At 46.5% G+C, this 144,179-nt stretch overlaps 8 protein-coding genes across 10 annotated transcripts in view; 4 read left to right on the forward strand and 4 right to left on the reverse strand.

Moving 5' to 3' along the window:
* Window positions 1-9,236: 9,236 nt before the first annotated feature.
* Window positions 9,237-74,425, forward strand: LOC106569301 (metal transporter CNNM3). 2 transcript variants are annotated; one of them, XM_014140521.2, is made up of 14 exons: window positions 9,237-10,156; window positions 11,354-11,548; window positions 11,724-11,863; window positions 12,190-12,366; window positions 12,525-12,682; window positions 12,870-13,013; window positions 14,168-14,326; window positions 16,384-16,553; window positions 67,219-67,315; window positions 69,253-69,383; window positions 69,470-69,599; window positions 69,850-69,918; window positions 70,486-70,499; window positions 70,698-74,425. In XM_014140521.2, the coding sequence occupies exons 1-12, from the start codon at window positions 9,419-9,421 to the stop codon at window positions 69,897-69,899; spliced, it is 2,289 nt and encodes a 762-aa protein (XP_013995996.2). In that variant the 5' UTR covers window positions 9,237-9,418; the 3' UTR covers window positions 69,900-69,918; window positions 70,486-70,499; window positions 70,698-74,425. The 2 variants fall into 2 exon arrangements, with proteins under 2 accessions (XP_013995996.2, XP_013995986.2); XM_014140511.2 differs by lacking the exons at window positions 69,850-69,918; window positions 70,486-70,499 and having other exon boundaries at window positions 9,241-10,156.
* On the reverse strand, window positions 72,638-73,829 carry LOC123729029 (vegetative cell wall protein gp1-like). The gene is made up of 2 exons (XM_045702677.1): window positions 73,810-73,829; window positions 72,638-73,625 (listed from the first exon to the last, which is right to left on the reverse strand). The coding sequence occupies exons 1-2, from the start codon at window positions 73,827-73,829 to the stop codon at window positions 72,638-72,640; spliced, it is 1,008 nt and encodes a 335-aa protein (XP_045558633.1).
* Window positions 74,426-84,042: 9,617 nt separating the features above from the next.
* On the forward strand, window positions 84,043-85,434 carry LOC106569145 (interleukin-1 beta). The gene is given in 5 exon segments (XM_045693426.1): window positions 84,043-84,278; window positions 84,454-84,642; window positions 84,855-84,957; window positions 84,959-84,989; window positions 85,093-85,434. Coding segments are annotated over 5 exon segments (738 nt in total). The 5' UTR covers window positions 84,043-84,076; the 3' UTR covers window positions 85,306-85,434.
* A 13,559-nt stretch (window positions 85,435-98,993) lies between these two features.
* purb (purine-rich element binding protein B) lies at window positions 98,994-101,547 on the reverse strand. The gene is given in 1 exon segment (NM_001140067.1): window positions 98,994-101,547. A coding segment is annotated over 1 exon segment (915 nt). The 5' UTR covers window positions 101,534-101,547; the 3' UTR covers window positions 98,994-100,618.
* Window positions 101,548-104,678: 3,131 nt separating this feature from the next.
* LOC106569296 (histone H2A.V) lies at window positions 104,679-107,433 on the forward strand. Its single transcript, XM_014140498.2, has 5 exons — window positions 104,679-104,896; window positions 105,805-105,882; window positions 106,029-106,142; window positions 106,280-106,409; window positions 106,563-107,433. The coding sequence occupies exons 1-5, from the start codon at window positions 104,894-104,896 to the stop codon at window positions 106,622-106,624; spliced, it is 387 nt and encodes a 128-aa protein (XP_013995973.1). The 5' UTR covers window positions 104,679-104,893; the 3' UTR covers window positions 106,625-107,433.
* A 658-nt stretch (window positions 107,434-108,091) lies between these two features.
* LOC106569620 (homeobox protein vex1-like) lies at window positions 108,092-110,937 on the reverse strand. The gene is made up of 3 exons (XM_045702713.1): window positions 110,465-110,937; window positions 109,853-110,133; window positions 108,092-108,863 (listed from the first exon to the last, which is right to left on the reverse strand). The coding sequence occupies exons 1-3, from the start codon at window positions 110,748-110,750 to the stop codon at window positions 108,504-108,506; spliced, it is 927 nt and encodes a 308-aa protein (XP_045558669.1). The 5' UTR covers window positions 110,751-110,937; the 3' UTR covers window positions 108,092-108,503.
* Window positions 110,938-117,734: 6,797 nt separating this feature from the next.
* polm (polymerase (DNA directed), mu) lies at window positions 117,735-129,026 on the reverse strand. Of its 2 annotated transcripts, none has more exons than XR_001320473.2 (11): window positions 128,377-129,026; window positions 128,056-128,263; window positions 127,605-127,812; window positions 127,230-127,328; window positions 126,859-127,029; window positions 126,634-126,705; window positions 126,415-126,535; window positions 126,156-126,288; window positions 121,037-121,139; window positions 119,812-120,814; window positions 117,735-118,758 (listed from the first exon to the last, which is right to left on the reverse strand). XR_001320473.2 is itself a non-coding variant. In XM_014140468.2 (11 exons), exons 1-11 carry the CDS (start codon window positions 128,235-128,237, stop codon window positions 118,672-118,674), a joined length of 1,674 nt encoding a protein of 557 aa, XP_013995943.2. In that variant the 5' UTR covers window positions 128,238-129,026; the 3' UTR covers window positions 117,735-118,671. The 2 variants fall into 2 exon arrangements, 1 of the variants encoding a protein (XP_013995943.2); XM_014140468.2 differs by having other exon boundaries at window positions 119,812-119,895; window positions 120,401-120,814; window positions 128,056-129,026.
* Window positions 129,027-129,187: 161 nt separating this feature from the next.
* The window catches only part of gnsb (glucosamine (N-acetyl)-6-sulfatase (Sanfilippo disease IIID), b), a 19,557-nt gene continuing 4,565 nt past the window's right edge, over window positions 129,188-144,179 (forward strand). Inside the window, 5 exon segments of the mRNA NM_001173701.1 lie at window positions 129,188-129,507; window positions 130,100-130,159; window positions 130,335-130,538; window positions 133,493-133,558; window positions 133,645-133,743. Of these exon segments, the coding sequence (NP_001167172.1) occupies window positions 129,328-129,507; window positions 130,100-130,159; window positions 130,335-130,538; window positions 133,493-133,558; window positions 133,645-133,743 (609 nt within the window). The 5' untranslated portion in view covers window positions 129,188-129,327.

Here is a 144,179-nt window from a genome sequence, read left to right on the forward strand (position 1 = left end):
TCCACTGTTCTCCTGTCCCCTGTTCTCCTGTCCCCTGTTCTCCTGTCCCCTGTTCTCCTGTCCCCTGTTCTCCTCTCCCCTGTTCTCCTCTCCCCTGTTCTCCTCTCCCCTGTTCTCCTCTCCCCTGTTCTCCTGTCCCCTGTTCTCCTGTCCCCTGTTCTCCTGTCCCCTGTTCTCCTGTCCCCTGTTCTCCTCTCCCCTGTTCTCCTCTCCCCTGTTCTGCTCTGTTCTCCTGTCCACTGTTCTCCTGTCCACTGTTCTCCTGTCCCCTGTTCTCCTGTCCCCTGTTCTCCTCTCCCCTGTTCTGCTCTGTTCTCCTCTCCCCTGTTCTGCTCTGTTCTCCTCTCCCCTGTTCTCCTCTCCCCTGTTCTCCTCTCCCCTGTTCTCCTCTGTTCTCCTCTCCCCTGTTCTCCTCTGTTCTCCTCTCCCCTGTTCTCCTCTCCTCTGTTCTCCTCTCCCCTGTTCTCCTCTCCCCTGTTCTCCTCTCCCCTGTTCTCCTCTCCCCTGTTCTCCTCTGTTCTCCTCTCCCCTGTTCTCCTCTGTTTTCCTCTGCTCTGTTCTCCTGTGTTCTCCTCTGTCTGTGCATGTGCATGCATGTATGTGTTTACCTAATATATGTGTGTGTGCATGCATTCATGTGGGTGCGAGTGCATGTGTGTGTTCTTGTGTGAATGTGTGTAGGTGTATTATTCCAAGCTCACCCACTCTCTCCCTCTCCGTATCCCAGAGTTCCGTTCTCCTACTCACAGCAGTGGTCTGAACCGCTCGGCGTCGCTGAGCTGCACTGAGCGTGGCGCTCCAGGAGAATGCAGCTCGGTAACCGCTAGCAACACGCAGGTCACCACCTGCCAGTACACACCAGACTTCTACGTACGGGCTCTTACTGACCTGCAGTATGTCAAGGTAACACTCTCAACTTTAACCCCTGACCTTGACTTTTAAGCTGCTTATAACTCTACGTATATCTTAGTCACCTTCATGCTGACAGCACTATTATGTCTAGTAGTCACACATACTTGGTGAGGGTTTGTTTTATAACAGGGCCTTGGTCTATCTATACTCTCCCGTCCTAACACTCTGTCGCTTTCTTCTCCTCTCCTCAGATCACTCGTTCCCAGTACCAGAACGGTCTGCTGGCGTCTAGGCTGGACAGCACCCCCCAGTCACCCGAGGGGAGCCACCCCCACCTGGACAGCACCTCCGCATCCCTGCCCCCCATCACCACCCCAGCCTTTCCCCGCATCCCTCTCCCCTTGGCCACCCCACCCTTCAAACGCCCCCTTGCCATCCCCCAGCCCACCCCTCCTCCCACCGACCGTACACCCTTACCCCAAACCACCACCCAAGTCAATCCCCACCCGGCCCAGCCCCTGCCCCAATCCACCCCTCACCCACCTCCATCTTCCTCCTCATCCTCTCTCCCCCACCTGCCGCATCCCCTCACCTCTCTCCCCCCCAAATCCCCCCCTTCTGCGAGGCCAGGGGGGGAGAATGGGCCAGGTGAGATGACCTCTCTGCTCTCTGAGCAGCCACAGAACTGCCTGGGTGGCACACGCAGGCCCAGCTACCCACAAACACACACACACCAACACCCGCACACACACATGCACACCATCAGTCATGCACACACCGAGAGCACCATCTGACAACTACCCATGAGGGGGGTTTGTTAAGATGTGTTAAAATAAATACACACACACATTCCCTTCTCAAGTTCTGTTGGCCCTGACTGACACTATCCCTGGAGCACTGGAGGATTCTAAGGAGCAAGGTGCATTATGGGAATCCTCCTGTCCCCTATCCTCCCTCCCTCCCCTATCCTCCCACTCTCCCCTGTCCCCTATCCTCCCTCCCTCCCCTATCCTCCCACTCTCCCCTGTCCTCTATCCTCCCACTCTCCCCTGCCCCCTATCCTCCCTCCCTCCCCCTATCCTCCCTCCCTCCCCTGCCCCCTATCCTCTCGCTCTCCCCTGCCCCCTATCCTCCCTCCCTATCCTCCCTCCCTCTCCCTATCCTCCCCTATCCTCCCTCCCCCTATCCTCCCTCCCTCCCTTGCCCCCTATCCTCCCACTCTCCCCTTTCACCTATAATGCCCCCTATCCTCCTACCCTCCCCTGCCCCTTATCCTCCCACCCTCCCCTGCCCCCCTATCCTACCACCCTCCTCTGCCCCCTATCCTCCCACCCACCCTCCCCTGCCCCCTATCCTCCCACCCTCCCCTGCCCCCTAACCTCCTACCCTCCCTTGACCCCTATCCTCCCACTCTCCCCTTTCCCCTAGAATGCCCCCCTATCCTCCCACCCTCCCTTGACCCCTATCCTCCCACTCTCCCCTTTCCCCTATAATGCCCTCTATCCTCCCACCCTCCCTTGCTCCCTATCCTCCCACTCTCCCCTGTCCCCTATAATGCCCCCTATCCTCCCACCCTCCCTTGCCCCCTATCCTCCCACTCTCCCCTGTCCCCTATAATGCCCCCTATCCTCCCACCCTCCCTTGCCCCCTATCCTCCCACTCTCCCCTGTCCCCTATAATGCTACCTATCCTCCCACCCTCCCCTGTCCCCTATCCTCCCACCCTCCCCTGTCCCCTATCCTCCCACCCTCCCCTGCCCCCTATCCTCCCACCCTCCCCTGTCCCCTATCCTCCCACCCTCCCCTGCTCCCTATCCTCCCACCCTCCCCTGCCCCCTATCCTCCCACCCTCCCCTGCCCCCTATCCTCCCACCCTCCCCTGCCCCCTATCCTCCCACCCTCCCCTGCCCCCTATCCTCCCACCCTCCTCTGTCCCCTATCCTCCCACCCTCCCTTGCCCCCTATCCTCCCACTCTCCCCCTTCCCCTATAATGCCCCCTATCCTCCCACCCTCCCTTGCTCCCTATCCTCCCACTCTCCCCTGTCCCCTATAATGCCCCCTATCCTCCCACCCTCCTCTGTCCCCTATCCTCCCACCCTCCTCTGTCCCCTATCCTCCCACCCTCCCTTGTCCCCTATCCTCCCACTCTCCCCTGTCCCCTATAATGCCCCCTATCCTCCCACCCTCCCTTGTCCCCTATCCTCCCACTCTCCCCTGTCCCCTATAATGCCCCCTATCCTCCCACCCTCCCTTGTCCCCTATCCTCCCACTCTCCCCTGTCCCCTATAATACCCCCTATCCTCCCACCCTCCCTTGTCCCCTATCCTCCCACTCTCCCCTGTCCCCTATAATACCCCCCTATCCTCCCACCCTCCCTTGCCCCCTATCCTCCCACTCTCCCCTGTCCCCTATAATGCCCCCTATCCTCCCACCCTCCTCTCAAGATGGGAGAAGAAGGAGACCAGGAGCACTGGTGTGTTACGCACTAGTGCGGAGACCATGTGTGATGTATCTAGTCTCTGTCATATGGTTCTGTCTGTGTGTGTGTGTGAATACATCTGTGTGTGCGTGTGTGTGTGTGTGTGTCAGTGTTACGGATGCTGCAGACACAGCCTGGGATCAGCTATGTGGGTGAGGAGGACAGAGGAGGGGGTGATATACACCCCAGCCTATAGCATGTTTATTGTATGTGTTAATTCTCTGCCCTCAGGTTTTGGGTAAAATATATATAATATGACCTGAAAAATGTTTTTAAAGAGAAATGTAGCAATATTGAGAGAGTCATGCATTTTTAGCTTAGTGTTCACTGTGAACCCTCACCCACACATCTCTACCTGTGTTCTCTCTAAAAACCTTCTGTCCCACTCCCCTCCCACATGCCCAGTTTCCATGGCAATGACTTTCGAACCACCCCCCTCAATGGAACATTCTCATGAGGGAGTCCTAGAATCTTGGTTCGTTTATTTTTGTTTATTTTTGTTTGTCTGTTCTTTCTTTTTTCCAAAGATGGCGATTTCCCCAAAAAGTCAACTAGAAGGTTGTGAGTAGATGAGTGTTAAAGATAGCGATTGTTGCGTTTGGGGTCTGTTTACACAAGGGCTATACAGGAGAGTAAGGATTTGTGTGTGTACCTCCTGGGCTGCATCTCATTTTGGGATTTTTGTGGAATGAAACACACTAGAAGTGATTGATTAGCTGACCCTGTCAGGCCTATCAGGCTGGGTGGGGGTGGGATTACTGGAAGGGAGGAGTTGGCTGACTGATTGACTAACAGGTGGGTTTGTTTAACACAGACCCACCTCCTGACCAGAGATGTGAAGTGTATTATATTATGAATTATTTAAATATAAATAGTAATATTTATTTATTACTTTGTGTGTGTATATATATATATATATATAAGAGAGAGAGATTTATTTGATGTCAAATGTTTTATATTCTATAGATTTTATTTTGTTGAAAACTTTCAAAACTCCATGTACTGTGACTGATGACACTGACACTCCAGAACAGACTTTACTACTGTATTGCAACCAACTCCTCCTAGCACCTACACACTCACACACCTAACTGTGAACAGAGCTCAATTCGACTATGATACTAGCTTCTTTTCCTGTTTATATCATTTCACTTAAGCAGTGGAATAGCACTTGGGTGTCTGAGACACTGTGGTTTAACATTATTGGCTGCTTTGGAGTGATGTCACAATGGAGTTTAGAGTTCCGAGTGTTACTGTGTGATGTCACAATGGAATATCGAATTCACTGTTTTCAGGGGTGATGTCACAATGGAGTTCAAAGTTCCCATTTGTGATGTCACAATGAACTTTAGAATTGAGAGTTTTATTGTGTGATGTTAGTCAGTGAGTGGTGGTTGGCACTGCTAATGACCTGAAAACGGGCATGTCAGCTCTACCAGAATGTTCCCTTCCCATTTATATTGTATGTACTCCAAAAATGACATTCCAAAACAGGGGATCCACAATTGACCATTCAGATTCAATGTGATGTAGGTGTTATTGTGTGTATAAGTGAAATTGTTACACGCTCTGTGCCCAGGCTTGCTGTCTATGGCTAGATATGGTGTCTATAACACATATACAGGAACTGTAGGACTGGGCTCTCCTCCAGAGGAATGGACACAGAGCTTAGAGATGACTGTCTCTCCTTCACCGTGCATTCTTTATGGATGGAGGGCAGACCAGATATATAACGCTGCTATCATGAAAATCTACCGATCTTGAGCCCCAGAGATATATGAACTGACAATGAAGTAACTCAAGCAACCGTCAACATGAAGGAAAACAACTTGATAAAGATTGATTTACACACATGAATTTGGTAAGAAAATCACTAACTGTGAGGTAGAACTGAGTATTTATTCTGTTCCACAGGCAAGAGTTCATACCTGAATTTTAAGAGTATAGCACATATTAGAATGAATAGAACTGACACAAGCCCCTTAGTACAGGGTATTGAATGGGGTCGTCTATTCTAGGATTTTCTAAGTCTATGGTGGGTGTGGCCTTACACACTACTTCACACAGAAACCCTAGACCTGACTGCTGGTTCACATAGGTCACTTGTAGAATTCGGTCTTACTGGTTGTGTTAGAGTACTGGTCTGGTTGCCAGTCTAGCCACTGGTTGGCTGTGATGCTCCTAGTCTGTGTACCAGGAACGGTGATGTTAGGAAAGCATTGTTCGAATACTTAGAAATGTTGTATTTATTTGAAAAGTAATAATATTCTGTTTTTTGTTATGTGTTCTCTTGTGAAATGGGCTTCCATTTACGACAATCGCGTCTATCAACGGGTTATTGTGACAGGCGAAGAGATGTTATATATTTCCTGCTTGTATTATGTTACTGTAAATACTACTGTATATGAAGAAACAGGCATTTGTCTGCTATATTGTGTGTAATTGGAGTAAGCGAGGATGCCTATATGGAACACATGTATAAAGTAGCCTCTGTGAGAATACTTACCGGAGATAAAAACGTATATCTCTTTAGACTAAGATGTTTTACTAGGAAGACATTGAAATAGCAATAAAAACATTGCTTGGATTTGACCACAAAGAACATTTCTCTCTTTCTCTCTGATTTATTTTTTCCCCCCAGCTGAAGTAGCCTTCTGTAGCATTTAGTAACACTGACCGTGAATTGTCATTTGACATGAATGATCAAAGTCACAGCACTGTGGTAGCGTAGCTGGCTGTTAGCTGGCTGTTAGCTGGCTGTTAGCTGGCTGTTAGCTGGCTGTTAGCTGGCTGTTAGCTGGCTGTTAGCTGGCTGTTAATTAGCTGTTAGCTGGCTGTTAGCTAGATGTTAGCTGGCTGTTAGCTGGATGTTAGCTAGATGTTAGCTAGATGTTAGCTAGATGTTAGCTGGCTGTTAGCTAGATGTTAGCTAGATGTTCGCTGGCTGTTAGCTAGCTGTCTGGGCAGACTATCATGCCTCCTTCCCCTCTTTTCCTTTCCTAATTTTTTTCCTCTCTTCCTCCCCTCTTCCCTCTTTTCCGGTCCTTTCTTTACCCACTCCCCAAGCTTCTATGCTCCTCACACCCCCACTTCTCCCCTCCTTCCCTTCTCTCTACCCCCTTCTTCCCTCTCGCTGGTCAAGTAATGTTTAAATTCTTTGACTTCTGTTCTGAACATTCCTATAAGCTTTTTTTAATGTCCAGCTCCTGGTGGGATGGTTGTCCAGCTCCTGGCGGGATGGTTGTCCAGCTCCTGGCGGGATGGTTGTCCAGCTCCTGGTGGTTGGATCCTGGCGGGATGGCAGAGCTTAACTGGCAGCCAGGCTCTGTTGTGTGGTTGTTAGCTCAGCCCCAGTGTTGTGATTAGACCTGGGACCTAGACGAGGAGGTATAAAGATTCCTGGTGCTGTATTCTCAGACCAGAGACCGCTTTTCCACTGTGGGTGGTTGATTCACCGGTGGCTGGTAGAGGTGATGACTGGGGAGACACGAGGGTGCCATACTAGCCTGTCTGCCAGCTACTATGTGGCCATTGTCACGCCAATGACTATATATACTGAACAAAAATATAAACGCAACATGCAACAGTTTCAAAGATTTTACTGAGTTACAGTTCATATGAGGAAACCAGTCAATTGAAACGCATTCATTAGGCCCTAGTCTATGGATTTCACATAACTGGGAATACAGATATGCATCTGTTGATCACAGATGCCTAAAAATAAATGGGCCTCACAATCTCGTCACAGTATTTTTGTGCATTCAAATTGCCATAGATAAAATTCAATTGTGTTCGTTGTCTGTAGCTTATGCCTGTCCATACCATAACCCTACTGGCACCATGGGGGCACTCTGTTCACGACGTTGACATCAGCAAACCGCTCACCCACACGACGCCATACACGTGGTCTGCGGTTGTGAGGCCGGTTGGACGTACTGCCAAATTCTCTAAAACAACATTGGAGGCGGCTTATGGAAGAGAAATGAACATTAAATTCTCTGGCAATAGGTGGACATTCCTGCTGTCACCATGCCAAATGCACACTCCTTCAACTTAAGACATCTGTGGAATTGTTGTGTGACACAAATGCACATTTTAGATTTTCCCCAGCACAAGGTGCACCTGTGTAATGATCATGTTGTTTAATCAGCTTCTTGATATGCTACACCTGTCAGGTGGATGTATTATCTTGGCAAAGGAGAAATGCTCACTTACAGAGATGTAAACAAATTTGTGCATATGAAATGTATTGGATATTTTATTTCAGCTCATTAAACATGGGACCAACACTTTAGGTGTTTATATTATTGTTCAGTGCAGGAATTGGCAAGACGGCACACACAGATCTGGGAACAGCCTAGTGCCATACTGCTAGCCTGAGAGCCAGACCCCCACTATGGAATAGAATAGAACTCCTCCAAGAAGGATGTTTTTTGTGCATGAAATTAGAATGGGTACAATAATTCTTTAGATAAACCCATAAGCACACACTGAACAGTCTGACAGAGACTAGGGGTCTGGCCTCCGGGTTCACACTGATCTCACTCTGTTTTTCTCTCTGCTAGTCTTCCACAAGAAGCCGGTCAGAGTTCTAAATGTTATATTATTTATTACTTGAGGTTAGGGTTTGGAGTGCTTGTGTCCCACAACGACTTTCATGTGTAATGACTGATCAGCAATACGTTCTGTGGTAAGCAATGTGTACTTACTGTTTTCTAATAATGAATCTGTATGGAGTTGTGAAGAAGTCGATATTGGGTTTATTAACCCTGAGATATATTTCTCTATGTAAACTCCTGTGTCTCGTGTGCTCTTTTTTTCCCCACCTAGACTAGTCAAACGTATAGAAAAGGTTAAATAAATTCCCACAATGGTAATGTAAACAGTAGGCCACACCGATGGCAAACATTAGTGACTGTTAGATTTCCTTTTTGCCAATGCCAAGTAACAAAAGATAAACAAAAAGTATCTTTCTTTGTGGTGCGTATAACTTCCCAACAGCACAAAGTCATGTAGTTCAGTTTGTCGAAGACAGTTTTTCTTCAAAAAGTTGAAGTCTGCAGGTTGCTACATGAAGATAGGAATTTAACTCTTCCACTGCACGTTTATGCTGTGTTTTCATTGGGGGTTACATAACTACAGTGTTTGGCTCTGTGACAGACCCTTAGTCATCGTGTTTTAACTTGCCCAGTCAGTGTGGTGCTGGGTGTGACTGTTTAGGCTACTTTTGTGGTGATTGTATCCTCCAGGGGATGTCTTTGTCTCAGGTGGAGCTGTCTCTCTGTACAGAGTATCATGCATTTGGTCCCAAACTCATCTGCGATCAGGGTTAGGAGTTGGAGGGTAAGCTGATTCTAAATCTGTGCCAAAAGGAAACTTCTACCTGGAGCTCTGTACTTGGACTCACAGGGATCCTGAAATAACATTATAGTTGAACGCTCTTTGTAGGCCTATTGTTTTCACGGTGCAGAACAAAGCTGATGACAATATCCTCAAATGGAGAACAGCAGAAATCTGGATGACTAAAGAATGCTTTAACAACATGCAGTTACATAATCTTTAGGCTGCCTAAGTGGTCTCTATTATGCCTCAAGGAATATTGATGAAGCCCCTTTAAGTTTTGGTCAGTGCTATCTGGGATCCTTGGGACATCCGTACCCTAAACCTTACCTAACCATTTTAAATGTAAACTTCAATGGGAGTGGGGGGCGGGTAGGGACGTCCCAAGGATCCCAGATAGCAAGGACATTTTACATTTGGCTGGAAGCTGACTTGTTAAGACTCCCAAACAAATATGGGCGTGGTACAATCCACTTTTTTGATTGGGTGTCATCAGCCATAGAGACTCATTGGTCAATTTTCGAGGCGTTTATAAACATTTGTAAAAGAGGAAATTACGTCCATTGCGGCTCCAAACGAGAGCAGTGGAAGACACGAAGCTCATGCACTTTCTCCCCAAAATGGCGTCGAAAGGGAGCCAGTGTCTTTCTGAGCGCTGTGTGGCTCGCAGAGCCTCAGTGGGCGGGCAGCTGCGACGCGGGCAGGCAGTCACATGATTCGCGCAAAGCCCAGCTGCCCAATTCCAATATGGTGGCCAGCTTGGCAGACCTACGTTTCTTGTTGATGATATTATTGCTCTGCTGGAGGATCAGGGACGGCGCCTGCACCCAGCAAGCCCCGTGGGTTCTGGGGCTGCGACTGGAGGACCCAGAAGGCCAGGTGTATATGAAGGAGCGGATCATCTCTGCGCCGCAAGGGGCCAGTTTCAAGCTTCGGCTGTTCGGTTGGGATCTAAATGGGACCTGGCCGTGGGTGGCGTTCGCTGGAACAAGACAGGAGGAGACCGGGGTGGTGGAGGATGCAGCTGATCCGTGCAAGCAGGAGACCCGCCGTGACTCCGCCGCCTTCCAGGTCACGGGGGAGTTCACAGCGGACGAGGAGTACAGCGGGTTGATAACGGTACAGACGCGGGACAAGAGCAGCATCTCTCCCGCTGCATCCTCCACGGGAGGAGGGGATGATGCCAACCCTACCTACCACCACCACCACCTGTGCGTGCTGAAGAACGGAAGCTGGGTGTCGGTGGGACCGGACAGGTTGCAGATCAACAACGACGCAGGTCTCCCGGCGGACTACATCCCTCCGTGGGGTATGGCGGTGCTGATCGTGCTGCTGATCCTGGTGTGCGGGGTGCTGAGGAGCGTGAACCTCAGCCTGTTGTGGCTGGACCCCCTGGAGCTCTACGTCTTCCACAGCTGCGGCTCAGAGGAGGACAAACGGACCGCCAAGCGCCTCGAGCCAATCCGGAGACGAGGCAACTGCCTGGTGGGTTACTAATACGACACAACACAAGGATTAGACCTGGTGTCAGAGACGTGATGCCCATGGGGGATAAAGGGGCACAGTTTTTTCTTCTTCTCTGTAATACTTCTAGCCATTTAGCAATTGTAGTTGGCGTTAGCCAGCCCACATAGGTTTCCGATCTCCCAACCTCATAACTAGCTACCAAGTAGCAATTTTATGCCATCTCAAATTAGAGTAGCTAGCTTGTCTATTTTAGTTGGCATGCCTGCTGGCAAGGTTGGTAGACTGAATAAATTCAATCTTTTAGCCAGGTATGGGGTATGCTCGAGGTATGCTTAGATATGCAGAAAAAAACTGTTTTTTTCCTTCATCGAATTAAGAATATTGATTATGGCTCTAGATTGCAGGACAAAGATGTTTGAAAAAATGCTAAATTCTCCAATTTACAGACAGGTGGGCAGAGCCTCACATACTTTGACCCCTCAGATTTTTAGGGTGCATGACGCCCATGCCTGGGGTCCCAATTTACACCCCTCCTGGAGAGCTATGCTATTGGGTGTGCAGGCTTTTGTTCCATCCCAGCACTAACACACTTGTTTCAAATAATCAGCTCATGTCTGGACCTTAATTTGTTGAAATAGGTGTGTTATCGGGGTTAGGTAGGTTACTTTTTAAATATAATCTGTTACTGGTTACCTGTCCAAAATTGTAATCAGTAATGTAACTTTTGTATTACCCAAACTCAGTAATGTAATCTGATTACTTTGTCACTTTGGATTACATTTCCTTTAAGAGGCATTAGAAGAAGACAAAAGGGATCCATCAAACGCATTTGATGTGTCATCATAGTAGTCTCTGACTTGGTCAGACTCACTCATTCAATGCTGAATTGAATGTCATTGAGAAAACATTAAGGTATGATGTATTTTTTTCACAAACATCCTTTCTGAATTTACAAGTAATCCAAGAAGTAATCATCTAGTTTTTCAAAAGTATCTGTAATCTGATTCCAATATTTTAGCTGGAAACGCAACTGATTACAATTTTTTTACGTAATCAGTTACTCCCCAACCCTGTGTTAGTGCTAGGTTGGAATAAAAGCCTGCACATCCAAGACTAGAGACCCCTGGCCTACCGTATCAAATAATATTCAGATGTATGACATCACTCTGAAATCCACACTATCTAACTTCACACCATCCCCACTCTTGGTTCTAGGTGTGTTCTCTGCTGTTCCTGTGCGCTCTGGGCCACTCGGTTCTTGGTGTGCTACTCTACAGGGTCCTGGGTTCCATAGCGCCCGCCGTCTTTACCAGCGGGTTCCTCATCTTTATGGTGTCAGAGCTTGTTCCCCACATAGTGTGTTCCGGCTACGGCTTCCAGCTAGCCCCAGGCTTCACCTGGCTGGCACAGGTCTGTATGGAACCTAACAGAAGGCAAGGGTCATGTTCATTACGCACCAACCGAGAGAAAACAGACTCAAACAGGGAGGGAATACCTGGACCGGTGGCTCCTAGCAACCTCGGTATACATTTTTTTCTTCTTAACAAGAAGGTAGAATTGAACAGGTTACATCTTCCTCTGCCAGGTGTGTATGGTGCTGACGTGCCCACTGTCATGCCCGCTGGGCCTGGTGCTGGACCTGGTGTTGAGACGTGACATCAGCACCTGCGGTGTGAGGGAGAGGGCCATGGAGATGATCCGCACCAACGTCAATGACCCCTACAGGTACCTGACACACACATCGGTACGACCATGCACTGCTCTATCACTGATCAATAGGACAACTGTGTCTATGGTGATTCCCATACTGCAATAAACAAAATATATATCTAGCCCCTATACCCCACAAGGTCATGAGGACCAACAGGAGCAGGCTTTTGTTCCGGCCCAACATTAACACACCTGATCAGGTTTGTGAGTACTGGGCTGAAAAGCTTGCAGGACTGGAGTTGACTGCCCTCTGTCTAGGGTTTAGAGGCTATGGGTTGATACTGAATAAATGGTAAATGTTATAATCCATCATTATCGTTTGTCATCATTGTGGTTTGCAGTGAGTTTGTGAAGGAGGAGTTTAGCCGTGGTGCGCTGCGCAGGAAGACTGTGGAGGACATCCTGACTCCGCTGAACGACTGTTTCATGCTGCCGTCCACCGCTGTGCTGGACTTCTCCACCATGTCAGAGATCATGCAGAGTGGATACACACGAGTCCCCATCTATGAAGAGGAGAAGTGGGTGGATGGGCCATACACACACACACACACACACACACTCTGACACAAAGGGACATACACTTAAAGAAACATACACACACATCCTGTCTACAAAGAAGACAGGTGGGTCATTCAAGCACACACACACTAACAGGTATCTAATGTAATTTACCCAGGTCCAACATCGTGGAGATCTTGTTCGTGAAGGACCTGGCTCTGGTCGATCCTGACGACTCTACTCCCATGACGACCATCACCAAGTTCTACAATCACCCACTGCACTTTGTTTTCAACGACACTAAACTGGACGCCATGCTGGAGGAGTTCAAGAAAGGTGTGTGTTAATACGTGTGTGTATGTGGTGATTGTTTTAGAAAGATAGCCACAATATCAAGTCAATTTCTTTACCGTCATTCCTGCCCTCCTTGTAGACTAATGTGAAAAAGTTGGGGTCGGCTTGCGATATGACCACTAAGGTACCCAGCTCTCCTCAACTTTGACCTTTACTTCACCCCCCCCAGGAAACTCTGCCCTGGCCATCGTTCAGAAGGTGAACAACGAGGGGGAGGGGGATCCCTTCTACGAGGTGCTGGGATTGGTCACCTTGGAGGATGTCATCGAGGAGATCATCAAATCAGAGATCCTGGACGAGTCAGACGGCTACAGTAAGAGAGAGCGCGAGAAACCGCGAATGTGTGTATACACTAATGTTCAAAAGTTTGGGCTCACTTAGAAATGTCCTTGTTTTTGAAAGAGAAGCAAATTTTCTTGTCCATTAAAATAACATCTCATTGATTAGAAATACAGTGTAGACAATGTTAATGTTGTAAATGACTAATGTAGCTGGAAATGGCTGATTTTTAATGGAATATCTACATTTATCAGCAACCATCACTCCTGTGTTCCAATGACACATTCATTGTGTTAGCTAATCCAAGTTTATAATTTTAAAAAGCTAATTGAAATTTAGAAACCATTAGAAAACCATTTTGCAATTATGTTAGCACAGCTGAAAACTGTTGTACTGATTAAACAAGCAATAAAACTGTCCTTTAGACTAGTTGAGTATCTGGAGCATCATCATTTGATGAGCAAGAGGACAAGTACATTAGTGTCTAGTTTGAGAAACAGACACCTCACAAGTCCTCAACTGGCAGCTTCATTAAATAGTACCCGCAAAACACCAGTCTCAACGTCAACAGTGAAGAGGCGACTCCGGGATGCTGGCCTTCTAGGCAGAGTTGCAAAGAAAAAGCCATATCTCAGACTGGGCAATAAAAATAAAAGATTAAGATGGGCAAAAGAACACAGACACTGGACAGAGGAACTCTGCCTAGAAGCCCAGCATCCCGGAGTCACCTCTTCATTGTTGACATTGAGACTGGTGTTTTGCGGGTACTATTTAATTAAGCTGCCAGTTGAGGACTTGTGAGGTGTCTGTTTCTCAAACTAGACACTAATGTACTTGTCCTCTTGCTCAGTTGTGCACCGGGGCCTCCCACTCCTTTCTATTCTGGTTAGAGACAGTTTGCGCTGTTCTGTGAAGGGAGTAGTACACAGTGTTGTAAGTGACCCCAAATCATTGAACGGTAGTGTGTGTGTGTGCAATGTCTACACTAAATGGTTGGGAAAGAGGATGGAATGTGTATTTTGTAAGGAAATATTGATGGTTAAACATTACACTTCTCCTTCTCTACGGCATTCTCTTTCCTAATCTCATCCTCTTTCTTCCCACTCTTCTAACCCCTCTCCCTGTCCCCTAACACCTCTCCCTCCCCTCTGTCCACTAACCCCTACACCCGCCACCCTCTCTCTGTAGTGGACATGAAGGTGAAGCGTCCCCTGGCACCTCTGGAGATTCCTCTGGAACCTCGCAGCGTCCACCAAGAGTTCTCTCTGTTCAAACTCCCAGAGGGAGAACCCAAGATCCGCACCTCACCTCAGCTACTGCTGGCCACACACCGCTTCCTCTCCAGAGGTGAGGGTGTACGTAACGCATGGAGACATACACTGATCTCATGAGTTGTGTTGTTGCGGTACCTGTCTCACTCAGTCAGTGGTTTACCAGGACTAGAGGTCGACCGATTAATCGGAAGGGCCGATTTCAAGTTTTCATAACAATCGGTAATCAGCATTTTTGGGCGCCGATTATGGCCGATTACATTGCATTCCATGAGGAAACTGTGTGGCATGCTGACCACCTGTTACGAGAGTGCAGCGTCAAAGGACCTTGTGGCTGCAAGGAGCCAAGTTAAGTTGCTAGCTAGCATTAAACTTATCTTATAAAAAACAATCAATCTTCACATAATCACTACACACGGTTGATGATATTACTAGGTTAACTAGCTTGTCCTGCGTTGCATATAATCAATGCGGTGCCTGTTAATTTATCATGGAATCACAGCCTACTTCGCCAAACGGGGGATGATTTAAGAAAAGCGCATTCGCGAAAAAAGCACAATGGTTGCACGAATGTACCTAACCATAAACATGAATGCCTTTCTTAAAAACAATACACAGAAGTAAAAATGTTTAACCTGCCTATTTAGTTAAAATAAATCCAGGCTAGCAGGCAATATTAACCAGGGAAATTGTGTCACTTCTCTTGCGTTCATTGCACGCAGAGTCAGGGTATATGCAACAGTTTGGGCCGCCTGGCTCGTTGCGAACTGTGTGAGGACCGTAATTCATTTTCCAGAATTTTACATAATTATGACATAACATTGAAGGTTGTGCGATGTAACAGCAATATTTTGACTTAGGGATGCCACCCGTTCGATAAAATACGGAACGGTTCCGTATTTCACTGGAAGAATAAACGTTTTGTTTTTTAAATGATAGTTTCCAGATTTGACCATATTAATGACCAAAGGCTGGTATTTCTGTGTTTATTATATTATAATTAAGTCTATGATTTGATATTTGATAGAGCAGTCTGACTGAGTGGTAGGCAGCAGCAGGCTCGTAAGCATTCATTCAAACTTTACTGCGTTTGCCAGCAGCTCTTAGCAATGCTTGAAGCACAGCGCTGTTTATGACTTCAAGCCTATTAACTCCCGAGATTAGGCTGGCAATACTAAAGTGCCTATTAGAACATCCAATAGTCAAAGGTATATGAAATACAAATGGTATAGAGAGAAATAGTCGACGCGTCATAATTCCTATAATAACTACAACCTAAAACTTCTTAACTGGGAATATTGAACCACCAGCTTTCATATGTTCTCATGTTCTGAGCAACGAAGTTAAACGTTAGCTTTTTTACATGGCACATATTGCACTTTTACTTTCTTCTCAACACTGTATTTTTGCATTATTTAAACCAAATTGAGCATGTTTCATTATTTGAGACTAAATATATTTTATTTATGTATTATATTCAGTTAAAATAAGTGTTCATTGTTCATTCAGTATTGTTGTAATTACAAATATATATTTAAAAATCGGCCGATTAATCGGTATCGGCTTTTTTTGGTCCTCCTATCGGTATCATCAGCGTTGAAAAATCATAATCGGTCGACCTCTAACCAGGACAGTAACACTTTATCACCACAAGTAATGGTTACATCGCTGTAACAGAAGTTAATGGAAACGCACTAAGTCTTCACAGTGGAAAATATGCAGGAATAAATATTCAACCTGGATCGTTAATCTGTCTGCATTATAGGACTACACTCTGGATGTGGGTGGGTGTTGTTTGACCTTTCTCTGTCCTCTTCAGCTTCTTGACATAGATTGACCTTTAGCTGCTGAGGTTTGGACTGAAAATAGAACAGAATGTATACTACGATACAATAGTGTAGCTAATTACAATAGAAAAGACAAGATGTAAGGTTTGTTAGACAAACTAGTATGCTTTTGATCAGTGACGAAACCATAGGCCAGGGTTCACCAACCCTGCTCCTGGATAGTTGCAGGCTTTTGCCCCAGCCCTACACAAATGTATTGGATACTAAAGCTCCACAGACCTGTGTGTTAGACAGGATGCTTGAACAAAGCAATGATAATCAATGTGCTGTGTGTGTCTCATTGCAGAGGTAGAGCACTTCAGTCCAGCCCGTGTGTCAGAGAAGATGTTGTTCCACCTGCTCCGTCACCCCAGTGTCAACCAGGAAGTCCATTTTGACCCCTCCAACCGCTTGAGCCCCGACCACTACCTCTACACACGCAACCACCCCGTAGACTACTTCATACTGCTACTACAGGTCAGTGTGTGTGTGACCACTACCTCTACACACACAACCACCCCGTAGACTACTTCATACTGCTACTACAGGTCAGTGTGTGTGTGACCACTACCTCTACACACGCAACCACCCCGTAGACTACTTCATACTGCTACTACAGGTCAGTGTGTGTGACCACTACCTCTACACACACAACCACCCCGTAGACTACTTCATACTGCTACTACAGGTCAGTGTGTGTGTGACCACTACCTCTACACACACAACCACCCCGTAGACTACTTCATACTGCTACTACAGGTCAGTGTGTGTGTGACCACTACCTCTACACCCACAACCACCCCGTAGACTACTTCATACTGCTACTACAGGTCAGGGTGTGTGTGTGTGTGACCACTACCTCTACACACACAACCACCCCGTAGACTACTTCATACTGCTACTACAGGTCAGTGTGTGTGTGACCACTACCTCTACACACACAACCACCCCATAGACTACTTCATACTGCTACTACAGGTCAGTGTGTGTGTGACCACTACCTCTACACACACAACCACCCCTAGACTACTTCACACTGCTACTACAGGTCAGTGTGTGTGTGACCACTACCTCTACACACACAACCACCCCGTAGACTACTTCATACTGCTACTACAGGTCAGTGTGTGTGTGTGTGTGACCACTACCTCTACACACACAACCACCCCGTAGACTACTTCATACTGCTACTACAGGTCAGTGTGTGTGTGTGTGTGTGACCACTACCTCTACACACACAACCACCCCGTAGACTACTTCATACTGCTACTACAGGTCAGTGTGTGTGTGTGTGTGACCACTACCTCTACACACACAACCACCCCGTAGACTACTTCATACTGCTACTACAGGTCAGTGTGTGTGTGACCACTACCTCTACACACACAACCACCCCGTAGACTACTTCATACTGCTACTACAGGTCAGTGTGTGTGTGACCACTACCTCTACACACACAACCACCCCTAGACTACTTCATACTGCTACTACAGGTCAGTGTGTGTGACCGCTACCTCTACACACACAACCACCCCGTAGACTACTTCATACTGCTACTACAGGTCAGTGTGTGTGTGTGACCACTACCTCTACACACACAACCACCCCGTAGACTACTTCATACTGCTACTACAGGTCAGTGTGTGTGTGTGACCACTACCTCTACACACACAACCACCCCGTAGACTACTTCATACTGCTACTACAGGTCAGTGTGTGTGTGTGACCACTACCTCTACACACACAACCACCCCGTAGACTACTTCATACTGCTACTACAGGTCAGTGTGTGTGACCACTACCTCTACACACACAACCACCCCGTAGACTACTTCATACTGCTACTACGGGTCAGTGTGTGTGACCACTACCTCTACACACACAACCACCCCGTAGACTACTTCATACTGCTACTACAGGTCAGTGTGTGTGTGACCACTACCTCTACACACACAACCACCCCGTAGACTACTTCATACTGCTACTACAGGTCATGTGTGTGTGTGACCACTACCTCTACACACACAACCACCCCGTAGACTACTTCATACTGCTACTACAGGTCAGTGTGTGTGTGACCACTACCTCTACACACACAACCACCCCGTAGACTACTTCATACTGCTACTACAGGTCAGTGTGTGTGTGACCACTACCTCTACACACACAACCACCCCGTAGACTACTTCATACTGCTACTACAGGTCAGTGTGTGTGTGTGACCACTACCTCTACACACACAACCACCCCGTAGACTACTTCATACTGCTACTACAGGTCAGTGTGTGTGTGTGTGACCACTACCTCTACACACACAACCACCCCGTAGACTACTTCATACTGCTACTACAGGTCAGTGTGTGTGTGTGACCACTACCTCTACACACACAACCACCCCGTAGACTACTTCATACTGCTACTACAGGTCAGTGTGTGTGTGACCACTACCTCTACACACACAACCACCCCGTAGACTACTTCATACTGCTACTACAGGTCAGTGTGTGTGTGTGACCACTACCTCTACACACACAACCACCCCGTAGACTACTTCATACTGCTACTACAGGTCAGTGTGTGTGTGACCACTACCTCTACACACACAACCACCCCGTAGACTACTTCATACTGCTACTACAGGTCAGTGTGTGTGTGACCACTACCTCTACACACACAACCACCCCGTAGACTACTTCATACTGCTACTACAGGTCAGTGTGTGTGACCACTACCTCTACACACACAACCACCCCGTAGACTACTTCATACTGCTACTACAGGTCAGTGTGTGTGTGTGACCACTACCTCTACACACACAACCACCCCGTAGACTACTTCATACTGCTACTACAGGTCAGTGTGTGTGTGTGCCACTACCTCTACACACACAACCACCCCGTAGACTACTTCATACTGCTACTACAGGTCAGTGTGTGTGTGACCACTACCTCTACACACACAACCACCCCGTAGACTACTTCATACTGCTACTACAGGTCAGTGTGTGTGTGACCACTACCTCTACACACACAACCACCCCGTAGACTACTTCATACTGCTACTACAGGTCAGTGTGTGTGTGACCACTACCTCTACACACACAACCACCCCGTAGACTACTTCATACTGCTACTACAGGTCAGTGTGTGTGTGACCACTACCTCTACACACACAACCACCCCGTAGACTACTTCATACTGCTACTACAGGTCAGTGTGTGTGTGACCACTACCTCTACACACACAACCACCCCGTAGACTACTTCATACTGCTACTACAGGTCATGTGTGTGTGTGTGACCACTACCTCTACACACACAACCACCCCGTAGACTACTTCATACTGCTACTACAGGTCATGTGTGTGTGTGACCACTACCTCTACACACACAACCACCCCGTAGACTACTTCATACTGCTACTACAGGTCAGTGTGTGTGTGACCACTACCTCTACACACACAACCACCCCGTAGACTACTTCATACTGCTACTACAGGTCAGGTGTGTGTGTGACCACTACCTCTACACACACAACCACCCCGTAGACTACTTCATACTGCTACTACAGGTCAGTGTGTGTGTGTGACCACTACCTCTACACACACAACCACCCCGTAGACTACTTCATACTGCTACTACAGGTCAGTGTGTGTGTGTGTGACCACTACCTCTACACACACAACCACCCCGTAGACTACTTCATACTGCTACTACAGGTCAGTGTGTGTGTGTGACCACTACCTCTACACACACAACCACCCCGTAGACTACTTCATACTGCTACTACAGGTCATTTTGTGTGTGTGTGTGACCACTACCTCTACACACACAACCACCCCGTAGACTACTTCATACTGCTACTACAGGTCAGTGTGTGTGTGACCACTACCTCTACACACACAACCACCCCGTAGACTACTTCATACTGCTACTACAGGTCAGTGTGTGTGTGTGACCACTACCTCTACACACACAACCACCCCGTAGACTACTTCATACTGCTACTACAGGTCAGTGTGTGTGTGACCACTACCTCTACACACACAACCACCCCGTAGACTACTTCATACTGCTACTACAGGTCAGTGTGTGTGTGTGACCACTACCTCTACACACACAACCACCCCGTAGACTACTTCATACTGCTACTACAGGTCAGTGTGTGTGTGACCACTACCTCTACACACACAACCACCCCGTAGACTACTTCATACTGCTACTACAGGTCAGTGTGTGTGTGACCACTACCTCTACACACACAACCACCCCGTAGACTACTTCATACTGCTACTACAGGTCAGTGTGTGTGTGACCACTACCTCTACACACACAACCACCCCGTAGACTACTTCATACTGCTACTACAGGTCAGGTGTGTGTGTGACCACTACCTCTACACACACAACCACCCCGTAGACTACTTCATACTGCTACTACAGGTCAGTGTGTGTGACCACTACCTCTACACACACAACCACCCCGTAGACTACTTCATACTGCTACTACAGGTCAGTGTGTGTGTGACCACTACCTCTACACACACAACCACCCCGTAGACTACTTCATACTGCTACTACAGGTCAGTGTGTGTGTGACCACTACCTCTACACACACAACCACCCCGTAGACTACTTCATACTGCTACTACAGGTCAGTGTGTGTGTGACCACTACCTCTACACACACAACCACCCCGTAGACTACTTCATACTGCTACTACAGGTCAGTGTGTGTGACCACTACCTCTACACACACAACCACCCCGTAGACTACTTCATACTGCTACTACAGGTCAGTGTGTGTGACCACTACCTCTACACACACAACCACCCCGTAGACTACTTCATACTGCTACTACAGGTCAGTGTGTGTGTGACCACTACCTCTACACACACAACCACCCCGTAGACTACTTCATACTGCTACTACAGGTCAGTGTGTGTGTGACCACTACCTCTACACACACAACCACCCCGTAGACTACTTCATACTGCTACTACAGGTCAGTGTGTGTGTGACCACTACCTCTACACACACAACCACCCCGTAGACTACTTCATACTGCTACTACAGGTCAGTGTGTGTGTGTGACCACTACCTCTACACACACAACCACCCCGTAGACTACTTCATACTGCTACTACAGGTCAGTGTGTGTGTGTGACCACTACCTCTACACACACAACCACCCCGTAGACTACTTCATACTGCTACTACAGGTCAGTGTGTGTGTGTGACCACTACCTCTACACACACAACCACCCCGTAGACTACTTCATACTGCTACTACAGGTCAGGTGTGTGTGTGACCACTACCTCTACACACACAACCACCCCGTAGACTACTTCATACTGCTACTACAGGTCAGTGTGTGTGTGACCACTACCTCTACACACACAACCACCCCGTAGACTACTTCATACTGCTACTACAGGTCAGTGTGTGTGTGACCACTACCTCTACACACACAACCACCCCGTAGACTACTTCATACTGCTACTACAGGTCAGTGTGTGTGTGACCACTACCTCTACACACACAACCACCCCGTAGACTACTTCATACTGCTACTACAGGTCAGTGTGTGTGTGACCACTACCTCTACACACACAACCACCCCGTAGACTACTTCATACTGCTACTACAGGTCAGTGTGTGTGTGACCACTACCTCTACACACACAACCACCCCGTAGACTACTTCATACTGCTACTACAGGTCAGTGTGTGTGTGACCACTACCTCTACACACACAACCACCCCGTAGACTACTTCATACTGCTACTACAGGTCAGTGTGTGTGTGTGACCACTACCTCTACACACACAACCACCCCGTAGACTACTTCATACTGCTACTACAGGTCATGTGTGTGTGTGACCACTACCTCTACACACACAACCACCCCGTAGACTACTTCATACTGCTACTACAGGTCAGTGTGTGTGTGACCACTACCTCTACACACACAACCACCCCGTAGACTACTTCATACTGCTACTACAGGTCAGTGTGTGTGTGTGACCACTACCTCTACACACACAACCACCCCGTAGACTACTTCATACTGCTACTACAGGTCAGTTGTGTGTGTGTGACCACTACCTCTACACACACAACCACCCCGTAGACTACTTCATACTGCTACTACAGGTCAGTGTGTGTGTGTGACCACTACCTCTACACACACAACCACCCCGTAGACTACTTCATACTGCTACTACAGGTCAGTGTGTGTGTGACCACTACCTCTACACACACAACCACCCCGTAGACTACTTCATACTGCTACTACAGGTCAGGTGTGTGTGTGACCACTACCTCTACACACACAACCACCCCGTAGACTACTTCATACTGCTACTACAGGTCAGTGTGTGTGTGACCACTACCTCTACACACACAACCACCCCGTAGACTACTTCATACTGCTACTACAGGTCAGTGTGTGTGTGACCACTACCTCTACACACACAACCACCCCGTAGACTACTTCATACTGCTACTACAGGTCATGTGTGTGTGACCACTACCTCTACACACACAACCACCCCGTAGACTACTTCATACTGCTACTACAGGTCAGTGTGTGTGTGTGACCACTACCTCTACACACACAACCACCCCGTAGACTACTTCATACTGCTACTACAGGTCAGTGTGTGTGTGACCACTACCTCTACACACACAACCACCCCGTAGACTACTTCATACTGCTACTACAGGTCAGTGTGTGTGTGACCACTACCTCTACACACACAACCACCCCGTAGACTACTTCATACTGCTACTACAGGTCAGTGGTGTGTGTGACCACTACCTCTACACACACAACCACCCCGTAGACTACTTCATACTGCTACTACAGGTCAGTGTGTGTGTGTGACCACTACCTCTACACACACAACCACCCCGTAGACTACTTCATACTGCTACTACAGGTCAGTGTGTGTGTGACCACTACCTCTACACACACAACCACCCCGTAGACTACTTCATACTGCTACTACAGGTCAGGTGTGTGTGTGACCACTACCTCTACACACACAACCACCCCGTAGACTACTTCATACTGCTACTACAGGTCATGTGTGTGTGTGACCACTACCTCTACACACACAACCACCCCGTAGACTACTTCATACTGCTACTACAGGTCAGTGTGTGTGTGTGACCACTACCTCTACACACACAACCACCCCGTAGACTACTTCATACTGCTACTACAGGTCAGTGTGTGTGTGACCACTACCTCTACACACACAACCACCCCGTAGACTACTTCATACTGCTACTACAGGTCAGTGTGTGTGTGACCACTACCTCTACACACACAACCACCCCGTAGACTACTTCATACTGCTACTACAGGTCAGTGTGTGTGTGACCACTACCTCTACACACACAACCACCCCGTAGACTACTTCATACTGCTACTACAGGTCAGTGTGTGTGTGACCACTACCTCTACACACACAACCACCCCGTAGACTACTTCATACTGCTACTACAGGTCAGGTGTGTGTGTGACCACTACCTCTACACACACAACCACCCCGTAGACTACTTCATACTGCTACTACAGGTCAGTGTGTGTGTGTGACCACTACCTCTACACACACAACCACCCCGTAGACTACTTCATACTGCTACTACAGGTCAGTGTGTGTGTGTGACCACTACCTCTACACACACAACCACCCCGTAGACTACTTCATACTGCTACTACAGGTCAGGTGTGTGTGTGTGACCACTACCTCTACACACACAACCACCCCGTAGACTACTTCATACTGCTACTACAGGTCAGTGTGTGTGTGTGACCACTACCTCTACACACACAACCACCCCGTAGACTACTTCATACTGCTACTACAGGTCAGTGTGTGTGTGTGACCACTACCTCTACACACACAACCACCCCGTAGACTACTTCATACTGCTACTACAGGTCAGTGTGTGTGTGACCACTACCTCTACACACACAACCACCCCGTAGACTACTTCATACTGCTACTACAGGTCAGTGTGTGTGTGTGACCACTACCTCTACACACACAACCACCCCGTAGACTACTTCATACTGCTACTACAGGTCAGTGTGTGTGTGTGACCACTACCTCTACACACACAACCACCCCGTAGACTACTTCATACTGCTACTACAGGTCAGTGTGTGTGACCACTACCTCTACACACACAACCACCCCGTAGACTACTTCATACTGCTACTACAGGTCAGTGTGTGTGACCACTACCTCTACACACACAACCACCCCGTAGACTACTTCATACTGCTACTACAGGTCAGTGTGTGTGTGACCACTACCTCTACACACACAACCACCCCGTAGACTACTTCATACTGCTACTACAGGTCATGTGTGTGTGACCACTACCTCTACACACACAACCACCCCGTAGACTACTTCATACTGCTACTACAGGTCAGTGTGTGTGTGACCACTACCTCTACACACACAACCACCCCGTAGACTACTTCATACTGCTACTACAGGTCAGTGTGTGTGTGACCACTACCTCTACACACACAACCACCCCGTAGACTACTTCATACTGCTACTACAGGTCAGTGTGTGTGTGACCACTACCTCTACACACACAACCACCCCGTAGACTACTTCATACTGCTACTACAGGTCAGTGTGTGTGTGACCACTACCTCTACACACACAACCACCCCGTAGACTACTTCATACTGCTACTACAGGTCAGGTGTGTGTGTGACCACTACCTCTACACACACAACCACCCCGTAGACTACTTCATACTGCTACTACAGGTCAGTGTGTGTGTGACCACTACCTCTACACACACAACCACCCCGTAGACTACTTCATACTGCTACTACAGGTCAGGTGTGTGTGACCACTACCTCTACACACACAACCACCCCGTAGACTACTTCATACTGCTACTACAGGTCAGTGTGTGTGTGACCACTACCTCTACACACACAACCACCCCGTAGACTACTTCATACTGCTACTACAGGTCAGTGTGTGTGTGACCACTACCTCTACACACACAACCACCCCGTAGACTACTTCATACTGCTACTACAGGTCAGGTGTGTGTGTGTGACCACTACCTCTACACACACAACCACCCCGTAGACTACTTCATACTGCTACTACAGGTCAGTGTGTGTGTGACCACTACCTCTACACACACAACCACCCCGTAGACTACTTCATACTGCTACTACAGGTCAGTGTGTGTGTGACCACTACCTCTACACACACAACCACCCCGTAGACTACTTCATACTGCTACTACAGGTCAGTGTGTGTGTGTGACCACTACCTCTACACACACAACCACCCCGTAGACTACTTCATACTGCTACTACAGGTCAGTGTGTGTGTGACCACTACCTCTACACACACAACCACCCCGTAGACTACTTCATACTGCTACTACAGGTCAGTGTGTGTGTGACCACTACCTCTACACACACAACCACCCCGTAGACTACTTCATACTGCTACTACAGGTCAGTGTGTGTGTGACCACTACCTCTACACACACAACCACCCCGTAGACTACTTCATACTGCTACTACAGGTCAGTGTGTGTGTGTGACCACTACCTCTACACACACAACCACCCCGTAGACTACTTCATACTGCTACTACAGGTCAGGTGTGTGTGTGACCACTACCTCTACACACACAACCACCCCGTAGACTACTTCATACTGCTACTACAGGTCAGTGTGTGTGTGTGACCACTACCTCTACACACACAACCACCCCGTAGACTACTTCATACTGCTACTACAGGTCAGTGTGTGTGTGTGACCACTACCTCTACACACACAACCACCCCGTAGACTACTTCATACTGCTACTACAGGTCAGTGTGTGTGTGACCACTACCTCTACACACACAACCACCCCGTAGACTACTTCATACTGCTACTACAGGTCAGTGGTGTGTGTGACCACTACCTCTACACACACAACCACCCCGTAGACTACTTCATACTGCTACTACAGGTCAGGGGTGTGTGTGACCACTACCTCTACACACACAACCACCCCGTAGACTACTTCATACTGCTACTACAGGTCAGTGTGTGTGTGACCACTACCTCTACACACACAACCACCCCGTAGACTACTTCATACTGCTACTACAGGTCAGTGTGTGTGTGACCACTACCTCTACACACACAACCACCCCGTAGACTACTTCATACTGCTACTACAGGTCAGTGTGTGTGTGACCACTACCTCTACACACACAACCACCCCGTAGACTACTTCATACTGCTACTACAGGTCAGTGTGTGTGTGACCACTACCTCTACACACACAACCACCCCGTAGACTACTTCATACTGCTACTACAGGTCAGTGTGTGTGTGACCACTACCTCTACACACACAACCACCCCGTAGACTACTTCATACTGCTACTACAGGTCAGTGTGTGTGTGACCACTACCTCTACACACACAACCACCCCGTAGACTACTTCATACTGCTACTACAGGTCAGTGTGTGTGGACCACTACCTCTACACACACAACCACCCCGTAGACTACTTCATACTGCTACTACAGGTCAGGTGTGTGTGTGACCACTACCTCTACACACACAACCACCCCGTAGACTACTTCATACTGCTACTACAGGTCAGTGTGTGTGTGACCACTACCTCTACACACACAACCACCCCGTAGACTACTTCATACTGCTACTACAGGTCAGTGTGTGTGTGTGACCACTACCTCTACACACACAACCACCCCGTAGACTACTTCATACTGCTACTACAGGTCAGTGTGTGTGTGTGACCACTACCTCTACACACACAACCACCCCGTAGACTACTTCATACTGCTACTACAGGTCAGTGTGTGTGTGTGACCACTACCTCTACACACACAACCACCCCGTAGACTACTTCATACTGCTACTACAGGTCAGTGTGTGTGTGACCACTACCTCTACACACACAACCACCCCGTAGACTACTTCATACTGCTACTACAGGTCAGTGTGTGTGTGTGACCACTACCTCTACACACACAACCACCCCGTAGACTACTTCATACTGCTACTACAGGTCAGTGTGTGTGTGACCACTACCTCTACACACACAACCACCCCGTAGACTACTTCATACTGCTACTACAGGTCAGTGTGTGTGTGTGTGACCACTACCTCTACACACACAACCACCCCGTAGACTACTTCATACTGCTACTACAGGTCAGTGTGTGTGTGACCACTACCTCTACACACACAACCACCCCGTAGACTACTTCATACTGCTACTACAGGTCAGTGTGTGTGTGTGTGACCACTACCTCTACACACACAACCACCCCGTAGACTACTTCATACTGCTACTACAGGTCAGTGTGTGTGTGACCACTACCTCTACACACACAACCACCCCGTAGACTACTTCATACTGCTACTACAGGTCAGTGTGTGTGTGACCACTACCTCTACACACACAACCACCCCGTAGACTACTTCATACTGCTACTACAGGTCAGGTGTGTGTGTGTGACCACTACCTCTACACACACAACCACCCCGTAGACTACTTCATACTGCTACTACAGGTCAGTGTGTGTGTGACCACTACCTCTACACACACAACCACCCCGTAGACTACTTCATACTGCTACTACAGGTCAGTGTGTGTGTGACCACTACCTCTACACACACAACCACCCCGTAGACTACTTCATACTGCTACTACAGGTCAGTGTGTGTGTGTGACCACTACCTCTACACACACAACCACCCCGTAGACTACTTCATACTGCTACTACAGGTCAGGTGTGTGTGTGACCACTACCTCTACACACACAACCACCCCGTAGACTACTTCATACTGCTACTACAGGTCAGTGTGTGTGTGACCACTACCTCTACACACACAACCACCCCGTAGACTACTTCATACTGCTACTACAGGTCAGTGTGTGTGTGACCACTACCTCTACACACACAACCACCCCGTAGACTACTTCATACTGCTACTACAGGTCAGGTGTGTGTGTGACCACTACCTCTACACACACAACCACCCCGTAGACTACTTCATACTGCTACTACAGGTCAGTGTGTGTGTGACCACTACCTCTACACACACAACCACCCCGTAGACTACTTCATACTGCTACTACAGGTCAGGTGTGTGTGTGTGACCACTACCTCTACACACACAACCACCCCGTAGACTACTTCATACTGCTACTACAGGTCAGTGTGTGTGTGACCACTACCTCTACACACACAACCACCCCGTAGACTACTTCATACTGCTACTACAGGTCAGTGTGTGTGTGTGACCACTACCTCTACACACACAACCACCCCGTAGACTACTTCATACTGCTACTACAGGTCAGTGTGTGTGTGACCACTACCTCTACACACACAACCACCCCGTAGACTACTTCATACTGCTACTACAGGTCAGGGTGTGTGTGTGACCACTACCTCTACACACACAACCACCCCGTAGACTACTTCATACTGCTACTACAGGTCAGTGTGTGTGTGACCACTACCTCTACACACACAACCACCCCGTAGACTACTTCATACTGCTACTACAGGTCATGTGTGTGTGTGACCACTACCTCTACACACACAACCACCCCGTAGACTACTTCATACTGCTACTACAGGTCAGTGTGTGTGTGACCACTACCTCTACACACACAACCACCCCGTAGACTACTTCATACTGCTACTACAGGTCAGTGTGTGTGTGACCACTACCTCTACACACACAACCACCCCGTAGACTACTTCATACTGCTACTACAGGTCAGTGTGTGTGTGTGACCACTACCTCTACACACACAACCACCCCGTAGACTACTTCATACTGCTACTACAGGTCAGTGTGTGTGTGACCACTACCTCTACACACACAACCACCCCGTAGACTACTTCATACTGCTACTACAGGTCAGTGTGTGTGTGACCACTACCTCTACACACACAACCACCCCGTAGACTACTTCATACTGCTACTACAGGTCAGTGTGTGTGTGACCACTACCTCTACACACACAACCACCCCGTAGACTACTTCATACTGCTACTACAGGTCAGGTGTGTGTGTGACCACTACCTCTACACACACAACCACCCCGTAGACTACTTCATACTGCTACTACAGGTCAGTGTGTGTGTGTGACCACTACCTCTACACACACAACCACCCCGTAGACTACTTCATACTGCTACTACAGGTCAGTGTGTGTGTGACCACTACCTCTACACACACAACCACCCCGTAGACTACTTCATACTGCTACTACAGGTCAGTGTGTGTGTGACCACTACCTCTACACACACAACCACCCCGTAGACTACTTCATACTGCTACTACAGGTCAGTGGTGTGTGTGTGACCACTACCTCTACACACACAACCACCCCGTAGACTACTTCATACTGCTACTACAGGTCAGTGTGTGTGTGACCACTACCTCTACACACACAACCACCCCGTAGACTACTTCATACTGCTACTACAGGTCAGTGTGTGTGTGACCACTACCTCTACACACACAACCACCCCGTAGACTACTTCATACTGCTACTACAGGTCATGTGTGTGTGTGACCACTACCTCTACACACACAACCACCCCGTAGACTACTTCATACTGCTACTACAGGTCAGTGGTGTGTGTGTGACCACTACCTCTACACACACAACCACCCCGTAGACTACTTCATACTGCTACTACAGGTCAGTGTGTGTGTGACCACTACCTCTACACACACAACCACCCCGTAGACTACTTCATACTGCTACTACAGGTCAGTGTGTGTGTGTGACCACTACCTCTACACACACAACCACCCCGTAGACTACTTCATACTGCTACTACAGGTCAGTGTGTGTGTGACCACTACCTCTACACACACAACCACCCCGTAGACTACTTCATACTGCTACTACAGGTCAGGTGTGTGTGTGACCACTACCTCTACACACACAACCACCCCGTAGACTACTTCATACTGCTACTACAGGTCAGTGTGTGTGTGACCACTACCTCTACACACACAACCACCCCGTAGACTACTTCATACTGCTACTACAGGTCAGTGTGTGTGTGACCACTACCTCTACACACACAACCACCCCGTAGACTACTTCATACTGCTACTACAGGTCAGTGTGTGTGTGTGACCACTACCTCTACACACACAACCACCCCGTAGACTACTTCATACTGCTACTACAGGTCAGTGTGTGTGTGACCACTACCTCTACACACACAACCACCCCGTAGACTACTTCATACTGCTACTACAGGTCAGTGTGTGTGTGTGACCACTACCTCTACACACACAACCACCCCGTAGACTACTTCATACTGCTACTACAGGTCAGTGTGTGTGTGTGACCACTACCTCTACACACACAACCACCCCGTAGACTACTTCATACTGCTACTACAGGTCAGTGTGTGTGTGTGACCACTACCTCTACACACACAACCACCCCGTAGACTACTTCATACTGCTACTACAGGTCAGTGTGTGTGTGACCACTACCTCTACACACACAACCACCCCGTAGACTACTTCATACTGCTACTACAGGTCAGTGTGTGTGTGACCACTACCTCTACACACACAACCACCCCGTAGACTACTTCATACTGCTACTACAGGTCAGTGTGTGTGTGACCACTACCTCTACACACACAACCACCCCGTAGACTACTTCATACTGCTACTACAGGTCAGTGTGTGTGTGACCACTACCTCTACACACACAACCACCCCGTAGACTACTTCATACTGCTACTACAGGTCAGTGTGTGTGTGACCACTACCTCTACACACACAACCACCCCGTAGACTACTTCATACTGCTACTACAGGTCAGTGTGTGTGTGACCACTACCTCTACACACACAACCACCCCGTAGACTACTTCATACTGCTACTACAGGTCAGGGTGTGTGTGTGACCACTACCTCTACACACACAACCACCCCGTAGACTACTTCATACTGCTACTACAGGTCAGTGTGTGTGTGTGTGACCACTACCTCTACACACACAACCACCCCGTAGACTACTTCATACTGCTACTACAGGTCAGGTGTGTGTGTGACCACTACCTCTACACACACAACCACCCCGTAGACTACTTCATACTGCTACTACAGGTCAGGTGTGTGTGTGTGACCACTACCTCTACACACACAACCACCCCGTAGACTACTTCATACTGCTACTACAGGTCAGTGTGTGTGTGACCACTACCTCTACACACACAACCACCCCGTAGACTACTTCATACTGCTACTACAGGTCAGTGTGTGTGTGACCACTACCTCTACACACACAACCACCCCGTAGACTACTTCATACTGCTACTACAGGTCAGTGTGTGTGTGACCACTACCTCTACACACACAACCACCCCGTAGACTACTTCATACTGCTACTACAGGTCAGTGTGTGTGTGTGACCACTACCTCTACACACACAACCACCCCGTAGACTACTTCATACTGCTACTACAGGTCAGTGTGTGTGTGACCACTACCTCTACACACACAACCACCCCGTAGACTACTTCATACTGCTACTACAGGTCAGGGTGTGTGTGTGACCACTACCTCTACACACACAACCACCCCGTAGACTACTTCATACTGCTACTACAGGTCAGTGGTGTGTGTGTGACCACTACCTCTACACACACAACCACCCCGTAGACTACTTCATACTGCTACTACAGGTCAGGTGTGTGTGTGACCACTACCTCTACACACACAACCACCCCGTAGACTACTTCATACTGCTACTACAGGTCAGTGTGTGTGTGTGACCACTACCTCTACACACACAACCACCCCGTAGACTACTTCATACTGCTACTACAGGTCATGTGTGTGTGTGACCACTACCTCTACACACACAACCACCCCGTAGACTACTTCATACTGCTACTACAGGTCAGTGTGTGTGTGTGACCACTACCTCTACACACACAACCACCCCGTAGACTACTTCATACTGCTACTACAGGTCAGTGTGTGTGTGACCACTACCTCTACACACACAACCACCCCGTAGACTACTTCATACTGCTACTACAGGTCAGTGTGTGTGTGTGACCACTACCTCTACACACACAACCACCCCGTAGACTACTTCATACTGCTACTACAGGTCAGTGTGTGTGTGACCACTACCTCTACACACACAACCACCCCGTAGACTACTTCATACTGCTACTACAGGTCAGTGTGTGTGTGACCACTACCTCTACACACACAACCACCCCGTAGACTACTTCATACTGCTACTACAGGTCAGTGTGTGTGTGACCACTACCTCTACACACACAACCACCCCGTAGACTACTTCATACTGCTACTACAGGTCAGTGTGTGTGTGACCACTACCTCTACACACACAACCACCCCGTAGACTACTTCATACTGCTACTACAGGTCAGGTGTGTGTGTGACCACTACCTCTACACACACAACCACCCCGTAGACTACTTCATACTGCTACTACAGGTCAGTGTGTGTGTGTGACCACTACCTCTACACACACAACCACCCCGTAGACTACTTCATACTGCTACTACAGGTCAGTGTGTGTGTGACCACTACCTCTACACACACAACCACCCCGTAGACTACTTCATACTGCTACTACAGGTCAGTGGTGTGTGTGACCACTACCTCTACACACACAACCACCCCGTAGACTACTTCATACTGCTACTACAGGTCAGTGTGTGTGTGACCACTACCTCTACACACACAACCACCCCGTAGACTACTTCATACTGCTACTACAGGTCAGTGTGTGTGTGTGACCACTACCTCTACACACACAACCACCCCGTAGACTACTTCATACTGCTACTACAGGTCAGTGTGTGTGTGACCACTACCTCTACACACACAACCACCCCGTAGACTACTTCATACTGCTACTACAGGTCAGTGTGTGTGTGACCACTACCTCTACACACACAACCACCCCGTAGACTACTTCATACTGCTACTACAGGTCAGTGTGTGTGTGACCACTACCTCTACACACACAACCACCCCGTAGACTACTTCATACTGCTACTACAGGTCAGTGTGTGTGTGACCACTACCTCTACACACACAACCACCCCGTAGACTACTTCATACTGCTACTACAGGTCAGTGTGTGTGTGTGTGACCACTACCTCTACACACACAACCACCCCGTAGACTACTTCATACTGCTACTACAGGTCAGTGTGTGTGTGTGACCACTACCTCTACACACACAACCACCCCCGTAGACTACTTCATACTGCTACTACAGGTCAGTGTGTGTGTGTGACCACTACCTCTACACACACAACCACCCCGTAGACTACTTCATACTGCTACTACAGGTCAGGTGTGTGTGTGACCACTACCTCTACACACACAACCACCCCGTAGACTACTTCATACTGCTACTACAGGTCAGTGTGTGTGTGTGACCACTACCTCTACACACACAACCACCCCGTAGACTACTTCATACTGCTACTACAGGTCAGTGTGTGTGTGACCACTACCTCTACACACACAACCACCCCGTAGACTACTTCATACTGCTACTACAGGTCAGTGTGTGTGTGTGTGACCACTACCTCTACACACACAACCACCCCGTAGACTACTTCATACTGCTACTACAGGTCAGTGTGTGTGTGACCACTACCTCTACACACACAACCACCCCGTAGACTACTTCATACTGCTACTACAGGTCAGTGTGTGTGTGACCACTACCTCTACACACACAACCACCCCGTAGACTACTTCATACTGCTACTACAGGTCAGTGTGTGTGTGTGACCACTACCTCTACACACACAACCACCCCGTAGACTACTTCATACTGCTACTACAGGTCAGTGTGTGTGTGTGACCACTACCTCTACACACACAACCACCCCGTAGACTACTTCATACTGCTACTACAGGTCAGTGTGTGTGTGTGACCACTACCTCTACACACACAACCACCCCGTAGACTACTTCATACTGCTACTACAGGTCATGTGTGTGTGACCACTACCTCTACACACACAACCACCCCGTAGACTACTTCATACTGCTACTACAGGTCAGGTGTGTGTGTGACCACTACCTCTACACACACAACCACCCCGTAGACTACTTCATACTGCTACTACAGGTCAGTGTGTGTGTGTGACCACTACCTCTACACACACAACCACCCCGTAGACTACTTCATACTGCTACTACAGGTCAGTGTGTGTGTGACCACTACCTCTACACACACAACCACCCCGTAGACTACTTCATACTGCTACTACAGGTCAGTGTGTGTGTGACCACTACCTCTACACACACAACCACCCCGTAGACTACTTCATACTGCTACTACAGGTCAGTGTGTGTGTGTGACCACTACCTCTACACACACAACCACCCCGTAGACTACTTCATACTGCTACTACAGGTCAGGTGTGTGTGTGACCACTACCTCTACACACACAACCACCCCGTAGACTACTTCATACTGCTACTACAGGTCAGTGTGTGTGTGACCACTACCTCTACACACACAACCACCCCGTAGACTACTTCATACTGCTACTACAGGTCAGGTGTGTGTGTGACCACTACCTCTACACACACAACCACCCCGTAGACTACTTCATACTGCTACTACAGGTCAGTGTGTGTGTGACCACTACCTCTACACACACAACCACCCCGTAGACTACTTCATACTGCTACTACAGGTCAGTGTGTGTGTGACCACTACCTCTACACACACAACCACCCCGTAGACTACTTCATACTGCTACTACAGGTCAGTGTGTGTGTGACCACTACCTCTACACACACAACCACCCCGTAGACTACTTCATACTGCTACTACAGGTCAGTGTGTGTGTGACCACTACCTCTACACACACAACCACCCCGTAGACTACTTCATACTGCTACTACAGGTCATGTGTGTGTGTGACCACTACCTCTACACACACAACCACCCCGTAGACTACTTCATACTGCTACTACAGGTCAGTGTGTGTGTGTGACCACTACCTCTACACACACAACCACCCCGTAGACTACTTCATACTGCTACTACAGGTCAGTGTGTGTGTGTGACCACTACCTCTACACACACAACCACCCCGTAGACTACTTCATACTGCTACTACAGGTCAGTGTGTGTGTGTGACCACTACCTCTACACACACAACCACCCCGTAGACTACTTCATACTGCTACTACAGGTCAGTGTGTGTGTGACCACTACCTCTACACACACAACCACCCCGTAGACTACTTCATACTGCTACTACAGGTCATGTGTGTGTGACCACTACCTCTACACACACAACCACCCCGTAGACTACTTCATACTGCTACTACAGGTCAGTGTGTGTGTGTGACCACTACCTCTACACACACAACCACCCCGTAGACTACTTCATACTGCTACTACAGGTCAGTGTGTGTGTGACCACTACCTCTACACACACAACCACCCCGTAGACTACTTCATACTGCTACTACAGGTCAGTGTGTGTGTGTGACCACTACCTCTACACACACAACCACCCCGTAGACTACTTCATACTGCTACTACAGGTCATGTGTGTGTGTGACCACTACCTCTACACACACAACCACCCCGTAGACTACTTCATACTGCTACTACAGGTCATGTGTGTGTGTGACCACTACCTCTACACACACAACCACCCCGTAGACTACTTCATACTGCTACTACAGGTCAGTGTGTGTGTGACCACTACCTCTACACACACAACCACCCCGTAGACTACTTCATACTGCTACTACAGGTCAGTGTGTGTGTGTGACCACTACCTCTACACACACAACCACCCCGTAGACTACTTCATACTGCTACTACAGGTCAGTGTGTGTGTGACCACTACCTCTACACACACAACCACCCCGTAGACTACTTCATACTGCTACTACAGGTCAGTGTGTGTGTGACCACTACCTCTACACACACAACCACCCCGTAGACTACTTCATACTGCTACTACAGGTCAGTGTGTGTGTGACCACTACCTCTACACACACAACCACCCCGTAGACTACTTCATACTGCTACTACAGGTCAGGTGTGTGTGTGACCACTACCTCTACACACACAACCACCCCGTAGACTACTTCATACTGCTACTACAGGTCAGGTGTGTGTGTGACCACTACCTCTACACACACAACCACCCCGTAGACTACTTCATACTGCTACTACAGGTCAGTGTGTGTGTGACCACTACCTCTACACACACAACCACCCCGTAGACTACTTCATACTGCTACTACAGGTCAGTGTGTGTGTGACCACTACCTCTACACACACAACCACCCCGTAGACTACTTCATACTGCTACTACAGGTCAGGTGTGTGTGTGACCACTACCTCTACACACACAACCACCCCGTAGACTACTTCATACTGCTACTACAGGTCAGTGTGTGTGTGACCACTACCTCTACACACACAACCACCCCGTAGACTACTTCATACTGCTACTACAGGTCAGTGTGTGTGTGACCACTACCTCTACACACACAACCACCCCGTAGACTACTTCATACTGCTACTACAGGTCAGTGTGTGTGTGTGACCACTACCTCTACACACACAACCACCCCGTAGACTACTTCATACTGCTACTACAGGTCAGTGTGTGTGTGACCACTACCTCTACACACACAACCACCCCGTAGACTACTTCATACTGCTACTACAGGTCAGTGTGTGTGTGTGACCACTACCTCTACACACACAACCACCCCGTAGACTACTTCATACTGCTACTACAGGTCAGTGTGTGTGTGACCACTACCTCTACACACACAACCACCCCGTAGACTACTTCATACTGCTACTACAGGTCAGTGTGTGTGTGACCACTACCTCTACACACACAACCACCCCGTAGACTACTTCATACTGCTACTACAGGTCAGTGTGTGTGTGACCACTACCTCTACACACACAACCACCCCGTAGACTACTTCATACTGCTACTACAGGTCAGGTGTGTGTGTGACCACTACCTCTACACACACAACCACCCCGTAGACTACTTCATACTGCTACTACAGGTCAGTGTGTGTGTGACCACTACCTCTACACACACAACCACCCCGTAGACTACTTCATACTGCTACTACAGGTCAGTGTGTGTGTGACCACTACCTCTACACACACAACCACCCCGTAGACTACTTCATACTGCTACTACAGGTCAGTGTGTGTGTGTGACCACTACCTCTACACACACAACCACCCCGTAGACTACTTCATACTGCTACTACAGGTCAGTGTGTGTGTGACCACTACCTCTACACACACAACCACCCCGTAGACTACTTCATACTGCTACTACAGGTCAGTGTGTGTGTGTGACCACTACCTCTACACACACAACCACCCCGTAGACTACTTCATACTGCTACTACAGGTCAGTGTGTGTGTGTGACCACTACCTCTACACACACAACCACCCCGTAGACTACTTCATACTGCTACTACAGGTCAGTGTGTGTGTGACCACTACCTCTACACACACAACCACCCCGTAGACTACTTCATACTGCTACTACAGGTCAGTGTGTGTGTGACCACTACCTCTACACACACAACCACCCCGTAGACTACTTCATACTGCTACTACAGGTCAGTGTGTGTGTGACCACTACCTCTACACACACAACCACCCCGTAGACTACTTCATACTGCTACTACAGGTCAGTGTGTGTGTGACCACTACCTCTACACACACAACCACCCCGTAGACTACTTCATACTGCTACTACAGGTCAGTGTGTGTGTGACCACTACCTCTACACACACAACCACCCCGTAGACTACTTCATACTGCTACTACAGGTCAGTGTGTGTGTGTGACCACTACCTCTACACACACAACCACCCCGTAGACTACTTCATACTGCTACTACAGGTCAGTGTGTGTGTGACCACTACCTCTACACACACAACCACCCCGTAGACTACTTCATACTGCTACTACAGGTCAGTGTGTGTGTGTGACCACTACCTCTACACACACAACCACCCCGTAGACTACTTCATACTGCTACTACAGGTCAGTGTGTGTGTGACCACTACCTCTACACACACAACCACCCCGTAGACTACTTCATACTGCTACTACAGGTCAGTGTGTGTGTGACCACTACCTCTACACACACAACCACCCCGTAGACTACTTCATACTGCTACTACAGGTCAGTGTGTGTGTGACCACTACCTCTACACACACAACCACCCCGTAGACTACTTCATACTGCTACTACAGGTCAGGTGTGTGTGTGACCACTACCTCTACACACACAACCACCCCGTAGACTACTTCATACTGCTACTACAGGTCAGTGTGTGTGTGACCACTACCTCTACACACACAACCACCCCGTAGACTACTTCATACTGCTACTACAGGTCAGTGTGTGTGTGTGACCACTACCTCTACACACACAACCACCCCGTAGACTACTTCATACTGCTACTACAGGTCAGTGTGTGTGTGTGACCACTACCTCTACACACACAACCACCCCGTAGACTACTTCATACTGCTACTACAGGTCAGTGTGTGTGTGACCACTACCTCTACACACACAACCACCCCGTAGACTACTTCATACTGCTACTACAGGTCAGTGTGTGTGTGACCACTACCTCTACACACACAACCACCCCGTAGACTACTTCATACTGCTACTACAGGTCAGTGTGTGTGTGACCACTACCTCTACACACACAACCACCCCGTAGACTACTTCATACTGCTACTACAGGTCAGTGTGTGTGTGACCACTACCTCTACACACACAACCACCCCGTAGACTACTTCATACTGCTACTACAGGTCAGTGTGTGTGTGACCACTACCTCTACACACACAACCACCCCGTAGACTACTTCATACTGCTACTACAGGTCAGTGTGTGTGTGACCACTACCTCTACACACACAACCACCCCGTAGACTACTTCATACTGCTACTACAGGTCAGTGTGTGTGTGACCACTACCTCTACACACACAACCACCCCGTAGACTACTTCATACTGCTACTACAGGTCAGTGTGTGTGTGACCACTACCTCTACACACACAACCACCCCGTAGACTACTTCATACTGCTACTACAGGTCAGTGTGTGTGTGACCACTACCTCTACACACACAACCACCCCGTAGACTACTTCATACTGCTACTACAGGTCAGTGTGTGTGTGACCACTACCTCTACACACACAACCACCCCGTAGACTACTTCATACTGCTACTACAGGTCAGTGTGTGTGTGACCACTACCTCTACACACACAACCACCCCGTAGACTACTTCATACTGCTACTACAGGTCAGTGTGTGTGTGACCACTACCTCTACACACACAACCACCCCGTAGACTACTTCATACTGCTACTACAGGTCAGTGTGTGTGTGTGACCACTACCTCTACACACACAACCACCCCGTAGACTACTTCATACTGCTACTACAGGTCAGTGTGTGTGTGACCACTACCTCTACACACACAACCACCCCGTAGACTACTTCATACTGCTACTACAGGTCATGTGTGTGTGTGACCACTACCTCTACACACACAACCACCCCGTAGACTACTTCATACTGCTACTACAGGTCAGTGTGTGTGTGTGACCACTACCTCTACACACACAACCACCCCGTAGACTACTTCATACTGCTACTACAGGTCATGTGTGTGTGACCACTACCTCTACACACACAACCACCCCGTAGACTACTTCATACTGCTACTACAGGTCAGTGTGTGTGTGACCACTACCTCTACACACACAACCACCCCGTAGACTACTTCATACTGCTACTACAGGTCAGTGTGTGTGTGACCACTACCTCTACACACACAACCACCCCGTAGACTACTTCATACTGCTACTACAGGTCAGGTGTGTGTGTGTGACCACTACCTCTACACACACAACCACCCCGTAGACTACTTCATACTGCTACTACAGGTCAGTGTGTGTGTGACCACTACCTCTACACACACAACCACCCCGTAGACTACTTCATACTGCTACTACAGGTCAGGTGTGTGTGTGTGACCACTACCTCTACACACACAACCACCCCGTAGACTACTTCATACTGCTACTACAGGTCAGTGTGTGTGTGACCACTACCTCTACACACACAACCACCCCGTAGACTACTTCATACTGCTACTACAGGTCAGTGTGTGTGTGTGACCACTACCTCTACACACACAACCACCCCGTAGACTACTTCATACTGCTACTACAGGTCAGTGTGTGTGTGTGACCACTACCTCTACACACACAACCACCCCGTAGACTACTTCATACTGCTACTACAGGTCAGTGTGTGTGTGACCACTACCTCTACACACACAACCACCCCGTAGACTACTTCATACTGCTACTACAGGTCAGTGTGTGTGTGACCACTACCTCTACACACACAACCACCCCGTAGACTACTTCATACTGCTACTACAGGTCAGTGTGTGTGTGACCACTACCTCTACACACACAACCACCCCGTAGACTACTTCATACTGCTACTACAGGTCAGTGTGTGTGTGACCACTACCTCTACACACACAACCACCCCGTAGACTACTTCATACTGCTACTACAGGTCAGTGTGTGTGTGACCACTACCTCTACACACACAACCACCCCGTAGACTACTTCATACTGCTACTACAGGTCAGTGTGTGTGTGACCACTACCTCTACACACACAACCACCCCGTAGACTACTTCATACTGCTACTACAGGTCAGTGTGTGTGTGACCACTACCTCTACACACACAACCACCCCGTAGACTACTTCATACTGCTACTACAGGTCAGTGTGTGTGTGTGACCACTACCTCTACACACACAACCACCCCGTAGACTACTTCATACTGCTACTACAGGTCAGTGTGTGTGTGACCACTACCTCTACACACACAACCACCCCGTAGACTACTTCATACTGCTACTACAGGTCAGTGTGTGTGTGACCACTACCTCTACACACACAACCACCCCGTAGACTACTTCATACTGCTACTACAGGTCAGTGTGTGTGTGTGACCACTACCTCTACACACACAACCACCCCGTAGACTACTTCATACTGCTACTACAGGTCAGTGTGTGTGTGTGACCACTACCTCTACACACACAACCACCCCGTAGACTACTTCATACTGCTACTACAGGTCAGTGTGTGTGTGACCACTACCTCTACACACACAACCACCCCGTAGACTACTTCATACTGCTACTACAGGTCAGTGTGTGTGTGTGTGACCACTACCTCTACACACACAACCACCCCGTAGACTACTTCATACTGCTACTACAGGTCAGTGTGTGTGTGACCACTACCTCTACACACACAACCACCCCGTAGACTACTTCATACTGCTACTACAGGTCAGGGTGTGTGTGTGACCACTACCTCTACACACACAACCACCCCGTAGACTACTTCATACTGCTACTACAGGTCAGGTGTGTGTGTGACCACTACCTCTACACACACAACCACCCCGTAGACTACTTCATACTGCTACTACAGGTCAGTGTGTGTGTGTGACCACTACCTCTACACACACAACCACCCCGTAGACTACTTCATACTGCTACTACAGGTCAGTGTGTGTGTGACCACTACCTCTACACACACAACCACCCCGTAGACTACTTCATACTGCTACTACAGGTCAGTGTGTGTGTGACCACTACCTCTACACACACAACCACCCCGTAGACTACTTCATACTGCTACTACAGGTCAGTGTGTGTGTGACCACTACCTCTACACACACAACCACCCCGTAGACTACTTCATACTGCTACTACAGGTCAGTGTGTGTGTGACCACTACCTCTACACACACAACCACCCCGTAGACTACTTCATACTGCTACTACAGGTCAGTGTGTGTGTGTGACCACTACCTCTACACACACAACCACCCCGTAGACTACTTCATACTGCTACTACAGGTCAGTGTGTGTGTGACCACTACCTCTACACACACAACCACCCCGTAGACTACTTCATACTGCTACTACAGGTCAGTTGTGTGTGTGACCACTACCTCTACACACACAACCACCCCGTAGACTACTTCATACTGCTACTACAGGTCAGTGTGTGTGTGACCACTACCTCTACACACACAACCACCCCGTAGACTACTTCATACTGCTACTACAGGTCAGTGTGTGTGTGACCACTACCTCTACACACACAACCACCCCGTAGACTACTTCATACTGCTACTACAGGTCAGTGTGTGTGTGTGACCACTACCTCTACACACACAACCACCCCGTAGACTACTTCATACTGCTACTACAGGTCAGGTGTGTGTGTGACCACTACCTCTACACACACAACCACCCCGTAGACTACTTCATACTGCTACTACAGGTCAGTGTGTGTGTGTGACCACTACCTCTACACACACAACCACCCCGTAGACTACTTCATACTGCTACTACAGGTCAGTGTGTGTGTGTGACCACTACCTCTACACACACAACCACCCCGTAGACTACTTCATACTGCTACTACAGGTCAGTGTGTGTGTGTGACCACTACCTCTACACACACAACCACCCCGTAGACTACTTCATACTGCTACTACAGGTCAGTGTGTGTGTGACCACTACCTCTACACACACAACCACCCCGTAGACTACTTCATACTGCTACTACAGGTCAGTGTGTGTGTGACCACTACCTCTACACACACAACCACCCCGTAGACTACTTCATACTGCTACTACAGGTCAGGTGTGTGTGTGTGACCACTACCTCTACACACACAACCACCCCGTAGACTACTTCATACTGCTACTACAGGTCAGTGTGTGTGTGTGACCACTACCTCTACACACACAACCACCCCGTAGACTACTTCATACTGCTACTACAGGTCAGTGTGTGTGTGACCACTACCTCTACACACACAACCACCCCGTAGACTACTTCATACTGCTACTACAGGTCAGTGTGTGTGTGACCACTACCTCTACACACACAACCACCCCGTAGACTACTTCATACTGCTACTACAGGTCAGTGTGTGTGTGTGACCACTACCTCTACACACACAACCACCCCGTAGACTACTTCATACTGCTACTACAGGTCAGTGTGTGTGTGACCACTACCTCTACACACACAACCACCCCGTAGACTACTTCATACTGCTACTACAGGTCAGTGTGTGTGTGACCACTACCTCTACACACACAACCACCCCGTAGACTACTTCATACTGCTACTACAGGTCAGGTGTGTGTGTGTGACCACTACCTCTACACACACAACCACCCCGTAGACTACTTCATACTGCTACTACAGGTCAGTGTGTGTGTGTGACCACTACCTCTACACACACAACCACCCCGTAGACTACTTCATACTGCTACTACAGGTCAGGTGTGTGTGTGACCACTACCTCTACACACACAACCACCCCGTAGACTACTTCATACTGCTACTACAGGTCAGGTGTGTGTGTGACCACTACCTCTACACACACAACCACCCCGTAGACTACTTCATACTGCTACTACAGGTCAGTGTGTGTGTGTGACCACTACCTCTACACACACAACCACCCCGTAGACTACTTCATACTGCTACTACAGGTCAGTGTGTGTGTGTGACCACTACCTCTACACACACAACCACCCCGTAGACTACTTCATACTGCTACTACAGGTCATGTGTGTGTGACCACTACCTCTACACACACAACCACCCCGTAGACTACTTCATACTGCTACTACAGGTCAGTGTGTGTGTGACCACTACCTCTACACACACAACCACCCCGTAGACTACTTCATACTGCTACTACAGGTCAGGTGTGTGTGTGTGACCACTACCTCTACACACACAACCACCCCGTAGACTACTTCATACTGCTACTACAGGTCAGTGTGTGTGTGACCACTACCTCTACACACACAACCACCCCGTAGACTACTTCATACTGCTACTACAGGTCAGTGTGTGTGTGACCACTACCTCTACACACACAACCACCCCGTAGACTACTTCATACTGCTACTACAGGTCAGGTGTGTGTGTGACCACTACCTCTACACACACAACCACCCCGTAGACTACTTCATACTGCTACTACAGGTCAGTGTGTGTGTGTGACCACTACCTCTACACACACAACCACCCCGTAGACTACTTCATACTGCTACTACAGGTCAGTGTGTGTGTGACCACTACCTCTACACACACAACCACCCCGTAGACTACTTCATACTGCTACTACAGGTCAGTGTGTGTGTGACCACTACCTCTACACACACAACCACCCCGTAGACTACTTCATACTGCTACTACAGGTCATGTGTGTGTGACCACTACCTCTACACACACAACCACCCCGTAGACTACTTCATACTGCTACTACAGGTCAGTGTGTGTGTGACCACTACCTCTACACACACAACCACCCCGTAGACTACTTCATACTGCTACTACAGGTCAGTGTGTGTGTGTGACCACTACCTCTACACACACAACCACCCCGTAGACTACTTCATACTGCTACTACAGGTCAGTGTGTGTGTGACCACTACCTCTACACACACAACCACCCCGTAGACTACTTCATACTGCTACTACAGGTCAGTGTGTGTGTGTGACCACTACCTCTACACACACAACCACCCCGTAGACTACTTCATACTGCTACTACAGGTCAGTGTGTGTGTGTGACCACTACCTCTACACACACAACCACCCCGTAGACTACTTCATACTGCTACTACAGGTCAGTGGTGTGTGTGACCACTACCTCTACACACACAACCACCCCGTAGACTACTTCATACTGCTACTACAGGTCAGTGTGTGTGTGTGACCACTACCTCTACACACACAACCACCCCGTAGACTACTTCATACTGCTACTACAGGTCAGTGTGTGTGTGTGACCACTACCTCTACACACACAACCACCCCGTAGACTACTTCATACTGCTACTACAGGTCAGTGTGTGTGTGTGACCACTACCTCTACACACACAACCACCCCGTAGACTACTTCATACTGCTACTACAGGTCAGGTGTGTGTGTGACCACTACCTCTACACACACAACCACCCCGTAGACTACTTCATACTGCTACTACAGGTCAGTGTGTGTGTGACCACTACCTCTACACACACAACCACCCCGTAGACTACTTCATACTGCTACTACAGGTCAGTGTGTGTGTGACCACTACCTCTACACACACAACCACCCCGTAGACTACTTCATACTGCTACTACAGGTCAGGTGTGTGTGTGACCACTACCTCTACACACACAACCACCCCGTAGACTACTTCATACTGCTACTACAGGTCAGTGTGTGTGTGTGACCACTACCTCTACACACACAACCACCCCGTAGACTACTTCATACTGCTACTACAGGTCAGTGTGTGTGTGTGACCACTACCTCTACACACACAACCACCCCGTAGACTACTTCATACTGCTACTACAGGTCAGGTGTGTGTGTGACCACTACCTCTACACACACAACCACCCCGTAGACTACTTCATACTGCTACTACAGGTCAGTGTGTGTGTGTGACCACTACCTCTACACACACAACCACCCCGTAGACTACTTCATACTGCTACTACAGGTCAGTGTGTGTGTGACCACTACCTCTACACACACAACCACCCCGTAGACTACTTCATACTGCTACTACAGGTCAGTGTGTGTGTGTGACCACTACCTCTACACACACAACCACCCCGTAGACTACTTCATACTGCTACTACAGGTCAGTGTGTGTGTGACCACTACCTCTACACACACAACCACCCCGTAGACTACTTCATACTGCTACTACAGGTCAGTGTGTGTGTGTGACCACTACCTCTACACACACAACCACCCCGTAGACTACTTCATACTGCTACTACAGGTCAGTGTGTGTGTGTGACCACTACCTCTACACACACAACCACCCCGTAGACTACTTCATACTGCTACTACAGGTCAGTGTGTGTGTGTGACCACTACCTCTACACACACAACCACCCCGTAGACTACTTCATACTGCTACTACAGGTCAGTGTGTGTGTGACCACTACCTCTACACACACAACCACCCCGTAGACTACTTCATACTGCTACTACAGGTCAGTGTGTGTGTGACCACTACCTCTACACACACAACCACCCCGTAGACTACTTCATACTGCTACTACAGGTCAGTGTGTGTGTGACCACTACCTCTACACACACAACCACCCCGTAGACTACTTCATACTGCTACTACAGGTCAGTGTGTGTGTGTGTGACCACTACCTCTACACACACAACCACCCCGTAGACTACTTCATACTGCTACTACAGGTCAGTGTGTGTGTGACCACTACCTCTACACACACAACCACCCCGTAGACTACTTCATACTGCTACTACAGGTCAGTGTGTGTGTGACCACTACCTCTACACACACAACCACCCCGTAGACTACTTCATACTGCTACTACAGGTCAGTGTGTGTGTGACCACTACCTCTACACACACAACCACCCCGTAGACTACTTCATACTGCTACTACAGGTCAGGTGTGTGTGTGACCACTACCTCTACACACACAACCACCCCGTAGACTACTTCATACTGCTACTACAGGTCAGTGTGTGTGTGTGACCACTACCTCTACACACACAACCACCCCGTAGACTACTTCATACTGCTACTACAGGTCAGGTGTGTGTGTGACCACTACCTCTACACACACAACCACCCCGTAGACTACTTCATACTGCTACTACAGGTCAGTGTGTGTGTGTGTGACCACTACCTCTACACACACAACCACCCCGTAGACTACTTCATACTGCTACTACAGGTCAGTGTGTGTGTGACCACTACCTCTACACACACAACCACCCCGTAGACTACTTCATACTGCTACTACAGGTCAGTGTGTGTGTGTGTGACCACTACCTCTACACACACAACCACCCCGTAGACTACTTCATACTGCTACTACAGGTCAGTGTGTGTGTGTGACCACTACCTCTACACACACAACCACCCCGTAGACTACTTCATACTGCTACTACAGGTCAGTGTGTGTGTGTGACCACTACCTCTACACACACAACCACCCCGTAGACTACTTCATACTGCTACTACAGGTCAGTGTGTGTGTGACCACTACCTCTACACACACAACCACCCCGTAGACTACTTCATACTGCTACTACAGGTCAGGGTGTGTGTGTGACCACTACCTCTACACACACAACCACCCCGTAGACTACTTCATACTGCTACTACAGGTCAGTGTGTGTGTGTGACCACTACCTCTACACACACAACCACCCCGTAGACTACTTCATACTGCTACTACAGGTCAGTGTGTGTGTGACCACTACCTCTACACACACAACCACCCCGTAGACTACTTCATACTGCTACTACAGGTCAGTGTGTGTGTGTGACCACTACCTCTACACACACAACCACCCCGTAGACTACTTCATACTGCTACTACAGGTCAGTGTGTGTGTGTGACCACTACCTCTACACACACAACCACCCCGTAGACTACTTCATACTGCTACTACAGGTCAGTGTGTGTGTGTGACCACTACCTCTACACACACAACCACCCCGTAGACTACTTCATACTGCTACTACAGGTCAGTGTGTGTGACCACTACCTCTACACACACAACCACCCCGTAGACTACTTCATACTGCTACTACAGGTCAGTGTGTGTGTGTGACCACTACCTCTACACACACAACCACCCCGTAGACTACTTCATACTGCTACTACAGGTCATGTGTGTGTGACCACTACCTCTACACACACAACCACCCCGTAGACTACTTCATACTGCTACTACAGGTCAGTGTGTGTGTGTGACCACTACCTCTACACACACAACCACCCCGTGAGACTACTTCATACTGCTACTACAGGTCAGTGTGTGTGTGACCACTACCTCTACACACACAACCACCCCGTAGACTACTTCATACTGCTACTACAGGTCAGGTGTGTGTGTGACCACTACCTCTACACACACAACCACCCCGTAGACTACTTCATACTGCTACTACAGGTCAGTGGTGTGTGTGTGACCACTACCTCTACACACACAACCACCCCGTAGACTACTTCATACTGCTACTACAGGTCAGTGTGTGTGTGACCACTACCTCTACACACACAACCACCCCGTACACTACTTCATACTGCTACTACAGGTCAGTGTGTGTGTGTGACCACTACCTCTACACACACAACCACCCCTAGACTACTTCATACTGCTACTACAGGTCAGTGTGTGTGTGACCACTACCTCTACACACACAACCACCCCGTAGACTACTTCATACTGCTACTACAGGTCAGGGTGTGTGTGTGACCACTACCTCTACACACACAACCACCCCGTAGACTACTTCATACTGCTACTACAGGTCAGTGTGTGTGTGTGACCACTACCTCTACACACACAACCACCCCGTAGACTACTTCATACTGCTACTACAGGTCAGTGTGTGTGTGTGACCACTACCTCTACACACACAACCACCCCGTAGACTACTTCATACTGCTACTACAGGTCAGTGTGTGTGTGTGTGACCACTACCTCTACACACACAACCACCCCGTAGACTACTTCATACTGCTACTACAGGTCAGTGTGTGTGTGACCACTACCTCTACACACACAACCACCCCGTAGACTACTTCATACTGCTACTACAGGTCAGTGTGTGTGTGACCACTACCTCTACACACACAACCACCCCGTAGACTACTTCATACTGCTACTACAGGTCAGTGTGTGTGTGTGTGACCACTACCTCTACACACACAACCACCCCGTAGACTACTTCATACTGCTACTACAGGTCATGTGTGTGTGTGACCACTACCTCTACACACACAACCACCCCGTAGACTACTTCATACTGCTACTACAGGTCAGGTGTGTGTGTGACCACTACCTCTACACACACAACCACCCCGTAGACTACTTCATACTGCTACTACAGGTCAGTGTGTGTGTGACCACTACCTCTACACACACAACCACCCCGTAGACTACTTCATACTGCTACTACAGGTCAGTGTGTGTGTGTGACCACTACCTCTACACACACAACCACCCCGTAGACTACTTCATACTGCTACTACAGGTCAGTGTGTGTGTGTGACCACTACCTCTACACACACAACCACCCCGTAGACTACTTCATACTGCTACTACAGGTCAGTGGTGTGTGTGTGACCACTACCTCTACACACACAACCACCCCGTAGACTACTTCATACTGCTACTACAGGTCAGTGTGTGTGTGTGACCACTACCTCTACACACACAACCACCCCGTAGACTACTTCATACTGCTACTACAGGTCAGTGTGTGTGTGTGACCACTACCTCTACACACACAACCACCCCGTAGACTACTTCATACTGCTACTACAGGTCAGGTGTGTGTGTGACCACTACCTCTACACACACAACCACCCCGTAGACTACTTCATACTGCTACTACAGGTCAGGTGTGTGTGTGACCACTACCTCTACACACACAACCACCCCGTAGACTACTTCATACTGCTACTACAGGTCAGTGTGTGTGTGACCACTACCTCTACACACACAACCACCCCGTAGACTACTTCATACTGCTACTACAGGTCAGTGTGTGTGTGACCACTACCTCTACACACACAACCACCCCGTAGACTACTTCATACTGCTACTACAGGTCAGTGTGTGTGTGTGACCACTACCTCTACACACACAACCACCCCGTAGACTACTTCATACTGCTACTACAGGTCAGTGTGTGTGTGTGACCACTACCTCTACACACACAACCACCCCGTAGACTACTTCATACTGCTACTACAGGTCATGTGTGTGTGTGACCACTACCTCTACACACACAACCACCCCGTAGACTACTTCATACTGCTACTACAGGTCAGGGTGTGTGTGTGACCACTACCTCTACACACACAACCACCCCGTAGACTACTTCATACTGCTACTACAGGTCAGTGTGTGTGTGACCACTACCTCTACACACACAACCACCCCGTAGACTACTTCATACTGCTACTACAGGTCAGTGTGTGTGTGACCACTACCTCTACACACACAACCACCCCGTAGACTACTTCATACTGCTACTACAGGTCAGTGTGTGTGTGACCACTACCTCTACACACACAACCACCCCGTAGACTACTTCATACTGCTACTACAGGTCAGTGTGTGTGTGTGACCACTACCTCTACACACACAACCACCCCGTAGACTACTTCATACTGCTACTACAGGTCAGTGTGTGTGTGACCACTACCTCTACACACACAACCACCCCGTAGACTACTTCATACTGCTACTACAGGTCAGTGTGTGTGTGACCACTACCTCTACACACACAACCACCCCGTAGACTACTTCATACTGCTACTACAGGTCAGTGTGTGTGTGACCACTACCTCTACACACACAACCACCCCGTAGACTACTTCATACTGCTACTACAGGTCAGTGTGTGTGTGTGACCACTACCTCTACACACACAACCACCCCGTAGACTACTTCATACTGCTACTACAGGTCAGTGTGTGTGTGACCACTACCTCTACACACACAACCACCCCGTAGACTACTTCATACTGCTACTACAGGTCAGTGTGTGTGTGTGACCACTACCTCTACACACACAACCACCCCGTAGACTACTTCATACTGCTACTACAGGTCAGTGTGTGTGTGACCACTACCTCTACACACACAACCACCCCGTAGACTACTTCATACTGCTACTACAGGTCAGTGGTGTGTGTGTGACCACTACCTCTACACACACAACCACCCCGTAGACTACTTCATACTGCTACTACAGGTCAGTGTGTGTGTGACCACTACCTCTACACACACAACCACCCCGTAGACTACTTCATACTGCTACTACAGGTCAGTGTGTGTGTGTGTGACCACTACCTCTACACACACAACCACCCCGTAGACTACTTCATACTGCTACTACAGGTCAGTGTGTGTGTGACCACTACCTCTACACACACAACCACCCCGTAGACTACTTCATACTGCTACTACAGGTCAGTGTGTGTGTGACCACTACCTCTACACACACAACCACCCCGTAGACTACTTCATACTGCTACTACAGGTCAGTGTGTGTGTGTGACCACTACCTCTACACACACAACCACCCCGTAGACTACTTCATACTGCTACTACAGGTCAGTGTGTGTGTGACCACTACCTCTACACACACAACCACCCCGTAGACTACTTCATACTGCTACTACAGGTCAGTGTGTGTGTGACCACTACCTCTACACACACAACCACCCCGTAGACTACTTCATACTGCTACTACAGGTCAGTGTGTGTGTGACCACTACCTCTACACACACAACCACCCCGTAGACTACTTCATACTGCTACTACAGGTCAGTGTGTGTGTGTGTGACCACTACCTCTACACACACAACCACCCCGTAGACTACTTCATACTGCTACTACAGGTCAGTGTGTGTGTGTGTGACCACTACCTCTACACACACAACCACCCCGTAGACTACTTCATACTGCTACTACAGGTCAGTGGTGTGTGTGTGACCACTACCTCTACACACACAACCACCCCGTAGACTACTTCATACTGCTACTACAGGTCATGTGTGTGTGTGACCACTACCTCTACACACACAACCACCCCGTAGACTACTTCATACTGCTACTACAGGTCAGTGTGTGTGTGTGACCACTACCTCTACACACACAACCACCCCGTAGACTACTTCATACTGCTACTACAGGTCAGTGTGTGTGTGACCACTACCTCTACACACACAACCACCCCGTACACTACTTCATACTGCTACTACAGGTCAGTGTGTGTGTGTGACCACTACCTCTACACACACAACCACCCCGTAGACTACTTCATACTGCTACTACAGGTCAGTGTGTGTGTGACCACTACCTCTACACACACAACCACCCCGTAGACTACTTCATACTGCTACTACAGGTCAGGTGTGTGTGTGTGACCACTACCTCTACACACACAACCACCCCGTAGACTACTTCATACTGCTACTACAGGTCAGTGTGTGTGTGACCACTACCTCTACACACACAACCACCCCGTAGACTACTTCATACTGCTACTACAGGTCAGGTGTGTGTGTGTGACCACTACCTCTACACACACAACCACCCCGTAGACTACTTCATACTGCTACTACAGGTCAGTGTGTGTGTGACCACTACCTCTACACACACAACCACCCCGTAGACTACTTCATACTGCTACTACAGGTCAGTGTGTGTGTGACCACTACCTCTACACACACAACCACCCCGTAGACTACTTCATACTGCTACTACAGGTCAGTGGTGTGTGTGTGACCACTACCTCTACACACACAACCACCCCGTAGACTACTTCATACTGCTACTACAGGTCAGTGTGTGTGTGTGACCACTACCTCTACACACACAACCACCCCGTAGACTACTTCATACTGCTACTACAGGTCAGTGTGTGTGTGACCACTACCTCTACACACACAACCACCCCGTAGACTACTTCATACTGCTACTACAGGTCAGGTGTGTGTGTGACCACTACCTCTACACACACAACCACCCCGTAGACTACTTCATACTGCTACTACAGGTCAGTGTGTGTGTGACCACTACCTCTACACACACAACCACCCCGTAGACTACTTCATACTGCTACTACAGGTCAGTGTGTGTGTGACCACTACCTCTACACACACAACCACCCCGTAGACTACTTCATACTGCTACTACAGGTCAGTGTGTGTGTGACCACTACCTCTACACACACAACCACCCCGTAGACTACTTCATACTGCTACTACAGGTCAGGTGTGTGTGTGACCACTACCTCTACACACACAACCACCCCGTAGACTACTTCATACTGCTACTACAGGTCAGTGTGTGTGTGACCACTACCTCTACACACACAACCACCCCGTAGACTACTTCATACTGCTACTACAGGTCAGTGTGTGTGTGACCACTACCTCTACACACACAACCACCCCGTAGACTACTTCATACTGCTACTACAGGTCAGGTGTGTGTGTGTGACCACTACCTCTACACACACAACCACCCCGTAGACTACTTCATACTGCTACTACAGGTCAGTGTGTGTGTGACCACTACCTCTACACACACAACCACCCCGTAGACTACTTCATACTGCTACTACAGGTCAGTGTGTGTGTGACCACTACCTCTACACACACAACCACCCCGTAGACTACTTCATACTGCTACTACAGGTCAGTGTGTGTGTGACCACTACCTCTACACACACAACCACCCCGTAGACTACTTCATACTGCTACTACAGGTCAGTGTGTGTGTGACCACTACCTCTACACACACAACCACCCCGTAGACTACTTCATACTGCTACTACAGGTCAGTGTGTGTGTGACCACTACCTCTACACACACAACCACCCCGTAGACTACTTCATACTGCTACTACAGGTCAGTGTGTGTGTGTGACCACTACCTCTACACACACAACCACCCCGTAGACTACTTCATACTGCTACTACAGGTCAGGTGTGTGTGTGTGACCACTACCTCTACACACACAACCACCCCGTAGACTACTTCATACTGCTACTACAGGTCAGTGTGTGTGTGTGACCACTACCTCTACACACACAACCACCCCGTAGACTACTTCATACTGCTACTACAGGTCAGTGTGTGTGTGACCACTACCTCTACACACACAACCACCCCGTAGACTACTTCATACTGCTACTACAGGTCAGTGTGTGTGTGACCACTACCTCTACACACACAACCACCCCGTAGACTACTTCATACTGCTACTACAGGTCAGGTGTGTGTGACCACTACCTCTACACACACAACCACCCCGTAGACTACTTCATACTGCTACTACAGGTCAGGTGTGTGTGTGTGACCACTACCTCTACACACACAACCACCCCGTAGACTACTTCATACTGCTACTACAGGTCAGTGTGTGTGTGACCACTACCTCTACACACACAACCACCCCGTAGACTACTTCATACTGCTACTACAGGTCAGGTGTGTGTGTGTGACCACTACCTCTACACACACAACCACCCCGTAGACTACTTCATACTGCTACTACAGGTCAGTGTGTGTGTGACCACTACCTCTACACACACAACCACCCCGTAGACTACTTCATACTGCTACTACAGGTCAGTGTGTGTGTGTGTGACCACTACCTCTACACACACAACCACCCCGTAGACTACTTCATACTGCTACTACAGGTCAGTGTGTGTGTGACCACTACCTCTACACACACAACCACCCCGTAGACTACTTCATACTGCTACTACAGGTCAGTGTGTGTGTGTGACCACTACCTCTACACACACAACCACCCCGTAGACTACTTCATACTGCTACTACAGGTCAGTGTGTGTGTGTGACCACTACCTCTACACACACAACCACCCCGTAGACTACTTCATACTGCTACTACAGGTCAGTGTGTGTGTGACCACTACCTCTACACACACAACCACCCCGTAGACTACTTCATACTGCTACTACAGGTCAGTGTGTGTGTGACCACTACCTCTACACACACAACCACCCCGTAGACTACTTCATACTGCTACTACAGGTCAGTGTGTGTGTGACCACTACCTCTACACACACAACCACCCCGTAGACTACTTCATACTGCTACTACAGGTCAGGTGTGTGTGACCACTACCTCTACACACACAACCACCCCGTAGACTACTTCATACTGCTACTACAGGTCAGTGTGTGTGTGACCACTACCTCTACACACACAACCACCCCGTAGACTACTTCATACTGCTACTACAGGTCAGTGTGTGTGTGACCACTACCTCTACACACACAACCACCCCGTAGACTACTTCATACTGCTACTACAGGTCAGTGTGTGTGTGACCACTACCTCTACACACACAACCACCCCGTAGACTACTTCATACTGCTACTACAGGTCATGTGTGTGTGTGACCACTACCTCTACACACACAACCACCCCGTAGACTACTTCATACTGCTACTACAGGTCAGTGTGTGTGTGACCACTACCTCTACACACACAACCACCCCGTAGACTACTTCATACTGCTACTACAGGTCAGTGTGTGTGTGACCACTACCTCTACACACACAACCACCCCGTAGACTACTTCATACTGCTACTACAGGTCAGGTGTGTGTGTGACCACTACCTCTACACACACAACCACCCCGTAGACTACTTCATACTGCTACTACAGGTCAGTGTGTGTGTGACCACTACCTCTACACACACAACCACCCCGTAGACTACTTCATACTGCTACTACAGGTCAGTGTGTGTGTGACCACTACCTCTACACACACAACCACCCCGTAGACTACTTCATACTGCTACTACAGGTCAGTGTGTGTGTGTGACCACTACCTCTACACACACAACCACCCCGTAGACTACTTCATACTGCTACTACAGGTCAGGTGTGTGTGACCACTACCTCTACACACACAACCACCCCGTAGACTACTTCATACTGCTACTACAGGTCAGTGTGTGTGTGACCACTACCTCTACACACACAACCACCCCGTAGACTACTTCATACTGCTACTACAGGTCAGTGTGTGTGTGACCACTACCTCTACACACACAACCACCCCGTAGACTACTTCATACTGCTACTACAGGTCAGTGTGTGTGTGACCACTACCTCTACACACACAACCACCCCGTAGACTACTTCATACTGCTACTACAGGTCAGTGTGTGTGTGTGACCACTACCTCTACACACACAACCACCCCGTAGACTACTTCATACTGCTACTACAGGTCAGTGTGTGTGTGACCACTACCTCTACACACACAACCACCCCGTAGACTACTTCATACTGCTACTACAGGTCAGTGTGTGTGTGTGACCACTACCTCTACACACACAACCACCCCGTAGACTACTTCATACTGCTACTACAGGTCAGTGTGTGTGTGTGACCACTACCTCTACACACACAACCACCCCGTAGACTACTTCATACTGCTACTACAGGTCAGTGTGTGTGTGTGACCACTACCTCTACACACACAACCACCCCGTAGACTACTTCATACTGCTACTACAGGTCAGTGTGTGTGTGACCACTACCTCTACACACACAACCACCCCGTAGACTACTTCATACTGCTACTACAGGTCAGTGTGTGTGTGTGACCACTACCTCTACACACACAACCACCCCGTAGACTACTTCATACTGCTACTACAGGTCAGTGTGTGTGTGACCACTACCTCTACACACACAACCACCCCGTAGACTACTTCATACTGCTACTACAGGTCAGTGTGTGTGTGTGACCACTACCTCTACACACACAACCACCCCGTAGACTACTTCATACTGCTACTACAGGTCAGTGTGTGTGTGACCACTACCTCTACACACACAACCACCCCGTAGACTACTTCATACTGCTACTACAGGTCAGGGTGTGTGTGTGACCACTACCTCTACACACACAACCACCCCGTAGACTACTTCATACTGCTACTACAGGTCAGTGTGTGTGTGACCACTACCTCTACACACACAACCACCCCGTAGACTACTTCATACTGCTACTACAGGTCAGTGTGTGTGTGACCACTACCTCTACACACACAACCACCCCGTAGACTACTTCATACTGCTACTACAGGTCAGTGTGTGTGTGACCACTACCTCTACACACACAACCACCCCGTAGACTACTTCATACTGCTACTACAGGTCAGTGGTGTGTGTGTGACCACTACCTCTACACACACAACCACCCCGTAGACTACTTCATACTGCTACTACAGGTCAGTGTGTGTGTGACCACTACCTCTACACACACAACCACCCCGTAGACTACTTCATACTGCTACTACAGGTCAGTGTGTGTGTGACCACTACCTCTACACACACAACCACCCCGTAGACTACTTCATACTGCTACTACAGGTCAGTGTGTGTGTGTGACCACTACCTCTACACACACAACCACCCCGTAGACTACTTCATACTGCTACTACAGGTCAGTGTGTGTGTGACCACTACCTCTACACACACAACCACCCCGTAGACTACTTCATACTGCTACTACAGGTCAGTGTGTGTGTGACCACTACCTCTACACACACAACCACCCCGTAGACTACTTCATACTGCTACTACAGGTCAGGTGTGTGTGTGACCACTACCTCTACACACACAACCACCCCGTAGACTACTTCATACTGCTACTACAGGTCAGTGTGTGTGTGACCACTACCTCTACACACACAACCACCCCGTAGACTACTTCATACTGCTACTACAGGTCAGTGTGTGTGTGACCACTACCTCTACACACACAACCACCCCGTAGACTACTTCATACTGCTACTACAGGTCAGTGTGTGTGTGTGACCACTACCTCTACACACACAACCACCCCGTAGACTACTTCATACTGCTACTACAGGTCAGTGTGTGTGTGACCACTACCTCTACACACACAACCACCCCGTAGACTACTTCATACTGCTACTACAGGTCATGTGTGTGTGTGACCACTACCTCTACACACACAACCACCCCGTAGACTACTTCATACTGCTACTACAGGTCAGTGTGTGTGTGTGACCACTACCTCTACACACACAACCACCCCGTAGACTACTTCATACTGCTACTACAGGTCAGTGTGTGTGTGACCACTACCTCTACACACACAACCACCCCGTAGACTACTTCATACTGCTACTACAGGTCAGTGTGTGTGTGACCACTACCTCTACACACACAACCACCCCGTAGACTACTTCATACTGCTACTACAGGTCAGTGTGTGTGTGACCACTACCTCTACACACACAACCACCCCGTAGACTACTTCATACTGCTACTACAGGTCAGTGTGTGTGTGACCACTACCTCTACACACACAACCACCCCGTAGACTACTTCATACTGCTACTACAGGTCATGTGTGTGTGACCACTACCTCTACACACACAACCACCCCGTAGACTACTTCATACTGCTACTACAGGTCAGTGTGTGTGTGACCACTACCTCTACACACACAACCACCCCGTAGACTACTTCATACTGCTACTACAGGTCAGTGTGTGTGTGTGACCACTACCTCTACACACACAACCACCCCGTAGACTACTTCATACTGCTACTACAGGTCAGTGTGTGTGTGACCACTACCTCTACACACACAACCACCCCGTAGACTACTTCATACTGCTACTACAGGTCAGTGTGTGTGTGACCACTACCTCTACACACACAACCACCCCGTAGACTACTTCATACTGCTACTACAGGTCAGTGTGTGTGTGACCACTACCTCTACACACACAACCACCCCGTAGACTACTTCATACTGCTACTACAGGTCAGTGTGTGTGTGACCACTACCTCTACACACACAACCACCCCGTAGACTACTTCATACTGCTACTACAGGTCAGGTGTGTGTGTGACCACTACCTCTACACACACAACCACCCCGTAGACTACTTCATACTGCTACTACAGGTCAGTGTGTGTGTGTGACCACTACCTCTACACACACAACCACCCCGTAGACTACTTCATACTGCTACTACAGGTCAGTGTGTGTGTGTGACCACTACCTCTACACACACAACCACCCCGTAGACTACTTCATACTGCTACTACAGGTCAGTGTGTGTGTGTGACCACTACCTCTACACACACAACCACCCCGTAGACTACTTCATACTGCTACTACAGGTCAGTGTGTGTGTGTGACCACTACCTCTACACACACAACCACCCCGTAGACTACTTCATACTGCTACTACAGGTCAGTGTGTGTGTGTGACCACTACCTCTACACACACAACCACCCCGTAGACTACTTCATACTGCTACTACAGGTCATGTGTGTGTGTGTGACCACTACCTCTACACACACAACCACCCCGTAGACTACTTCATACTGCTACTACAGGTCAGTGTGTGTGTGACCACTACCTCTACACACACAACCACCCCGTAGACTACTTCATACTGCTACTACAGGTCAGTGTGTGTGTGACCACTACCTCTACACACACAACCACCCCGTAGACTACTTCATACTGCTACTACAGGTCAGTGTGTGTGTGACCACTACCTCTACACACACAACCACCCCGTAGACTACTTCATACTGCTACTACAGGTCAGTGGTGTGTGTGACCACTACCTCTACACACACAACCACCCCGTAGACTACTTCATACTGCTACTACAGGTCAGTGTGTGTGTGTGACCACTACCTCTACACACACAACCACCCCGTAGACTACTTCATACTGCTACTACAGGTCAGTGTGTGTGTGACCACTACCTCTACACACACAACCACCCCGTAGACTACTTCATACTGCTACTACAGGTCAGTGTGTGTGTGTGACCACTACCTCTACACACACAACCACCCCGTAGACTACTTCATACTGCTACTACAGGTCAGGTGTGTGTGACCACTACCTCTACACACACAACCACCCCGTAGACTACTTCATACTGCTACTACAGGTCATGTGTGTGTGTGACCACTACCTCTACACACACAACCACCCCGTAGACTACTTCATACTGCTACTACAGGTCAGTGTGTGTGTGTGACCACTACCTCTACACACACAACCACCCCGTAGACTACTTCATACTGCTACTACAGGTCAGTGTGTGTGTGACCACTACCTCTACACACACAACCACCCCGTAGACTACTTCATACTGCTACTACAGGTCAGTGTGTGTGTGACCACTACCTCTACACACACAACCACCCCGTAGACTACTTCATACTGCTACTACAGGTCAGGTGTGTGTGTGTGACCACTACCTCTACACACACAACCACCCCGTAGACTACTTCATACTGCTACTACAGGTCAGGTGTGTGTGTGACCACTACCTCTACACACACAACCACCCCGTAGACTACTTCATACTGCTACTACAGGTCAGTGTGTGTGTGACCACTACCTCTACACACACAACCACCCCGTAGACTACTTCATACTGCTACTACAGGTCAGTGTGTGTGTGACCACTACCTCTACACACACAACCACCCCGTAGACTACTTCATACTGCTACTACAGGTCAGTGTGTGTGTGACCACTACCTCTACACACACAACCACCCCGTAGACTACTTCATACTGCTACTACAGGTCAGTGTGTGTGTGACCACTACCTCTACACACACAACCACCCCGTAGACTACTTCATACTGCTACTACAGGTCAGTGTGTGTGTGACCACTACCTCTACACACACAACCACCCCGTAGACTACTTCATACTGCTACTACAGGTCAGTGTGTGTGTGACCACTACCTCTACACACACAACCACCCCGTAGACTACTTCATACTGCTACTACAGGTCAGTGTGTGTGTGACCACTACCTCTACACACACAACCACCCCGTAGACTACTTCATACTGCTACTACAGGTCAGTGTGTGTGTGACCACTACCTCTACACACACAACCACCCCGTAGACTACTTCATACTGCTACTACAGGTCAGGTGTGTGTGTGACCACTACCTCTACACACACAACCACCCCGTAGACTACTTCATACTGCTACTACAGGTCAGTGTGTGTGACCACTACCTCTACACACACAACCACCCCGTAGACTACTTCATACTGCTACTACAGGTCAGGGTGTGTGTGTGACCACTACCTCTACACACACAACCACCCCGTAGACTACTTCATACTGCTACTACAGGTCAGTGTGTGTGTGACCACTACCTCTACACACACAACCACCCCGTAGACTACTTCATACTGCTACTACAGGTCAGTGTGTGTGTGACCACTACCTCTACACACACAACCACCCCGTAGACTACTTCATACTGCTACTACAGGTCAGTGTGTGTGTGTGACCACTACCTCTACACACACAACCACCCCGTAGACTACTTCATACTGCTACTACAGGTCAGTGTGTGTGTGACCACTACCTCTACACACACAACCACCCCGTAGACTACTTCATACTGCTACTACAGGTCAGTGTGTGTGTGACCACTACCTCTACACACACAACCACCCCGTAGACTACTTCATACTGCTACTACAGGTCATGTGTGTGTGTGACCACTACCTCTACACACACAACCACCCCGTAGACTACTTCATACTGCTACTACAGGTCAGTGTGTGTGTGTGACCACTACCTCTACACACACAACCACCCCGTAGACTACTTCATACTGCTACTACAGGTCAGGTGTGTGTGTGACCACTACCTCTACACACACAACCACCCCGTAGACTACTTCATACTGCTACTACAGGTCAGTGTGTGTGTGACCACTACCTCTACACACACAACCACCCCGTAGACTACTTCATACTGCTACTACAGGTCAGTGTGTGTGTGACCACTACCTCTACACACACAACCACCCCGTAGACTACTTCATACTGCTACTACAGGTCAGTGTGTGTGTGTGACCACTACCTCTACACACACAACCACCCCGTAGACTACTTCATACTGCTACTACAGGTCAGTGTGTGTGTGACCACTACCTCTACACACACAACCACCCCGTAGACTACTTCATACTGCTACTACAGGTCAGTGTGTGTGTGACCACTACCTCTACACACACAACCACCCCGTAGACTACTTCATACTGCTACTACAGGTCAGTGTGTGTGTGACCACTACCTCTACACACACAACCACCCCGTAGACTACTTCATACTGCTACTACAGGTCAGTGTGTGTGTGACCACTACCTCTACACACACAACCACCCCGTAGACTACTTCATACTGCTACTACAGGTCAGTGTGTGTGTGACCACTACCTCTACACACACAACCACCCCGTAGACTACTTCATACTGCTACTACAGGTCAGTGTGTGTGTGACCACTACCTCTACACACACAACCACCCCGTAGACTACTTCATACTGCTACTACAGGTCAGTGTGTGTGTGACCACTACCTCTACACACACAACCACCCCGTAGACTACTTCATACTGCTACTACAGGTCAGTGTGTGTGTGACCACTACCTCTACACACACAACCACCCCGTAGACTACTTCATACTGCTACTACAGGTCAGTGTGTGTGTGACCACTACCTCTACACACACAACCACCCCGTAGACTACTTCATACTGCTACTACAGGTCAGTGTGTGTGTGACCACTACCTCTACACACACAACCACCCCGTAGACTACTTCATACTGCTACTACAGGTCATGTGTGTGTGTGACCACTACCTCTACACACACAACCACCCCGTAGACTACTTCATACTGCTACTACAGGTCAGGTGTGTGTGTGACCACTACCTCTACACACACAACCACCCCGTAGACTACTTCATACTGCTACTACAGGTCAGTGTGTGTGTGACCACTACCTCTACACACACAACCACCCCGTAGACTACTTCATACTGCTACTACAGGTCAGTGTGTGTGTGACCACTACCTCTACACACACAACCACCCCGTAGACTACTTCATACTGCTACTACAGGTCAGTGTGTGTGTGACCACTACCTCTACACACACAACCACCCCGTAGACTACTTCATACTGCTACTACAGGTCAGTGTGTGTGTGTGACCACTACCTCTACACACACAACCACCCCGTAGACTACTTCATACTGCTACTACAGGTCATGTGTGTGTGTGACCACTACCTCTACACACACAACCACCCCGTAGACTACTTCATACTGCTACTACAGGTCAGTGTGTGTGTGTGACCACTACCTCTACACACACAACCACCCCGTAGACTACTTCATACTGCTACTACAGGTCAGTGTGTGTGTGACCACTACCTCTACACACACAACCACCCCGTAGACTACTTCATACTGCTACTACAGGTCAGTGTGTGTGTGACCACTACCTCTACACACACAACCACCCCGTAGACTACTTCATACTGCTACTACAGGTCAGGTGTGTGTGTGACCACTACCTCTACACACACAACCACCCCGTAGACTACTTCATACTGCTACTACAGGTCAGTGTGTGTGTGACCACTACCTCTACACACACAACCACCCCGTAGACTACTTCATACTGCTACTACAGGTCAGGTGTGTGTGTGACCACTACCTCTACACACACAACCACCCCGTAGACTACTTCATACTGCTACTACAGGTCAGTGTGTGTGTGACCACTACCTCTACACACACAACCACCCCGTAGACTACTTCATACTGCTACTACAGGTCAGTGTGTGTGTGACCACTACCTCTACACACACAACCACCCCGTAGACTACTTCATACTGCTACTACAGGTCAGTGTGTGTGTGACCACTACCTCTACACACACAACCACCCCGTAGACTACTTCATACTGCTACTACAGGTCAGGTGTGTGTGTGACCACTACCTCTACACACACAACCACCCCGTAGACTACTTCATACTGCTACTACAGGTCAGTGTGTGTGTGACCACTACCTCTACACACACAACCACCCCGTAGACTACTTCATACTGCTACTACAGGTCAGTGTGTGTGTGACCACTACCTCTACACACACAACCACCCCGTAGACTACTTCATACTGCTACTACAGGTCAGTGTGTGTGTGTGACCACTACCTCTACACACACAACCACCCCGTAGACTACTTCATACTGCTACTACAGGTCAGTGTGTGTGTGACCACTACCTCTACACACACAACCACCCCGTAGACTACTTCATACTGCTACTACAGGTCAGGTGTGTGTGTGACCACTACCTCTACACACACAACCACCCCGTAGACTACTTCATACTGCTACTACAGGTCAGTGTGTGTGTGACCACTACCTCTACACACACAACCACCCCGTAGACTACTTCATACTGCTACTACAGGTCAGTGTGTGTGTGACCACTACCTCTACACACACAACCACCCCGTAGACTACTTCATACTGCTACTACAGGTCAGTGTGTGTGTGTGACCACTACCTCTACACACACAACCACCCCGTAGACTACTTCATACTGCTACTACAGGTCAGTGTGTGTGTGTGACCACTACCTCTACACACACAACCACCCCGTAGACTACTTCATACTGCTACTACAGGTCAGGTGTGTGTGTGACCACTACCTCTACACACACAACCACCCCGTAGACTACTTCATACTGCTACTACAGGTCATGTGTGTGTGTGACCACTACCTCTACACACACAACCACCCCGTAGACTACTTCATACTGCTACTACAGGTCAGTGTGTGTGTGTGACCACTACCTCTACACACACAACCACCCCGTAGACTACTTCATACTGCTACTACAGGTCAGTGTGTGTGTGACCACTACCTCTACACACACAACCACCCCGTAGACTACTTCATACTGCTACTACAGGTCAGTGTGTGTGTGACCACTACCTCTACACACACAACCACCCCGTAGACTACTTCATACTGCTACTACAGGTCAGTGTGTGTGTGACCACTACCTCTACACACACAACCACCCCGTAGACTACTTCATACTGCTACTACAGGTCATGTGTGTGTGTGACCACTACCTCTACACACACAACCACCCCGTAGACTACTTCATACTGCTACTACAGGTCAGTGTGTGTGTGACCACTACCTCTACACACACAACCACCCCGTAGACTACTTCATACTGCTACTACAGGTCAGGTGTGTGTGTGTGACCACTACCTCTACACACACAACCACCCCGTAGACTACTTCATACTGCTACTACAGGTCAGTGTGTGTGTGACCACTACCTCTACACACACAACCACCCCGTAGACTACTTCATACTGCTACTACAGGTCAGTGTGTGTGTGACCACTACCTCTACACACACAACCACCCCGTAGACTACTTCATACTGCTGCTACAGGTCAGTGTGTGTGTGACCACTACCTCTACACACACAACCACCCCGTAGACTACTTCATACTGCTACTACAGGTCAGGGTGTGTGTGTGACCACTACCTCTACACACACAACCACCCCGTAGACTACTTCATACTGCTACTACAGGTCAGTGTGTGTGTGACCACTACCTCTACACACACAACCACCCCGTAGACTACTTCATACTGCTACTACAGGTCAGTGTGTGTGTGACCACTACCTCTACACACACAACCACCCCGTAGACTACTTCATACTGCTACTACAGGTCAGTGTGTGTGTGACCACTACCTCTACACACACAACCACCCCGTAGACTACTTCATACTGCTACTACAGGTCAGTGTGTGTGTGACCACTACCTCTACACACACAACCACCCCGTAGACTACTTCATACTGCTACTACAGGTCAGTGTGTGTGTGACCACTACCTCTACACACACAACCACCCCGTAGACTACTTCATACTGCTACTACAGGTCAGTGTGTGTGTGTGACCACTACCTCTACACACACAACCACCCCGTAGACTACTTCATACTGCTACTACAGGTCAGTGTGTGTGTGTGTGACCACTACCTCTACACACACAACCACCCCGTAGACTACTTCATACTGCTACTACAGGTCAGTGTGTGTGTGACCACTACCTCTACACACACAACCACCCCGTAGACTACTTCATACTGCTACTACAGGTCAGTGTGTGTGTGTGTGACCACTACCTCTACACACACAACCACCCCGTAGACTACTTCATACTGCTACTACAGGTCAGTGTGTGTGTGACCACTACCTCTACACACACAACCACCCCGTAGACTACTTCATACTGCTACTACAGGTCAGTGTGTGTGTGTGTGACCACTACCTCTACACACACAACCACCCCGTAGACTACTTCATACTGCTACTACAGGTCAGTGTGTGTGTGACCACTACCTCTACACACACAACCACCCCGTAGACTACTTCATACTGCTACTACAGGTCAGTGTGTGTGACCACTACCTCTACACACACAACCACCCCGTAGACTACTTCATACTGCTACTACAGGTCAGTGTGTGTGTGACCACTACCTCTACACACACAACCACCCCGTAGACTACTTCATACTGCTACTACAGGTCAGTGTGTGTGTGACCACTACCTCTACACACACAACCACCCCGTAGACTACTTCATACTGCTACTACAGGTCAGTGTGTGTGTGTGTGACCACTACCTCTACACACACAACCACCCCGTAGACTACTTCATACTGCTACTACAGGTCAGTGTGTGTGTGTGACCACTACCTCTACACACACAACCACCCCGTAGACTACTTCATACTGCTACTACAGGTCAGTGTGTGTGTGACCACTACCTCTACACACACAACCACCCCGTAGACTACTTCATACTGCTACTACAGGTCAGTGTGTGTGTGTGACCACTACCTCTACACACACAACCACCCCGTAGACTACTTCATACTGCTACTACAGGTCAGTGTGTGTGTGACCACTACCTCTACACACACAACCACCCCGTAGACTACTTCATACTGCTACTACAGGTCAGTGTGTGTGTGTGTGACCACTACCTCTACACACACAACCACCCCGTAGACTACTTCATACTGCTACTACAGGTCAGTGTGTGTGTGACCACTACCTCTACACACACAACCACCCCGTAGACTACTTCATACTGCTACTACAGGTCAGTGTGTGTGTGTGACCACTACCTCTACACACACAACCACCCCGTAGACTACTTCATACTGCTACTACAGGTCAGTGTGTGTGTGACCACTACCTCTACACACACAACCACCCCGTAGACTACTTCATACTGCTACTACAGGTCAGTGTGTGTGTGTGTGTGTGTGTGTGTGTGTGTGTGTGTTGGCACATGTTTTACTGTACCTAACTATGTCCCTGTAGGGGCGTGTGGAGGTTGAAATCGGTAAAGAGGGCTTGAAGTTTGAAAACGGAGCGTTCACTTACTACGGCGTGTCTGCACTCACAGCGCCTACCTCAGGTAAGACAGAACTGCAGCACGCACATGATACCTCACTAGTACCATTACCTGTGTCAGGCTCATAAGGGCTGTCAATGGAAGATGTTATAAAATGTTTCACAATGTTTCGGTCTGTTTTCCTCTGCTTAGTGCCTGTTGAATACAACTCTGTAGGTTATCAGTCCACATCGGCTACCTAGAGCTTCTAGGACAGGAGTCAGCACAATTGGGCCGCAAGTCATTGTTTTACAAAATAGTTTTTTGTAAAATTCAGCAAGAAATAAGTTTGATTTTGGAAATTTGTTCTCAGTATTCCCACTAATAAAACAAGACAATATATATCCAAAAGTATGTGGACGGGCTAGGCCCCTTTGTTCCAGTGAAGGAGGAATAATGGTCTGGGGCTGTTCTTCATGGTTCAGGCCTCTTTGTTCCAGTGAAGGAGGAATAATGGTCTGGGGCTGTTCTTCATGGTTCAGGCCTCTTTGTTCCAGTGAAGGAGGAATAATGGTCTGGGGCTGTTCTTCATGGTTCAGGCCTCTTTGTTCCAGTGAAGGAGGAATAATGGTCTGGGGCTGTTCTTCATGGTTCAGGCCTCTTTGTTCCAGTGAAGGAGGCATAATGGTCTGGGGCTGTTCTTCATGGTTCAGGCCTCTTTGTTCCAGTGAAGGAGGAATAATGGTCTGGGGCTGTTCTTCATGGTTCAGGCCTCTTTGTTCCAGTGAAGGAGGAATAATGGTCTGGGGCTGTTCTTCATGGTTCAGGCCTCTTTGTTCCAGTGAAGGAGGAATAATGGTCTGGGGCTGTTCTTCATGGTTCAGGCCCCTTTGTTCCAGTGAAGGAGGAATAATGGTCTGGGGCTGTTCTTCATGGTTCAGGCCTCTTTGTTCCAGTGAAGGAGGAATAATGGTCTGGGGCTGTTCTTCATGGTTCAGGCCCCTTTGTTCCAGTGAAGGAGGAATAATGGTCTGGGGCTGTTCTTCATGGTTCAGGCCCCTTTGTTCCAGTGAAGGGAAATCTTAATGCTACAACATACAATGACATTCTAGACGATTTTGTGTTTCCAACTTTGTGGAAACAGTTTGGGGAAGGCCCTTTCCTGTTTCAGCATGACAATGCCCCCGTGCACAAAGCGAGGTCCATACAGAAATGGTTTGAGATCTGTGTGAAAGAACTTGACTGGCCTGCATAGAACCCTGACCTCAACTCCATCCAACACCTTTGGGATGAATTAGAACTCCGACTGTGAGCCAGGCCTAATTGCCCGACTTCACTAATGCTCTTGTGTCTGAATATGGAAGCAAGTCCCGCAGGCAATGTTCCAACATCTAGTGGAAAACCTTCCCAGAAGAGTGGAGGCTGTTATAGCAGCGAAGGGGGACCAACTCCATATTAATGCCCATGATTTTGGAATGAGATGTTCGATGAGCAGGTGTCCACATAGTTTTGGTCATGTAGTGTATGTGATCATGTCTCAATGTTTAGGCTTAGTTGTGGTCAATTTGCAGTGTACAAATGATTCTAATGATGTTCTGGCCCACCGACCGTCCGCTCCGACGACAATGTTCCTGTGGCTGAATGGATTTACTTGTCCCTGTTCTAGGATGAGTTCCAGACTACTAGCCTCATTTACATTTACTCTGTTGTAATTATTTGATTACATAATGCAAAGTTAGTGTCATAATTATTTGAAGGCAGCACAGTTTGACAGGGAAGCACAAAATGAGCTGACACGAGTTCTCTCTTGAGTTTCCTGTGAACTTCAGTGCAACACCATTGTGGCAGAAATTTACTGGGGGTGGCACAACATTTTGCTGACTGCAGCATTTGTGTGTGTGCATGTTTGATTCACCTGTGTGTGTGTGTGTGTGTGTGTGTGTGTGTGTGTGTGTGTGTGTGTGTGTGTGTGTGTGTGTGTGTGTGTGTGTGTGTGTGTGTGTGTGTGTGTGTGTGTCCAGTGCACCAGTCTCCAGTTTCAACCCAGCGTCGTCCTCCCAGGGATCCATTTGAGATGGGAGACGCCACCAGCCCGTCCAGCTACTGTCCTGACTACACCGTCCATGCCCTCACTGACCTGCAGCTCATACGGGTCAGTGTGTGTGTGTTTGTCTTTCTCTGTGTGTGTTTGTCTGTGTGTGTGTGTGTGTCAGACTAACAGTACACTCCCTCTGCCAGGTGACTCGCATGCAGTACCTGAATGCTCTGATGGCGTCGCGTGTTGGCCAGAGCCCAGAATCTCCTGAGATCAACATCCTGCCTAACAGTCAGACCAAGCTGCTCAACGAGAAGAACACTGTCACACAAGGTAGGAGTAACACACACTGTATACACACACCATGGGCTAGAATGAAGACAAACTGAACATGAGAGTATAATAACAATTGTTGTTACTTCTCTCCATAATGTATAACCTGTGCTACCTTTAGATGAATTAAGACTTCTCTTTCTCTTTTTTCTCATTTTTCTTCCCTTTCTCCTCCTTTCCCTGACTCCTCTTCTCCCGTCTTCTCCTCTCCCCTGTCGTCTCCTCGTCTCCTCTCCTCTGGCCACTCCAGAGTTCCCTGTAAACTTTTCCTTTTTTGACACCATTGAGAACTACTGTTAGTGTTTTCTGTGTGCATGAGGTAAACAAAACGCAGTCTCCTCAGTGGCATGACAACTACCACACACACACACACACACACACACACACACACACACACACTTAAAGGACACCAAGGCATTGAGAATTTAATTTTCAGTCACAAGCACCAGAGAGTCATTTAGGGATTTATTCAGACTTGAGATCTGCAACTGAAGTCTTCTATTGACATCACTGTATGGTTTATGTGAAAGTTAAGCATGCAGATTTCAAGTCTGAATATGGCCTTAAGAAAGGTTAGTCTCTTTGCCAGATCTTTCACAGACACTGGGATAAAGCTTTCTGTGTGGAATGTACCCAGATAGAGGGGTTATTTTAGACTGTTTCTTCTCTAAATACTTAGTACCATTTATTTAGTGCCCTTTATTTGTATCATACAGATAGTGAGACTCAATCAGGTCAGGGTGAATGAGAGGTGCGTGTATGTGCTTGAAAAGCTTATGTCTGTTTCCTTGTTCTATCTCGTCGCATCTTTCTGTCCTTTTCTGGCTGCCCCATCTCATCCCTCTCTACTGGGTACGCTGCTTTTCTCCATCTCCTGTGTGCACAGGACACCCACAGGAGGTAAAGGCTGCATGTCTGTTGACAAAAAGAAACAAGCACCAAAATGTGTCCATTGCATTGAATGTCAATGTCAAAGAGCATATTGTGACGTCATAGTGGGCTGCATTGTAACCTCCTAATCGGTAGCATTATGTCATTGTGTGATGTCATCTCCCCACTCACGGCCTCCCCCTCTCTCTCATTGACTGGGTTCCACAGGTGGCAGTAAATCCCAGGAAAGTTCAACAGAAGAGGAGGCTCATGGGTAATGAAGTTCTCTCTGTCAGAACTATGTGTGTTACTCAGACAACCAACAAGGAGGCTTTTAAAAAAAAATATATCAGTGAATCTCTTATCTCTAGAATGCAGTGATTGGACCTGGCTGGAGTGAGCGTCTGTGTGTGGGGTGTGTGTGGCTACTGCACTATCCTCAGCCGTTTTCCTCATTCATTATACATTTCGCATTCATGCCAATCGTGTGTGTGTGTGTGTGTGTGTGTGCGCGCCTCTCCTTCCTGTTGTAATTCAGCCTCCTTTGCCTAAAAGTTACATTGCCTGTTCCTTCATTATTAGCCTGTCTGTGTGCTAAAGCAACTCACGTCAGCCCCCTGTGTGTGCTTGTGCGTGCGTGTTGTCAAAACCCATCCATCCAAGCATTAGACACAGGTTGGTCATTTTCACAGACATGTGTACACCGCTTTTGGTGATTTGCTTTAGTTTGATTTATACGTCCATATTTTATTTGATACACTCCCACATATTTGTCTACCTAGACCTAATGGAAGGCCTGTATATCAGGAGACCTACGGGATGATTGGAACTGTTTTCTCTAGTTAAAGGGCTAGATCCCCCAACAGTAAAGAAACAAATTTGTATTTGAAAAATGTTCATTCTATCCCTTTAAGAGAGCTGATGCAACGCTTGTGTCCATTCCTTTGCACAGTCAATGTTTAGCTTCAGGTCTGAGCTGTGATGGGAGCTGTGTGTGTGTGTGTGTGTGTGTGTGTGTGTGTGTGTGTGTGTGTGTGTGTGTGTGTGTGTGTGTGCCCTCTCCCATTTGACCTCTCTTACGGCGTGCCAACTCTGACCCAGTCTGCTTTCATGCATTCCTTTTGTTTGGCCATAGAGACAATCACAATCCCCTTTATTCACTCAGTATATTTACCCAGACACCATACAGAATAGATAAAACAGACAAGTCCACATAGACACCATACAGAATAGACAATATGTTTGTGTGTGTCACATCTAAAGCACCTTGTTGATTTTTCTCATCCTTGATAGCCAAGTAGGTAGAGTTCCATTAACATTCCACACACACACACACACACACACACACAAGTGATATGTGCTCTTGTGTGGCTGGCCTGGGTGTGTGTGTGTGTGTGTGCGTGACTGAGTCTGTGACTCTTGCCGCCTGTCAGTCAGTATTCAGTCTTACAGACTCTTTCAGGAAACTCAATTTCCCATGTTTCTGTGTAACTACCCATGTGTGCAGGGAATACATCTGTTACCCACTGTCCTGTGGAGACAGGAAACGCCTAGATAAAGGCCTGGTCCAGAATCAACCCCTTGGTCTTTCCCCTGGCCCCTAGTTGTCTACCCTTTGCTCCTAGGCCCTAGCACTTAGTGTAAACAGATCTGATTAAAAGGTAATGGCAGCACCTATCTGGTTCCTTCAGATCTGCAATCATAGGGGTTTGGATTGGGGCTAGGAGTCTTTGGAGCGGGGAATGGGGCTAGGAGTCTTTGGAGCGGGGAATGGGGCTAGGAGTCTTTGGAGCGGGGATTGGGGCTAGGAGTCTTTGGAGCGGGGAATGGGGCTAGGAGTCTTTGGAGCGGGGAATGGGGCTAGGAGTCTTTGGAGCGGGGATTGGGGCTAGGAGTCTTTGGAGCGGGGAATGGGGCTAGGAGTCTTTGGAGCGGGGAATGGGGATAGGAGTCTTTGGAGCGGGGATTGGGGCTAGGAGTCTTTGGAGCGGGGAATGGGGATAGGAGTCTTTGGAGCGGGGAATGGGGATAGGAGTCTTTGGAGCGGGGATTGGGGATAGGAGTCTTTGGAGCGGGGATTGGGGATAGGAGTCTTTGGAGCGGGGATTGGGGATAGGAGTCTTTGGAGCGGGGAATGGGGCTAGGAGTCTTTGGAGCGGGGAATGGGGCTAGGAGTCTTTGGAGCGGGGAATGGGGCTAGGAGTCTTTGGAGCGGGGATTGGGGATAGGAGTCTTTGGAGCGGGGAATGGGGATAGGAGTCTTTGGAGCGGGGATTGGGGATAGGAGTCTTTGGAGCGGGGATTGGGGATAGGAGTCTTTGGAGCGGGGATTGGGGATAGGAGTCTTTGGAGCGGGGAATGGGGATAGGAGTCTTTGGAGCGGGGAATGGGGATAGGAGTCTTTGGAGCGGGGATTGGGGATAGGAGTCTTTGGAGCGGGGATTGGGGATAGGAGTCTTTGGAGCGGGGAATGGGGATAGGAGTCTTTGGAGCGGGGAATGGGGATAGGAGTCTTTGGAGCGGGGAATGGGGATAGGAGTCTTTGGAGCGGGGAATGGGGATAGGAGTCTTTGGAGCGGGGATTGGGGATAGGAGTCTTTGGAGCGGGGATTGGGGATAGGAGTCTTTGGAGCGGGGATTGGGGATAGGAGTCTTTGGAGCGGGGATTGGGGATAGGAGTCTTTGGAGCGGGGATTGGGGATAGGAGTCTTTGGAGCGGGGAATGGGGATAGGAGTCTTTGGAGCGGGGAATGGGGATAGGAGTCTTTGGAGCGGGGAATGGGGATAGGAGTCTTTGGAGCGGGGAATGGGGATAGGAGTCTTTGGAGCGGGGAATGGGGATAGGAGTCTTTGGAGCGGGGAATGGGGATAGGAGTCTTTGGAGCGGGGATTGGGGATAGGAGTCTTTGGAGCGGGGAATGGGGATAGGAGTCTTTGGAGCGGGGATTGGGGATAGGAGTCTTTGGAGCGGGGATTGGGGATAGGAGTCTTTGGAGCGGGGATTGGGGATAGGAGTCTTTGGAGCGGGGATTGGGGATAGGAGTCTTTGGAGCGGGGATTGGGGATAGGAGTCTTTGGAGCGGGGATTGGGGATAGGGGTCTTTGGAGCGGGGATTGGGGCTAGGGGTCTTTGGAGCGGGGATTGGGGCTAGGGGTCTTTGGAGCGGGGATTGGGGAATGGGGCTAGGAGTCTTTGGCGTGGAACAGAGACTCTACCAGGGTCATATTCATAAGTGCACACTGTTGCAAAATGTCTTGAAACGGAAAACAAACATTTCTTCTAGATGGTCCCTCCCTGTTTCAGTACGTTTTCTTCTGTTTGGTGCCTAATGAACATGACCCATGTTTCCCAGCAACCATGTTAGGGGTCGGCTATTTTGGCGGCCATCTTGGTTGCCTCAGTCGTTCTCCACCCCATAAAGCGTTTTTGTTTAGTTGATCTAATTACAGACATACGCTAATTAATGACATATGCTAAGACAAGGGATTAACTATGTGATTCAAAGTAAATATTTTCCATCTGTTTTAACAATATTGTACTGTTGGTTATGTTTCAAGTCCATTTATATTGTATTAAAAGACAATGTATATTGTAAAAAAGGTCATTACTTATGCTACTTATATTGTTTGGGAGAAATGTTGGGTTTTTTGATGGGGGTAGAAAACTGTATATTTATATGCTTATCTAGAGAGAATATGAATCAAGGATGCAGATTTAAGCTCGTAGTTTTCAGGTACAAATGTATAATACTGTTACCACGATGAGACCCGGACCAGCACTACTTTCTCTCCAGGAATTCTTTTGTATAGATTTTTTTTCTTCCCAATTCTTCTCTGGAAGCTGAGAGTGTGTGTGTGTGTGTGTGTGTGTGTGTGTGTGTGTGTGTGCAGAGAACATTGCATTGAACTATTTCAATATCTGCTGTTTCTTAGTAAATAAACCCAGTCCTTGTATACATCTGTCTTTTTTCTGTTCGTTTTTGTTTGTTTATCCTGATTTGTTACTTAGTTACAATGCCGCTTTACTCCCTCATTTCAGGATTAGATGGGTTTTATGGTCTGTTCACACTGCTCGTGCCAAATACTATGCCAGAAAGAAAGCATTTGGTTTAGTTGCACTTGCACATTGCAACCTTCTCCAGACTACAGCCAATGAAATGGCTCCTTTCTCCCATGTGAAACGGTCTTCTTCCATTACAGAAATGAATGATAAACATATTGTCATTTTGGAGTCACTTTTATTGTAAATAAGAATATCTACATTAATGTGGATGCTACCATGAATACGGATAACACGGAATCAATCATGAATAATGATGAGTGAGAAAGTTAGATGCACAAAAATCATACCCCCCCCAAAAAAAGGCTGCCCTGTTATTGTAATGGTGAAAGGTTAGCATGTCTTGTTGGTATGATATTTGTGCATGTAACTTTCTCACTCATCATTATTCACAATTCATTCAGGATTATCCATAATCATAAAAGCATCCACATTCATGTAGAAGGGTTTAAAAACCTATTCTATTCTTATTTACAATAAAAGTGACTCTAAAATGACACAATACACTTTTGACCATTTAATTTCTATTGGGCACAAAATAATCTGAAACACAACCAAAACAAACAGCAAATGCATCCAAAACATGTTTTGAGTCTCAAGTTTGTAGTCATTGCGTGCTATGAATATGGGACCAAATACTCAACATTTTATTACTTTAATACCACAGGAGGTTGGTGGCACCTTCATTGGGGAGGATGGGCTTGTGGTAATGGCTGGAGCGGAATAAGTGGAATGGTATCAAATACATCAAACACATGGTTTGATGCCATTCCATTTCTACCGTTCCAGCCATTATTATGAGCCGCCCTCCCCTGTTTTTAATACACATATGTGAATTTGTCCCAATATTTTTGGTCCCCTAAAATGGGGGGACCATGTACAGAAAGTGTAGTAATTTCTAAATGGTAAATGGATGAAAATGCCCTCAAATTAAAGCTGACAGTCTGCATTTTAACCTCATAGTTATTGTATAATTCCAAATCCAAAGTGCTGGAGTATAGAGCCAAAACAACAAAACATTGGTCACTGTGTGTGTGTCATCAAAAACGACCTCCCGAATGGCGCAGTGGTCTAAGGCACTGCGCCATTCGGGAGGCTGTTTTTGATGTATTTGAGACCATTCCACTCATTCCGCTCCAGCCATTACCACAAGCCCATCCTCTTCAATTAAGGTGCCACCAACCTCCTGTGACACACACACACACACACAGGAGTAGCAGTTGGGTCCGTGGCTAGCTGTGCCACTAGAGATCCTGGTTCAAAAAATAAAACATGGTTTCCGACTGTTTGATGCCATTCCATTCTGTGTGTGTGTGTGTGTGTGTGTGTGTGTGTCAGAACACAATCATGGTTTTCAGACTTGAGACTATGAGACAGACACTGTGAGACTGAGAGACTATGAGACTAAGACTCTATGAGACTGTGAGACTGAGAGACTATGAGACTGAGACTCTATGAGACTGAGACTCTATGAGACTGAGAGACTATGAGACAGACTCTGAGACTTGAGACTATGAGAGACACTGTGAGACTGAGTTTCACTTGTAGTTCTTTTTACCACTTTTTAGTTCCACAACAAAAAGCGGTTCTCCATAACTTCGATATTGTTCTGGGAAAAAGTGGTCATATTGATGAAGGTAAAATAACAACAACAGGTGTCTCCGGTGAAGAGAAGGGAAGTCCCCCATTGGTTTAGCCTCTTTATAAACCGATAGAGAAAGTGAAGAGAGGTGTGGGAGAGTGGCCTGCATGTGTATACAAAAACACACACACACTTACCTCCTGTGCACTGCATTGACCTTGTCAGTGGAATTCCCAGTGTGGTAAGAGTACCGTCCGCAGAGGTGATGAAACACACGGGTTACATACCCAGCCTAACTTTCCCCTCTGGTCTGATAGAGCGACACACGTTAACCTGCACCTTTTACCATTACTGGCTAGTCTACCAAATCCCAGACCTAGAGCAGCAGAAACACTGTTAATGTGGGAGGCAAGGGACACTACTGGCTAATTCTCATTATTACAAAACCACTGTTGTGAGCCAATAGGGAATATAGTGCAGGGTTCTGCCATTGTCCAAAATCCTCTATGTCATAGTGTCTTTGGCACCTGAATCAAAAAGACCAGTGTTACAATGATTAGAATGATTTAGTTTTTTGTCTTGTAAATCATTCAAATGTGCATCACAAAAAAATCCATTAGAATCCCCCAAACCCTCTCCCCCCAAATCCCAAACTTCCTGTTAATGGAAACCCTAGCACCATGTTAGACTGAATTGAGTCAGCTGAACAAGGAAGTGCGTAATTCTCCTTGTCTTTTGCCATGTGAACATAACACCACACTTTCATCTTTACACCTTACGCCTCTGCTATGCATTTAAAAAACCCTAGAGTCGATATCTGCGCCCACGCAGAAATCTAATTAGTATAATAAAATAATCACCATCAACCTGATACCCTCTATGGAAAGACTCATGAATACGATGGTGTTCTCCGTTTTGCTCTATGACACATACAAGCGTCACGGGACTCGTCTGAAGTCTGTACTATCGATCTGCCAACTTCTGCCTGTTTGGGCTACACACTAATATGACCTCACCATCAAAAGGTGAGACTCTCACGAACACATACATGCTCTATAACACATACATGCTCTATAACACATACATGCTCTATAACACATACATGCTCTATAACACATACATGCTCTATAACACATACATGCTCTATGCTCTCACGCCCATAAGCCTCACAAGACTCGTCTGAAGGTAGCCCGGTACCAGTTAAAAGCATTAATGGAGGTACACTACCGGTCAAAATATTTAGAACACCTATTCATTCAAGGGTTTTTCTTTATTTTTACTATTTTCTACATTGTAGAATAATAGTGAAGACATCAAAACTATGAAATAACACATATGGAGTCATGTAGTAAGAACAAAGGGTTAAACAAATCAAAATATATTTTATATTTGAAATTCTTGGAAGACCCAGAGTTAACTCTGCTACAGAGGATACGTTCATTAGAGTTACTCAACAAATTCAACAAACAAATCACACTATAAATTGGATGCAGTCTACCACAGTGCCATCCGTTTTGTCACCAAAGCCCCATATACTACCCACCACTGCGACCTGTATGCTCTCGTTGGCTGGCCCTCGCTTCATACTCGTCGCCAAACCCACTGGCTCCAGGTCATCTACAAGTCTCTGCTATGTAAAGCCCCGCCTTATCTCAGCTCACTGGTCACCATAGCAGCACCCACCCGTAGCACGCGCTCCAGCAGGTATATGTCACTGGTCACCCCCAAAGCCAATTCTTCCTTCGGCCGCCTCTCCTTCCAGTTCTCTGCTGCCAGTGACTAGAACGAACTGCAAAAATCACTAAAGCTGGAGACTCTTACCTCCCTCACTAGCTTTAAGCACCAGCTGTCAGAGCAGCTCACAGATCACTGCACAGATCACTGCAGAATAGCTCATCTGTAAATAGCACATCCAATCTACCTCATCCCCATACTATATATTTATCTTGCTCCTTTGCACCCTAGTACTTCTACTTGCACATTCATCTTTTGCACATTCTACCATTTCAGTGTTTAATTGCTATATTGTAATTACTTCACCACCATGGCCTATTTATTGCCTTACCTCTCTTATCCTACCTCATTTGCACATGCTGTATATAGATTTTTCTACTGTATTATTGATTGTATGTTTGTTTTTTCCATGTGTAACTCTTTGTTGTTGTATGTGTCGTACTGCTTTGCTTTATCTTGGCCAGGTCGCAATTGCAAATGAGAACTTGTTCTCAACTAGCCTACATGGTTAAATAAAGGTGAAATAAAATAAATTTAAATAAATAAAAAAATTGTAGGGCCTCCCTCTGACACTGCCTGGTATAAAGGTCCTAGATGGCAGGAAGCTTGGTCCCAGTGATGTACTGGGCCGTACGCACCACCCTCTGTAGTGCCTTGCGATCAGAGGCCGAGGAGTTGCCATACCGTAGGCAGTAATGCAACCAGTCAGGATGCCCAAATAAATGCTTCACAGAGTTCAAGTAACAGACACATCTGGGGGCTCCGGACTGGCGGGCGGCTCTGGCGGCTCCGGGCTGGCGGGCGGCTCTGACGGCTCTGGCCCAGGATTCACCAGGCTGGGGAGACATGAAGGAGGCCTGGTCCTGGGAGGAGGCACAGGACAGACCAGGCTGGAGAGACCCACTGGAGGCTCCGGACTGTCGGCCGTCTCTGTCGGCTCCGGACTGTCGGCCGTCTCTGTCGGCTCTGGACTGTCGGCCGTCTCTGTCGGCTCCGGACTGTAAACTGTCGCCGGAAGCTCAGGACGGGGAACTGTCGCCGGAAGCTCAGGACGGGAACTGTCGCCGGAAGCTCAGGACGGGGAACTGTCGTCGGAAGCTCTGGACGGGGAATGCGCACTGTAGGCCTGATGCGTGGGGCTGGCTTTGGAGACGCCAGACTAGTAACACACACCTTCAGGCTAGTGCGGGGAGCAGGAACAGGACGTACTGGAGAGAGAGTGCGAGAAGCAGGCACCTGAAAAGCATGGGTAGTTGACTCAGGCCTCACCCCTGGTCCAGCCGAACTACCCGTGTGCCCCCCCAAAAAACAATTTTGGAGCTGCCTCTCGTTCCTCCCGGGTAGGCTCCGATATCTTTCGATCACCTGGCCCCATGTCCAGTCTTTCCTCCCAATTCACTCCTGATGAGACCAGGTGTCCATCTCCTCCCGAGCACGCTGCTTGATCCAGTTGTGGTGGGTAGTTCTGTAACGATCGTCTGGAAGAGGGGACCAAGATGCAGCGTGGTAAGTGGTCATAATGATTTTTAATGAGACACTTCAAAAAACAAACAGGGAAAACGAAAGCCAACAGTTCTGCCAGGTGAACACACACAAGACAGAAAACAACTACCCACAAAACCCCAAAGGAAAACAGGCTGCCTAAGTATGATTCCTACTCAGAGACAACGATTGACAGCTGCCTCTGATTAGGAACCCTACTCGGCCCAAAACAAAGAAATACAAAAACATAGAAAAAGGAACATAGAACGCCCACCCAATGTAACACCCTGGCCTAACCAAAATAAAGAACAAAAAAACCCTCTCTATGGCCAGGGCGTTACAAACATAGCATCCCTCTCTGCTTGAGCCAAGTGTTTGAGTAGGCTAAACTATCTAGCTGCATTTGCTAGCTAAGTAAGTGAAAGTGAAAAAATAAGAAATATAGCTAGCTCACTCTCTCTCTCTCTTGCATATTCATTTTTGAAGAAATGAATATGTTCAAAACTGTTCAACTATTGTCTTTCTCTTTCGGTCAACTACACACCACATTTTATGCACTGCAGTGCTAGCTAGCTCTAATTTATGCTTTCAGTACTAGATTAATTATCTGACCCTTTGATTGGGTGGGCAACATGTCAGTTCATGCTGCAAGAGCTCTGATAGGTTGGAGGACATCCTTCGGAAGTTATCATAATTACTGAGTAAGTCTACGGAATGGGGTGAGAACCACGAGCCTCCTAGGTTTTGTATTGAAGTCATTGTACCCAGAGGAGGACAGAAACTAGCTGTCCTCTGGCTACACCATGGTCCTACCCTACAGAGTGCTGTTGAGGCTACTGTAGACCTTCATTGCAAAACAGTGTGTTTTAATCAATTATTTGGTGACACTATTACATTTTTTCTGAGATTCACTGAGGAGGATGGTCCTCTCCTTCCTCCTCTGAGGAGACTCTACTGGTGCACTTCCTTATCACACACAGATTTTTTATCCACAGCAAGTCTGTTTGGCAACAGATTTTAATGCAAATATTCAAAAATATGCATAAAAACAATATGTGCATTTTCCCACCAGAGATGTGTTTCCATCAAATTGAAGTCTGTGCATGATGTTGTGCACATAATAAACATTACATTTACATTTAAGTCATTTAGCAGACGCTCTTATCCAGAGCGACTTACAAATTGGTGCATTCACCTTATGATATCCAGTGGAACAACCACTTTACAATAGTGCATCTAAATCTTTTAGGGGGGGGTTAGAAGGATTACTTTATCCTATCCTAGGTATTCCTTAAAGAGGTGGGATTTCAGGTGTCTCCGGAAGGTGGTGATTGACTCCGCTGTCCTGGCGTCGTGAGGGAGCTTGTTCCACCATTGAGGTGCCAGAGCAGCGAACAGTTTTGACTGGGCTGAGCGGGAACTGTGCTTCCTCAGAGGTAGGGGGGCCAGCAGGCCAGAGGTGGATGAACGCAGTGCCCTTGTTTGGGTGTAGGGCCTGATCAGAGCCTGAAGGTATGGAGGTGCCGTTCCCTTCACAGCTCCGTAGGCAATCACCATGGTCTTGTAGCGGATGCGAGCTTCAACTGGAAGCCAGTGGAGAGAGCGGAGGAGCGGGGTGACGTGAGAGAACTTGGGAAGGTTGAACACCAGACGGGCTGCGGCGTTCTGGATGAGTTGTAGGGGTTTAATGGCACAGGCAGGGAGCCCAGCCAACAGCGAGTTGCAGTAATCTAGACGGGCGATGACAAGTGCCTGGATTAGGACCTGCGCCGCTTCCTGTGTGAGGCAGGGTCGTACTCTGCGAATGTTGTAGAGCATGAACCTACAGGATCGGGTCACCGCCTTGATGTTAGTGGAGAACGACAGGGTGTTGTCCAGGATCACGCCAAGGTTCTTAGCACTCTGGGAGGAGGACACAAGGGAGTTGTCAACCGTGATGGCGAGATCATGGAACGGGCAGTCCTTCCCCGGGAGGAAGAGCAGCTCCGTCTTGCCGAGGTTCAGCTTGAGGTGGTGATCCGTCATCCACACTGATATGTCTGACAGACATAACATAACTTTTCCATCATATTTTCAACTCTACTGATGGTTTTATCACAAAATAAATTGTTTTATATAGGGAATGTGCCCACTCTGGTATTGGAACCTGCGCTCTAGCCAACAGCTCGCAACGGGTACATGATGCCTACATGATGAGATTATTATGGATAAAAGAGTACGATTATTTTTATTTGTCAAACGGCAGCCAAGCATCGATCATCATATCACCAGAATAAGACCTTCAATTTTATATTTATTGTAAAGGAGCATCAAGCTCATCACCAAGTATATGGACATCTGCTCGTCCAACATCTCATTCGAAAATAATGGGCATTAATATATAATTGGTCCTCCCTTTGCTGCTATAAAAGCCTCCACTCTTCTGGGAAGGCTTTTCACTAGATGTTGGAACATTGCTGCGGGGTCTTGCTTCCATTCAGCCACAAGAGCGTTAGTGATGTTGGGCGAATTGGCCTGGCTCACAGTCGCCTTCCAATTCATCTGAAAAGATGTTCGATGGGGTTGAGGTCAGGGCTCTGTGCAGGCCAGTCAAGTTCTTCCACACTCATCTCGACAAAACATTTCTGTATGGACCTCACTTTGTGCACGGGGCATTGTCATGCTGAAATAGGAACGGTCATTCCCTAAATTGTTGCCACAAAGTCGGAAGTACAGAATCGTCTAGAATGTCATTGTATGCTGTAGCGTTACGATTTCCTTTCACTGGAACTAAGGGGCCTACCCCAAACAATGAAAAACAGCCCCAGACCATTATTCTTCCTCCCCCAAACTTTACAGTTGGCACTATGCATTTGGGCAGGTAGCATTCTCCTGGCATCTGCCAAACCCAGATTCATCCATTGGACTGCCAGATGGTGAAGCGTGATTCATCACTACAGAGAACACGTTTCCACTGCTCCAGAGTCCAATGGCGGCGAGCTTTGATTTTAGGCTTTGCTAGCGGCTGCTCGGCCATGCAAACCCATTTCATGAAGCTCCCAAACAAACAGTTAACGTGCTGAAGTTGCTTCCAGAGGCAGTTTGGAACTTGGTAGTGAGAGTTGCAACCGAGGACAGGTGATTTTTACGCGTTATGTGCTTCAGCACTCAGTGGTCCTGTTCTGTGAGCTTGTTTGGCCTACCACTTCCCTGTTGAGCTGTTGTTTACTCCTGGATATTTCCACTTCACAATAACACCACTTACAGCTGACAGTGGCAGCTCTAGCAAGGCAGAAATTTGACGAACTGACTTGTTGGAAACAGTGCTGCCACTTTGAAAGTCACTGAGCTCTTCAGTAAGGCCATTCTACTGCCAATGTTTGTCTATGGAGATTGCATGGCTGTGCGCTCTATTTTATTCACCTGTCAGCAACTGGTATTGCTGAAATAGCCGAATACACTAATTTGAAGGGCTGTCCACATACTTTTGTCCATGTAGTGTAATTTATTATAGTAGTGGGAGGACCACAAACCATATCATCCCGTGTTTCCAAGTTTACTTGGATATGATGGTTATTATATCAATATTTGCGCATAAAGACGTTTCCACCGCCATTTCGCGCATAATTAAGATCCCACCATGTCGAACGAACAAATAATCTTTTGGCATTTATACAATTGTACCTAAACTTCCTGTTTCCATCACAGCTGTCGTGAATTGCTTTTTATATTGTATGACTTTACTCACACTGTGGACGGAAATGTGGTTACATGTGGGAAAATACGCATATTTTCTACATGCGGATTTGTGACTATTTACATGAAAATCTGTCGCCAACTAGAAACCTAGATAGTGATTAAACTGTGGAATTGATCTTTCTTTTCCCACCACGTTTAGAGCAGGTGCGGGAGTTTCCCATGCCCCAGAGACAAGTAGAATATAAAGAGTTTACCAAAGCACAGTTGGCATCATTTTCACGCTTCAACTCCACTAAGAGTTAAACGATCACTCTAAAGGTTGGGTATTTAGAAAAACGTACTAAACTTTTCAAAATACATTTAAAAAAGATAGAAAATAGTCATCCAATTCATTTCAGGTATTTAATGGTAGGCTAATCTCATTTTTGTTTTAATTTTGTCTCAGAATCATGGAGTTGAAATTGGCAGACGCTCTGCCGAGGTAGGATATCTCTGAATTGATTCCTGAGGAATACTGTATTTTTGGTTTGCATGTATTTCTTAGCCTTAAACCTATTTCCAATTTGCATGCTGATGTATAGGCTACAGTTTGCACAAACCTTTGTTAGACCAACCTCGATATAAAAAATAGCTTGTTTATCTGAGTTTGAAGAGGAAGATGAGATTTAAGGCTAACACCTTTAGTGTTTTTTCTCTGCAGCTCTTTTTCGGAGAGTATGGGGTTTGATGCGGAATGCTGCCTGCCTGGTGCGAAGGTAAGACATTTTGCTACACATTGTATAAAAAAGAATGGCAAGCGCTACAAGGATTAGGGTACACTAGTTGTAGAACATCAAAAACGTAGGTTGAGTTAGTGTGCTCATACATAAAGAGGACCAATAAGGCACTATGATATTAAATTGGTGGCATGTTAAATAGAACAGTCTTTAAAATCTCTTTGAACCTTTAAACTGAGTGAAACCTGGGGCAACTCCAGAAATATATATATATTTTTTTTCTTGACAGAATTTATAAATGTTTTGCTACTTGTAATCATTCTGATTACTTGTATGTGTGTAGGGTGGACCAGAGATGGAAGTGCACATGGGCCTGACCTTTGACCTGGAGGTTCTCCAGCAGCGTCAGGTAGGCATGAGACAGGTGGCTCACCTGGTGATGGTGCTGCACAGGATGAAACACACCTTTCAGAAGTCCGACTCCACACACACTCCCCTGGGCATGGAGTGCACCGACGACCAACTTTTCAGCATCGTCATGGACAACCTGTTGGAAGGTACATAGGCTGCCGTGCCGTATAGTGACCAATAGACGATCTATACTATTTGATTAGACTGTACTCTGGACTGATTTTCTGTTTATTTAGGCCCAGATCACTGTTAACAATTCAGTTAATTGATGGTCCCTGTCCCATGTCCCCACCACCCCTCTTACCCTCCTCCTCTGTGTAGAGTGTGTGATGGAGCGGGTCCAGGAGCCAGAGGGAGCGGTGGATAAAAAGGCTGAGGGGACCTTCTAGCGGCTGGACAGCCCCCAGCAGTGCACCCTGTGTGACAGTTACCAGAAGAGCCTGGTGCACAACCCTGAAACCATGGTGCTCCGTGCCGTTACACTGCGGGGCGGCAACGACCACCAGAGAGGTAGGCTAACTGGTAGGCTAACTACACTGCAAGCACAGTGCAAGCATTCCATAAGCGTAGATTTTGGCAGCCTTTACTAAAATTGGTAACATCACAGTTGAGTGTTAAGAATTGTGAAAATGGCCTTTATATATATATATCTCTCTCTCTCTCTCTCTCTCTCTCTCTCTCTCTCTCTCTCTCTCTCTCTCTCTCTCCTCTCTCTCTCTCAGCGAGGTTCAACCTCTCCATGTATAATATTCATATGAAGAACTCCCACACTATCCAGGCCCAGCCGGTTGCCTTGGGGATTGCCAGTAGCGACTTCAACTTGTCCTGACAGCACATCTCCCATCCTACAGTTGGAGGTGTGTCTCTCTCACAAACACACACACTTACCTCTACATACTCAATTCACCTCTCATCATCCTAATAATTTCTCCTCACCTCCCATTCTCTCTTTCTCAGCAGAGTTCTGACGACCAGTTGAGGACCATCAGCGCTCAGGGAGACACCGTTCGCTTCCTCTTCTACATGACAACCACAGGCATCTCCCTGACCACCTTCGAGTCGGCCAAGTACCCCGCCTGGTTCATCAGCACCTCACTGGAGCAACGCCAGCCCGTAGCGATGTGTCAGAAAGAGGACCTCAGAAAGCTCACCAACTTCTATGTCAACAACTAAACACAACACACACCCAGTCCCAAGAGTGTATATACCAAGTACAGCCAGAGAGAGAGATCAGACAGATGGATAAGGTAGAGGTGTTGAATTGATAGACCCTTCTACCACCACACTCTTCGGCTGTCCCCATAGGAGAACCCTTTTTGGTTCCAGGTAGAACCCTCTGTGGAAAGGGTTCTACATGGAAACCAAAGGTATTCTACCAGGAACCAAAATTGTTCTACTTTGAACCAAAAAGGGTTCTTCAAAGGGTTCTCCTATGGGGACAGTTGAATAACCCTTTTTGGTTGTAGATAGTGCCTTTTTTTTCTGAGTGCACCAATGTCTTTTGAAAGTGGTTTGGTTGTAGTGAGTGTGTGTGACCAGCAGGTGGTGCTGTGTGTTCATTCTCTCTGCAGTGTTGAGTTGTGGCTCAGTAGCGCCACCTCTGTTTCAGGGACGGCCCAGTTACTACTACTGACCACGCTGTCGGCTAGAGACAGGATCAAGAGCCCTTGCTCTAGCTTGGCAAAGTTTTAGTCACAGACCGTAAATACTCAATATAAAAAAAAGTAGCTTGATATTGAATTCTTTATCTTATGGTTGCAGTACCACCGGCTAAGTACAGTAGGCCAATATTACAGTAGAGTAGAATCATTAATATTCTTCCAAGCAGGACAGTTCTCATTTGTTTTTATTTTGTCAACTTTCTGTACTACTGGGTAATATCTAGTTATGTGAAAATCGTTTTTTAATGTGTCTGTTTGTGCTCTGACTGAATGATCTGCTTTGTATCAGTGAAGAGGAGATTTTTACGCTATTTTGTTCTATTTACTATAAGAAAGTTAATTATTTTTCCTTGTCTAACATTGCAAATGTAATTTTTATTTGGAGCATTATCCATTGTGACATCAATGCTATTTAGTTTATTGTCTATAAGAAAGTCAGTTATCCCTTTTCTAATATTATGATGTATTTAAAAAGCTAAGCTATTATATTACATAACAGCTAACGTCAACTAATATGTAATACACAATGTTATGTATTTTTAAAGCAATTATTGTCATATTTAAATGATTCAAGACACTTTAACTAAAAAAAAAAACATTTTCAATGAGTATATGATGTATTTTGCTATATGTTGGAAGTAAAGTTAATAAATTGTTAATAAAGTTAATAAATTTGGATGTTTTTATGGAGATGTGAGAGCAGAACAGACAATAACAGGAGGATGGACGATCTACCTCAAACACACATCTACATGCGGTAGTGACTTCTGAGTTGACTTCTGTCAATATTCCGTCGGAAATAGGCTTGGTGTAGCGTTCTGCAGCGACTCTTACACACACACACACACACACACACACAGTGTGAATCAGGGCTCTGGAGCTCTGTGTCCATCAAACACAAACCCATAAGCCTAGAATCTCGCATGGCGAGATGAAATGGACCCAGCCAACCAGAGGAGGAAGAGGCCTCCTCATTGGTCGTCGGTACGCTGGTTTGCATAGTGATATCTCTTTACGCCATGTGGTTGGTTCCCGCCATGTGTGGCGATGTTGGCTCCTATGCTGTAGCTGTACATAATGTATGTGGAGTAGTAGAGAGATGCAGGTTGTGGGGTGATACAGTGGGGGGGGAAAGTATTTGATCCCCTGCTGATTTTGTATGTTTGCCCAATGACAAAGAAATGATCAGTCTATAATTTTAATGTTAGGTTTATTTGAACAGTGAGAGACAGATTAAGAACAAAAATATCGAGAAAAACGCATGTCAAAAATGTTATAAATTGATTAGCATTTTAATGAGGGAAATAAGTATTTGACCCCCTTTCAATCAGAAAGATTTCTGGCTCCCAGGTGTCTTTTATACAGGTAACGAGCTGAGATTAGGAGCACACTCTTAAAGGGAGTGCTCCTAACCGCAGCTTGATACCTGTATAAAAGACACCTGTCCACAGAAGCAATCAATCAGATTCCAAACTCTCCACCATGGCCAAGACCAAAGAGCTCTCCAAGGATGTCAGGGACAACATTGTAGACCTACACAAGGCTGGAATGGGCTACAAGACCATCGCCAAGCAGCTTGGTGAGAAGGTGACAACATTTGGTGCGATTATTCGCAAATGGAAGAAACACAAAAGAACTGTCAATCTCCCTTGGCCTGGGGCTCCATGCAAGATCTCACCTCATGGAGTTGCAATGATCATGAGAACGGTGAGGAATCAGCCCAGAACTACACGGGAGGATCTTGTCAATGATCTCAAGGCAGCTGGGACCATAGTCACCAAGAAAACAATTGGTAACACACTACGCCGTGAAGGACTGAAATCCTGCAGCGCCCGCAAGGTCCCCCTGCTCAAGAATACATATACATGCCTGTCTGAAGTTTGCCAATGAACATCTGAATGATTCAGAGGACAACCGGTGAAAGCGTTGTGGTCAGATGAGACCAAAATTGAGCTCTTTGGCATCAACTCAACTCGCCGTGTTTGGAGGAGGAGGAATGCAGCCTATGACCAAAAGAACACAATCTCCACCGTCAAACAAGGAGGTGGAAACATTATGCTTTGGGGGTGTCTATATGCTAAGGGGACAGGACAACTTTAGCGCATCAAAGGGACAATAGACGGGGCCATGTACCGTCAAATCTTGGGTGAGAACCTCCTTCCCTCAGCAAGGGCATTGAAAATGGGTCGTGGATGGGTATTCCAGCATGACAATGACCCAAAACACATGGCCAAGGCAACAAAGGAGTGGCTCAAGAAGAAGCACATTAAGGTCCTGTTCATATAAACCTACCATTAAAATTATAGACTGATCATTTCTTTGTAAGTGGGCAAACGTACAAAATCAGCAAGGGATCAAATACTTTTTTCCCTCAGTGTATGTGGTTTTGGCTCTAGGAAGGTAAAATAGGACAGGGGTGGAGAGAGGATTCTACATTCTAAAGTGCAGCCCCCCCCCCAAAAAAAAAAATTTAATAAATGCTGCTAGCCTATATGAGTTCGCTATTAATGGAATTATATTCTATTGTGATATGTAAGCAAGTCAAATACTGTATTGCTCTTCGAAAATACATTGAAATGTTTGGTCTTGCTTCAGGTATTTTGTTCTTGTTAGTTTTCTCCCTGCTTTTGGGGACCCTTGAAAACTCACTGAAGACCTATAGGGGTCGCCCTGCCCCCTCATTCTAGCCATCTACATGGTAATGTTTCAATAAGTTTATATAGGTTCTATATATTAATTGCTTGTGTGTTGACTGTGTATTTGCACTGTACTAGCTTGTGCATCATTTGACCTTGAAAATGTACAGTCACCAATGCACTCCTCATCCCTCCTTTTAAGGTTAGTGATGATCAGAGGGAGAGAGACAAGCTGTGTTACCATTAGATTCTGATCAGAGAGATGCTGTGTTACCATTAGATTCTGATCAGAGAGATGCTGTGTTACCATTAGACTCTGATCAGAGAGATGCTGTGTTACCATTAGACACTGATCAGAGAGATGCTGTGTTACCATTAGACTCTGATCAGAGAGATGCTGTGTTACCATTAGATTCTGATCAGAGAGATGCTGTGTTACCATTAGATTCTGATCAGAGAGATGCTGTGTCACCATTAGACTCTGATCAGAGAGATGCTGTGTTACCATTAGACTCTGATCAGAGAGATGCTGTGTTACCATTAGACTCTGATCAGAGAGATGCTGTGTTACCATTAGACTCTGATCAGAGAGATGCTGTGTTACCATTAGACACTGAAATCAGAGAGATGCTGTGTTACCATTAGACTCTGATCAGAGAGATGCTGTGATACCATTAGATTCTGATCAGAGAGATGCTGTGTTACCATTAGACTCTGATCAGAGAGATGCTGTGTTACCATTAGACTCTGATCAGAGAGATGCTGTGTTACCATTAGATTCTGATCAGAGAGATGCTGTGTTACCATTAGACTCTGATCAGAGAGATGCTGTGTTACCATTAGACTCTGATCAGAGAGATGCTGTGTTACCATTAGACACTGATCAATCAGAGAGATGCTGTGTTACCATTAGACTCTGATCAGAGAGATGCTGTGTTACCATTAGATTCTGATCAGAGAGATGCTGTGTTACCATTAGATTCTGATCAGAGAGATGCTGTGATACCATTAGACTCTGATCAGAGAGATGCTGTGTTACCATTACACACTGAACACAGAGAGAGATGCTGTGTTACCATTAGATTCTGATCAGAGAGATGCTGTGTTACCATTAGACTCTGATCAGAGAGATGCTGTGTTACTATTAGACTTTGATCAGAGAGATGCTGTGTTACCATTAGACTCTGATCAGAGAGATGCTGTGTTACCATTAGATTCTGATCAGAGAGATGCTGTGTTACCATTAGATTCTGATCAGAGAGATGCTGTGTTACCATTAGACTCTGATCAGAGAGATGCTGTGTTACCATTAGATTCTGATCAGAGAGATGCTGTGTTACCATTAGACTCTGATCAGAGAGATGCTGTGTTACCATTAGACTCTGATCAGAGAGATGCTGTGTTACCATTAGACTCTGATCAGAGAGATGCTGTGTTACCATTAGATTCTGATCAGAGAGATGCTGTGTTACCATTAGACTCTGATCAGAGAGATACTGTGTTACCATTAGACTCTGATCAGAGAGATGCTGTGTTACCATTAGACACTGATTACCATGCTGTGTTACCATTAGATTCTGATCAGAGAGATGCTGTGTTACCATTAGACTCTGATCAGAGAGATGCTGTGTTACCATTAGACACTGATCAGAGAGATGCTGTGTTACCATTAGACACTGATTACCATGCTGTGTTACCATTAGATTCTGATCAGAGAGATGCTGTGTTACCATTAGACACTGATTACCATGCTGTGTTACCATTAGACTCTGATCAGAGAGATGCTGTGTTACCATTAGACACTGATTACCATGCTGTGTTACCATTAGACACTGAACAGAGAGATGCTGTGTTACCATTAGACTCTGATCAGAGAGATGCTGTGTTACCATTAGACTCTGATCAGAGAGATGCTGTGTTAGCATTAGATTCTGATCAGAAACATGCTGTGTTACCATTAGAAACTGAACAGAGAGATGCTGTGTTACCATAGACACTGAACAGAGAGATGCTGTGTTACCATTACACACTGAACACAGAGAGAGATGCTGTGTTACCATTAGACACTGAACACAGAGAAAGATAGTTCTCATCTGTTGATGTTCATCCTGTCTCTCTGTGGCATGCATACATACACACATACACACCCGGGTGTGTTTGCGTGTGTACGTTTGAATCTGTGTGTGTGTGTGTGCATCTGCCATGGACATTCCGGGCACATGGCAACACGAGCTAAATATAGCCCAGCAGACCCGGCATCACAGCAGGATCAGCGCTTCCTCGTGCAGGCATGGATCCTTCTGTCATGCTACTCTCCATCCCTCCCTCTTTCTCATTCCAGCCATCATGGTACTCCCTCACCCCCTTCCTCTCCCTCTCTCACTTAATCGCTCACTCACACCCTCTCTCTCTCTCCTTTGTCATGCAACTCTCTCTCCTTCTCCTGCTCCCTCTACCTCGCTCCCTCATTCTCCCCCCGCTCCATCCCCTCTGTTTTTGAGCATGCTCAGTGGGCTTCCTCTCTGGGTCACTAGGGAAGCCCATAGCAGCAGTAGAATTATAAACACACTACAGTATAAACGATACAGTAGTGCCAGTATGGTGTGTATCTCTCTCTCTCTCTCTCTGCTTGTGTGTCTTTATTTTGTTACAAATAGACTGCTATATTCTGTTGCTGACACACAAACACACAGGGCTGTTTTTAGCACTTCTGTAATACTGAAAACACATGACCCCATCTGCTCTCACCATAGTCCTCGGCATAGATACCATACTACGTTTCAAAACAAATCCAATTGTATTTGTCACATGCGCCGAATACAATGGGTGTAGACCTTACCGTGAAATGCTTACTTACAAGCCCTTAACCAACAATGCAGTTCAAGAAATAGAGTGAACACTTAAATAAAGGGAACACAAACAACACAATGTAACTCCAAGTCAATCACACTTCTGTGAAATCAAACTGTCCACTTAGGAAGCAACACTGATTGACAATAAATTTCACATGCTGTTGTGCAAATGGAATAGACAACAGGTGGAAATTATAGGCAATTAGCAAGACACCCCCAATAAAGGAGTGGTTCTGCAGGTGGGGACCACAGACCACTTCTCAGTTCCTATGCTTCCTGGCTGATGTTTTGGTCACTTTTGAATGCTGGCGGTGCTTTCACTCTAGTGGTAGCATGAGACGGAGTCTACAACCCACACAAGTGGCTCAGGTAGTGCAGCTCATCCAGGATGGCACATCAATGCGAGCTGTGGCAAGAAGGTTTGCTGTGTCTGTCAGCGTAGTGTCCAGAGCATGGAGGCGCTACCAGGAGACAGGCCAGTACATCAGGAGACGTGGAGGAGGCCGTAGGAGGGCAACAACCCAGCAGCAGGACCGCTACCTCCGCCTTTGTGCAAGGAGGAGCAGGAGGAGCACTGCCAGAGCCCTGCAAAATGACCTCCAGCAGGCCACAAATGTGCATGTGTCTGCTCAAACGGTCAGAAACAGACTCCATGAGGGTGGTATGAGGGCCCGACGTCCACAGGTGGGGGTTGTGCTTACAGCCCAACACCGTGCAGGACGTTTGGCATTTGCCAGAGAACACCAAGATTGGCAAATTCGCCACTGGCGCCCTGTGCTCTTCACAGATGAAAGCAGGTTCACACTGAGCACATGTGACAGACGTGACAGAGTCTGGAGACGCCGTGGAGAACGTTCTGCTGCCTGCAACATCCTCCAGCATGACCGGTTTGGCGGTGGGTCAGTCATGGTGTGGGGTGGCATTTCTTTGGGGGGCCGCACAGCCCTCCATGTGCTCGACCAGAGGTAGCCTGACTGCCATTAGGTACCGAGATGAGATCCTCAGACCCCTTGTGAGACCATATGCTGGTGCGGTTGGCCCTGGGTTCCTCCTAATGCAAGACAATGCTAGACCTCATGTGGCTGGAGTGTGTCAGCAGTTCCTGCAAGAGGAAGGCATTGATGCTATGGACTGGCCCGCCCGTTCCCCAGACCTGAATCCAATTGAGCACATCTGGGACATCATGTCTCGCTCCATCCACCAACGCCACGTTGCACCACAGACTGTCCAGGAGTTGACGGATGCTTTAGTCCAGGTCTGGGAGGAGATCCCTCAGGAGACCATCCGCCACCTCATCAGGAGCATGCCCAGGCGTTGTAGGGAGGTCATACAAGCACGTGGAGGCCACACACACTACTGAGCCTCATTTTGACTTGTTTTAAGGACATTACATCAAAGTTGGATCAGCCTGTAGTGTGGTTTTCCACTTTAATTTTGAGTGTGACTCCAAATCCAGACCTCCATGGGTTGATAAATTGGATTTCCATTGATTATTTTTGTGTGATTTTGTTGTCAGCACATTCAACTATGTAAAGAAAAAAGTATTTAAAAACATTATTTCATTCATTCAGATCTAGGATGTGTTATTTTAGTGTAAAAACTAAAGTAAAAAATAAAATAAATAGTAAAACAAAAATAAGCATGCCCCATTCAAAAAATGTAGAACCAGGAACAGATACAGCCCTTGGTTCATTTTTTACATTTACATTATAGTCATTTAGCAGACGCTCTTATCCAGAGCGACTTACAGTAGTGAATGCATACATTTCATGCATTTTTTTTGTACTGGCCCCCGTGGGAATCAAAACCACAACCCTGGCGTTGCACACACCATGCTGGCGTTGCAAACACAACGCTCTACCAACTGAGCCACAGGGAAGGCCGTTCACTCCGGACCTGACTGCCCTTGCCCAGCACAAAAACATCCTGTGGCGTACTGCATTAGCATCGAATAGCTCCCGCGATATACAACTTTTCAGGGAAGTTAGGAACCAATATACACAGGCAGTTAGGAAAGCAAAGGCTTTTCAAACAGAAATTTGCATTCTGTAACACTAACTCCAAAAAGTTCTGGGAAACTGTAAAATCCATGGAGAATAAGAGCACCTCCTCCCAGCTGCCCACTGCTCTGAGGCTAGGAAACACTGTTACCCCCTGATAAATCCGCGATAATTGAGAATTTCAATAAGCATTTTTCTACGGCTGGCCATGCTTTCCACCTAGCTACCCCTACCCTGGTCAACAGCCCTGCACCCCTCACTGCAACTTGCCCAAGCCTCCCCCATTTCTCCTTCACCCAAATCCAGATTGCTGATGTTCTGAAAGAGCTGCAAAATCTGGACCCCTACAAATCAGCAGGGCTAGACAATCTGGACCCTCTCTTCCTAAAATTATCCACCAAAATGTTTGTAACCCCTATTACTAGCTTGTTCAACCTCTCTTTCGTATCGTCTGAGATCCCCAAAGATTGGAAAGCTGCCGCGGTCATCCCCCTCTTCAAAGGGGGAGACACTCTAGACCCAACCTGCTACAGACCTATATCTATCCTACCCTGCCTTTCTAAGGTCTTCGAAAGCCAAGTTAACAAACAGATCACCGACCATTTCGAATCCCACCGTACCTTCACCGCTATGCAATCTGGTTTCAGAGCTGGTCATGGGTGCACCTCAGCCACGCTCAAGGTCCTAAACGACATCATAACTGCCATCGATAAGAGACAATACTGTGCAGCTGTATTCATCGACCTGGCCAAGGCTTTCGACTCTGTCAATCACCACATTCTTATTGGCAGACTCAACAGCCTTGGTTTCTCAAATGACTGCCTCGCCTGGTTCACTAACTACTTTTCAGACAGAGTTCAGTGTGTCAAATCGGAGGGCCTGTTGTCCGGACCTCTGGCAGTCTCACTGGGGGTGCCACAGGGTTCAATCCTCAGGCCGACTCTTTTCTCTGTATACATCAATGATGTCGCTCTTGCTGCTGGTGATTCTCTGATCCACCTCTACGCAGATGACACCATTCTGTATACTTCTGGCCCTTCTTTGGTCACAGTGTTAACTAACCTCCAGACAAGCTTCAATGCCATACAACTCTCCTTCCGTGGCCTCCAACTGCTCTTAAATACAAGTAAAACTAAATGCATGCTCTTCAACCGATCGCTGCCCACACCTGCCTGCCTGTCCAGCATCACTACTCTGGACGTTTCTGACTTAGAATATGTGGACAACTACAAATACCTAGGTGTCTGGTTAGACTGTAAACTCTCCTTCCAGACTCACATTAAGCATCTCCAATCCAAAATGAAATCTAGAATCGGCTTCCTATTTCGCAACAAAGCATCCTTCACTCATGCTGCCAAACATACCCTAGTTAAACGGACTATCCTACCGATCCTTGACTTTGGTGATGTCATTTACAAAATAGCCTCCAACACTCTACTCAGCAAATTGGATGCAGTCTATCACAGTGCCATCCGTTTTGTCACCAAAGCCTCATATACTACCCACCACTGCGACCTGTATGCTCTCGTTGGCTGGCACTTGCTTCATATCCATCGCAAAACCCACTGGCTCCAGGTCATCTATAAGTCCTTTCTAGGTAAAGCCCCGCCTTATCTCAGCTCACTGGTCACCATAGCAGCACCCACCCGCAGCACGCGCTCCAGCAGGTATATCTTACTGGTCACCCCCAAAGCCAATTCCTCCTTCGACCGCCTTTCCATCCAGTTCTCTGCTGCCAATGACTGGAACGAACTGCAAACCTTTCTGAAGCTGGAGACTCATATCTCCCTCACTAGCTTTAAGTACCAGCTGTCAGAGTAGCTCACAGATTACTGCACCTGTACATAGCCCATCTGTAAACAGCCCATCCAACTACGTCATCACCATATTATTTATTTTGCTCATTTGCACCCCAGTATCACTACTTGCACACTCATCTTCTGCACATCTATCACCCCAGTATTTAATTTGCCATACTGTAATAATTTCGCCACTATGGCCTATTTATTGCCTCACCCCCCCTTATCCTACCTCATTTGCACACACTGTATATACTTTCTTTTACAGGCTTCCTCAATTGCTCAAGTGTTGAATCCACACACACACTTAGCGTGAAGCAGAGAGCTGCTGGGAGCATGTGGAATAATCCCAGTTTGATCTGGCACAGAGCCCAGTGTGATATGACAGGGCTCATAGTCTCACTACTTCCACTTCCCTCCCTCCCTCGCTCTCTCTCTTTCTCTCCCTCTCTCTCACACATCTCCTGTGCTTGAAGAGAAGGTTTGTCTGTGTGACGTTGGGGGGAGGATTTGAGGTCAGCGTGAGGCTGTCTGTAAGGAAAGGATCAGTCAGGACAGAAATACTAATAGGACAGTAGGACTGTAGGATGACGTTGCCCCTAGGCAATGATTTAAGGTCAATACTGCGTTTCCCCCCATAATTATTAAGGTCAGGATTTGGGGAATGTAAGCAGATTCTAGATCTGTGCCCAGGGGATGACTTATAATGGAAAAATGACCATAGATTTGTTTATAAGAGTAAACACATCGTTCTCCCATCTAAGAGAAATAGGAAGTCAAATTTGTCATCAGGAGGAATCTGATGGGTGGAGAGTCCAGCAGGAAATGTTCTCATTTGCCCTTCCCTCTGTGTGTGAAAGCTGCTTCCTGTCGATCTGTCCACACACTGACATGGGGTTTAGAGCTAACCTCCCTCTCATGCCCCCTCCTCATCCTCCACCCCACCCTGTGTCGCTAAAAAGGGCATTTGCCAGCTTTTTGTCTGCAACTATGCCTCTGTGTGTTTGTGGCGGGTGACATCATCGACGCTGCGTCATTTTGTTGTGTCAGGAGCTCTGGGTAAAACTCTAGCCTAAGGAGTAACAGAGATATTACTGATCTATGTGCAGTTTAGACATAAAACTGACCTCATAACAGTGTCAATGGGGAAATGTATCTGACTCCATATCAAAGCTTGCACAGCCTGAAGGAATAATAGAGTAAACCCATACTGCACTGCAGGAAGCTAGTGGTAGAACACGTTATCAGCCTCGAGGGGGAAAGATCTTCCAGAATCATCCACAACCCTTTTACTAACCCTCAACACACACTCATTGTCTAAACCTAAGATCTTAAAGTGTGTCAGGTGGTGCACACACACTCTCAAAGCATCACAGGATAGGGTGATGTAATCATGCTGTGTGTTCCTCCCCTCCACAGGCCACTCTCTCTCCCTCTCCCTCACATGCCAGTTAACTTCTCTGCTCTGCCTCACAAAAACAGTTTGCCAGAAGACATGAGAAGAAGGAGGAGAGAGAGGAAGAGGAGGGGAGAAGAAGGAGGAAAGAGAGGAAGAGGGGAGAGAGGAAGGAGAGAGAGGGAGAGAAGGGGAGAGAGGAAGGAGAGAGTGGGAGAGGAGGGGAGTGTGTGTGTAAGAGAGAGAGAGAGAGCTGTGTCACGCTTTCAGTTGATTCACTGGCCAAACCCTGCCTCCTCCTGGAGACACAAAATGACTACTAAAACGACACACACACACACACACACACACAAACACACACCACCAATTCCATCAGTGACTCACCAACTGCTACACAACCAGCACACACATCACAGCCCACCACAGCACTAACAGCCGGTAGAACAGGCAGGCAGAATGGTTGACTGTGTTGAACCTGTCTCCTCTAACCATCACTTCACAGCTGCTTAGACCAGACACAAAGATTGGTAGTATAAATAATGTGTCTGCTAGGATCATCCGGGTGAGGTATACTGAGGTCTACATCGCTGTGTGTGTGTGTGTGTGTGTGTGTGTGTGTGTGTGTGTGTGTGTGTGTGTGTGTGTGTGTGTGTGTGTGTGTGTGTGTGTGTGTGTGTGTGTGTGTGTGTGTGTGTGTGTGTGTCTGTCCGGCCAGGCTCCGTCTCTCTGGATGTGCAGTCTGTCGTCTGTCTATAATTGGGTTTGTGCACTGCGTGTGAACATGCTTTAACACTATCAAACCCTGAGAGTGTGAGAATGTGAGTTCATGTGTGTATATGAGCATGCGTGTGCATGTGTGGGGCACTCAGGATCTAATGGCACAGCTGACTCCTAGGCACGACAGGAGGAATGTTAGTCTGTCCAGGCCTCCAACATTAAAATAGCACCCACTGCCCTGTCAGCACACACACACACACACATGCACAAGGATGTCCTCACTCCAGATTTACAGAAAGAAAGAAAGAAAGAAAGAAAGAAAGAAAGAAAGAAAGAAAGAAAGAAAGAAAGAAAGAAAGAAAGAAAGAAAGAAAGAAAGAAAGGGAGAGGGAGAGAGAAAGAAAGAAAGAAAGAAAGAAAGAAAGAAAGAAAGAAAGAAAGAAAGAAAGGGAGAGGGAGAGAGAAAGAGGAGGTAGAAAGAGGGCGAGAGACCTGATAGGCCCAGAGAACAGAGGAAGAGACCACTGCAGGGGAGGAGGAGTCAGGTTACGCCTACAGTAGTCATCCTGCTGCTTCGTATGACAGAGCTCACCCTCCCCTCAGCCGACACGGCATGTGCTTTCACCAAGCCACATATGTAGGTAGATGTTACCCCTAACCTCAGATGTAGGGTCAGATATTTTTTCAACCCCCAAAATAGTTAAGGTTGGGATTGGGGGTAAAGTAATCTGCGAGACATATGGTTAAGAACAACTTCTATGGTACGTCAAACATGTTACCCCTAGTTTCATTTGGTCTGATGGAGACATACTTGTTCCAGATAAACAGATTATACAAATCAACAGATATTTTGCTGTTGATAATGAACCGATCATCTGTGCAGACATATTATAAGCCGAGTCTGAGTATCTCAAACACACTCATTTATTTGAACAGTTGTGACAAATGTGTAGATCAAAACCAGAAAGATATGCCTTCTAGCGCCTATTTCTTCTGTATGCTTGAAACATTTACCTTGTGTTGTGGTAAATGTATAGGCCAGATAGGCTGTTTTCCTAAGTAAAGAGCTACTTTATTGACTGATGAAGAGAGGAGGGTCTTGACATGTTGCAACAGCAGAGCACACATTTAGGACAGCTGCCGTGTCACTGAGATGGTGCTGGGGAGAAGCCTGGAGACTCCCCCCCCTCCCTAAACTGGCTGAGTCTAAGGAATAATATGACATTGTGTTTGGTATCTTAAAGTGCAACAACAAAGTGGCAAAGAATCCAACACCGCACATTCTTAGTGTCAGAAAGCAATTGGTTTACTACGCATTTTAAATACCTAACTGAGCCCTGAATGTCCGTCAGTGCTTTGTTTGCCTTCTCATGTAGTTATAGCACACTATTTAGTAGTCGGTTTTCAATTACAAAAACATCTAATTGCCTTGATGGCACTGTGAACAAAGTTAAAGGAGAATATGGTATAAGGTAAACAGAAGGCGACATCAAGCTTGGAGTTGAGAATGTGTAATATGAAGACTCCTAGGTATTGACGATGTGTTGGGCAGTTTTCCCCCCAACTCAGATCAAAATGCCTGTGACCGGTTCTACATGTTTATTTTGGAACAACTACAAGCAACAGAGAATAGCTGGGACTAGAATGATTTTAACTGATTGTAGTAGGAACTTTAAAAGTCATACGACCCAAGAAGGGTACGTTATAATGGAGAACTATGATGTACCTTTCAGCAGCTGCTGGTTGTTAGAGTGAGGAGGGGAGAGAAAGGGATTTCTGAAGTAACAATCACAATATCTATTGCATTTATATTATTTTTAATCACAGAAGTGTTATTTCTTTCACTTTCTGGGAGAAACCCAACAAATGAAAATGAAAATAAAGAAAAAACTCAAAGAAAACAACATCATGGACTATTTAGTCACATCCCAGCTATGTTTCATGAAATACTTAGGCTATATAATTCATATACATTTTTCCTTTTCTTTTTAAGGTATTTAAAAAATATTGTATGCTGGTTTGTTCAGTATCTTCTCTTTTATACGTATAATCTTCTTTCAATATAGTTCTCTTTGGAAATAAAAAGGAAACCATCCATCCGTTACTGTCCAGTGGCGTAGTGTGATGTTAGTGGTGTGGCGGTGCTGATGCCTGGGCTCTGAGAGACAGAGTGTGTGTGGTCTCTCCTGGCTGGGCCTGAGCAGAGGAACTGGTGCTATGTTATCATTGATGCCCCACACAGCCTGGCTGGCTGGGTGACAGTAGTAGTAGCTCTGGGTTTCACCCAGCGATCACTTGCAATGGCCTGCTCACAAGGCTCTCGCAGTGTGTTGGGTGTGTGTGTGTGGATAAGTGGGGGTCCCATCCGTGTGTCAACGCTGAGAGGGAAGGCTCCCACGGGACTCATACAGCAGGAAGATACTGTCCTTCCTGGTTGCCAATTGGTTAACAGGCCTGCCAATCTATTGACACCAGGCCACATTGCGTGAGGACTGAGGAGACACACTGCTCCCCTCTTACAGAGACTTACAGATTACTTTCAAACCCATTAAGTCGGAGGAAACAGACTTTGTAAATATTGCCTGGCATTTATATGTAAAAAAAAAAGATGAAAATAATTCACTCCTCCACCATGTTTAGGTCTATTTGTTTGGAGAGTGATGTGATACTGCCAGCTAACTACATTAGCACATGGCTCCAATTTAGTCTCTGAGGCCTTTAGACAGGCCTGCAGATATAGTTCTCTCAGTAACGTTTCTCATCATAATCGTCTGTTAAGGGGCCTGCCTGTGTTATATAGCTATCTCTATCGGTTAACACACTAAATATAAACCTCCACAAAATGACAGCAGGCAGCATTCTAGACATTCCTTCCTACTACTTTCACTAACTTGTAAGGATCCCACACACACTGCCCACATAGGAGAGACCTAGAATGGGAATACAATGGATGCTGGTTATCTCCTTACATGGAGAAATGGAAATAGCTAAATTAATGGGGTCAAGGTACACACCTTACTCTTTTAAATATATATCTATATTTGAAAGGAAACATTTATTATAAAGGTGTCATTGGCTTCTTAAATTGTTATGAAAACCAAGTTGCTGGTTTTAGGTATATTTCTTTTTCTACAAAACACAATTGCAATCTTTTTTAAATCCATGAGAAAAGTCTCATTTACACACTACTATACTAGTCCCATAACTTTAACTTTTTGTTTTACTTCACACCTCATCTAACCCTCATAAACAAACTCCAGGTGTTAAATACGTCAATAGTTCCCCTGTCAAATTTACTTTTTAACGCCACGATATTTTCTAGTATTAAAGTTCGATTCGTCATGCACTTAAATCTGCCATTTCTGCCAGATATCCTATTGCTGATCTTACTGTGTGAACTGAACTATATAAGCAGTTTCAACTACTCAGTCGTCATCCACCTCCTCTCCCTCCGACTCCTCTCTTCTCTCATAAATTTTATCCCGCTGTCGCTCCTGGATCTCTTTCATCTCCTCCGCATAGCGGCTGAAAGCTCCTCCGAACTTCCCCCACGCTTTGAACGGGATGGTGATAGAGTTCCTGTAGCTCGGTTTGACCTCGCTCACTCGCAGGAACACGCCGTATTTGTTGGACCCGACGTCGAAAAAGAACCGTTTAGAGTCCACCATGATGGATGTGCCCTCGGGAAGTTCCCCATAGGCCCCAGCCGCCGTTCCACCCGCCAACTCCTCGTCGTCTCCACCGTAATCATCTATATGCTTGGCAAGGGCGTCTCTAAACTCTATTAAGCCTTGGGCCGGAAGGGCTATGGTCTGGCCGGCCTGCATGCCGCCTCCCGGCCCCCCTACTCCGAACCCAGGCCCTCGGTTTACGGTCTGTCGGATCCGCAGGAACCTCCCCCGCTGGTTCTCCTTCAGATCGAGGTAGTATTTACGGTTCTCACGGACCAAGAACTCGCTCTTCAGGGCTCGCCTGGGCCCGCCATCCTCTCCGACCGAGGACTGGGCGATCTGCTCCGGGCTGCTAGGCCCCAGTTGGGCGTAGTGCTCTATGAAATCCCCCAGGTAGTCGCGAAACTCCGCCGCAACTGACATGGACAGGGTCAGGCGACTTTTGGAGCCCCCGGCCCCGACCTCGGCGATTTTGATGAACCTGCCCTTGTTGTTTTGCTTGACGTCCAGGTAGAAGCGCTTGTTCTGGATATCCAGTCGCTTGGACGCCAGCTCCTGGGTCTCCTGCTCTCTCTGGGAGTGCTGGAACCCGCTTCCACCTCCCCCTCCTCCTCCTCCTCCTCCGCTGCTGCCACCGCCGCGCTCGCTCCCACTGTCACCATCCGCCATCTTCAGCACCGCCAGCCAGCTTCTCCCTCTCCTGCGTATCTCCCTCTCGGCTTGCACACCCCTTTCATGGTCATCACCAAAACCCGCCCCAAGCGCTCCTGCATTGGCCTTGGGTCTGCCAATCACTCCAGGTTCAACGAATTTGCTTTCCCTCATTGGTCGATTTCCGCTGTCAATCACGCTTACATCTTAACCTTGTAACATGTAATTGGTTCAGATGTAGGTTCTGTTGACGTAATTCTCATGGAGCTTTTACCCTACTGGACACCGGGATCACGACCACACCACCGTCCAATCAACGGGCCAACATTTTTACAACCATTTTTATAATGAAGTTCCAATAAATTGTAGCTGATCCTTTTCTGTGCAGTTGCTATGGTATTTAAGGCAAAACTGGGCAAACGTGAAATTCTAGACTGGTGGAATACTACAGACAAAAGCAGTAATAAAAGCAATTCCATATCAATTGTTACACTTATACTATACAGTGACAGTCATTTGACAATGTCACAAAAGACCAGCCATTTACAATGAGATTAATACATTTTACCTTGTACATTTTCATAAACCTAGGCATTGTTACAAAAAATATTTAACCATGTAACTCCTAATATTTTCCCTGTCATCCAGATATGAATGTTGCTATTAATTACACCACAGTGGTGCCCATATTATTATAATTTTTTTGTCATTTAGAAGACGCTTTTATCCAGAGCAATTAGGGTTAAGTACCTTGCTCAAGGTCACATCGGCAGATGTTTTCACCTAGTCGGATCAGGGATTCGAACAAGCAACCTTTTGGTTACTGGCCCAACTCTCTTAACCGCTAGACTACCTGCCACCAATGACACCAATCAAACAATCAACCCATGATCAGTCAGCTAGTACTGTAAAAAATTCAGAGGGGTTGTACACTGGACTTGAACATGGGCCTCTGATTCAGAGGCAAGCACCAAAGATCACTACACTATATATCCCTCCTCCACTATCTCACTTCTGACACCAGTGTAGGGAATTCAGTGGTGGATTGGTTATGACTCAAACCCAGTGCCCAGTTTTTCAAAACATTTAATCCAGATAAAAACATTAGTTAAATTCTGTTCCTCCCTCAGATGTGATCCCACTTTCTTTTTTTGATGTAGTTTAAAAGACAAAAACAGAACCGAACCATAACATCACATCATATGCTACAACAATGATCATGTTATATGATCCCATGAAATTTGGTCTAAATATTTTCTAAAAGGAAGGGGGAACAAAATCGAATGGGACAAGAAAGCGTCATTTTGATTGGATTTTTTTTACTGGGCCAAGGCCACTCTGGTTCCAAAACAAGCACGCTACAGTATATTGATAATGTGGCAAAGAGGCCCTCTTTACATTGACCTCATATACACTGAGTGTACATTAGGAACCGCTATGTCCATGACATAAACTAACCAGGTGAATGCAGGTGAAAAATGTGATCCCTTATTGATGTCACTTGTTAAATCCATTTAATTCAGTGTAAATGTAGGGGAAGAGACAGGTTAAAGAAGGATGTTTAAGCCTTGAGACAATTGAGCGTGAAAATGTATGCATGCCATTCAGAGAGTTAACAGTCAAGACAAAAGATTTAAGTGCCTTTGAACAGGGTATGGTAGTAGGTGCTAGGCGCACCGGTTTGAGTGTGTTAAGAACTACAACGCTGCTGGGTTTTTCACACTCAACACCTTCCTGTGTGTATCAAGAATGGTCCAACACCTAAAGGACATCCATCCAACTTGACACACCTGTGTGAAGCATTGAAGTCACCTTGTAGAGTCCATGTAGAGTCCATGCCCAACGAATTGAGGCTGTTCTGAGGGCAAAAGGGGGTGCAACTCAATATTAGGAAGGTGTTCCTAATGTTTTGTACACTCAGTGTACATCCAGCAGGCAGGCAACACCCATACCGATGTTTTATCCCATTATATTTCACCTTTTATCACGTAAGTCAAGGGTAGAAATTACACATTGAATGTTGGGAGTGCCCAACATATTCTTGACAGCGACACTTATGGGGGTGCTCAAACCACATTGATATTTAATCTCCTATGTAGGCGCACTGATTTGTACTGCCCATCAGTCCAGTCCAGTTCCAAACACAGCAGTACTGGCAGCAGGGGAGACTCACTCCACCACTAAGGAGGCCTGACTGGAATGGGCTTCTCTCACAAGGAAGATGGGCAAGCCAGAGGATTTCCCAAGAGGGCATAACGCTACATAAAGTTCAGATAGTAGAAGACAGACATGCTTCTCTCTGTCAATTAGATATGATTAGAGTAAATACTTATTAAAGCCACAGTCTAGGCTTTACATTATATGTTTTATTTACTTATTTTTAAAACAATGTTTAACCTAAATCCTAACAAGAAAATATCAATACAAACATTGGTCTAATATACTAAATTTATATTTTAATGTTTTGTCAATTTGCATCCTTTTGAATGTGGAGGAAGGGCATCAGCTAACACAGTGCATAGCCTGCTCACCTACTACATAGGTTGCAAACATCAATGTCCACTGGTATAGGGTTTTGAATCTACTGGCAGATAACATTGGTCAAATACTGTAAAGCAGGCTAGGTTAGTTGAGGGGCACATCACTTACTAGTTTGGAGTTGCACTTTTGGGGCATTTTTAATGCTTCGATTGTGCCAGCCAAACTAAATCACAGCACTCATGCATTTTACCCGGGTCTGGCAGCATCAACGTTGATCAAGTGAGAGATGGTGAACAGAGTGACATGGGATTCAGGTACGTCAGTTATTGGTTGTGTGGTGGATGAGAGGAGTTTTTATAATACAATATAACGCTCTGAGCACCTGGAAAAGCACAATATAAATCCCATCATTATTCATTTATTAAAAAACCTAAGTACAAATGTAGCCTACTCATTCGTTCTATCTGAATGATCATTCTGAATATCACCGGAAAAAAATATTAAACAATGAGACAGTCATTATTTCTAAAATTCATAGATCAGCTCAATTACATGGATTATGTAGTTGAAATTTGTTCATGTCACAGAATTTTTGGTATTTCATCTTAATCTGCATGTAGGACCTACTTGTGTGACCGTACCTTCAATGAATTATAAATGCGGTAGTATTTCTCTGGTGTTTCTACTATCCCAAAATGTCCAATACAGTTGCAGGAATGAGTAAACACTGTACAAACACGATTGCAATTGGTTGAAGAGACCGTTCGAACCAGCAAGCAGTAAAGCTATTGGTTGGCTCTGGAAGCTCGGGGAATCCTCATTCATCCGCTTGGCGTTGCTTCGTGGTTTATTGTTTCTCTCCGTTTCGAAATACAACAGGGAAAAGTCACCGGCGACATGGTAACGAGTTTTTGATTATTTTATGCACATTCTGTGTGTGCACTCTGTATTATAGGACCTAATATAGTAAATTGGATTAAATGTAAATGATATGCTAAACAGGCTAGTAGCATTCACGAATTCAAGCTTGCGTGCAAAATAACGTTAGGACGTCGTCGACTGACACTCGAAAGCTAGCTAACGAAAGAGCGCCATCTACATTTAGCTAGTACGCCATCTGTTTTACAACCGACTCGCTTCTCATACTTATTTCAAACATAGCTTAACTATATCTAATATCTGGCTACGTTACCCCCCGCCTCTTTCTGATTCTTATTATGTTAATATTCCAAGATATTCGCAAAGTTTGGGTTGTGTATTGAATTAACGTTACGGTAGCAAGTTTCCACCGAGCTAGCTAGCTAAACCAGGTTAGCACTAATCCGCCTAGCGAGCACAGAGATACTAATGGCGAGCAGCCAAGAAAACCTGTGCTAACGTTAGCTAGCTACAAGCATACCAATATTTCACAGTTTTAGATAGCTATTGTAAAACCATTCTTACTGCGTATTTATGCATATTTTTTGTTTGCAACATTTGAATGAATCATCTTCAATAAATCAAATGACAATTAGGTAACTGGTAAACTATATACCGGAAATTGTCCATTATCTTCCAGTTGGCGGGATAAGTGTGATTGTAATGACAGGTTGCATGTGCCTTCTTCGATTTGCTGGAAGTTGTAAACAAAAATAACGTTAAGAAATGCTAGTGTATTAATAATGTCTTTGTACACCAACTCTACATTGTCTTTTCACCCTGGACACAGTTCGGCAAGGCTTTGAGAAGTAGAACAACAAAAAAACAACATTTTATCAAGTTGATGTATCATAAGTCATTTCACTGAATTTTTGTTTGTCCCCTTCCAGGCAGGAGGAAAAGCTGGAAAGGACAGTGGTAAAGCTAAGGCAAAGGCTGTTTCTCGCTCCCAGAGGGCTGGACTCCAGGCATGTACCCACTCTTTCCCCTGGTTTTCTGTAGTCACATGCAAACCTCAGTCTCTTTTCCCAGGTTTTCCCTGTTGAATTAGTCACAAGTGAGTCCTACATAAGATAGGCATCTTCTCATTGTGTGTATGTTTCTCCTTGTGTAGTTCCCGGTGGGTCGTATCCACAGACACCTGAAAACCAGGACCACCAGCCATGGCAGAGTGGGAGCCACCGCAGCTGTCTACAGCGCCGCCATCTTGGAGTACCTCACTGCTGAAGTGAGATGTTTTTATTTAAACCCCCCCCAAAAAAGGAGACTCATTGAGGACTCTAATGAAGGTCAACAGAGCAGGCTTTTGCGCCAACACTTCCCTAATGCACACTTACTGAACCTATTTTTGTGTTTCCCTTTCAGGTGTTGGAGTTGGCAGGGAACGCCTCCAAGGATCTGAAGGTGAAGCGTATCACTCCACGTCACTTACAGCTGGCCATCCGCGGAGATGAGGAATTGGACTCGCTCATCAAGGCTACCATCGCTGGAGGAGGTGAGTTGTAAACTAATGAATTGGGTTTATGTATTGTTCTTCCAGGAACTCAAAGCACTTTATATTACATGGGTTAGGGCAAACTCACCTCTTCACCTACCAATGTGTATCACTAGCACCCATTCGTAATGTCCCTTTTTCTCCCTCCTGCAGGTGTGATCCCTCACATCCACAAGTCTCTGATTGGAAAGAAGGGCCAACAGAAGACTGCATAGAGGAAGTGACCTCCCACATCACCAGGAAGGAATGGGCAGCCATGTTCATTTTGTTTCTCATATTTTGGGGGGGGGGGGGAATTTTGTAACCATAGTTGTAGTCTCTTGAGGGAGATGTGTAGTCTTTGAGGTATGTGTTGATTTGTACTGTTTTAAAGGGGTGTGTTTTAGGGTAGGGTTTTTTGCAGACAAGAAACTTGTGCAATAACCATGTTTCCATCCACAGTTTTTATGCGAGTAAAGTCATAGTGTATAAAAAACCAAGACAGCTGTGATGGAAACAGGAATTTTCGGTACAATTTTATAAATGCCAACAGACAATTTGTTCGTTTAACATGGTGGGATCTTTTTGTGTTGGTAAAATGTATGATGCGAGAAATGCCAGTGAAAACTCCTTTATGCACAAATATTGACAAGAAGAAACCATGCATTTTATTAGGCTACAGATGAAATTTTATGATGAACTTCACAGGGTGGTGAAAGTGAATGGTGATGAGCTTGATGCTCCTTTCCAATAACCACAGAGTAGACATATTTGCTAGTTAATGCAACAATTTTTGTGACAATTACCGGTAGAGTTGAAAATGCGATGGAAACACATACATGGAACTTTAGATTTTTTATTCGGTACATGAAAACGTAAGCAAAAAAGTACATTTTGTGTGCACTGTCATCACACACAGATTTCTATCAGTAAAAAGTCAGTTTGGTGGAAACACCACTGATGGAAAAATTAGCATATTTTCGTTATGAACATTTTTGAGTATTTGCATGAAAATCTGTTGCCAATTGGATGGAAACCTAGCTACTGACCAACAAATGCTGAAGTTCTTGTCATGTTCTGAAAAACTTTGAGTTGATTGGATTTTGCTACAAACTTGTTTTATACCTACAAAAGATAAAGTCTTTTAAAAAAACTACCTGTGTGTGTTATTCATATTTTAGCCAGAATATGATTAATGGTTTTCTATGTAGCTTTGACCTCGCTTACCTTTAGAGATATAGTAGTTTAGATATTATTTAATTTTATTCAGTGGCGAATGAAGGTCGGTCGGCACTCATGAATTTGGGGGGGGGATTAAAACAAGTTTTGTGAAACGTTTGTTCTGAGAAATCAATTTTACATTTTTCACCACATTCATGAGTGTGGACCTTCTCGCTATTAAATGTTTTTAATTGAAGCTTCATTTTATCAGGGAGTCATACTGAGACCACAATCTCTTAAAGATGAGCCATGAATGACAGAAAATACACACATCAAAATATGAAAACTAAATGCAAGCAGAAAGAAAAGACGTGAGTTAGCTGGTGCATACTGAGTCACATCCACACAATATGACAACGTCTCTTAGGCAGTAGGTGGCCCTCCTCAACCATTTGTTAACTGGTCAGAGATATTGAGGTGTTTGAAACATCAGACATTCTATCACAGTACAACAAAATCCAGTCTATATTCAGGCATTATGTTTTTATTTTTCACGATACTTCCAAATATATAAATCAAGTGGAGGAACAGAGATTATCTTGATTATAATGCAATTGAAGAACAAAAAAACAGGATATTTCTCACTTCTTTAGAACACATACAGCAACCACATAGATTAATTAAAAGTGAATATACTTGAATAGAACTTACAGTATGACAATACAAAAGAAAGCAGGAACACATTCATTATTGCACTCTACCCTGAGTGGAAAACGTAACAATTTCACCACTCCTTTAAGTAGCTTTTTAAGTTGTCAATACATTAGAATAGTATAGAAGCTGGTGAAGAGGTAGTGGAATACATCTCAATAGTCTAAAGTAGCTTCTACCCTCATCTCACTTCCTTAAAATCACTTCAGACTATTGAGAACCACCCTATTTCATCCAAAAGTTCTAACACAGGTGAGAGTGAGGCTGGTAGGCCCCCATCAGTGGGTTAGACCCGGTAGTGGGCATCACCAGGCCGGGGAGGCTGGCGTATTGGTATAAAGAGTCCATGGGAGTGGCAGGGAGGCTGGGCAGTGTTGAACTGGCCATGGAGGAGCTGTAGTGGGGGTGGAGGTATGGGGTGGAAGCGCCCCCCTCGGCTCCTGCGTGATGGGGATGGTAGGTGGGGTTGGGGCCAGGGCGGTAGGCCTGTAGCTCGGTGTAGTGCAGCAGGTGAGAGGTTACTTTAGCTTGGCAGGCTTGGGCCAGAGCATCCTGGAACATCCTCTTTATCCTCATACGCCTGTTCTGGAACCAGTTACGGATCTGAGGAGAAACAAAGAGAGAAGAGTTAGTTCAGGGATTGATGGGCAATTTTGATGGGGCCACAAAATCTGAACTCATTATTAAGGGCCGCAGTGGCTTGCGGGTCTGCATACTCACATCCATACCCACACATGTAGTCCTAGCTATTTGGGGGACCTAAGTGAAATTTGAGAGGGTGTCCACCCTACCTTGCGGGCAAAACATTTCAGCGGCCCACCTCTTGACAGCGGAGAGAAAAAAACTTTCAGTTTTAGAGTTAACTTCCTGCAATTTTATTTTACCCCCTTTTTGATCTTGTCTCATCGTTGCAACTCCCAACTGTGTCCTCCGAAACATGACCCGCCAAACCCGCTCTTCTTAACACCCGCCCGCTTAACCTGGAAGCCAGCCACACCAATGTGTCAGAAGAAACACCATTCAACTGACGACTGAGGTCAGCTAGCAGGCGCCCGGCTCGCCACAAGGAGTCGCTAGAGCACGATGAGCCAAGTAAAGCCCCAGATCAAACCCTCCCCTAACCTGGAGGACTCGGGGCCAATTGTAAGCCGCCCTATGGGGCTGTGATACAACCCAGGATCGAACACGAGTCTGTGGTGACGGCTTTAGCACTGCGATGCAGTGCTGTAGACCGCTGCACCACTCGGGAGGCCCCAAAATGTTGCACTTTTAAAGCAGGTTTGCTGCAATTCTACACATTTTGCCATGGGGCAGAGAGAAATGTTTGCAGTTTTAAATATGATATCTGAGTGGGCGTGACTAACAAAATTACCCATGGTTTGGTGGGTAATTTGACCATTTTTTTTACCTTTATTTAACTAGGCAAGTCAGTTAAGAACAAATTCTTATTTTCAATTACGGCCTAGGAACAGTGGGTTAACTGCCTTGTTCAGGGGAAGAACGACAGATTTCTACCTTGTCAGCTCAGGGATTCGATCTTGCAACCTTTCGGTGTGTGTGTGTGTGTGTGTGTGTGTGTGGGTGGTACCTACCTGTTTGTCTGTAAGGTTGAGTCTCTTGCAGAGCTCGGCCTTGTCCTGAGTGCCCAGGTAGGCGTTCCTCTTGAAGGCCATCTCTAAACTGTTGATCTGCTCCGCTGTGTAGGCTGTACGTGGCCGCCTCCCTGTAGGAAGAGAGAGAGAGATGGGAGACAAGGAGGGAGAGGTGAAGGTGCTGTCCGGGAGGGTGGTGGGGGAGAGGGATTGCCCGCCTTCGCTCTCGTACCCTGACGTTTCCTCCTCTGTTCTCCTGATGAAGCCAGTCTCAGCCACTTCTGAGGAGACACGAGGTAGAAATGGAGAGAAGTTAGATTTCAAATCCATCCTTATGTCACATCATAGTAGTTCCCAAAACGTTTGTGTGCTCTGAACCTTTCAAACAAATTCATGTCTCTGAGGTGCGTCCTAACTATGGAGCTTTCAGCACTTAAGAGCCAAATCAGATGTAGCTATTGCTTATGAATTCTCTATCTCTGGGCCAATTAATTCCTCTAATACATAGCTTAAAACACACCCCAAAACAACAAGACACTATTTAAATTAATGTATGTTCCCCATCTAAGCTCAGATCCTGAGGTGAGTTCATTTGAGGGAGAGTGAACCTACCTTGGTGGTTGTGGTGGAGGGGGCTAATCCTCTTGGTATGTGTACCTATCTCAGGGCCTGCCAGGCAGGGATAGCTGCATGGGTTGAGCCCCTGTCCTCTCCTTGCCTGGTTCTCCTGATTCTCGGGTTTCGGGCGGCAGTAGAACCCAGGCAGGCTCTCAGGTTGGGTCACAGAGGTGCTGTTGGGTCCAACAGAGGTCCAGGAAGAGGGGAGAGGCGAGGGTCTTGTGCTTCCTAATGCCTGGCTACTTTGGGCAAGCCACTCGATGGAGAAATGTCCCCTCATGGTTGGATGATGGAGATATCCAACAAAATAAATCAAAATCCAGCAAAAGTCCTGTTGTTTGGGTGGAAAAACTTATATCATCTAATGTTATCCTTTGTGTTCCAGAAATGTAAACAACCTTTTCGCAAAGCTGGGTAAATCCAGTGAAGACTGTGCGTGAGTGTGTGTTCTCTCTCAGCAGGTCAGTGTCCTGGTAAATGGAGTAATGATCTGAGTCTCAGGAGTAGAGTCAGTATTTATCCAGGGAATTCCTTCTCATTTACAACTCACTCAGCTAAGGATCAAAGAACATCCTCTCCTTCCTCCTGCAGTTTTCACAACTGCAGTAATTAAGACATCTAAATCAACCTGAATGAGATGAGGCCATTACCCGCTGGCTCCAGTGAGTCTGGAAAGGTTACCCCCCCCTCTCACACACACACACACACACACACACACACACACACACACAGTCCTCACTTCCCCTCCCAATACAGGCCTATGAGTGTGTGTGAGAGCAAGGGCTCATTATTTCATTTTTATTTAATTTAACTAGGCAAGTCAGTTAAGAACAAATTCTTATTAACAATGACGGCCTACCCCTGCCAAACCCTACCCTAACCCAGACGATGCTGGGCCAATTGTGCACCACCCTATGGGACTCCTGATCACAACCGGTTGTGATACAGCCCGGGATTGAACCAGGGGCTGTAGCACTGAGATGCAGTGGCTTAGACTGCTGCGCCATTCAGGAGCTAAATCATCATGTACATGTATTCTTAAATAACATATTGTATTCTTATCAGGGATAGCTCACCCAAATAACAACATTACCCATTGGTTTCCTTAACCTGTAAGCAGGGAAACTGAACCAAAGCATGGATTGCTGTCATATCTCTCCATTAAGCAGAATAAGAAAAATATTTAATTTTGTAATTTTGGTGAACTATTCCTTTAAAACTGAAGCATTTCCTCCTGCTCCTCGGCTCCACCCATGGAATAAAAATAGAATGTTTCACTATATTTATTAATATGATTAACTGATCCAGTAACACCCATCATTGTATATTTCATCATATCAAATTACAACTTCATACTTTCCATGATCTGCTGATGCTACAGTATAGGCCTACTGGGAAGTCATTCAACCCTTGAATATGTCTTTAACCCGTTGAATGGTGACCATGAATGGTGACCCAATGAGACTGAACATTATTAGACAACGTCTTTCGGGATCAGGAAGATCCGTCATTATGTCATTGATTGGCTCAACATTGTGACATAATGACGGATCTTCCTGATCCCGAAAGACATTGTTGTCTAATAATGTTCAGTCTCATTGGGTCTCGTCTCCACTGGTGAGCGAGAGGACTGACAGCTCTAATTTAATAATTGGGTTGTTGTTTGGTTTGTTTGCGCCAAAATGTATTGAAACCCTTGGTCTATTGTATGTAGTATTTAGGCTTTCTAAAGTGTTAAACTGGTCATGTCGCCAAAAGCGTAGAATTATAAAATTGGCCTTCAATCAACCACATCACTGTTTTACATTTATGGAAACTATTTATTTTCCCATTGGAGTTCTGAGAAGCTACCGAATGTGATTTATTCTCTGAAGACGGTCGCCTTGAGACGTCTATGTCATTCGGGTTTGTGAGTATCAAAGATCCGCGTTCCACTGAAGGGACCGGTCTCCGTTTGCGCGCAGAGACAGCCGTCTGGAGGCGGAGAAGTGGAGAGAGAGTGCGCGCAGTAGCCCTCGGATCCATTCCACCCACCGGTCCGAATAACAGACCTTAATTATTTTATTAATGGGTCAGTTTGTGATTAAGCCGATTTTGGATTATTATCTGTATATTGTTATTTTATTGCTAGATATTGCTGCATTGTTGGAGCAAGAAACATACGCATTTCGCTGCACCTGCAATGACATCTGCAAAACTGTGTATGCAACCAATAAACTTTGATTAGATTATATTTAATCCCTAACACAATGTATCTCTCGCTCAGCCACTCTGCATATTATCCACATAATACCATCCCCTCTCTCAGCCTCAGCCCTCTCTCCCTCCCCTGCCTTCAGAGACACAGTGCTGGAGAGTGGAGGAGATAGGCTACTTCACAACTTTGGTCTTTTAGAAAAGACAGGAACGTTTAGTCTGTTATCGGCCATAAAGGCGACCGATTGACTTGATCACCTGATCGTTATTGTAACATTGAAAGGGAGGGAGACAAGACACAAGGCTGGCAGAAACCCACTGGGACTAGAGGCGTCAGCTGAACCACGAATCCACAGCAGCGCGTCACCACTCCTGTCTCCAAACTCACCTGCATCTACAATGCGCATTTGGCAAAAGTCGCTCCATGCCTTCATATTTTTATTAAATGGTATCAGATATTTGACTGATTTAAATGGATAGATGGTCAGTAGGCCAATCAATAGGCAGGCATGGCCACTATAGTCTACAGCACCACAGGAGCTCCATTGCTGTACAAAAAGGCTCCTATTAATTAATGCAGGTAGTAACTGTCTATAGTCACTCTGTGGTAAATAATCATTCATGTGGGGTTCCTGGGACAGAAGCCTGTTCTATTATGTAGGGAGCCACACACACGCACAAAATCAGGGTCTTTGATGGCCTCTGTATGCCAGTGGTATGGGAGAGATGGTCGTGCTGTCTCTTGCAGTACCTCTCCCGTCTCTCACTTTCTTGCTCAACAGCCCCAGATCAAAGCACAGCACCCAGCTCACTATCACCGATCAGAATGACAGAGGGGAGACAGACAGGTGGGCTAGGTACCCATCCCACTCTACAGCATGAAGAGACCGAGTGCCTAGCAGTGAAAGAGACAGAGAGAGAGATAGGGGTGGAGATATGGAAGGAGAGAGTAAACAAAAAGATCTGAATCTTTTGAAGTCGTAACTGTAATCAATAGGCCTGTGTGCAAATTCCTCAGTGTGTGTGTGTGTGTGTGTGTGTGTGTGTGTGTGTGGAAGGCAGATCACTTGAGGAAATGAATCCTAGGAATGTGTCTCTGCACTACTACTTCTAATTTGAATGTAGTTTATTTTATTAATCTATTTCCTTGCTAATTTATACATACAGTCCTTGCAGGGTATGGAGGGAGGGAGGGTGCTATTGGGAAGCCCTGCTGTCTGTGTAAGATGGAACTTTAGAATTAGTTCTTATTCTATTGTTGGAAGCTCCCGGAACATTATAATCTGCAGTTACAGAACAGGTTAAAGGTTAAATAAAATAAAAACAGGTTATGACATTTTATTCATGACAATGTCCTACTTCCAGAATCTTAAAACCTGGTATGTGAGTGACACTCACATGGCATTGAGTTAGTCAACCCAACACACACTCATAAATACACTGCTAAGGCATATTCCTGGTTCTGTGATGTCCTTGTTTAAAGGCCCATTCCATTTGGACTCTGTTAATGTAGTCACTGATTGGTCTTTCGTGGTATGTGTGTGTCTTCAACTGTATTAGCTATAGCTCACGTAGTTTGTTTGCTCTGTCATTACACTTATTTATGGCCACACTGTTTCCACCTGGGTCAAACCCTACTACATAACTGGGCCATATTTGACCTTCATGTCAGATTCCACTCCCGATTTGAGATAGACCCCTTTGTGTTTTCTCAAATTCAACTCTTGACAAAATGAAATGGACCAACACTCTGCTGTATGTGTGTGTTCAACTGTATTAACTCACATGGTTACATTATTAGTTGGTTTGTGTGTGTGTGTGTGTGTGTGTGTGTGTGTGTGTGTGTGTGTGTGTGTGTGTGTGTGTGTGTGTGTGAGTGTGAGTGATCAGGGAGAGGCCATTCTGTCTGTGGGCTGACGGTCTCCAGCTGTGCTTCTCTTTGATTGGCTCCATTCACATCCTTTCATCTCTAACGGCCCTGTTTGCTGTTCTGTTATGGACACAGACACTCCCCTTTCCCTCTCAGGACACACACACGAGCATGCAGGGGTGCACACACACACACACACACAGGCACGCACATACACACAGGCACGCACACACACAGGCACTGTCGTGGACGACACATGCACACGCGCAGAGACACATACACAAACAGAAGTTGTCCCTACTAGACACGGATCTAAGACCAGTTTAGCACTTTAACCCCCAAATGGTTATGGTTAGGATTTGTGGAGGTTAAGGTGATCCATGATCTGTGCCCAGTGCAGGCTTAGGAGAGACAGAGGACAGGAAACAGTCTAACTGGCAGCATTGATACATCAGCCCAACATGGAAAGGGGATTGATAAAATATTGTAACATGTTCAAATACCACACATACAGAGGTGCCTTTTGTTTCAGTTCAATACATGTACAGTATCATCAGACCAATCAGTTGAAGGACACCTAAACAACCCTCTGGTAGAAGTTTTATATCAGTGAATCTGCTATTCACGGCCTGTTTGTTCATGTTAGTTTGTCTGTGATGTAATAATTATGAACCTGTTTGGCTCCTGTTGTCCACCAGTGTCCCGCCCTGTGTGGTGTATAACAGCCTGTCAGTCAGACCTCTTCTCCTTGTCTTATAGATCCCCATCAGCTCCTTAAAAGGCTCCTGGTGCTTTGATATACTGGTTGTGGAGGAAAAGCAGGCACTGTGACTCCTATGATCAAAAGGAGAGGAGGGGGGGAACAAGCCTTTGGTCATGAACCCCCCCCAACAAAACCATTATTACCTACAGTAGGCAGGCCTGCAGTCTGGCCCCACAGGCAGGCGGTCTCCTTTTCAGTCTCTGTAGAGGTGAGACATAGGAGACACACACACCCTCTCTGACATACACACAAGTGCATGAACACACAGACCTCCAGTCTCTGCTGCTCCTCTCAGAACACGACCCAGTCCCACAGACCTCCAGTCTCTGCTGCTCCTCTCAGAACACGACCCAGTCCCACAGACCTCGTCTCTGCTGCTCCTCTCAGAACACGACCCAGTCCCACAGACCTCCAGTCTCTGCTGCTCCTCTCAGAACACGACCCAGTCCCACAGACCTCCAGTCTCTGCTGCTCCTCTCAGAACACGACCCAGTCCCACAGACCTCCAGTCTCTGCTGCTCCTCTCAGAACACGACCCAGTCCCACAGACCTCCAGTCTCTGCTGCTCCTCTCAGAACACGACCAAGTCCCACAGACCTCCAGTCTCTGCTGCTCCTCTCAGAACACGACCCAGTCCCACAGACCTCCAGTCTCTGCTGCTCCTCTCAGAACACAAAGGTGTTGTTGATGTGTGTCTCTCCCTCCCAGTCAGTCAGTAAACTTTTGTTTCACACGTGTGGCATCACTAGCGTGGGAACAGGTGACGTGCCAATGGGGAGCAGGCGTCGTGGAGGAAAACTGCTGCTCCACCTCTCACACACGCGCACGCACATGCAGACACACATTCTGAGATTGACAAGCCCCTTTACATGCTTATCTATATAAATAAATGTTTTATTTTAACTCATGATAACTAGTTTGACGATTAGAAATGCCTTTAGGAGAGATATATCCTAGGGGTCTTTCACTAAGCTTTTCCTGTCCCATTGAGTTTGGTGTGACAGAGCGATCTGAGGTGTGTGTGTGTGAGGGGTGTAACCAAGGACTTGTGAGAGGTGACGGTGCTTTTGAAGTTGAACCGGCATTTAGAGGTTAATGAGGCTGTTAGGAAGAGGTGCTGGAAACGCCAGTGGAGGCACGCACCCTATGATAAATGACCTGGTCTGTTTCCAATAAACCTTTAAAACCCTGTAGGAAGAGGTGGTGATTATGTGAACATGAAATATAAGGCAGGGTTGTGGTGAGGAGATTTTAATTATGTGAGCTGTGTTTAAATGGTGAGCAAAATAACTTAATCTTCTCTTGCATATCATTTTCTACTGCAAGTTTGAATCTTGGGTACATTTGTGTCAAATGTATGTTTGGTAGTTCAGCAGTCTGATATAGCAGACATTTAAAGAAAAAAAAGTTGGTTAATCAGACTGAAGAGTGTAATTGTATCTGATGCTGATTTAAATCAAATCAACCTAAAAATTTTATGCAATTGTTTATTGGTTGGCTGACTGTCTGGGGTACTGTCTGGCTTTCATTTCATCCGATGACTATATTAGTCATAGTACATCACTGGGGTCGGGCTCCCTGCCATCCAGGACCTCTCTACCAGGCGATGTCAAAGGAGGCCCCCCCAAAAAAAATTGTCAAAGCCTCCAGCCACCCGAGTCATAGACTCGGTGCCGATGCATCAAGCCTGGAACCAACAGGACCTTGAACAGCTTCTACCGCCAAGCTAGAAGACTGCTAAATATTTAAATAGTTAGCCAAATAGCTACCTGGACTTTTATTTTACCTTCATTTAACTTGGCAAGTCGGTTAAGAACAAATTCTTTATTTACAATGACGGTCTACCCAGGCCAAACCCTAATCCGGACGACGCTGGGCCAAGTGTGCGCCGCCCTATGGGACTCCCAATCACGTCTGGTTGTGATATAGCCTGGAATCTAACCAGGGACTGTAGTGACACCTCTAGCACTGAGATGCAGTGCCTTAGACCGCAGCGCCACTCGGGACCTTTGCATTAAACCTTTTGCACTTTTTTTACTCATCACATACGCTGCTGCAACTGTCACTTTATTCCCAGTTATATACTGAACAAAAATATGAAAGCAACATGTAAAGTGTTGGTCCCATGTTTTATGAGCTAAAATAAAATGTCCTTTTTGAGAATTTGGCAGTAAGTCCAACTGTCCAGGACCCTCACACCTGGTTTCTTCACCTGCATGGGGGTGCTGGGGAGTACTTCTGTCTGTAATATAGCCCTTTTGTGTGGAAAAACTCATTCTGATTGGCTGGGCCTGGCTCACAAGTGAGTGGGCCTATGCCCTCCCATACCCACCCATGGCTGCGCCCCTGCCCAGTTTTGTGAAATCCATAGATTGGTCCCTCACCAACTCATACACCCCGACTGGTCGTATATAAACTGCTGCACCCACATGATCCTCATTCAATAATAGGGGAGTTTTATTTCTGTCAAATAAAAACAAAAGAGTACACACAGAAACCACCACAATGCATAAATTGATAATATATAAAATGGTATACTGTATATACATATATCAATGTATAAACATATATATATATATGCTCAGACATGTCATGAGAGGTAATATTTGTCACATGCACCGGAGGAGATGGCTGCTGTTTTACGATCCCCTAACCAATTATGCTATTGTGTGTGTTTTTTGGCATTTTTTAAACTTATTTTGTACATAATGTGAGTTGGATGGATGGTGTGTGTGTGTGTGTAGTGTAGTGTACACCTGCTGTGTAAATAGGCCACTGCTGTCATCATGCAAAATGTAACAAAACCACACACACTGCATGACGGCATGCATAGATTAAACACTTTCCCTCAGAATGAACACAGTTTTAGGCCTACATTATGTCACATTTTAAAAGCTTTTTGGTAAGTCTAAAATTATTGATACAATTTTAATTCACATAGATTAACTGCATTCTAAATATCACAAACAAGCAGACAAATTCTAGTAAATATTAAAAACGTATTCAATAACATGGCACCAATGAAAGAAAAATGAGCTAATATGTCAGATATGAAAAAAAAAGCACATTCTGTACAATTAATGGCTCGAGCAGTTAATTTAGTTAACTAAATTAAACACATCTATAGATTTGGTACTTTACAACATCCTGGGTCTGTATGTTATCTATTATTTACAATATAATAAAATACAGATATGTAACGATCTAGCTACCTCTCACCCTCCCTTCTTGTCTACCCTGGGCTGTATCTGGCCTGTGTGTTGTTCCGGGATAAGGCTTAGTTTGATGTGGCTTATGTTTAGGTTTAAGTTAGCTTGGGTTTGCTTAGCTTAGCTCTTAGACTGTGTCTGTTATCAGTCCAGTATGTTGTCGTCAGGCATTCCGGTCACACGGAGGGATATATTCCAGACCCAGATGAGCAAAGATCTCCTCCTCTGAACTAGCCCTTAGATACTGCATCTGATCAGAGAGCAAGAGAGAGCAATGAGGAGGAGAGAGACAAAGAAAGGGAGAGAGAGAGAGAGAACGAGCAAGAGAGAGAATAAGAGGGAGATGGAAAAGACATAGGTAGGAAACATAAGACCACAGTTTAACCCTCAGATCGCTACAGCTGATTGTCAGCATCACGTCTTTGTGCAGGTGCCAGTCCTTTGAAGTGAGCACACAAAGACATGATGCTGTGTGTACCCAAATAAAGTATTTAAAATGTGTGCATGTGTATGACTTTTGAGAGAGTGTGTCTGTATCCATTAGTGTCCAAGTATCTGTGACCTTTGAAATGTTTGAATCCTTCTTGACTGTGCTGTGTGGATTCAAATAAAGTATTGTGAGACTGAAATTACAAGACTGTTATAATACTGTTATTGCATCAAATGGTTGTGTTACGCAACAGAATGGGGGTTGTTAGAACTATATTGTGTCTGTGTGAACAGTGGGCCTCGGGCTTAATGCGGACAGTAGATTTATGATGCCTTTGGTGATAAAATCTAAAAGGCTGCATTCCATCGCATGAGTTGGTGTTTGTGTGCTGGGAGGTACCAGGGTGGAGATGGCTCGAGTATGGATAATTATGAGACAAACCTTGTCTATGGGGGCCATACCCTGGTTTCTACACAATGAGAAGTCTTTACAGCAGATACTGTCTGCTGTGAATTATTAGTATATTTTATACGAATCCTAACCCTGTGACCCATTCCACACATCTGTTGTTTGTCATGTAGACTAAGAGGATGTATCTTTGCTATAAAAAGGTAGCAAAAAAGGTATCCTTTGTCTCGGGGCTCTCAACAAATCATCTAAGAGTGGTTCGTCGACCAGCCATCGTTATCGCAGAGCACTCAATCGAGTTACTTCACATGTGTGTTGTATTGACCTGCTCCCTTATTAATAAGGGAATAAAGATTTAGTTTAAGTATAACTCTGACTTGTGATAAGTTTGTCTCTCATTTGATAATACAGAAATTAACCACTACAGTATTTAAAATGTGTGTGTGTTTGAGAGAGTGTATGTACCCGTTTTCTGTCGTACAGAGCATGGCTGCTCAGAGTCATGGCCTTCTCATGTACTGCCCAGCGACGCAGCTCTCTCTCAAACAACTGCAGAGAGAGAGAGAAAGAGAAGGCTGGTTGAAAATGCGCTCCACTCGCACGTCATCAGGCAAAAGACATTTACAGGGGTGGAATCCCAAAATAAACGTGTAAAGTGATCAAACAAAATGTAGCTAGCTGTGCAAAACATTTTACAGTAATTAGCATATTGTTTGTAAATGTTTGCATGCTTTTCTCCTTGGAGAAAACAACTGCTTCAAAGGGGGTGTAGCAGATCAAAACTCTTCCTGGAAGGACTCCGATAGGATACACATGACTATCCTCGATGAAAGGTGGCTATCGAGGAGGGGAGGACACACTTCCTACTAACAAATGTACACTCTCCTTGACTACTTATTGGTTTCCAGAGGAGAGAAGACAGAGGACAGACTTTTCCCCAAATGAGATAAGGCCTAAGATTCACATGGAAGGCTGGTGGGGGGGGGTGAGGTGCATCTTGAAGCCTTATAACAGGATCACAAGTTAGAGGTCGGGGGTTAGGTTTAGGCCGTACCTTCGATCCAGTCCAGCCCAGTAATGCGAAGGCAAACTGGCTGTATGGAGAGACCACCAGGTCTACCCTCACTGCCCTCCAGGACCGGGGACCTGAGCACTGAGAATGACCCAGCACCCTGCTCACCTTCTGGGCATGGTCACCCACCACCACAAGGGTCTGGGGAAGTGGGTGAGAGTCCGTTTTTGAGTGTGGGTGAGTGTCTGAGTGGGTGTGTGGATCTGTATTGGTCAGTGTCGGTGAGTATGTCTGTGGACCATCCCCCGTCTGGATCTCCCTCCCTTCATTGTCTGTGCTCAGTCTAAAGATAGAGAAGCATCTTTCAAAGCGGTCCATGTTAGAGGCTGGCCTCGCAGGACCCTCTTTGCTCTCCAGATAAGAGTTCCCGGTGGTCTTCTGGTACAACAGGAAGCCCTGGGTACAAAATAGAGTGTTACACCCCTGGAGGTACAGAAACATCCTTACTCAGGTTGGCTTGTTGAACTGACCAGGCCTGATGGTGTTTTGTATAGTAAACAGCTAACCACACGTTCCATATTTAGCTGATAGAAGGAAATGGGGAAATGCTTTCTGGGAATTGTAATAGATGGTGTAAAGTTGTTCGGATGGAAAATAGAAACAACTGGTGTGTGTTACCTGTGCTTCAAGCCAGGACACCACCTTAGGCATGAGCCCCTCCTCTCTGCCCTCGTCGGGGTGGGTTATCAAGAAGTCCACATCATGACCAGTCTGCTTACCTCTATAGTAGGGATGTGAGAAATGAACAAGTTTGCTTCACGTTTAAAAACAGCAAGAAAAAATACATGTTACAATTCCAAGTCAATTCACAATGCAGAATAATGAGATTGTAACGTTCTTTGTTTCACGGAAATATGGCTCACTCGGGATACATCAGAGTGGGTACAGCCACCTGGCTTCTTCACGCATCGCGCCGACAGAAACAAACATCTCTCTGGTAACAAGGGCGGGGGTGTATGCCTTATGATTAACGAGACGTGGTGTGATCATAACAACATACAGGAACTCAAGTCCTTTTGTTCACCTGACCTGGAATTCCTTACAATCAAATGCCGACCGCATTATCTACCAAGAGAATTCTCTTCGATCATAATCAGTCGTGTATACCCCCCCAAGCAGACATCTCGACGGCCCTGAAAGAACTTCATTTGACTCTATGTAAACTGGAAACCACATATCCTGAGGCTGCATTTATTGTAGCTGGGGATTTTAACAAGGCTAATCTGAAAACAAGACTCCCTAAATTTTATCAGCATATCAAATGCGCGACCCGGGTTGGCAAAACCCTGGATCATTGTTACTCTAACTTCCGCGACGCATATAAAGCACTCCTTTTGGTAAATCTGACCACGACTCCATTTTGTTGCTCCCAGCCTATAGACAGAAACTATAACAGGAAGCGCCCGTGCTTAGGTCTGTTCAACGCTGGTCCGACCAATCGGATTCCACGCTTCAAGATTGCTTCGATCACGTGGATTGGGATATGTTCCGCATAGCGTCGGACAATAACATTGATGAATACGCGGATTCGGTGAGCGAGTTTATTAGCAAGTGCATCAGTGACGTTGTACCCACAGCAACTATTAAAACCTTCCCCAACCAGAAACCGAGGATTGATGGCAGCATTTGCACAAAACTGAAAGCGCGAACCACTGCTTTTAAATCAGGGCAAGGTGACCGGAAACATGACCGAATACAAACAGTGTAGCGATTCCCTCGGCAAGACAATCAAACAAGCTAAGCGTAAGTATAGAGACAAAGTGGAGACGCAATTCAACGGCTCAGACACGAGAGGTATGTGGCAGGGTCTATAGTCAATCACGGACTACAAAAGGAAAACCAGCCCTGTCACGGACCACGATGTCTTGCTCCCAGACAAACTAAACTTACTTGCTCGCTGACACGGCCCGCTACCAAAACCTGCGGGCTCTCCTTCACTGCAGCCAATGTGAGTAAAACATTTAAACGTGTTAACCCTCACAAGGCTGCCGGCCCAGACGGCATCCCCAGCCGCGTCCTCAGAGCATGTGCAGACCAGCTGGCTGGTGTGTTTACAGACATATTCAATCAATCCTTATCCTAGTCTGCTGTTCCCACATGCTTCAAGAGGGCCACCATTGTTCCTGTCCTCAAGAAAGCTACGGTAACTGAGCTAAATGACTATCGCCCCGTAGCACTCACTTCCGTCATCATGAAGTGCTTTGAGAGACTAGTCAAGGATCATATCACCTCCACCCTACCGGACACCCTAGACCCACTCCAATTTGCTTACCGCCCCAATAGGTCCACAGGCGACGCAATCACACTGCACACTGCCCTAACCCATCTGGACAAGAGGAATATCTATGTAAGAATGCTGTTCATCAATTACAGCTCAGCATTTAACACCATAGTACCCTCCAAACTCGTCATTAAGCTCGAGACCCTGGGTCGACCCCGCCCCTGTGCAACTGGGTCCTGCACTTCCTGAGGGGCCGCCCCCCAGGTGGTGAGGGTAGGTAACAACATCTCCACCCCGCTGATCCTCAACACTGGGGCCCCACAAGGGTGCGTTCTCAGCCCTCTCCTGTACACCCTGTTCACCCACGACTGCGTGGCCATGCATGCCTCCAACTCAATCATCAAGTTTGCAGACGACACTACAGTGGTAGACTTGATTACCAACAACGACGAGACGGCCTACAGGGAGGAGGTGAGGGCCCTCTAAGTGTGGCGTCAGGAAAATAACCTCACACTCAATGTCAACAAAACAAAGGAGATGATCGTGGACTTCAGGAAACAGCAGAGGGAGCAGCCCCCTATCCACATCGACGGGACAGTAGTAGAGTAGGTGGAAAGTTAAGTTCCTCGGCGTACACATCACGGACAAACTGAAATGGTCCACCCACCCAGTCAGCGTGGTGAAGAAGGCGCAGCAGCGCCTCCTCAACTTCAAGAGGCTGAAGAAATTCAGCTTGTCACCAAAAACACTCAAACTTTTAGACGCACAATCGAGAGCATCCTGTCGGGCTGTATCACTGCCTGGTACGGCAACTGCTCCGCCCATAACCGGAAGGCTGCACAACGCATCACCGGGGGCAAACTACCTGCCCTCCAGGACACCTACACCACCCGATGTCACAGGAAGGCCAAAAAGATCATCAAGGACAACAACCACCCGAGCCACTGTCTGTTCACCCCGCTATCATCCAGAACGCGAGGTCAGGACAGGTGCATCAAAGCGGGGACCGAGAGACTGAAAAACAGCTTCTATCTCAAGGCCATCAGACTGTTAAACAGCCATCACTAACATTGAGTGGCTGCTGCCAACATACTGACTCATCTCTAGCCACTTTAATAATGAAAAATTGATGTAATAAATGTATCACTAGCCACTTTAAACATTGCCACTTTATATAATGTTTACATACCTTACATTACTCATCTCATATGTATATACTGTACTCTATACCATCTACTGCATCTTGCCTATGCTGTTTGGCCATCGCTCATTCATATATTTTTAAGTACATATTCTTATTCATTCCTTTACACTTGTGTGTAAAAGATAGTTGTTGTGAAATTGTTAGGTTAGATTACTTGTTAGACATTACTGCATGGTCGGAACTAGAAGCACAAGCATGTCGCTACACTCACATTAACATCTGCTAACCATGTGTATGTGGCCAATACAATTTGATGGTCCTATTACGCACGTACGACCACTAGGGTCAGGCAATGAAGTTTTTCCTACCACAGTCATATAGCCTACCCTTGAAAACGCCTAGGCTACAGCATGTTTGTCTGTAAGGGTACACTACGGCTTTTTAAATGCTGAAACTAACCTTCTCTGGGGATCGTTTCGAAGCGCCACTGAACGGGCATTTTACTAACCTCCATCACTATTCAACCATAACGGTCAATAAAATGACCTCGAGCTGCCTGTGTGCAGACCACTCTCGCCTAAGAAAAGTATGTACATTCATTTTAAAATACTGTGACTTACCAAGACATTTAGCAGAAAACATCTTCCACTAGGCATCGACTACTAAGTTCCAGTATTTTTGGAACGGAGGAGACTGATAAGTTGCAGTACTTCCGAGAACACAAACACTCGCATCTTTCATAGCGAGCTAGCGAGGGACAGAGAGAGGGGAGGGGCACAGTATAGACAGGTCGTCCACCAGGCAAACGGAGTCAGAACCCTGCAGTAGGCCTATCTATCAGTATAGACAGGTCGTCCACCAGGCAGACGGAGTCAGAACCGTGCAGTAGGCCTATCTATCAGTATAGACAGGTCGTCCACCAGGCAGACGGAGTCAGAACCCTGCAGTAGGCCTATCAGTATAGACAGGTCGTCCACCAGGCAGACGGAGTCAGAACCGTGCAGTAGGCCTATCTATCAGTATAGACAGGTCGTCCACCAGGCAGACGGAGTCAGAACCGTGCAGTAGGCCTATCTATCAGTATAGACGGGTCGTCCACCAGGCAGACGGAGTCAGAACCGTGCAGTAGGCCTATCTATCAGTATAGACAGGTCGTCCACCAGGCAGACGGAGTCAGAACCGTGCAGTAGGCCTATCTATCAGTATAGACAGGTCGGCCACCAGGCAGACGGAGTCAGAACCGTGCAGTAGGCCTATCTATCAGTATAGACAGGTCGTCCACCAGGCAGACGGAGTCAGAACCGTGCAGTAGGCCTATCTATCAGTATAGACAGGTCGTCCACCAGGCAGACGGAGTCAGAACCGTGCAGTAGGCCTATCTATCAGTATAGACAGGTCGTCCACCAGGCAGACGGAGTCAGAACCGTGCAGTAGGCCTATCTATCAGTATAGACAGGTGCGTCCACCAGGCAGACAGAGTCAGAACCGTGCAGTAGGCCTATCTATCAGTATAGACAGGTCGTCCACCAGGCAGACGGAGTCAGAACCGTGCAGTAGGCCTATCTATCAGTATAGACAGGTCGTCCACCAGGCAGACGGAGTCAGAACCGTGCAGTAGGCCTATCTATCAGTATAGACAGGTCGTCCACCAGGCAGACGGAGTCAGAACCGTGCAGTAGGCCTATCTATCAGTATAGACAGGTCGTCCACCAGGCAGACGGAGTCAGAACCGTGCAGTAGGCCTATCTATCAGTATAGACAGGTCGTCCACCAGGCAGACGGAGTCAGAACCGTGCAGTAGGCCTCTCTATCAGTATAGACAGGTCGTCCACCAGGCAGACGGAGTCAGAACCGTGCAGTAGGCCTATCTATCAGTATAGACAGGTCGTCCACCAGGCAGACGGAGTCAGAACCGTGCAGTAGGCCTCTCTATCAGTATAGACAGGTCGTCCACCAGACAGACGGAGTCAGAACCGTGCAGTAGTCCTATCTATCCGCAATCAAAAGCTGTATCTCGCAATGGAATGCTGTATTTCGCAAGTTCTTAGCTTGCAATGTCTTGCAACTTCAGTAAAGCAGGGCCTATCATCAATGAATATGCTAGGATATTCTACACGCAACAGACTGATGACACACTGGCATCATTAGTGAAGAGAAAGAGCAGGAGAGCCAGCTGCACTGTGAATTTAATTGTGTGGGGGGAAAGGATCCGAATTTCGTTTAAACGTTCACAACCCTACTCTAGAGAGAGAAATAAGAGGAACGAGATCAACGGAGGACAGAAATAGAGAGGAAAGAAAGAAAAGGAGAGAGAGATACAGACCAGTTATATGTCACCGAATGCGTAGAGCAGTGAAAACTGCTCAGCGTACCTCCTGAATCCTCCAATCAGAGTTATCTCTGCACCCGGGAGCACAGCATGGACCGCCCTCTCCACAATCTGACCAATTGCAACAGCCTCTGGTTTCGTGACAGGCAGGTTCAGTTCGTCATAATACTTCAGACCTGAGAGGGAGAGAGGAAGAGAAGAGGATTGAGTGACCTTTGCACTGACTGTAGAAAACTATTGTGCAGAGGGCACTTTGGGCTTACTACCATTACTACCACTGCTCAGAGAGGCTCCACACACACCTATTCGTTGCGCTCTGTTGAGTGTGTGTCCTGATCTTTGCAGGTTGGAGGGGTTGTGTATTCCCTCCCTGAACCAACGGTCCGCTGTCTTTGCCCCTACCCCGAAAATACCTGTTAGGGCCTGAAACACACACACACTTCTCTCCAATAAGTGGAAGCAAAGGACAGAGATTCAGGGACCATAACCAGAGATGGAGGTCTCAGCGCACCCCAACTCACCTTCATGGCCTTAAACTGTTCTGAATGCATGGTGGTCTCCACCTCATGAGATACACCATCCTCCAGAACCTCCTAAAGATAAACAGGGAGAAGGAGGGACTGAGAGGCAAATTGAGAGGTTCTGATAAGAGACCAGAGAGAGAGAGAGAAATACACACAGACAGAAAGAGAGAGAGGTGAAAACATAGAGAAGTGAAAAAAATAGACAGATGTCTGTATCCAGACCTTGATGACTCTGAGTGAGTGCTCCCCCAGACAAGGCAGTCCTCGTAGTTGCTCTGCCCCTCTGACCTCCTGGGGGAGGGATTTCAACAAGGCTGCCGCCCTACGGAACGCCACTCCCCGTCCCTCGTTTTCACTGAGCTCCGCATTCTCAGCCAGTATGGACAACGCATCCTACAGGGGGGAGCAAGAGAGAGAGAAAGAAAAGGAGGAGAGAGAGAGAGAGAGAAAGATATATATAGACAGCTCGTTCAGAAAATACAATATGCTTTTGACAACATAAGTTAGTGTTTGAGATGGAACAAAGTAGCCATAGACATCATTCAGAACATCAACACCTCGTAAGTAAGGAGGGGATTGTGAGAAGGACTCACGGTCAGTATTGTGTTGTGGTGCAGTAGAGGGGTGTGTCTCTGACAGGCATAGCTGGGTACTGAGACCACTGCCAGCTCCAAACCAGGCTTCTCTCTCTCCTGTGGAACAAGGTTGTGTACATTAGGCACACCCCACAACATTTATTTTATTGTCACATAGACTGGATAGGTGCAATGAAATGCGTTATGTTACAGGGGCTGTCAGAAAACAGACAAGCAGGGAAGGACTACCTGGACTTTTTGTTGCAAAAGGTTTTCAGTTGCGTGCCCCCATGAAAATAACCCATATCATTCTCCACTATGCGAGGAAGATGATATTAGTCAAAGTACGGGTAGTGGTAGTAGGTACAGGTAGGTGGCCAGGCTATATCCTACCTGTAGTCTGTGTCTGTCCAGTATAACCACGGGGATGCCAGCATGCATGCTCTCTGTGTACCACACGATGTCCAGGAGATGGACAGAACCAGGTCGGGCTGTCCTGCCTTCTCCTCCTTCTCTCCCCTGTCCTCCAGTCTGGAGGTCCAGCCAAGTCCGGACTTCCTCCCCAGAATTATTCTCGGACACAATATGAGTGATGGAACGGCTAGGGAAAAACAGAGGTTACCAAGACTTGATTTACATTGGCAAATATCCCTAAAGTGTCCCTAAGCACCCTTGTTCCCTTTCATTCAAGACCACTGATTTATAGGAACTTAAGTCTCGAATGATACATACTCAATCTTTCTAGCCTAGCTATCGGTCTTAGATCAGCAGGGATAGTACTGGAGACAAGGTGAAGTTATTAGCATACATTATTTTCACCCCAGAAGATTGTTGTTCACACTACCTTAAGGAGTATTCTATGTTGAAACCTTTCCCCCGTCCGAGCCGAGTGAGGAAGGCTCTCCGACTGGCTCCCATCTTTCTCTCCAGGAGAAAGATGACAACCCCGGGAAACTTTCTGGTCCTGTCACCGCTGCTGTCACTTGTAACGGAGCAGTTCACTTTCCTGCGCTTTAGAGGGACCATATTTGTTGGCAGACTCGCTCATCTGTCTAGAAAACGACAACAGATACATACACAACGGTTCATAATTCTCACGAGTGTGCTTCTTCTTCCTTTAGGTTTTATGGCAGACTACGCCTATTGATGTATTGCCGCCACCTACAGTACGGATAGTGACTAGTATCTTGGGCTCCCGACTGGCGCAGCTGTCTAGGCACTGCATCTCAGTGCAAGAGGTGTCACTACAGTCCCTGGTTCAAATCCAGGCTGTATCACATCCGGTCGTGATTGGGAGTCCCATAGGGCGGCGCACAATTGGCCCAGCGTCGTCCGGGTTTGGCCGGGGTAGGCCGTCATTGTAAATAAGAACTGACTTGCCTAGTTAAATAAAGGTTAAATAAGAAAAAGTGTGCTGCTGTCTTGCTACCACGATGACTTACATGTCTCATCAAGTCTATTTTGGACAACCACCTTCTGAAGCAAGTGCAACACAAAAAATAGTTCCGACGGGGAAACAGGAAGTGCTCTTCCCACCACGCGCCCATGTGGTCAACATAAGAGTTCGCGGGGTTTTATCCCTGTACGTCCAATTAATCACTTCTCTATTAGGATAAACACATGTAATGACCCGCATGGCAAATGTCTAGATAGAAACCAATACACATTTATTTTGATTTCAAATTGAGCAAAACTAGTATACAGAAATGTAGACCAAACTGTTGTAACAAGTTTCAGCTGTTTCAAGACGAATCATCAACATAATATATTAAACAGCATTACACTGATGTCTGCAATTTGTGACTCGTTCTAAGAACACTGTTTTTTTTTTTTTTTAAGAAAGCTGGCACATTTATTGGTATTTATCTAAAACACCACAAGCGGTTTAAAGTCCTCCCTCTTCAATCGAGTGAAAAAAAGGTGATCATATGATCATTAGCTGGTTACTTCCTCAAACTTTTTCAGACGTCTCTTCCCTTGTGACCAGCTGCAGTGTGACTTGCATTCTGTCTGTGCCCTCTCCCGGTCCATAGGTGTTTTCATATGTACATTACTTCGCCTAGAGCAGAAAACGAAAACACCGCGCTATAACAGTGGAGCGGTAGCCAGCTAACTCATGGCAAGTTCGGGGGCAAGAACCAGACAAAAGCAGCGACAACGAACACCGAATGTGGGAGTGCGCGCAGCGTTGTTTCTCGCGCTGTTTACCTGCACGCTCAGGTGTTCGGAATGCGAAAAACCGAGCAATATCGTCCTGATTTTAGCCGATGATCAGGACGTGTACCTCGGGGGAATGGTGAGTAATTCTAGTTTGGCTGGGTTTGTTAAGAACTAAATCGAGTACGTTTTGTGCGTAAATCAAACGTATTAAAACTGTATAATGTGTAGGCTAATATAATTGTGGTGGTCCTCTGATATAGCCAGGCCTATAGTTATGGTGGGCTGACGGTGTTTTGAATGGAGGGGAACAAGCTTGATCCACTCACAGCCATGTTCATATCCTACTTTCCATACCTACATTACGTGGCTAAAGGCCTATATGTTGAGGCAGAGGGCAATAACATTGTGCGACATACAGAAGCCCACATTGTAGCAGTGACGTTCAACAAAATCAAAACCATGGTCAATATATAGGCTATAGGACTATTCATATCTTTTTGATCGTATGCTACATGCTTCTTGTGTCAGGTAGTCTATTAAAAGTATGAGAAATAGGCTACCGAATGTTTCAACCTAAAACATTTTATATCAACCTGGACCAAACAGGATGTCTAATATTTTTTCTTCTTCCTAGTGTTGTTTCGGATTAAACAAAAGTGTGTGTATTTAAGGTCTCATGTTGAGGTAAAATAAACCACTTCTCCATTTTGTGCTTCTCGGTTCAACAGACACCTATGAAGAAAACCAAAGCCTTGATTGGAGATGCTGGAGCCACCTTTTCAAATGCTGTGAGTACTGAACAGCTTCAGTCAACAACATGGTCCTCGAACCTGCACCTGTCAGTCAGTCCAACACCTAAGCCATTACACTGAGATTCCAATTGCTGGAGTTTCACTAAGGTTTTTGAGATGTCCCTAATCTCTCCTCTCCCCTCTTCTTATTTCTCCCTCCCTCTCTCTCCAGTTTACGGCGACCCCGCTGTGTTGCCCCAGTAGGAGTAGTATCCTAACGGGGCAGTACCCCCATAACCACGCAGTGAGGAACAACTCCCTGGATGGGAACTGTTCCAGCCCCCTGTGGCAGAAAGGACCAGAGACCACGGCCTTCCCTGTCTACCTCAGCAAACAGCATTACCAGACCTTCTACGCTGGGAAGTACCTCAACCAGGTAACACACACACTAGGGCTGGGAATTGCCAGGGACCTCACAATACGATATTATCATGACAATACAATACATATCGTATCGGCACCTTTCTCGTGTTTCTGTATGTATTGCGATTGTATACTGCAATTGATTGCAATTTGATGTGCCAAACATATTACTCTTATGTCTGCTGCAGAGTGACGAGAGAAAGCATGAGAACATTTGTTTTGATCAGTCATGGAAATAAAAGTGCTGAAACCCTATTGGCTCACTATTTTAAAAAGAAGATTGAGAACAAGATATAGGATGAAAAAGTTTTGCTGCAGGTACAGCCGACTAGCGCTAGCTAACGCTTCCTAGCAAAAATAAGTAAATATTCATTACCAGTCAAAAGGTTGGACACACCTACTCATTCAAGGGTTTTTCTTTATTTGTACTATTTTCTACAATAGTGAAGACACCAAAACTATGAAATAACACATATGGAATCATGTAGTAATTAAACAAAGTTTTAAACAAATCCAAATATATTTGAGATTCTTCAAAGTAGCCACCCTTTGCCTTGATGGCAGCTTTGTACACTCTTGGCATTCTCTCAACCAGTTTCATGAGGAATGCTTTTCCAACAGTCTTGAAGGAGTTCCTACATGCTGAGCACTTGTTGGTTGCTTTTCCTTCACTCTGCCATCCAACTCATCCCAAACCATCTGAATTAGGTTGAGGTCGGGTGATTTGGGGAGGCCAGGTCATCTGATGCAGCACCATCACTCTCCTTGGTCAAATAGCCCTTAGACAGCCTGGAGGTGTGTTTTGGGTCATTTGTCCTGTTGAAAAACAAATGATAGTCCCACTAAGTGTAAACCAGATGGGATGGCGTATTGCTGCAGAATGCTGTGGTAGCCATGCTGGTTAAGTGTGCCTTGAGTTCTAAATAAATCACTGACAGTGTCACCAGCTTAACACCATCCCACCTCCTCCTCCATGCTTCACGGTGGGAACAACACATGCGGAGATCATCCATTTTCCTACTCTGCGTCTCACAAAGACATGTGGTTGGAACAGAAATTCTCAAATTTGGACTCATCAGACTAAAGGACAGATTTCCACCGGTCTAATGTCCATTGCTCTGCATGGCAAGCGGTACCGGAGCACCAAGTCTATTTGACAGGACAATGACCCAAAACACAGAGCATAAGACTCCTGAACAGGTAATCAAATGGCTACCCGGACTATTTGCATTGTGTCCCGCCACTCCCCCCGCCAACCCCTCTTTTACGCTGCTGCTACTCTGTTTATCATCTATGCATTGTCACTTTAACTATACCTACATGTGCGTATTACCTCAATTAGCCCGACTAACTGGTGCCCCCTTACACTGACTCTATACCGGTACCACCTCTATATAGCCTCGCTACTTTTATTTTCACTGTCATTTACTATTTTCATTTTATTTTGTATTTCTTTACTTATCTATTGTTTACCTATACCTATTTTTTTGTTACTTAAATTGCACTGTTGGTTAGGGCTTGTAAGTAAGCATTTCACCTGTTGTATTCGGCGCATGTGACAAATAAACTTTGATTTGCTCGTGTTTCTTGGCCCAAGTAAGTCTCTTCTTATTGGTGTCCTTTAGTAGTGGTTTCTTTGCAGCAATTCGACCATGAAGGTCTGATTCACGCAGTCTCCTCTGAACAGTTGATATTCAAATGTGTCTGTTACTTGAACTCTGAAGTATTTATTTGGGCTGCAATCTGAGGCTGGTAACTCTAATGAACTTATCATCTGCAGCAGAGGTAACTCTGGGTCTTCCTTTCCTGTGGCGATCTTCATGAGAGACAGTTTCATCATAGCGCTTGATGGTTTTTGCGACTTGATGAAACATTCAAAGTTCTTAACATTTTCCGAATTGACTGACCTTCATGTCTTAAAGTAATGATGGACTGTCGTTTCTCTTTGCTTATTTGAGCTGTTCTTGCCATAATATGGACTTGGTATTTTACCAAATAGGGCTATCTTCTGTATACCACCCCTACCATGTCACAATACAACTGATTGTCTCAAACGCACTAAGAAGAAAATAAATTCCACAAATTAACATTAAACAAGGCACACCTGTTAATTGAAATGCATTCCAGGTGAGTACCTCATGAAGCTGGTCGAGAGAATGCCAAGAGTGTGCAAAGCTGTCATCAAGGCAAAGGGTGGCTACTTTGAAGAATGTCAAATATAAAATATATTTAGATTTGTTTAACACTTTTTTTTGGTTACTACATGATTCCTTATGTGTTATTTCATAGTTTTGATGTCTTGACTATTAAATATAAATGAGTAGGTGTGTCAACTTTTGACTGGTACTAACTTATATATAAAAATAAATTGGAGTTAAAGTATCGATATGTAACTGTATTGATTTATTTTTTTTCCCCCATCATACAAACTACATGTCATCATGTGATGTTTCCCTAGGTGTTAATTGATGTGGTCATATAATCTGTGCATGAATCTACCACGGCTTCTTCCACTTTTCTGCTGGACATGCTGATGTGTCATGTCATTTTAACCCGGATGTTCACCAGGCTCAACCTGAGTTAGGCTAACTTCTGCCAAGATCATCAGATCTATGAATCACCTCAACTTCCAAACTGTATTAACAGCTCTTTATTATAGAAAAAGTAGTAAATATGTGCACATTCTTGTGGTGAAGTCAATCTCTTTTTGGCTTCATGCATTTCCTTCCCCAGATCATCTGTAATGTCATCTAGTTAGACTGTCAGTTGTTCCCAGATCTGTCTATTGTGTGTCTAGTCTTTTTGTACTTCACATCTGAGTTGGGGTCTATTCCTAACTGAATGGAACATTTGACCTTCTAATTTGTATTACTTTCTGTATTTACTGGAATTGAAATGGAATCGACCCCAACCCTGCTTCACATGTCTGTCTGTAGCACTATGTCACGTGTTCCTCTCTCTCCTCAGTACGGGAAGAAGGAAACAGGGAATGTTGGCTATGTTCCCCCAGGCTGGGACCAATGGCATGCACTGGTAAGTCCTGTACAGACACATGATATATTGGTGCATGATGATGATGTCACAGCTGTGTTGATGCTTTTGTGTGTGTGTCGTTGCAGATGGGGAACTCTCAGTACTACAACTACACTCTGTCAGTCAACGGTAAAGCGGAGCAGCACGGAGACAATTATGAAAAAGACTACCTCACAGACCTCATAGTAAGTCCTCATTCCATGCAACTGTGTGGGTGTGTGCCCTGTGAGACGTGACGCTGTAGAGCCCCTGTGAGACGTGACGCTGTAGAGCCCCTGTGAGACGTGACGCTGTAGAGCCCCTGTGAGACGGACGCTGTAGAGCCCCGTGACGCGTAGAGCCCCTGTGACGCGGTAGAGCCCCCGTGAGACGTGACGCGGTAGCGCCCCCGTGAGACGTGACGCTGCAGAGCCTTTTTGATGACAGATACAGAGATCACTTCTGTCTTGTCTTTGGGGTACCATTAAACTGAAGACATGTTTATCAATTAACTCCCTGTAATTATTATCACGCGATTAAACTGATTAATCGTTTAATTGTAATTAACTAGGAGATCGGGGCACCAAGGAGAATATTCAGATTACAAAGTTATAATTTTCCTAACATAACTTTCCTATATTATTATATAGGCCGATTATCTTCTGGTTTGAATGGTGTATTTTACCTCTAGTCCAGTCTCATTCCAAACGTCGTAAATTGTTGTATCTGCACGGACCCAGTCTTTACTAAAATCATCCATACATCAATTGTCTTAAAATCATTTATTTACTACACTAAGTAATTAACAGAAAACATACAAACAGTAATTATCGTCACAAAGGATTGGTATAGTAATGTGCCCTAATGGCTAACAGGCATGGCTGGTCTGTTAGACAATGGGTCATAAACGGTCAGCTGAGAAGGTACACAGAGTTCATTAATATTAACAATTGACAATTGAAGGCTCGCTCATTCGGGAACAATTGCAATCAATATATATTTACGCTCATGTGTCGTCGGGATCCTTGTTCGAGCGTCGTTCTGATGGAGAGTTTTCTCTCTCTCTCTCTCTCTCGGTTAGAATAGATCTTTCAAAGCGACATTCATTAATGTCGTTATAGAATGGATGTTTCGTTGGTCTTCGCGTTCGATGATATAATTTACTTAGCTGCAGACTAATAATTAATATCAAAGACTTGTTCTTATTCTGTCGGTATCAATAGTCTAGAAGTTAACCACGTGGTATAGTTCACTTTCAGTAGAGTACTTGGATGGTCAAACCTATTGGCCATGGAGTGGAGGCCTGGTCTAAAGAAATGTAAATCAGGGTGGGTTTTATAGTGACCCTTGAACAGGCTTGTCAAATGACGCCTGGTCCTGTCTGTGTCCCTTGGGGGGGCGTGCCGATGGCTGAGTGAAACTTGGTACAGAAATCCAATTCTATTACATTAACATCAGTACATAGCATCTCAATGTATTACAAATAGCTTTATCCTTATTAATACATTTTATACAACCATTATGATGCAAGTCTCAAGCTGAGGCTATTATATAAACAGTTTTATGGTAATATGGCTATATTGTCTCTTCTGAGTATCACAAAATTGTACCAAGCGGACCAGTTCGTAGCTGGATTCTTCACCAATCTTCCATACCTTCTCCAGAACACAAATGTCGCTTGGCTCCCCAATTCTGTGAGTTGGAAGAATTTCCTGTGTCTCTCTATGGGCCATGTGGCCAGAGACTCTCCTGGAATTTTACAACCCTTTCACACAGGGCCTGGGTTGGGGGAAAGGTAGGTTGGGGGATGGTATAAAGGGGAGGGGGTCAACTGTCCTCCCTGTACCAAAAGAGGCCAACGTCATGACACTTCCCTGAGTGGAATGTAGATTCTCAGAGAGGAGCTTTGCGTATCTGGACACTTTCCACATTACACAGAAGATAGCAAAAACCTGTCCTTCTACAAACACGTACAGTACACATACACCATATGTTTTACTATCTTTGTGGGGACCACAAATTGATTTCCATTCAAAATCTATTTTCCTTAACCCCTAAACCATCCGCATGCTCCCCACCCGAAACAGTGCGCATATTTGGGGACCCTATTTGATTATTTTCAATTCAGTCTGGTATGAGAACGGTAACCCCTATCTGTCAAAGCAGGGTGTCTTGCGGAAAGCTGAGTATCTTGACTATTGATCTGTGCCTTAAAATCTTTGGTGTGACTTACTACCATATGTGGGTATACAAATGTATAAGGGCAGGCCGAGCCGATGACCTCATTTCAAGATGGCTGCTACCTACATTCCGGTGAGCGTTGTGAAGCAGAAATAAACACAGAATACGTTGATACACACCGAAAGCCGGAACTCCACAGATCATGAGGATATCTTATTTGTCTGCCTGTGACCTACAGTTATTAATCACCAGCCCCGAGAGTCAAAATGTTTATTTTACACAACGTTTTCCCCAAACAGCAAATATCTTACAAGGTTAGCTTTGATTTGGTCTGTGTTTGTGCTGAAGCTACATGGGGGGGTATCAAATGAATCCTTAGGTTGGTAGGAACACATCTGGCCTATTGCCATGTTATCTAATTATGTGTGACTTAATGGCAACATCGACTGTCCACCGAGTGACTCTTTGCGCCTCAAAAATATGACGTTGCCTGCTTACGCGCTGTCGACATCTATTATTCAGGGGATTGGCTACTATGGCACCTTGACAGTCTTGTAGCCAATGAGATAAGCTTTCCAGGGATATGCAGTTGGCCTGGGTGGGACAAAGCAAGGCCTAGAACCTTTTATGCTTAATGCGAACTATTGCTACCTGGCTCAGAGATGCGTTGAGCACGCTACATTACATTGTAAACAGATTTCATCGCTTTCATTTTGCTTTAGCATGAAAGATGGCTTCTGAAGGGGGGAAAAAAGGTCAAAACTAAGAATATCGAACAGGAAGCTAAAAACAAGACAGATATTAATAAGTATTCCGACATAGAAGCTTTGAATAAAATACTGGTTGGACTCGGCTCGGGAACAATTTGGACAACAAGGATTTCGACTCGGCCGACGAATATTGCTTTCTAGAAGGATTGGATCCACTGTTAGATCTGTAAGTAAATCATTTTCATGACTTTATATAGCTAACTTACTATATGTATTTCGTTTTTTATAAGTTGTCTGCTTTTTGTGCTTTGGATTTAGTTTACGTAGGCCTATGTAACATCATTCCAATGTTATATAATTCCAAAGTAGTTATTGTGTATGCTTCATATTAGTTCACTGTTTGCTGTTTCATTCCTGTAACTTTAGAGAGGCTATTAAACTCTCATGGCCATTGTTTATTTGTGGTTCTCAAATCTGCCTTTGTCTCCAAAGTGTTAATGTTTGCCATGTGTGTGCTTCACACCTTCTATGTGAGTCACTGTACAGACAGTTTAGACTTTGTGTTTTTTACTTTACAGTAATGTTGTTCTGTAAATTGTCAACTGTAATTCTGTGTGTCTTACAATAATATATTTCTTTATTTTATTCACCACAGAGTGGAGGATGCAGAGGATTTGGATGATGACGTTTGGGAGCCACTCCTCCCCAGCAAGCGCCCCCGGTCAAGGTCTTCACCCCCCCACTGCTATGTCAATCACCATGTCTGGTGGTTCTACATCCACTTTTAATAGACCTCTTGAAAAAGAAAATACGGGCTTGTGGCACCATTCATCCTAACAGAATCAGTTTCCACAAGACCTAGGTAAACAATATGACAAAGACAGCGGAGAGGGGGACCATATGTTGGATCAGTACTAACAAGCTGCTTTTTGTGAAATGGAAGTAACCATACTCACCACACAGCATAAGACATTCAATTATGACCATGTCTCGAGGGTGAAAAAGGAAGAATGTCCCCGTTTCTGTGAAGGACTACAATGCCAGCATGGGGGTGTCGACCTATCTGATGCTCTGATAGGCTACTACCAGGTCCTCCACAAGACCAGGAAGTGGTATAAGACTTTTTCTTAAAACTTTGTGGACATTGCTACAGTAAATGCTTTCATTCTCCACAAGCAAAAGGTCAAACCCCTCTCTCCCAGTTGGCTTTCCAAGAGCAGCTGGTGTTGGAAATGGCTAAATTGGTGCCCCAAAGCAACCTCACAACCATCACCTGACCTGACCCCTCACTCAAGGTGAGTGCCACTATCCAACATGCATGACAAAAGGAAGAACTGCAAGTATTGAACAGATCTTCTGTTATAAATGGCAGTTTGTTTTGTTTCCTGGCAGCGTTTTTGAAGCAGTCCTTCTATCACGACATGCACAAGCTACGGTGAATGTGAAATCTAATCATCTACAACTGGGATGTAAAACGAACACGAATGTCATTTGTAAATAGTTTAGGATATTTATATTTTTGCACCTTTTTTGTTGTTGTTGTGAAGGACACGTGTAACAGTCTAGCTTCCGTCCCTCTCCTCACCCCAACCTGGGCTTGAACCAGGGACCCTCTGCACACATCAACAACAGTCACCCACGAAGCATTGTTACCCATCGCGCCACAAAAGCCGCGGCAAGGGGAACAACTACTTCAGGTCTCAGAGCGAGTGACGTCACCCAATTGAAACGCTATTAGCGCGCACCACCGCTAACTAACTAGCCATTTCACATCGGTTATACATGTGTAACCAAGTTTGTGTTTGATAAGACATTTTTATATATTTATGTACAGTAGCAGTTAAAAGTTTGGACACCTACTCATTCAAGGGTTTTTCTCTATTTTTACTATTTTCTACATTGTAGAATAATAGTGAAGACATCAACTATGGAATCATTTAGTAACGAAGAAAGTGTTTAACAAATCCAAATATATTTGAGATTCTGCAAAGTAGCCACCCTTTGCCTTGATGATAGCGTTGCACACTCTTGGCATTCTCTCAACCAGCCTCACCTGGAATGCTTTTCCAACAGTCTTGAAGGAGTTCCCACATATGCTGAGCACTTGTTGACTGCTTTTCCTTCACTCTGCAGTCTATCAATCCCATTTTTTTCCTGATATTTTTCACTTGTTGTGGAAGCCATCTGATGTGTTTCCAGCTCTGGGCATCAATAATTCACACTGATGGCTTTAAAAATGAAAAAAATGTTATTTTGTGTGTGCTTGATCTTGTGTATTCTGAACTATGTAAGGGTGTATGTGACACAGGAGGTTGGTGGCACCTTAATTGTACAATACACAGTACAATGCCACAACATATCTACAATACCAAATCCATAATACAGCAATGCACGAGTGTGTGTCTTCAGTCTGCGCTGTTCCATAAGGTGCAGTTTTTAAAGCTGATTTTATTGCTTGCTTTTTTTTATTATTATTTTTTCATTCATCAGTTACTTGATGTGAAATAGCGTTCTTTGCTGCTCTGTTCTGGCCAACTGTAATTTGCCTATGTCCCTCTTAGTGGCACTTGATCATATGACTGGGCAGTAGTCCAGGTGCAACAACTAGGGCCTGTAGGACTTTGGTTGATAGCGATGTCAAGAAGGCAGAGAAGCACTTTATTATGGACAGGCCTCTCCCCATTTTAGCTACCGTTGCATAAATATGTTTTGACCATGACAGTTTACAATCCAGGGTTGCACCGTTAAGTCTCCTTCAACTTGCTAAATTGCCACATTATTCATTACACGACTTAGTTGAGGTTTAGTGAATGATTTGTCCCAAATACAATGCGTTTAGTTTTTTTCAATATTTAGGACCATCTTATTGAACAGTTAATGAAATGGCTACACGTACTATTTACATTGACCCCCTTTTATTATATATATTTTTTATTTTGGAAAATGCAAGGTATTGATGGCAATGTTTTGTTTTGGTGGGGAATCTGTCTCTTGCATTCTTCCTTCTCGTGCGTGCCTTTGCTTCTCACAAGGGAACAACCCAACCGAACTCAATCAGTGTGGCTTTGAATGTTGCTAGGTTTCTCGTGGGCATTGATTTGCACCAAGTTTGGCGTGGATATAAAGGATGTGCCCTGGGGAATGCCTGACTCTACCCAGATTATGTTGGAGAGGCTTCCATTAAAGAACACCCTCTGTGTTCTGTTAGATGGGTAACACGATATAGCAGCAGATGTAAAGCCATAACACATACATTTTTACAGCAGCAGATTATGATCAATAATGTCAAAAGCTTCACTGAAGTCTAACTAAACAGCTCCCACAATCTTCTTATCAATTTCCTTCAGCCAATCATCAGTCATTTGTGTAAGTGCCATACATGTTGAGTGCTCTTCCCTATAAGTGTGCTGAAAGTCTTGTTAATTTGTTTACTGTGAAATAGCATTGAATCTGGTCAAACACCATTTTTTCCCCAGAAGTTTAGTAAGGGTTGGTAACGGGCTGATTGGTCAGCTGTTTGAGCCAGTAAAGGGTGCTTTGCTATTCTTGGGTAGTGGAATGACTTGCTTCCTTCCAGGTCTGTAAGCTTAGATGAAAGAGATTGTAAATAGGAGTGGTAATGTAGTCCGCTATCATCCTCAGTAATTTTCCATCGAAGTTGTCAGACCCAGATGGCTGTTTCTTTATTTTCCATATTGTGTGTGGTTAATGAGTGATTATTCTCCGGCAGTTAGTCTTCTTACCTATGTGTGTCTGCATGTATATCCCACCCCTGGTCATGTGACTTGGTCAACTTTCTGCTTGGCTGGCCCTTTGAAAGGGTGAAACTGTCTCTTAACCCATGGTGAATCAGCTCCACAGGCACTTTACTTTAAAGCTTCAGTTTAGCTGTGTTTATGTATGTAAAAGATGCCTGTTACTTACAAATGTCAATGAACGGATCTTGAACTTGTCTGTAAGAGTTTGGTAGCTGACAATGTCACAATTGATGCACAGGCTTAAATGGGGCCGTGAGTTGGCTGGGTGGCCAGATGGCTACCAAAAATGACAAGAAACTGCGATGTGGGGAATCATAGTTTCATCTTGTTCTTAATACCGTGTTTTGACTGATTTCATGTCAATGCTAATAGGGCAAAAAATTCTAGCTGGCTAACTAACCAACAACTGTAACAATGTGTTTGAGACAAAAGTGCTCATTGAAAACATAAATGCATTTGCACAATAACCATTGGAGATGAAATATAGTTTACATGTCAACAACCCAGTCTGTTTAATTAAAAAAAAAGAATATTAGGCCAACTTTATGATTAACACATTTATTCTGGATAAAAAAAACATACATGTACAAATGGTGCGACGTCTACAATTAGTTTTCTAAAATTTAACACCTTTTGTGATCATAAACCCAGAGCCATATGCTGTATGACGGAAACTCTGAGCCTCAGAGTAAAGAGAAAACAATTTGTGTAGAGCTTTCCTATTGGTTGGTTCTGATACATTCCAAGTAGGAATCTCATTTTTTTCCCCCCCTTTTTTATTATTTTCCCCTAACCCTACCACCCCTCCTAATTGGAGTAAACTAATAGACAACAATACTTCTACTTTCAGCTTATACATACTATATGCAGTTTACGGACACAGTCTATTTTACAGTAGTTATCTTTTGTGTGTTTTTAGTCCCATCCTTCAGCTACCCTCGACAACTCCCATCTATCTCTGAAGACCGTCCCGTTTTGATTTCTATTTGCCATATATTTTTTAACTTTGCTATGATGCCCCATAGTTGCACACATGTCGGTTTGGTTGCTAAACAACCAACCCGTCTGCTGTTTTAGATGCATATTTTATACAGCGCATTTGGAAAGTATTCAGACCACTTTACTTTTCCCACATTTTGGTACGTTACAGCCTTATTCAAACATGTATTTAAATAAAAAAAGACTTGAAATTGAGCTCAGGTGCATCCTGTTTCCATTGATCATCCTTGATGTTTCTACAACTTGATTGGAGTCCACCTGTGGTAAATTCAATTGATTGGACATGATTTTGGAAGAAACACACCTGTCTATATAAGGTCCCACAGTTGACGGTACATGTCAGAGCAAAAACCAAGCCATGAGGTCAAAGGAATTGTCCGTAGAGCTCCGAGACAGGATTGTGTTGAGCCACAGATCTGAGTAAGGGTACCAAAATATTTCTGCAGCATTGTAGGTCCCCAAGAACAGTGGTCTCCATCATTCTTAAAAGGAAGATGTTTGGAACTGGCAAGGCTCTTCCTAGAGCTGGCCAATCGTGGGAGAAGGAAGGGCCTTGGTCGGGGAGGTGACCAAGAGCCTGATGGTCACTCTGATAGAGCTCCAGAGTTCCTCTGTGGAGATGGGAGAACCTTCCAGAAGGACACTGATCTCTGCAGCACTCCATCAATCAGGCCTTTAGCTGATATCTCAAAGTGCTGTACAGAAACCCAGCCTAAAACCCCAAACAGCAAGCAATGCAGGTATAGAAGCACAGTGGCTAGGAAAAACTCCCTAGAAAGGCCAGAACCTAGGAAGAAACCTAGAGAGGAACCAGGCTATGAGGGGTGGCCAGTCCTCTTCTGGCTGTGCCGGGCGGAGATTATAACAGAACATGGCCAAGATGTTCAAATGTTCATAAATGACCAGCATGGTCAAATAATAATAATCACAGTAGTTGTCGAGGGTGGAACAAGTCAGCACCTCAGGAGTAAATGTCAGTTGGCTTTTCATAGCCGATCATTGACAGTATCTCTACCGCTCTTGCAGTCTCTAGAGAGTTGAAAACAGCAGGTCTGGGACAGGTAGCACGTCCGGTGAACAGGTCAGGGTTCCATAGCCGCAGGCAGAACAGTTGAAACTGGAGCAGCAGCACGGCCAGGTGGACTGGGGACAGCAAGGAGTCATCATGCCAGGTAGTCCTGAGGCATGGTCCTAGGGCTCAGGTCCCCCGAGAGAGACAATTAGGGAGAGCATACCTAAATTCACAGAGGACACCGAATAAGACAGGAGAAATACTCCAGATATAACAGACTGACCCTAGCCCCCCGACACAAACTACTGCAGCATAAATACTGGAGGCTGAGACAGGAGGGGTCAGGAGACACTGTGGCCCCAGCCGATGATACCCCCGGACAGGGCCAAACAGGCAGGATATAACCCAACCCACTTGGCCAAAGCACAGCCCCCACACCACTAGAGGGATATCTTCAACCACTAACTTACCATCCTGAGACAAGGCCGAGTATAGCCCACAAATATCTCCGCCACGACGCCAGGACAGCGGAGTCAATCACCACCTTCCGGAGACACCTGAAACCCCACCTCTTTAAGGAATACCTAGGATAGGATAAAGTAATCCTTCTAACCCCCCCCTTAAAACATTTAGATGCACTATTGTAAAGTGGTTGTTCCACTGGATATCATAAGGTGAATGCACCATTTTGTAAGTCGCTCTGGATAAGAGCGTCTGCTAAATGACTTGTAAATGTAAATGTAGATTAGCAGTAAAACCTTGAAATCAGCCCTTGCCTTAACAGGAAGCCAGTGTAGGGAGGCTAGCACTGGAGTAATATGATCAAATTCTGCAGTAAAAAGCACGACAGCCGCTTGAAGTTTGACGAAAGGCACCTAAAGGACACTCAGGCCATGAGAAATAAGATTCTCTGGTCTGATGAATCCAAGATTTAACTATGGCCTAAATGCCAAGTGTCACGTCTGGAGGAAACCTTGCACCCTCCCTACGGTGAAGTGGCAGAATCATCCCTATGGTGGTGGCAGCATCATGCTGTGGGAATGTTTTTCAGCGGCAGGGACTGGGAGACTTGTCAGGATCGAGGGAAAGATGAATGGAGCAAAGCACGATCCTTGACGAAAACCTGCTCCAGAGCGCTCATGACTTCAGACTGGGGCGATGGTTCACCTTCCAACAGGACAATGACCCTAAGCACACAGCCAAGACAACGCATGAGTGGCTTCGGGACAAGTCTCAATGTCCTTGAGTGGCCCAGCCAGTGCCTGTACTTCAACCCGATCAAACATCTCTGGAGAGACCTGAAAATAGCTGTGCAGCGACACTCCCCATCCAACCTGACAGAGCTTGAGAGGATCTGCAGAACAGAATGGGAGAAACTCTCCAATTACAGGTGTGCCAAGCTTGTAGTTTCATATCAAAGAAGACTCGATGCTGTAATCGCTGCCAAAGGTGCTTCAACAAAGTACTGCTTAAAGGGTCTGAATACTTAAGTAAACGGTACCGGAGTGCCAAGTCTAGGTCCAAGAGGCTTCTAAACAGCTTCTACCCCCAAACCATAAGACTCCTGAATATCTAGTCAAATGGCTACCCAAACTATTTGCATTGCCCCTCTCGCCCTCTTTACACCACTGCTACTCTCTGTTGTCGTCTATGCATAAACACTTTAATAACTCTACCTACATGTACATATTACCTCGACTAACCGGTGCCCCCGCACATTGACTCTATATCGGTACCCCCCTGTATATAGTCTCGCTATTGTTATTTTACTGCTGCTCTTTAATTACTTGTTACTTTTCTCTTGTTCTTATCCGTATTTGTTTTTTTAAACTGCATTGTTTGTTAGAGGCTCGTAAGTAAGCATTTCACTGTAAGGTCTACACCTGTTGTATTCGGCGCATGTGACTAATAAAATGTGATATTTCAGTTTAATTTTTAAACAATTTGCATAAATTTCTAAAACCTGTTTTTCTTTGTCATTA

The sequence above is a fragment of the Salmo salar genome, chromosome ssa01, assembly GCF_905237065.1.
Source record: "Salmo salar chromosome ssa01, Ssal_v3.1, whole genome shotgun sequence".
Classification (NCBI taxonomy): domain Eukaryota; kingdom Metazoa; phylum Chordata; class Actinopteri; order Salmoniformes; family Salmonidae; genus Salmo; species Salmo salar.

Coding starts and splice junctions, on each gene's coding strand:
- LOC106569301 (XM_014140521.2), top strand. CDS start 9,419: ATGGTGGCCAGCTTGGCAGACCTACGTTTCTTGTTGATGATATTATTG. Junction 11,864..12,189: donor AACGTCAATGACCCCTACAG/GTACCTGACACA, acceptor TGTGGTTTGCAG/TGAGTTTGTGAAGGAGGAGT. Junction 14,327..16,383: donor ACACCGCTTCCTCTCCAGAG/GTGAGGGTGTAC, acceptor GTCTCATTGCAG/AGGTAGAGCACTTCAGTCCA.
- LOC123729029 (XM_045702677.1), bottom strand. CDS start 73,829: ATGGTTGCTGGGAAACATGG. Junction 73,626..73,809: donor ATGGTTGCTGGGAAACATGG/GTCATGTTCATT, acceptor CCCGCTCCAAAG/ACCCCTAGCCCCAATCCCCG.
- LOC106569296 (XM_014140498.2), top strand. Junction 105,883..106,028: donor CCCAGAGGGCTGGACTCCAG/GCATGTACCCAC, acceptor CTCCTTGTGTAG/TTCCCGGTGGGTCGTATCCA. Junction 106,143..106,279: donor TGGAGTACCTCACTGCTGAA/GTGAGATGTTTT, acceptor TTTCCCTTTCAG/GTGTTGGAGTTGGCAGGGAA.
- LOC106569620 (XM_045702713.1), bottom strand. CDS start 110,750: ATGAGGGGACATTTCTCCATCGAGTGGCTTGCCCAAAGTAGCCAGGCA. Junction 110,134..110,464: donor CCTCCACCACAACCACCAAG/GTAGGTTCACTC, acceptor GTGTCTCCTCAG/AAGTGGCTGAGACTGGCTTC. Junction 108,864..109,852: donor TCAACCTTACAGACAAACAG/GTAGGTACCACC, acceptor GTTTCTCCTCAG/ATCCGTAACTGGTTCCAGAA.
- polm (XM_014140468.2), bottom strand. CDS start 128,237: ATGGTCCCTCTAAAGCGCAGGAAAGTGAACTGCTCCGTTACAAGTGAC. Junction 126,536..126,633: donor AACAGTTTAAGGCCATGAAG/GTGAGTTGGGGT, acceptor TGTGTGTTTCAG/GCCCTAACAGGTATTTTCGG. Junction 118,759..119,811: donor CTCTGTACGACAGAAAACGG/GTACATACACTC, acceptor CTCTCTGATCAG/ATGCAGTATCTAAGGGCTAG.